Source organism: Culex quinquefasciatus, chromosome 3 (assembly GCF_015732765.1).
Source record: "Culex quinquefasciatus strain JHB chromosome 3, VPISU_Cqui_1.0_pri_paternal, whole genome shotgun sequence".
Taxonomy (NCBI): Eukaryota; Metazoa; Arthropoda; class Insecta; order Diptera; family Culicidae; genus Culex; species Culex quinquefasciatus.
In genome coordinates, this window is record NC_051863.1 from 35517267 (window position 1) to 35639162 (window position 121896).

General features: G+C 35.7%; 2 protein-coding genes across 3 annotated transcripts; one reads left to right on the forward strand and one right to left on the reverse strand.

Moving 5' to 3' along the window:
- Nucleotides 1-11166: 11166 nt before the first annotated feature.
- On the forward strand, nucleotides 11167-94887 carry LOC6053164 (A disintegrin and metalloproteinase with thrombospondin motifs 7). The gene is made up of 13 exons (XM_038259063.1): nucleotides 11167-12278; nucleotides 19156-19354; nucleotides 30810-30975; nucleotides 42713-42850; nucleotides 42913-43044; nucleotides 43150-43493; nucleotides 43568-43669; nucleotides 49901-50014; nucleotides 66905-67051; nucleotides 67108-67670; nucleotides 90333-90717; nucleotides 90774-90891; nucleotides 93822-94887. Exons 1-13 carry the CDS (start codon nucleotides 12140-12142, stop codon nucleotides 94371-94373), a joined length of 3099 nt encoding a protein of 1032 aa, XP_038114991.1. The 5' UTR covers nucleotides 11167-12139; the 3' UTR covers nucleotides 94374-94887.
- Nucleotides 94631-121646, reverse strand: LOC119768666 (myogenesis-regulating glycosidase). 2 transcript variants are annotated; one of them, XM_038259064.1, is made up of 7 exons: nucleotides 121211-121646; nucleotides 120991-121153; nucleotides 116190-116329; nucleotides 109926-110094; nucleotides 102768-102863; nucleotides 100822-102685; nucleotides 94631-95105 (listed from the first exon to the last, which is right to left on the reverse strand). In XM_038259064.1, the coding sequence occupies exons 1-7, from the start codon at nucleotides 121585-121587 to the stop codon at nucleotides 94969-94971; spliced, it is 2946 nt and encodes a 981-aa protein (XP_038114992.1). In that variant the 5' UTR covers nucleotides 121588-121646; the 3' UTR covers nucleotides 94631-94968. The 2 variants fall into 2 exon arrangements, with proteins under 2 accessions (XP_038114992.1, XP_038114993.1); XM_038259065.1 differs by lacking the exons at nucleotides 116190-116329; nucleotides 120991-121153; nucleotides 121211-121646 and adding an exon at nucleotides 113195-113531 and having other exon boundaries at nucleotides 94969-95105.
- Between the last annotated feature and the right edge of the window lie 250 nt (nucleotides 121647-121896).

The following is a 121896-nucleotide window of genomic DNA, read 5'->3' on the forward strand; positions in this document are numbered from 1 at the left end:
TGGGCTGCATATTTCAGGGTGTAATATTACACCGAATTTCATAAAATAATGCAAAATTTATTTTACACCCAGGCCTTTTACACGCAGCTGTATTACTACTTTTTTAGCTGTGAAGCGTTAAAGCGCCCAGGCCTACTGCGTAAAGCCGTATCGCAGGGATGATTCGTAATTGGGTTGAGTTTGAGCACTGAGTGTTCGAACAACAGCACAATTCTGAATCGACAGGGGAGGAAGAAGCGTGGGGACACACCACCATACGCTCCGAGATTTGGTTGTATTTGTTGGGAGCACCATGCTAAGAAGGTTTGGTACTCCGGGACCCTCTGGGATGGGACATTGTATTTCCACGAATGCCCTGGACACTATGTGCCGTTGTTGTAGCGCCACAACTCTCTGTAACTGTATTCCTAATTCCAGTCTTAGCTCACCAAGTCGTCATGGCCTAGTGGTTAGCATTTTTGCTTACCAATCCAAAGGACGGGAGATCGAACCCCGCCTCGAACGACTTTGATTTTTCGTTCATATTCATCATTTCAAATTTATGTGTTCTTAACTTTCCCGATGGGAGCAGATGGGCATCGAACCCAGAACCATTCGCTTACAAAGCGAACACCGTAACCAGTCAGCCACGGCCGCTCCTTGAATCACACTAAAATATCTTTAAGTGTAGAAACTTGTATTGCTGATCCATAATGATTGTAAAAGAAGCCATGACGAATTATTATACAAAGAGCAAAAGATTTTTGATAAATTGAGTTAATAAACAAATATTTACATTGATATAAATAAAATGAATAATATGGATGCACTATGTTGATTTTTAACTGTAAAAACTTCTATAGCTGTTTTTCAAACTAAATATTAAATAATAAACTGAAATATAATCAATGAGAAACAAACTCCAAAAAGATAAGGCGAAAATTTACTAGATCCTTAATCATAGAAATTGGCAACCGAATCCGCAAAGTACTGCGCCAGATGTGCCATTCAGTTTATTGAATTGCTGAGCAATTCTCTGAGATTTCGGTCATTCGATTTTTTCTGTATTTTTTAATCCGGCTGAAACTTTTTTGGTGCCTTCGGTATGCCCAAAGAAGCCATTTTGCATCATTAGTTTGTCCATACAATTTTCCATACAAATTTGGCAGCTGTCCATACAAAATGATATGTGAAAATTCAAAATCTGTATCTTTTGAAGGAATTTTTGATCGATTTGGTGTCTTCGGCAAAGTTGTAGGTATGGATATGGACTACACTGAAAAAATGATACACGGTAAAAAAATTTGGTGATTTTTAATTTAACTTTTGTCACTAAAACTTGATTTGCAAAAAAACACTATTTTTAATTTTTTATTTTTGATATGTTTTAGAGGACATAAAATGCCAACTTTTCAGAAATTTCAGAATGGGCAAAATCTTTGACCGAGTTATGATTTTTGAATCAATACAGATTTTTCAAAAAATCGAAATATTGGTTGCAAAAATTTTTCAACTTCATTTTTCGATGTAAAATCTAATTTGCAATCAAAAAGTACTTTAGTGAATTTTTGATAAAGTGCACCGTTTTCAAGTTATAACCAATTTTAGGTAACTTTTTTGAAAATAGTCGCAGTTTTCATTTTTAAAATTAGTGCCCATGTTTGCCCATCTCTGAAAAAAATATTTTTGAAAAGCTGAGAAAATTCTCTATATTTTGCTTTATTGAACTTTGTTGATACGACCCATAGTTGCTGAGATATTGCCATGCAAAGGTTAAAAAACAGGAAAATTGATGTTTTCTAAGTCTCACCCAAATAACCCACCAATTTCTAATGTCGATATCTCAGCAACCATAGGTCCAATTTACAATGTTAAAACATGAAACATTCGTGAAATTTTCCGATCTTTTCGAAAAAAATATTTTCAAAAATTTAAAATCAAGACTAACATTTCAAACGGGCCAAACATTCAATATTACGCCCATTTGAAATGTTAGTCTTGATTTTAAATTTTTGAAAATATTTTTTTCGAAAAGATCGGAAAATTTCACGAATGTTTCATGTTTTAACATTGTAAATTGGACCTATGGTTGCTGAGATATCGACATTAGAAAATGGTGGGTTATTTGGGTGAGACTTAGAAAACATCAATTTTCCTGTTTTTTAACCTTTGCATGGCAATATCTCAGCAACTATGGGTCGTATCAACAAAGTTCAATAAAGCAAAATATAGAGAATTTTCTCAGCTTTTCAAAAATATTTTTTTCAAAGATGGGCAAACATGGGCACTAATTTTAAAAATGAAAAACTGCGACTATTTTTAAAAAGTTACCTAAAATTGGTTGTAACTTGAAAACGGTGCACTTTATCAAAAATTCACTAAAGTACTTTTGATTGCAAATTCGATTTTACATCGAAAAATGAAGTTAAAAATTTTGCGACCAATATTTCGATTTTTGAAAAATCTGTATTGATTCAAAAATCATAACTCGGTCAAAGATTTTTGCCCATTCTGGAAATTTCTGAAAAGTTGGCATTTTATGTCCTCTAAAACATATCAAAAATAAAAAAATTAAAAATAGTGTTTTTTTGCAAATCAAGTTTTAGTGACAAAAAGTTAAATTAAAAATCACCAAAATTTTTTTACCGTGTATCATTTTTTTTCAGTGTAGTCCATATCCATACCTACAACTTTGCCGAAGACACCAAATCGATCAAAAAATTCCTTCAAAAGATACAGATTTTTGAATTTTCACATATCATTTTGTATGGACAGCTGCCAAATTTGTATGGAAAATTGTATGGACAAACTAATGATGCAAAATGGCTTCTTTGGGCATACCGAAGGCACCAAAAAAGTTTCAGCCGGATTAAAAAATACAAAAATTAAAATTAAAGAAAAAAGACCGATTCCGTAGAGAACTGCTCTGCTATGATCGATATAAAATATTTACTTTTAAAGCATGATGAAAAGATCGGTTAAGTTGATCTACTAAAATTAAGAAATCCAAGTTTTTTTTTTCAGTGCATTCTATTTTTATTTTTCCAATGAGTTGATGAATTATGTTTCTTGTATTTCGGTCGTTGCAAATATTTATCAAAGTTTAAGCTATCCCCATCTTCCAAATCGGCTCAAAAAAAAAAACAGCTAACAAAATATTAAAAAAAAAAAAACTTCAAAATTCTACTGAAAATAGAAGTCTGTTCGACTTTTTTGCAATTTAAATCATATTTAGCATGTTTGTGATCGATTAAAAATATTTAGATTTTTTTTTTTTTTCATTTAGAAGAGCAGTATCGCATTTTTTTCTCGGGCCAAAAAAAATCGTCAATACATAGATATTTCAAAAACTAATGATTGCAAAACAACAGGGCAGGTATTAAATGCATTTTAAACACTTTTTTCATTCAATTGTCGAGGGACACAAACTTAAACAAAAATTTGCAAGGCCATATTATTTTTTCAGTAAGATCAATCAGTTACAAACTGTTCATTCTGGTCAGGCTATTGATGTTTACATTGGGAACGAGCAGGATGCACTGATCATTTAGAGTTCAAAGTAATCTCAAAATTCCTATGTTCAATTATTCTGTCCATAACACACAGATAATTGTCATTATTCAATAAGTATTGTACGCAAATAGCTTCTAAAGGGAACTAAATTGCCTAAGCATGATGAGAGGGCTAATAGGTTAAAATGAGCTATTTCAAATAATTACAAAATATAAATATTTATTTCACTTGGTCATCTTACGCAGTATAAGTAATCAATCTATAACCATATTTTGCAAATTGCTTCAAAAAACAATTCAAATTATATAAGATATTTTAAAAAGGGGGCATGGGGTAAAATAAAAAGTTTCAAATAATTCCAAAACGGTGTCCTTCAGTTCTCATGGCCATTTTATACAAATAACAGTGATTAGTTTATTGAAATTATACTCAAAACACTTACAAATAAATTTAAGTAGGAAAAATTGGAAAAAATGGCCCATGGGGTAAAACGGGTAACTATGAATGATCCTAAGTAAGCATTATTTGATTCTTGTGCCGATTGTGCGCGCATAGTAGAAATAAGTTTAAGAAATTCCTGCGCTAAATGCTATAAAAAGAAGTAAAATTATCGAAATTCGCCAAAAAGGGCCCATAGGGCAAAATGGGTCACTCCAAATGGTTCGACAATGTCACAATTCGATTCTCCTGCTAATTTTACATCAAAATAAGTATATAGATATCCTATAAATGTTAATATGGTTAACTTGTAAATTAAAATAAAGAAAATTCAAATTTTTAGGACAAATGGGGCAAAATGGACCCTTTCCCGTCATTTCCGGTGGGTTTGCTATGCGCCAATCGATTCCTGAATTGTGTGCTGCGAGGAGGAATGAGTCGAATTTGGATGGGCAGCGCGCACGCGTTGCAGGAATATTCGTGTTTTGAGCATCATTTTTGGTCAGTAAATAGTGTTTATTGTGCTGCCTAATTGTTTTGTGATTTTAAAAGCCCTTTCTATATCACCGTTGATCAGAAGGTACGGTGTCGGGTAAATTGTGTAATTATTTTTCAAATAATGTGTTTAATTCCGGGTTACACACAGAAAAGCGAAATCCGGCTTAAAATAAAATCTAAATATCACTTAAGTACACAGAAAAAAATATGATGGTAATATTCATCAGGAAATGGTGACAGATTTTGTGTCAAAAAAATGATTAATTTTACCCCATAAAATGATGAATTTTCATCAGTTTTTGATGAATATTCATCACGTTCATATTTTTACATATTTTTTATGTAATATTACTCAATAAAAGAGCAAATATCAACCTACAAAATTTTAAAATTCCAAAATTGAACCTTTTTCTGTGTAGTAATTATTTGAGGCAAGAATAAATACTTCATAGTTTATATAGGACCACTCAGACAAAAACTTTGAAAAATATTAGCAAAAGTCTTATTTGTTTTGAAAAAAATGCTCGGTTATCCGAAGGCCTCGGGAAATTTTCACTACGAATAATCGAATCACGAAAAAAAAATAGTTTTGATTTTTTTAATGTTAAGCTTGAATATGAACCCAAACATGCTCTGAAGTGATTTAGAGTTCTAACATTCAAGATGGCGGCCAAAATGGTGGAGTTAAAATACTGAAAAAGTATATTTGGTATGCTAAAAGGCAATCAACAACTCAAATTTAACTAAAATTGTGTCACAGAATTCTAATTTAATATTTGAAACTTAAAAAAATAAAAAGATCGAGGATCGAGTTTGGACTGTATAAAAAATTTATGAGAACAACCTATAAAATGTAATTGAATGGTTTCTTTTTGATATTTTCAGAATGCAATTTTTTTACTGTTTTCAGGCCAAAATAAAAGATTATTGGTGTCTCAAAATTAACATGTTTCTTGTATAGAAAATACCATATTGAAATATTTTATCTCATTTTTGCCTTTAAGCATCTTAAAATGTAAACAACACAAATGAATTTCTTCCGATTTAAAAAAAAAAACGCCATTTCAAGAACATGACGCAGATTGGCATATCTTCAAGTAAATTCATATTCAAAATCCACTGTGGATGCGCTAAAAGCATTTCCTCTTAAGTGCTATAAAAATTCTACTCATCAATCGCCGACGATCACGATGATGATAATGATGATGATGATGATGATGATGGAATCGCGTCCCATGACTAACAACACCACTCATCAATCATCGCTGTCAAACGGGTGTCGGCAGTCGTCATTCCGATAAATATACACATAAATAATCCCGATCGTTAAAAAATCGCATCTGCAAACACTTCTGGCTTCGGCTCTTCTGGCTCCTCTTCAAAATTGAATCTGGAAAAGTGCGTTCGTTTCAAACGGATTTATATTTATTTATTTATTTTTCATTTGGAATGATGTGGAATTGGTGTGCTTTTAATTCTGAATCGCCTTGAAAAACGAAACCGTTCCGCTTTTCATCGAAGTCGTTTCCAATTCGAAATTCGATCAACAAACGATCTCGTTCGTTTTGACTTAATCCTCAGTTTAAGCGCCTTTCCGCTCTCTTTTCTCGATCGTTGACACACACACACACACACACACACTCACACACAATGCCTCTAATCATCTTCTCGTTCTGCCTCTCAAACTCTCCTCCATTCATGCTTGTTTTCTTCTCCTTCTTCATTCCAGCTTCACCATCGATCGATCGATCGCCGGCGGCAGTTCTCTTCCGCGGACTCTCCCATCAATCTGGCCACTTTACGACCTTATTAGGCGGTTTTCCTCCTCTATAGGATCTGAGCGCCGCAATACTGAGGCCCGATGTCCGAACCATCGTAGATAAAACAAAACATTCTCTCCCCCGACTAGCTTTGCCACCCGGTGGAAGCGATCGTGGACGCGACTTCCGAGCGCCAGAAACCACATCAAAACAAAAGCACGACGCGTGTGACGTTGCGTGGACTGCAGTGTCTTTTGATCACTGTTGGAATAGTGTGTCGCACGTTTCCCCGTGTTTCTCTCTCACTCTCACTCTCACTCTCACTCTCACTCTTTTTTTTCGGGGCTCGGAAACCAGTAGCGCGAAAATTGATTATGGAGAAATATTTTAAAAGGTCATTCAAATATTTTGCCAGTTGCCGGAAATGGATTTTATGTATAATTTTTAATTTGGTTCAAACTTTGTGGAGGCCTTCCCTATGATCAAAGAAGCCCATGCAAGTGTCTATACAATTTTGGCAGCTGTCAAAATTTTGCCGTTAAGCTATGAGTTTTTTGAAAAAAAAAATTTTTTAGGAGTAAAAAAACAGAAATTCAAGTCCATTTTTTGCCTTTCTTACAACAAAAACGTTACTTAATCCACCCTAAGGTGGTTGGTTCCTTCCTCACATTTAAAGGGTGCTATCCAAAATGCAAAAATTTCGTAAATAACACTTAAATGCTTATAACTTTTGATAGGGTTGTCAAATCTTCAATGTTTTGGATGCGTTGGAAAGGTCTTTTGAAAACCTATCCAAGGATAGGTCGCATGAGAGACCCGGACAACGTTTTCATCAACATATCTGAGATCCGGCCTCCAAAAAGCGTATAAATAACACTTAAGTGCTTATAACTTTTGATAGATTTGTCAGATATTCAATGTCTTGGACGCGTTGGAAAGGTCTTTTAAATACCTTTTTGAAAATGTATAGCCTGACGGGTTTTCTTACAAAAACCACCCTTTTTACAATCTTCTGAACTTTTGCTAAAATCGTTTTTTTAGCATAACTTTTGAAGTACTTAACTAAACTGCATAATTTTTAATAGCGACTTATGGGACCTCAAGACGGATCGAATGACGCCAGAACGGACAAAATCGGTTCAGCCAATGTCGAGATAATCGAGTGACAATTTTTTGATCAACATCCCACCACACACACAGACATTTGCTCAGAATTTGATTCTGAGTCGATAGGTATATATTAAGGTGGGTCTAGGAGGTCTAATTGAGAAGTTCATTATTCAAGTGATTTTATAGTCTTTCCTCAGTAACGTGAGGAAGGCAAAAAATTAAGGGTTGCTTTTGGAAAAACGCTTTTCTCAGATTTTTTTAAAAAATCGTGCACGGCGGGGAATCGTACCAGGAAAAAAATCCTATTACTAATTTGGAGGTTGAAGGTTCGCTCTTTCGATTGAACTTTGGTCCGAAATCCGGACCTCAAAGCCTGATTTTTGAGAGCTCTTTTTCTGAAATACTTGTGCGATGTCTGTATCCGCTCTTAAAAAATTGTGTCTTCCATCATTGGAAAACCGCTCGTAAAACCCACAATTTTTATATTTCAGATTTGTAGCCGTGGGGTTGGAGACGAACATTCTATTTTTCGTTTCACAATTTTGGACAAGTAAATGTGGTCAAAGCCATTTTTAGAGTTATTTTTTGGACTATTTACAGATAACACTTTCAAATTAGAAGAATTCAGTTTCAAACAAAGCTCCATTCGAAAACATGCGCTGTAAACTGCTTGGTCCCAAAATTTGAAGCTTTTCCAAAATTTATTTCCAGAGATATAACCGTATTAGTGTTTTACGTCATATTTTTTCCTATTTAATTTTTGGTTTTATACTGAATCATATACTGAACATCAAATTCGAAGTCCCAGCTCGTTCTCGTTCGAAAGATCGACAAGTCGTCAAGTCGAAGCATAAACGCCAGCACTTTTACGCTTGCGCGTTTTACGCTGCACGTGAAAGTGTTCTTCCTGGCTTCTCATTACAGATCGACAAAATTCTATATCGATACATATATTTTTAAGTTAATCATAGACTAACATTAAAGACTGAGAACCCTTTATTTTTTTCTAATAATGTCAAACGATTATGTTTTTCTTGATTAAATGTTATAAATTTAGACGACAAAAAGAAAAAAATATTTTCATAAAATCATTGGAATTTTGCATATTTTTGATAGTAGCAAAGCTGTAAAGAGCAACTGTCTACGAAATCGGCCGATTTCGACTATTTTTATTTTTTATATTTTTTTATTTGTCTTAAACCTTGTGGGGGCCTTCCCTATGACTAAATAAGCTATTTTGCGTCATTGGTTCACCCATACAAGTCTCTATACAATTTTGGCTGCTGTCAATACAAAAATGGTACGTAAGTATTAAATCAGCTGTTACTTTTGAGCGAATTTTCTGATCAATTTGGTGTCTTCGGCAAATTGTAGGTATTTTTGAGGACTTTTGAGAAAAAAATAGGTACACGGAAAAAAAAATTGCAGATTTTTTAATCAACTTTTTTTCACTAAAACTCAATTTCCCAAAATACGTATTTTTTGATTTTTAATCTGCCTCCGAGTTTTGAATTTTTAAAAAAATAGTGATTTATGGAAAAAATCAAAGTTTCATGCAAAAACAAGTTTAACATTATTTTTTAATGCAAAATTGAATTTGCAATCGAAAAGTACTCTACAGATTTATTGATAAAGGGCTCCGTTTTCAAGATATAGCCACCGAAAGTTTGAATTTAGCGAAATATTTGCAGTTTTTTGATTTTTAAAAATAGTGACCATAAGTGACCATTTCTAAAAACATTCAGAAAATTTGCTATAAAATTGTCTAAGAGACATTGAAGATAAGACCTCGGGTTGCTGAGATAGAGCCGCATTAAGACAAAGAAACACGAAAATTGAAGTTTTCTAAATCTCACCAAAACAACCCACCATTTTCTAATAACGATATCTCAGCAACTAATGGTCCGATTATCAATGTTAATACATGAAACTTTCGTGAAATTTTCCGATCTTTTCGAAAAAAATATTTTGAAATTTTTTAAATCAAGACTTATATAAGTATTTTTTGAGTTTCGAGATGTTTTAGGGGACAAAATTCGTGTTTCTTTTTCTTAACGCGGTTCTATCTCAGCAACCCGAGGTCCAATCTTCAATGTCTCTTAGACAATTTTATAGCAAATTTTCTGAACTTTTCAAAAACAATATTTTTAGAAATGGTCACTCATACTATTTTAAAAAATTGAAAAACTGCAAATATTTCGCTAAAATCAAACTTTCGGTGGCTATATCCTGAAAACGGAGCCTTTTATCAATAAATTGTAAAGTACTTTTCGATTGCAAATTCAATTTTGCATTAAAAAATAATGTCAAACTTGTTTTTGCATGAAACTTTGATTTTTTCCATAAATCACTATTTTTTCAAAAAATCATAACTCGGAGGCAGATTTTTTGACCATGTTTTTCTAGGGCTCAAAAGTTGCGGATTTTTGTCCCCTAAAACATATAAAAAAATCTCGAAAATAAAAAAATACATATTTTGGGAAATTGAGTTTTAGTGAAAAAAAAAGTTGATAAAAAAATCTGCAATTTTTTTTGCCGTGTACCTATTTTTTCTCAAAAGTCCTCAACAATACCTACAACTCTGCCGAAGACACCAATTTGATCAAAAAAATCACTCAAAAGTTGCAGCTGATTGAATGTTTACATACCATTTTTGTATGGACAGCAGCCAAAATTGTATGAAGACTTGTATGGATGAACCAATCACACAAAATAGTTTATTTGGTCATAGGGAAGGCCCCCACAAAGTTTGAGCCAAATAAAAAAATACAAATAAAATCCATTTCCGGTTTTGGTAGAGAATTGCTCTAATGATGTATAAGGCATTTTGTGGTATGTTTTCAATGTATTATGAAGGCTTTTTGTAAAAAATGTACCAATCAATTTGAAGATAACGAAATTTTGTGTTGGAAAAAATGTTGCTACTCTTTCTAATTGTACTCGACCACTTCACATTTCTAGAGTTTTTTTTGAAAAGGTCCTATAAGCTGTTGTGTTTCATACGTTTATTGGTCCCTAAAAAATCTAGATTTAATTTTTTTGCATAGTTTCGATATTTTTGGGTTAAGGTAAAGCATATCATTCAACATTATACCAAAACTGCTCTCGGTTTTAATAATGTTTAACGTGGGGCGGAGGGGCGAATACTACGCAGAAACAATACAAATTCAAATGCTTTGTTAAAGTATTCAAGCTATTTTTCAAGAAACCTAGATGAACATGACGTAGTTTTCTCATAAATTAAAAAAAAACTAGTTTAATGTCTGTTTCCAATTGGTAGACACAGATTTCAAACTGTCATAGTTTGATATAAAGTTCAAATTTAAAATATTCACAGTAATTCAAGCCATGGCAGATATTTTGCATGTGTTTTGTTACTCAAATATACAAATATACCGTAATCTGGGGTGAATCAGAACTACAGTCTGAATAGGGACAGCAGTTTTCAGAGCACTTAAAGCTTTAAAATTTGGAAATGGATGTACACATTCTGTTGGCCTGAGTCTGTTCTAACCGAAACCAATAAGAAAAATCAAAATATTGTGCTCCAACATGGTTAAAACTGCTGTCCCAATTCGCCCCATGTATCCCGATTGACCCCAGTTTACGGTACAAAAAAAACTTAAAATGCATTTTCCTGCAATAAAAATCATTTTTCGCGAGATTTAACCAATTTCCATAAACAATGCCGAAGAAATTTCTTAAATCGCAAAAAAAAGCAAAATTAATCCAATGTTTTTTCTCGTCCATTCGCGCGCTGCCAACACTGCCGCAAGATCAGGCCGTCGTGCGACGCCTTCCGACGTCGCGTCACGCCATCGCACCGGGCTTCGGGTCGCGATCAGCTCCCAGCCGCGATCGCGCGCTCAGTCTGTCGGTGCGAGCGGTTCGGGTCGAACGCGCGCAATTCTCTCTTCGTGCTTCGAGTGTGAGATTGTTAGGTTTGAAACGATTTCCGTTTTGTTTTCTCTTTGGCGCAGCATCCGTCGTCGTTAATCAAATCGATTGTTATCGGAGTGCCGGGATTGGTTGATTTCTACTCATGAAGCACAATGCTCGGGTCCATTGATAATGGCTAAGACCTCGGCTATTGTTGTTGCGACGTTCGGGAATTGTTTTCGGTGTGTCGTGCGTCGGCGTGGGTGGATTGAAGAAGGAAGCCAACCGGGATCGTCGGGTTTTGAACTCCCGAAGTGAGTTCTGCCAGTTATGATCGATGGCGCAAGTGGTTCTGAGCGTGTGTGAGCGAACGCGCGCGCGCGTTCTAATCCAGTTTTAAGCGTTTCGCTGGAAATTGGCGTTTAACAAACGCTGAAAGTGGAGCTTAGCGTGAATAATAATAAAAAAAAAAATCGTAATAACCTGCCAAATACACCCAGGAAGGAGAAGCAGAAGAAAAAACAACAACTCGACGAGAGCAAGCCCCAAAACGATACGGTTTAGTGATTCAGCAGTTTGAAAGTGCGTATTATATTTGCCAAGATCGGCCCGAAGTTCGGGTTCGTGGCTTAAGCGAGCAAATTTTTTTTCGGGTGTTGAGCGGAAACCATTTTCGCACCGGAGAGTGGATAAACGGTGTGTTTAGCAAAGTATTTAGGAAGATCGCGGGCGAAGCAGCAGAGAAGGAAGAGTGCTAATTGTGGAGGTCGAAGACGTTGGCCGAAGTCAGAGTGACAAATTTGCACCGGAAACAGCAGCCAAAATAGAAAAAAAAGAAGGTTGTTTTGTTTGCTTGTTGCGAAAGAGAGTTTGTGTGTGTTTTTGCGTTTAACTTAACGAAAATTTGAAGAAAAAAGATCCGTGTCCTTCTTGGAAGTCGGATCATTGGAATAGAAGAAGCCATGTCAACCAGTGCGGCGTTGGTTTTTAGGCAGAGCTTCTTGACCAGTAGCTGCTGGATTTTTGTATTACTAGCCGTCGGTGGATTGATTAGCATCGATACCGTGCGGGCGGAGCAACAATCGGAAACGGAGCATCAAGGTTAGTTGGAAGCGAAAGTGAGGTTAGACCGTGAGATAGCGATTTTTTGCAATGACAATTTTTATCAAATTTTATTTCGCCATTTTTCACAGTCTCATCCTTTCAGATAGCAAGCTTTGATATTTTTGTTCCATAATCGGATACCTCCCGCTCTCAATGTTTTTTTTTTTTTTTTGCGAAAAATTACTAACAGAAATAGGATGTACAATCAACAACAAAATAATTCAAAATATGTTTTCCAATTGTCTTTTTTTGTGTAATTTCAATATAAACATTGTTTTAAGGCGTTACATAAATATAAATCAGCAAAAATCACCCTCCGTGTACGCACGAGAGCAAGCAGCTGTGAAGTGCTCAGTGCTCTATCGTTTTTTCGGATTTTTTCGTCGCTATTGATTGTGATTACCCGCGAGTTTGCTTCTCCAGCATGCCAAAGGCCGGCCGTGGCCGTGGCAGTTCGAGTGCGGCCTCGAAAAACCCGCGAAGTTCGTCTACCGGCCGTGTGCAAAAAGGTAAACAAAACAACGCCGTGTCGACCGCCATCGCGCAGGGGAGCGTGAGCGCAGAAGGCATCGATAAAAAGTTACTACATCCCGGATATGTTCCGAGATCACCAGTGCGAACCCGTTCCGGTACCTCCGGTGCCACAACCAGTGGCACATCAACATCCGCCAACATCCCCATCAGGAACGAGTTCCAGATGCTGAGCGACGACGAAGAAAACAACAACAACAACACCGACGGTAGTAGCACTACCGACGACGACGACGATGATGATCGTGCACGGAAAAAAAGTGTCGACGTTAAAAAAGAACAATTCTCCTACGGAACGAAGACCACCTCCAATTTTTGTTTTGGACACGTTGGCGGACGATGTTGACGAGTTGCTGGAAGGCCTCGGATATTGTCTAAAAATCGGCAAGTCGTCAGTGCAAGTGATCACACTGACCAAAAAGAATTTCGACCTGGTGCTTGAAGAATTGAAGCGTAGCAACTTCAACTTCTACACATTCAACCCCGAGAAGCCCCCTGTCAAGGTCGTCTTGCAGGGTTACCAAGACCGTCCGGTTTCCGACCTGAATAAACACCTTTCGGACGCCGGAATAAAACCGCGGGAGATAAAAGTGCTCTCGCGCAAAACAACGGTAACAGGTACCCATACACTGTACCTGTTGTACTTCGACCGCGGCACCGTCAAGATCCAAGACCTGCGGCGGATTAAGACGTTGGACGGTTTTTGGGTAAACTGGCGGTTTTACGCCAAGAACCCGACGGACGTAGCGCAATGCCACCGTTGCCAGAAATTCGGCCACGGCTCGCGGAACTGCAACCTCCGGCCCCGCTGCGTGAAGTGCGGTGAGTCACACCTCTCGGAGGCGTGCGCACTGCCACGAAAGGCGGACTTGGGGGACAAGGCAGAACAAACCAAGCCGCGCGTAAAGTGCGCGAACTGTGACGGTAACCATACCGGCAATTACCGCGGATGCGTCGCGCGCAAGGCCTACCTCGAGGAGCAGGAAAAGAGGAAGAAGAAAGCTGCAGCGTCCCACTCTCCTCAGCGAAGTACGAGCGCAGCCGTTCCTGCAGCTGGACAGCGTACGGTTCCAGTGGAAAACTCAGCGTTCCCTCCTGGTTGGGGGCGTTCGTTCGCCAGCGTGGTCGCTGCCGGTAACGGCAATGCGGCCCAGCAAGAAGTCACCGGGGAAGATCTCTTCACCCTGCCGGAGTTCTTTGCTCTCGCGGGGGAGATGATGACGCGGTTTCGGAGCTGCCGGAATAAGGCGGAACAATTCCTGGCCCTTGGGGAGCTGATGATCAAGCACATCTATAATTGATATTTTTTCTGTGATCTAGTGTTAAGCTTTCTCTTTATCTATCCTTTTCCAATTGCACTTTCTGTAAGTTTTTTGAAAACTTTTTCTTACTCTTGCCTTCTATTTAATATTTATAAGTAATAACACATTCGATTGAATTACGATGTAACACACAGCTGAAAGGAACTCCAAAACTCTGTTATGTACCTAAATGAACTCATTGTAACTTGATTATTCACAAATAAACCGAATTGAATTGAAAAAAAATCAGCAAAAATGTCAGAGAATGGTTTGAGCACACTTTTAAACTTTTTTCAAAAATATTTTTTCAGGGCATTCAAATATTCCTTTTCATCTATTACCAAAACAAATTTGAAGACATTTGGTTGTAGCATCGCGGAAATATAGCTATTTGAAGTTAGCAGTTTCAAAAAACGGGTGCCACGATATCTCAACATTGCTTCTACCAAATCGGCTCAAATTTTTGGTGAAGACTAGTTAAACCGGTTCCGTGTGCATGACGGAGGCCGATTTTCAAAAAGTGTGTTTTAAAAAAAGATTAAAATATTTTTCTGTTGTTCATATAAAAAAAATCACCAGTTTTTGAATTTTGAATCTTTTGGAAATTCAAAATTTCAAAATCGGGCTTTGTCATGCACACGGGATATGTCTTGGGAGACTTCGCCCGAAATTCCAGCCAATTTGGTCCGCCCCATCTCGAGATATCGTGGCACCCGTAAATCAACTTGGTGTTCAGAGAAAAACGCTCAGTTTGCTTTGCGCATGGCAAATCTCTGAGGCTTCAATCGTCTCTAACTCAGTTAAATCATGAAATACCTTCATGAAACTTTCAGGAGTGATTGAAAATCATCTTTTAAGTGAAATTTTGTAATTTTCTACATGTATGTAACGCCTTAAGTTTTATCAACCCGCCCTGAAATTTCTTCAAAGATCAGTAAATAAAAATTAAAATTAGCGCTTGTAATCAAAATTTTTATAAGGATTACTTGTAAAACCGATTGTCATCCATTTTATAAACATTTGTAATCAAATAAGGCTTTTTATCTTCTTCCAATTTAATATATATCTACCTGTGATGATAGCATGACAGCAACTCTTTCAAGGATCAGCAATTTTTTGTAAAAAAAAAATGTTTTTGTATTTGGATGAAATTTTCTGAGTACCTTTACTATGACCAGAAGAAATTTAGCAGTACATACACAAAGAGTATTAAAATATTCCGAAATCTGTATGTTGAGAACGCATTTCCTAATTAATTTGGTGCGTTCGAAAAATTCATAAATATTGTATAGGACTTCTCAGAAAAAAAATCACAATATAAAAACATTTGCTTGTTTTTTTTTTAAATTTTACTACATTGTTGAAAACGAACTATTGGTCATAACTCATTCAGCAGTGTTGCCATATTTTCGAACAAAATACAATTTTTGTAAATCAGGGAAAAAGTCAAAAATCTTTATCGCTACAGTGAATTTTGTAATTTTTTCCCAAATTTTTATTTTGAAAATTGGGGAAAAAGTAAAAACAAATGGTGCAGTGTTGCCATTTTTTCGAAACAATCATAATTTTTGAAAGTCGGGGAAAAATCCAATTTTTTATAATTATTAATTTATTTGTTTTTTATTACTTTTTTAGGCCGCTGCAAATAAATTTTGAAGTTTCTGTCCCTTGACTCTGACCAAAGTTGTGGGAAAGGGGGAGTGCAAAAAATTTAAAAAAAGTATAAAAATTGAAATGCAGAGCCATGGTTTCCACAATTTAATGAAAAAAATGTTTTAAAATGCATTCTACACCTGTTCTGTTGTTTTGCCATCATAAGTTTCTAAAATATCTAAGTATTGACAAAAATGTTATATTTTACGAAAATAGTTTTTTTTGCTGTTGTGTATTTTAATTTCACAAAAATTCTAAATATTTTGAACAAACCCATGCATTCTTAATGATTATCAATACAGAAAATTCATTTAAGATTGTTCTAAGTTGATGAGACTTCTAATTCATGGAAATTTTGAAGTTTTTTGGAAAAATATTTTTTCCCCCTGATTTTTCTGACCAATTTTGAAGGGGAGGGGGCGACATAAAGATTGATAAAAATGTTTATAACGGCATTTACAGTTTTGCTATTTTTTTATCTAAAGAATAAAAAATATTATACCGAGATGCCATTTTTTTTTTTTTCAAAAGAAGCATATTTTTTGAAAACCGGTTAAAAATGTCAAAGATATTTTTTGATGCAGTTTTGCCTGTTTTTCGAAAGAATCATAGTTTTTTTTTTAAAAATCGGAGAAAAAATAATAAATTTTTATGCCGTGTTGCCATTTTTTCGTGAGAAACATAGATTATGAAAATCAAGGTGAAAGTCAACCATCTTTTTCGATACAGTGTTGCCATTTTTAAGAAAGAATCTTAATTTTTGAAAAGCGGGGAAAAATGTCAAAAATCTTTATTGCTAAAAAGTGTTTTTTTTGTTACTTTTTCAAAAAAAAATTCTTTTTGAAAATTGGAGAAAAAGTTCAAAAATGGTACAGTGTTGCCATTTTTTCGAAAGAATCTAAATTTTTGAAAATCGGGTTAAATTGTCTAAAATATTTTTTGGTACAGTTTGGATATGAAAATCGGGGATTTTTTTTATTTTAATTTTACTTTTTTTTGATACAGTTTTGCTTTTTTATCGAAAGAATCATGTTTTATGAAAAACGGGAAGGAAATCAAAAATCTTTTTTTAATACCGAGTTACCATTTTTTTCGAAAGAAGCATATTTTTTGAAAACCAGGTAAAAATGTCAAAAATACGTTTTGATTCAGTTTTGCCCGTTTTCCGAAAGATTTTTTTTTAATAGGAGAAAAAAACAATTATTTTATGCCGTGTTGCCATTTTTTCATAATCTCAGTATTGAAAAGCGGGGAAAAAAATCAAAATTCCTTTTAATACAGTTATGCCACTTGTTCGAAAGAATTGGGAAAAAAAATCGGGTAAAAAATCATTTTTTTAAACAGCTTATTTTTGAACATATCAAATGTTAGTTCTAATAAAACCATTTGAAGTTTTTGATTATCCGAAGGCCTCTATTTTTTTTTATGATCGAATCACGGTTTTTTCTCGTTGTCTTATTTTTAATTGTTGACCTTTAGTATGACACCTATGCTTAAACTACTTTGAAATGATTAAGGTGAATTAAAAAATAAATCCGTTATGGCGGCTAAAATGGCTGCGATAAAATATTGAGAAATTACATTTAGTAATCTAATAGGCAATCAATCATTCGAAATCGACTAAAATGGGATCGCAGTACTCAAATTTGAAACACAGAGAAATATTTTTGGTCATGCTTTGATTATCTGAATCGAATCGAAATTTCGAATAATCGAGGCTTCGGATAATCGAGTCCCGACTGAAGAAATGTTAGCATAAACATAATTATTCAGCAACTTCAACCTCATGTATCACTAGGTCCGTTTTCCAAATCTCCTCATAAAATAATATTAATGCATTGCTTAAATTTTAAGAGCAGATTATGGTACTAATTTCCCGCTTTTTTTAAAGTCCTATTTTTCGATAAATGTTTAAACGTTTTAAATAAGTTGCAAAAAGATGATTTTTTCAACACTAGTCGTACATTTATCTAACGAGGTTCACAGAGTTGGGTAAATACGACGAGTGATGAAAAAATCAAGTTTTGCAACGAGTTTCGTACACCGTTTTTTGCAATTCCGAAAACACCATTTGATCAGAATTTTAGGGCAAACGTCCATGCATTGAGTCAATTAATCGTTTAATTTAAAAAAAAATTGAAAATTAGAACTTTTCCGAACAAGTGCTGAAAAGTTCAACTTTTCAGCATCCATTTCAGTGCTGAAAAGTAGAACTTTTCAGCATTTGTTTTGGGATGGGTTACTATTCAATTCTGTTAATTTTGGTACAGAAAAGTAGGCTGTTTCGTAATGAAAGAATGCCACGAAGAGTAAGTAGTAGTAGTAGCTTCACGACGGAGTTGCAAAAACGTTATTATATATAATTCTTCAGATTTGTCTTTAAAAAAATATTTAGGTTCAATATCGCAACATAATTTTTATAACAAACTATCTACTTAGCATTTGAAATCTATTTGGTTTGTGTTTAAACAAAAACCTGGAATCTAAAACCACTAAACATGGTGCGGTTTATAATTTATTAGACTTAAATGATCTTTTTTATGAAATCTTGTCTACGTTTCATAAGCGAGCAAGATTTGCATCAAATACCCCAACCTAGAATCAGTTCTGAAAACCTTACAAGTATTCCCATTAACGTAATAAGAACGACGAACAATTAAAGCAAGTCCTCTCAAAAGGTGTCTTCAATCACTTAGCGGTGAGAAGCCGCCCGAGATCGGATGTTTTACGAGGTTGCGGTTTGTCAAGCGTCAGTTGTAATTCACTACGGCTCGTTAAAAGCTGTCAACTTTGCGGTGTTCCAGCGACGTTTCTAGAATGCATTTATTTTTCTTCTCTCTTTCTTTTGATTAATCTCAAACTCATCATGCTCGCCTTAGAGCTCACAGCCAAATCGGCAAAATCCAGCAAGTCAACATGCTCTGACTAAGCAAGCATAAATCTGGCCCCTAATCCCGGTATCACGCGTGTGCCTCAAGCGAGCGCGTGCTGACAGCTCAATAAAGTTTAAAGTCGGAGACGGGGCCTAACGGCAAAGCATCAGCCGGCGACATGACAAATAGTTAATCAGCCATTGGGAAAATGGCTTCCCCGATAGCCCCCCCGAACGGATTAGGAGAGAGAGGTCTTAATTGATGGAAAATTAACGAGCCACTTTGACTCTCTTGGAGTGTTCAGCAGGAAGAATCACCATCCGGTACAACTTAATCCTTATGGGGTGCCATTTGTCAGTTGGTTTTGCTTTTTTCAGCCACTTAAAGACACCAACAAATTGGAAACCATTAGGTTACAAATGTTTATTCGAGATTAAAATACGAGTCTTGGTGAATTCATTGATGAAAATTTGTAATCAACAAATTAACTGTTTTCCGTTTTTTTTTCCTTTTAAGGTCTTTTCACTCACCACCTGAACGATGCCCGGCTGGTTATTCCGCGAAAAGTGACCCACCGAGGCGACCTACTGTCCCATCGGTTAGTTCACTTCCACGAGAGTGAAACGCTCGGACATCGAAATCGTAGAGCAGTCGTCGATGAGCGGTTGCACTACCATGTCGACGTTGACGACCAAACGCTGCACCTGGAATTGGAGTAAGTATCAAATTCCGATGCTCAAATCTTTAGTCTCAACATGAAACTAAATCGTACCTCTTCTAAATTTAGCTCTGTGACCTTTAAACAAATATTTAAAGTTTTAATGAAGAACCTCTCGACCGCCACTTGAGCGACCATATCGTCTCATAAATCCGCACCAAACCCCCTCCGCGGCAATTCCAAAAATAACCCCACTCTCTTCCCGTATATCTTATCACACGAATCTGCTAATAATCAGAAAACATATTTATTCGACTGGCCCCAAGTGCCGGGCGGGACGTTGCCGGTCGCCACTTGGGGGCCAGCAGCCTGGTTGACTGGACCCTTTACAAATTACCCATCAGACACGCCAGGTCGACGCCACGGGGTGCCCTGCGTAGGGAAGTGGGGGATTATTTTCAACGTTCATGTTGTTGAAGATTTTAGGGTGAAAAAATTATTTTTTCGATAGAATTGCACCAGGCATCTTTTTATTGGAAAACATGTTTCTGAGACTTCATTCCTTACATTGATTGTCAAACATAAACAAATAAAAACTTCGGTAATTCAATATTACGCCCCTTTGAAATGTTAGTTAGTAGTGAATGTTTCATATTTTAAAATTGAAAATCGGACCATTAGTTGTTGAGATCAGTTTTTCTGTTTTTAAATCTTTGCATGGTCATACCTCAGCAACTGACGATCGTATCAACGAAGTTCAAAAAAGCAAAATAAAGAGATTTTTCTCAGCTTTTCAAAAATATTTTTTCTATCGTAGGCAAACAATTTAAAAAAAATAACTTTGACTATTTTTCAAAAAAAAAAGTGCCTAAAAATGGCTATAACTTGAAAACGGTGCAAATTATCAAAATTTAACTGAAGTACTTTTTGATTGAGCAATTCCAGGCAAGCTTATGGGAAATTGGACGAGCTTTCCAGTAAAAATATTTTCGAGACTGAAAAATCAAGTCTGTCATAAAGAAAATTCCAAAATCCGCCAATAAACCTATTTTTTAACATTTTTATTATTTAAACCGCTGTAAACTTCACAAGGATTGGACATAGGACAATGATCAATATGAAGACTTTAATGTAAAATTGTCTAGAGAATCGATTCCCACTATCGGTTTAGAAAATTTTGACATTTAGACCACTTTTCCCAAAAACTGTTTCAGTAAATGCATTTTTCGTGATTTTTTGTAAAATCTTATGCCCTATCTACAATCACTTAGCTTAGAACATCTAAGTAAAGTAGTTACTTAGGAAAGTCTGCAACTTACGTTCGTCATCCACAATCAACTTATAAAGCTTGCTGGGCTGATATACGTTGCTATGCAGTTGTTTGTTTACCTTTGATATGGAAACGTCAACTTACCGTAGATTTTGAAATTTTCCAAACCAAACGTCAGTTTCTAATTTGATTACTTTTCCATTGTAGAAACTCAGATTCATTTCCATTGATTCAAATTCCTAAGCTAAGTGAAATTTTCTAAGCTAAGTGATTGTAGATAGGCCATTAGGCTACTTCCTCAAAAATTTTGAACGAAAAAAAATCGTGACGTCACCTTAAAATTTAACTTTCAAACATAAATATTTGAAAATCTCATGGAAGTGGCGTGAATTTTTCTTTCAGTGTATTTTTTTCAGAAACCCCGTCCAATTTCCTACAAGATTGTCTATGAACACTTTTTGATACAATGCAACGGCTTCGAGGCACAGTAATTTTTAAATTATAAAATACAGAAATATTTAAAACACTTACGCCCTACTCAAATGTCATTTTTTAGTACAATTGGCTCCATATACCTACACAAAAATGGCTTATAAAGGCCTAGAATAACATGTCTAAAATAAACTAACTTAATCCACCTAATTGGTTGGTGCTTTCCTCACTCACATTCCAGTTTTTCTTAAAATCCGCCAAAAAAAGTACACAAATATCACACAAATATGACCACTTAGGTCATAACTCAAGACAGGGTTGCCAGATCTTTGATGTTTTGGATTCGTTGGAAAGTTCTTTTGATTACCTAACCAACGGTGGGTTAGATTATGGATCCAGACATAGTTTTAATACATTTAAGTAAGATCCGGCCTCAAAAAAGAACATATATATCACTTAAGGTGAAGCCGTTAATCATTTTCGAAGAAATTTGATCATCACTATAAAATATTCAGTATTAAGTTCAATTTAACGAATTTCAGCACCAAAAGGAATCAGCATGTGCCGGTTGTTTCCACCTTGAAGCCACAGAAGAAATTTTTGATCTAAATCAAATGTGCTTCAAAATTTATATAATTTTGTGGCACAGTCATTGACGTCCTAGTTGGCAATCATTGATTAATGATGATTTCCATAACTTTACAAGGAATAGGATAATCGTTAAAAAAAAAGTAATCAGCATGTGTAGGGCACTATTCTAAACAACTTGTTGAAGGAATTTTGTCAAAATATTCAAAGTGACGCAAAATTTATATCTTTGAACGAAAAATCATGACAATGATGGAAGTCTTCACGTTAAGTGGTCATAACTTCAGGTTTGCCAGATCTTCAATGTCTTGCGATTACCTAACCAACGATGTATAACATGACGATATTTAAATCGATTTTCGGTCACTTATCCAACATCCGTAAAAATACAAAAAAAAAACATTTTTATACATAACTTTTGTACTAAATATCGAAACTTTATGAAAATCAATGGGTACGTATGAGACCTTAAACCAAATCGGTTCAACCAGTGCTGAGAAAACTCAGTTAGAATTTTGGTCACATACACACACAGACATTTGCTCAGTTTTCGATTCGGAGTCGATAGGTATACATGGGTCTACGAGCTTTCTTTGAAAAGTTCATTTTTAGAGCAGGATTATAGCCTCTCCTTAGTGAGGAAGACAAAATCGTTGAAATCGGAGAGAATCGGGTACAAAAGTACCAGTAAAATTCCTGATTTGAGCTGGAATTGCTCGATTGCAAATTCAATTTTCAATCGAAAAATAAAGTTGAACAATTTTTGAGACCAATATTTTGATTTTTTGAAAAAAAATCATTATTGATTCAAAAACTCATAATTCGGTCAAAGATTTTTGCCTATTCTAGAATTTCTGAAAAGTTGGCATTTGATGTCCCCTGAAACATATCGAAAAAAAATAGCATTTTTTTGCAAATTTAGTGATTTAGTGACAAAAAATAAAATTAAAAATTACCATTTTTGTTTACCGTGCATCATTGTAGTCCTTATCCAAGCCTCCCAAGCAACACACTTTGTCAGATAAACGTATTTCCCAACTGGTTGTATAACCGAACGGCCTCGTTACCACAACTTGTTCTACAACTCCTGTGCATTGGAAAAAGCGCACTTTTTTCTGTTGTATAACTCACCAGAATAAGATGCAAGTTATCAGAGTAAGTTGTACAAATGTATCTGACAACACTGTGCTAGCTAACAAGAGATTCGACGAAAAAAGGGGGCGTGGTTAACGGCTGTGCTGTCAAATCAAAGCGCACACTGAATAGGAAAGATAGATTGAAAACAGTTGTCTAACCGTTACCCAACTTACATGTAAACAAACAGTTCTTATCAGAATTTCAATCAAAGAGCCAATATGAATAGTATCTCTGACTATTTTTTTACGCTTGTATCTGCCCGATTTATTTAGAAAATAATTAAAATTGTATGAAAAAAAAAAAATAAAATATTATTTTCGCGCTCTCTAACTGTGATTCTTGTAAAACCCTCTTCATGGCGAACTTTTAGATTTTCATTTTTTTGATGAACTTCGTCTTTCCCAAGATTCGATCCGATGACTTCGACGACTTGTTGTTATCTCCACGGCAGGTCCAGGCACGCTTCCACATCTCTCCACGAGGCTTCATAGTAAACAAGCTGGCCTAATCGTCAATAAGAAGGCTGCTGTCAGCTTTGTTATACTGCAGTGAGCTATACAACTTAACTCCAGAAAAGGCTGTCATTGGAAATAAAGTTATATAAGTTTGTTTCAAGTCTGTTGTTATAACTCCATTATGTAACTTTGTTATAACAAACCGTTTAAACTGTCATTTCGATTACCGTACCACGGAGTAACATTAAAAATTTGTGTGATTTTAATTTGTTGTTTTCTCTATCATTAATTCCGTAAGCTGATATTTTTTGTAGCTTTTACCGGCGATATTTTTTATAAATAATCGGTCAACAATTAAAATTATTGCAATCTTTGATAAATAAACATTATTGAAACTCTAAATACCTCACGTACAAATTTACACCACCTAACAACACGCAATGTCAAGTTGAATATGTTTGTTGAATATCAGTTATATAACCTATTCTCCGATAACATTTGTGTAACAAAGCGAGAAAACCTAAGGTTATTTATAGAATGGTTGGCCACGCCCATTTTTCAGAAGATGCCGTCACATGACAATGTTAGATAAGCAGTAAAACAAACAGTGCAATATTATTCTTATTCAACAAACTGTTTTCGAGGAAAACAATGCAGATGAGGAAACAGCATCATGGCATTTCAGGATTTTGACGTTTAATTACAGCTCATAAAAAGCGTTTTCGACTGAAATCAAGTGATAAATACCTCAAACGGAAGTGAGCAAGCAAGTTTTTATCGAAGGTGTTCCAAAATAAGTTGTTTAAACAGTGTAAATCAGCAAATTGGATGGAACCCTCCAAATAGGTGAGAATTTTTCTATGTTGTGTTTTGTTGGAAAAGAGTGAAGTTGACTGTGTTTTAACACTTTTGTGGCACAAAACACGATAGTTACATAAGTCAGTTATACAAGCAGTGAAACAAACTGTTATTTAAGTTATGTTCAGATTTTTTCTCGTATGTTTATCAAAAACAATTGTCTAACTATTATTCAACAGTTGACAAGTTATGAGTGCTACTTGGGCTACAACATTGTCAAAGACACCAAAACGATAAAAAAAATCCTTCAAAAGATACAGATTTTTTGAATTTTCATATATAATTTCCAGCTTCCAAATTTGTATGGAAAATTCTATGGACAAACTAATGATGCAAAATGGTTCTTTGAGCATACCGAATGTGTGTGTGGTGTGTGTGGTCCAATCCAATACCCGCTAACCGGTAGCGAAATTATGAGAAAGTATAATTTGTATCAGACTGTGTACTTGCCAAATGCTGATACAGCTTATCTCAGTCCCGGGTATTAGGTGGTGATAGCCCTCGCGCTGCTTCCAACGACCCATTTCAGAATGACAGAGCTCCTTGCGGTCCAATTCCGAGGTCGCTGGGCATTGTTCGGCCCCGCCTAAACATAGAAGCAAGCATCTGAAGGAAACTCGATCTATATTTAGACTTCCAATCCCCTCAGGCAAATCAGGGATCAGCGCGTATTTAATAATATAAGATGAAGAGATAACATGTTTCATCACTACGGATCAATTCACTGCTAGAGTGTAAACCATCTGATGGCCGACTGCTTAGCGTCCCAGACCACCACCAATCCAAAGGTGTGAGTTCGAATCCCACCTGATTCATTTTAGTTTTTATTCATATTCAAATTCCTGATTCCAAATTTCAAAGGTACCGACCGGGATTTGATCCCTGAACCTTCTGCTTGGGAGACAGAAGCCGTAACCATTAAGCCACGGAGCCGGTTGAATGGGACGTGGTTCTCTGTATGGCTTTTTGCGAGATGAGAGCAGAGGACAACAATCATCTCAACGTTTCCACTTTACCCGGGCTAACGACCGGCAGTTCCAGTTCACGATGATTTCCCTTCATATGTTAAAAACCACTTATGATTTTGGCACATATTCATTACTGGCGGGAAAAATCTACGTGGAATCAGCTGTGCAGACCTCATGTGAGACAGGAATGCAGGTTGAGCGACTCCCACGGGCGGTTCTTTGAGCATACCGAATTCACCAAAAAAGTTTCAACCAGATTAAAAAATACAAAAAAAATGACCGAATTTCAGAGAATTTTTAAAAGTTTCCCTAGAATTGAAGTAAAAATTGTAATAAAAATAATTCCGACGTTAATTTCATTGATTTAAATTTTTGTCCCTTTCAATATTTTTCCAAAACATTGGAGGTAAAAACATATATTTATCATAATAATTGAAATATTTGAAAAATCATTGTAAGCAATTTTTAATACAATAATAAACGTTTATGTTGGTATTTTTAACGAAAAACAGGCACTTTCAAGTTTTTTTTTTGTTGATCCCCTTCACCTTCGTAGAACAAACTTCTAATAAAATTTGAACCAGTCTTAACGTTTTTACATCTCCCGAAATAAATAAATGACTTTCAACTTCGAATCGAAAAACAACTTTTAAATTTTGCTCTTGGTGTCGGCTTATGTTCAATTTTATTAGCATTTAAAAAACATATAAAAGCAGCAAAAGGTTCAAGTATTTGGTAACCATGTTAAAAAGTCTTAATTACTTGAGTACGATTTAATGCCCTATGTATGTTTTTGGTAAAGCATTTCTATTAGGCATAAACATTTCAAACAACATAGTTTTAAAATATTGCTACTTATTAAAAAATAATGGCAAGCTTTTCAAGGTCAGAAAGTTAGTTCTAGAATTATATTTTTAAAAATATATGAGGGGGTTCCTAAATTGAGTGAAATGACATCTGTATGAATCGCACTACATTTTTGTATTTGGGAAGCACAGCTGAAACATATTTTATAAACACCTGAACTCCCAAACTTGCAAAAAGGACGACATTTGTATAGAGAGATGACATTGAAAGGTTCAACTTTTTTTTTACAAAATGCAGAAAAAAATACTTTCAGAGTGGCATTGATCGGTACTGAACCTTATAGAGAAGTGTTCCTATTTTGTTTGAAAAAAGTTTTACTCTCAAAGTGTCGTAAGTTTGAAAAAAACGGAATGAAAAAAAAACAAATCAGAAAGGAATATTAGACTATGAGCTGATAAAAAAAGTTCCCAACTATTTTTTAAAAGTAATATTGAAACGGGATTAAAATATATTTTCCAATTTCATGGCATTTTGAAAGAAAGAAAAACAGTGATCAACATCAACATCATCAAGTGTTTATTTTTCAATTTTATTAATAAATGATTTTTGTTTTGAAACTATAAATTTGGAGAACAAGAATTATTATTATTTTTTATAATTATTTTGACTTTGGTATTATTTTAAGAAAGTTTTTTATTTGTGATACAGTTTGAAAAAATAAATAACAAAAAAGCAGCAAAAAATATTACAATCAGGTTTTGAACTACCAAAACCCATCTCTCCCCTACCACCCGGCCGGCGCTAAGTCTTGAACTCGTCGGTCATCTCTCGCCGGCGCATCTCACGTATCGCGGCGCTCGTCATGTAAGCGCCACACCGACGGTCAACCGACGACGACGACGACGGCCACAATCACAGACGGACAGACAGTCAGTCCCGACAGACAGGCGGACAGACAAACGGACAAACCGCGCGCGCGCTCCCGCGATCTTGATTCTGAAAAGAAAACGAGTTATTTTCACGTTCGTTTTCGCTTCCTCCTGCTCCTGCCTTCTCTCGCTCTCTCCCTCCCTTTCTTGGTTCTCTCTTTCCTTTCGGCGAACTGTTTGCTGCACTGCCAGCCATATAAGAGATGAATTTAATTTTTCCATAAAAGACAATGAAATGAAAATTAAATCCAACTGTGCGGCGGCGGCGCCCTCTAGAGCTGAAGCTAAAAGTTGACCGCTAGGGTTCCAGCGGCGGTCGCGTCAAGCTGGCGTCCCATAATGGGAGAATTTTGGTTAAAAAAAAGTGAAGTTGGCAAGTTTTGGCTCTACATAGTTGACACTATGATTGCCATAAACCACGTGGACACATTTTTGTTTTGAATCTCAGGTACCGAAATATTTTGAAGTCAAGATTTGTTTCTCTCATGCTGAGGATACACACTTTTTCAATTTTCGAAAGACAGGCTTTGTTTATAATTAAACATATTTTTCGGAGTTTTTTGCAACTGAAATGAATAAGGGTTTTTTCTCACAAAAACGCAATAAATTTTGCGTTTTAAGTATTTTTTGTGAATCAAAATCCGCATTCAAGTAAGCTCCAAATAGCACCTTTTTATGGGCTACATACTTGAAGAAAATCTCAAAATTGCAAAATTTTATTAAATTCCCTGAAACCATGATTTCCAGTCACTCCTAAAACTTCCAGGAAGATATTTCATGAATAAAGTAAGTAACAAACAGATTTTTAATTTCAATTTTTGTCACTGAAACTTGATATGCAAAAAAAAACACTTCAGAATTTTCCAGAGAGTGCAAAAATCTTTGACCGAGTTATAAAATTTTGAATCAACATTGATTATTTTCAAAAAAAAAAAACAAAATATTGGTTGCAAAAATTTTACAACTATATTTTTCGATGTAAAATCGAATTTGAAATTAAAAAGAACTGGAGTGAAATTTTGATAAAGTGTAACTTTTTTAAAAATAGTCACAATTATTCATTTTTTTAACAAGTGCCCAACTCTGCCCCAAGCTGAGAAAATTCTCTATATTTTGCTTTTTTGAATTTTGTTGATACGAGCCTTAGTTGCTGAGATATTGCCATGCAAAGATTAAAAAACAGGAATATTAAAGTTTCACCTAAACAACCCACCTTTTCCTAATGTCGATATCTGAGCAATTAATGGTCCGATTTTCAATGTTAAAATATGAAACATTCGTGAAATTTCCTGATTCTTGCGACCAATACTTCGATGTTTTGAAAAAAAATCAATGTTTATTCAAAAATTCATAACTAGATCAAACATTTTTTGCACATTCTGGAAATTTCTGAAAAGTTGGCATTCGATGTCCCCTAAAACATATCGGAAAATAAAAAAAAAATGTTTTTTTTGCGAATCAAGTGAAATTAAAAATCACCAACATGTTTGTACCGTGTATTATTTTTTCAGTGTAGTCCTTATCCAAACCTACAACTTTGCCGAAGACACCAAAACGATCAAAAAATTCCTTCAAGAGTTATTTTTTTTTAATTTTCATAAATCATTTTTATTTGAACAGCGGCCAAATTTGTATGGAACATTATATGGACAAACTAATGATGCCATAACACCAAAAAAGTTTCAGCCGGATTAAAAAATTCAAAATCAAAAATAAAAAAAATAATAAAAAACACCGTACTGATATTTTTATCTTATTTTAATTTTTTTTTAATCGACTCTCGTCATGCACACGGGACCGGTTTAAGCAGTCTTCACCAAAATTATATTGTTACATGTATCTTATTACTTAAAACAATAATTTCCCGATTCTCATTAGTATTTGAGAGCCTGTCATTTGACAACATGTTAAACATATTTTGAAAAAAAATCATATTGCTATTTAGTGAATTTTCTTCCATTTCCAAAAAAAATAATCATGCTCTTTTTTCGACTCTTATGGCTTCTAGTTTTTTATATAATGTGCGAGAAAATCACTAATTTAACTAAAACACCTCAATTTTTATAGATATTCCTCAAAAATATCTCAGAACCGTTGAAAATTTATAAAACCGCGACAGAGCGAAAAAAATCACTTTCATTTCAATGAATCATTAAATAATGATTAGAGCATCCAATTTCTCGTCCCGGGAAAAAAATCCCGGGATTTCCCGGAAAAAAATATTTCCCGTTTCCCGAATTCCCGAAATACAAGCGGAAGCATACATTTTCCTACCTTTTTGGCACCAATGCTTTGAAATTATACAGAAATAATTGTTAGAGAACCTAATTTGATTTTATTCATTTCAATCTACTATTCATATTAAGCTTGAAGCTTGTCTGTAAATTTCATGTCAAGATTTAATTCAGATAATATTGAATTCTGAACCATTCACAACTAGGAATTTTGTTTGCTTATATGTTGGGCTGGAAAAATTACGCTAGTATGTAAAAGATATTTCCTATTTTGTTTTCGACCATATATTTTACCGATTTTTTTTTTGTTATTTCATTTGAAAATAAGAAATTCTCTATATTGTTTACTTTGACCAAATTGGTTGAAAATTGAATTGATAAAAAAAAAATTTCGAAGATGGTTGTTCGAGAGGAATATGTTTAAAAGTATTCGAGAAATAACTGTTTGAAATAAGAAATTTTATAAATGAATAAAAATTGTATAATTTCAACCACTTTTACACTATGACAATTATTATAATCTAATAAATTTATTAGGCCATATAACCATATAACTAAAATCGTACCATAAATGGAACCATGATAAATCATTAAAAAGCAACTTCGTATCATATGAAATTTACCCAAAGAACGCAACCATATTTCAAAAAATCGCTTAAAATATTGCAAAACTTTGAGTTGTGATTTCATAAATTAGTGGTTGATGTTAATTAGCGCTGGACATTAGATTTTTAAGGCAAATTCAATGATTATCTATTATTGACAAGTAGAAAATACTTGTTCTGAAATAAGTTATTTTGCCATGAAAAACATTATTTCTTTTTTTTCTATTCAACTTTATGATCACTGAGACAAATTTCAACAAATTTTATTTCTGAGGAGCATGGTTTTTCACTATCCTAACACTTTGATTAAAAAAAAATATTTCTCAGCAAAAAATACTATTTTTTTTTCGATTTGGTACGATTTGAAAGACAGCATAAAAAATAGAAAATTTATAATATTTTCGCAAAGTTGCATGATATTTTACAAGCATCCACCATTAATTGATCCTCAAACTCCTTTTGACCATTAAAGTTGCTGTTCTATAGAATTCTGTTGCAAAATATTAATCAGAAACAGGTTCAGAATAAATTTTGTTAAATTTCATATTTCCCGGGAATTCTCGGGAAATTCGTTGAAAATTTCCCGTTTCCCGAGAATTTTGTAACCCCGGGAAGTTGGACGCTCTAACTATGATTGAATATTATATTGATGCAATTTGGTTCTAAATCGTGAAACCAAAAATATGCATCACTTATAGTTAAAGCCCATTTGATTGCCAATTGCAACGAAAGAAAAGTTGCATAATTGGATATTTTTGGTTAGAGTTGAGATAATGTTAAACAATAATATGTTTTTTTTTTAATGATTATAATATACAATAAACAACAATTGTAATAAATATAACTAATTATAACACAACATTATTTGAAACAAGATTAAAATAATTTAATGTATTGAAAGCAAACAAAATTTACTGCCGAATTCAGCATGCCACATTTTTCAAAACAAGAAAAAAATGTTTTAAACAAATTGCATCTTTGAAAAAAACATGAAATTCTGGCAGAAAAGATTACTCATATAAAACATGAGGAAATTCATCATAGTGCATCCCTCAACGAACCGTTCTACAAGTGTATAATTTTCCTTGCCGCCACACCACCGATCAGATCTCGATCTGATTTCCTTTTTTTCCCCTTTCCCTCCCAAACCCCTTCTACTTTTCTGTTCCCACATCATTCAATATATCTTCAACCTTTTGATTCTGTTTTTTTTTTTTATTTTGTTTCAGACCGTCAACGGACTCGTTCGTCGCGCCTTTAATGGTCGTGGAGCGGCACCGGCGCGATCTACGCACCCGGTCACGTCCCAAGAAGCACGTCCACAACTGTCACTACCAAGGCCACGTCCGAGGTCACGAGCAGTCCCGGGTGGCGCTGTCCACCTGCCACGGCCTGGTGAGTGTTTTTGGCGTGAAATTTAAAGTTTCAAGAAACAGTTTAACAAAATTGTTTATGAAGAATACAATGTAGATGAAACTGGACACATTTGATTACATTAGTTCAAAGTAGGAATCGACGATTTTATCTTCATGAGGTTTTGATTAATTGCTAGCTAATTAGACAGCAAAATGCTGTCCATCACGATCATCTGCTCAGTTTTTTTCCTACACATCATGGTCACATTATCAATTTTTCAGCGAATTGAAACATCACGACTTTTGTCAGATTTAAGCTGAAACCACATGAAAACAGAAAATTTCTCAAGAAATTGTTGAATTCCATCAATTCAGATGTCAAAGCCTTCCATCAAAGAGACATTTGATAAAGATTAGTAATTATCGTCTAATTGCTAGAAAATCAAATCAAATCTGGGAACTACCGGTGCCCGGATGGCTCAAGTCTAATTCCTTCCAAATGTTTCCCACAAGCCGGCGCGGAATCGTGACATCTTGATTTAAGCAAAAAAAAAAGCTGAACCGACGACTATTCTAATCAACGGCCGCGTCGCGACAGCATCATCGCGCGCATGCAATCTCTGCCCGGTGGCCACTCAGTGGAGGGTGAGCTGACCCTCGTGAATCAATCACTGTGACGCTCTGACAATTTCTCACGATCTGCAGTGCGGTGAACATCGGGAATGTTAATGGTGTTGTGGGATTTATCGTGTGGTTTTAATTATTGTCACAACAAATGGACAAAATATTAGCATTGTTAAGCTTATTCAAGTTTTATTTTATTCAATTCAAATGATTTTTACGTTTTAAGAGCTTCCAACATATTCTGGAACCTTTAAAATTCACTAAATTGTGAAAACAAACCAAAAACTAGTCATCAATTTGAACCAACCCGCTCTCCCCTAAACTTCCAACGGTCAAAATTGATTAGAAGACTCCCTCGCATTGTGAACACACACACACTTGCCTTAGTGCCGGAGGCGGCGCCGTCGATCGTCATTTGCTAATGACCGCCGATAAATTGTTTAGTATTATCGGATTCCGATGATATTTTAATTGAAACTAATAAATACGGTTGCCTCCGCCCTGGCCAACTGTGATGCTCATGGTTTTGCCCATTTAAGTGGGCAAGCCAACTCCGGCTGCAAAACTTCTCATGGTGGCAAAATATATGAGCTTCATTAGCAAATTGAGGTTCGTAATTAGCCTTGCGCACTGTAGGAAAGTTTGCTATTGCGCATCGCAGAAAAAAGACTGCTTAAGGTGACCTTTTTTAGAAATCAATTTAACTTTTTCAAACCTTTTTTTCGGGAAAATTGCGATAAAATAAACTTTTGTACATGTTATCTCTACAACTTTCTAGCATACTGAAATACTCTCAGTAATAATAGTGCAAAGTAAGAAAAACACAAAATTGTAAAATGTTTTTTTTATTTAAAAATACAAAATAAGCCGTATATTTGTAGTGTAGGGGAGAGTGGAGAGACTTGATCCTAGAGCTGGGGCTCCGGATATACGGATAATTCACATTTTCAGATTTCATCTTTTTAATCAAACCAAATCAAAAGAGATGTACGAAAATCGTATCAGAGCTAAAAATTATTTGGATAAAATTTTTGATGAACCCAAAATAGATTTAAGAATAAAAATTTAACGAATCGGATAGTTTTTCGGATAATAGTATTCGATCAAAAATCATGTGCTAGAAAATTAAATGTCTTTTGAAAACCTGTAAAATGATTTTTTTTATCTTGTCTATGTCGATGTCTTTTATCTATGTCACCCCAAAGTCGTGAGACAAAGCTGGCTTGTATAAGTTAGTTCATTTTCTAATAAAATTATTAATGCTGCAGATTATCCGGATATCCGAAGTCACAGCTCTACCCGAGCAGGGGTAAATAACACGGGAATACCAAATTTTGGTATTACTTGGGCAAATAACAGCGACCAAAATGTGCTCTTGGTTGCCCAGTAATAGATGGTAAAATACCATGAAATCATACCAAAGTCTTGTATGTGGAAGGGCACAATAATACCAAACCATGTTATTTCGAAGATAAAATAATACCACAAAATAAAACCATTTCAATACCAAGTTGAGGTCTTCTGAATTTCTTAACATGGCTTGAATACCAAAACTTGGTATTACCATGGTTTTATTTTTAGGTATTCGTGCGCCCTTGGAAAATCAGATTTTGGTATTCCTGTGGTGTTTCACATACATGATTTTGGTATGATTTCATGGTATTTTACCATCTATTACTGGGCAACCAAGAGCACATTTTGGTCGCTGGTATTTGCACAAGAAATACCAAAATATGGTATTTTCATACCATTTTTAGTGCAGCAGTTGCAGTTAGTGAAAAAACGAAAATGATCCATATACAACAGCCAAATCTACTCACCTGATGATTCCCTGTTTTTCTTAGTGATATTCTTCACCACATCGAATGCATTTGTCATTGATGAACGGCCTGTGCTTGAAGTTCTTGAAGATTCTAAAAAATAACAAGATTGAAAAATAAGTGTTATTAAAAAATGGATTGAAATTCACCAAAATTCAATAATATGTCGATTGACTCGTTTTTCAAAGTATTTGGTTATCCCAACTTAGAGAAATTTCAAAGTTTTTAAAAAAAATCTTAGTGAGTATATACAAAAAAAATTAAAATCAGCTTTAACATTTTTGGGTTTCAAATCATTTTAGCGCGAAATAATTTATCTCGTCAAAATTTATAAAAAAAATCCCATAGTTTCAGAGGAATTTGATAAAACACTTTAATACCAAAATAATACCAAAATGTGCCATTCTGACTTAGAAAATTTTCCACAATTTCAAGTCATTTCTTTAGGGGGTATATCAAAAATGTTTAAAATCAAGTTTGAAATTTCCGGTTTTCAATGAAAGCATTCGCTTTGAGACATCATTTTAGCGCAAAATTAATTATTTTGTCTTAATTGGTCAAAATTTTATCATAGTTTCACAGGAATTTGATAAAATACTGTAATACCAAAAGAATACCAAAATGTGGTGTTCGACCATTGACAAATTCTGCAATTTTGCAATATCAAAACAATACCTTAAATTGGTATGATAGCACATTTTGCTCTTGCATAATCCTTAAGACAAATTTTAAAGGATCCAGGAATACCAAAATTTGGTATTGATACCAGAGAAAGGTATTATTTCGCATTTCCCTTGTTATTTACCCATGCTCGGGTACTTGATCCCCGGAGACACTTGATTTCTCGTCAGTGGTTGGGTAAAAAATAGCTTTGTTCTCGAAAGCTGTGCGAAATTGGGTCAAACTCACTGTAAAATACATATAAAGGGAAAAAATCGGATTGATTTTATGGGAGCAAAAACAATATAAAAAAAAACTTCATATTTTCGATGAAAATTTAAGTCTGATCAATTGAAAACCATTTGAAAGGCATTTTCCTGCGTTTGAAATCATTTTTTTTTTTCATTAAATTATTTTGATTAGGTCCTTTTTGGTACAGGGGTTTAAAATCATAATTAGCATGTCTGTGTTCGATCAAAACTATTTTGAAACTTTGTGAAATTCTAATGTACAGTAACGCGAAATCATTCAAATATGAATATATTGGCTTGTAATTTCAAATTTTTATATTTTTTTTTTTGCTAAGCATAACGTAATTATTCGAATTCCTGGACGCTTCGAAACCCGGACACCTCATCTTGTTTTATCAATTATTTGGATGAAAGTTTGCATTATGAATGCCAAAACTGTAATATTTGATGAATTCTAACATCAACTTTCATTTGAAGTTTGTTTGAACGCTGTAGTTAATGCCAAAACAATTATATAAAATAAAATTATAAGTTTACCAAAAATGTGAAACATTTCACTAAAATATTTCATAGGCATCCGATCCACCGGTAAGGCAAAGCAGAAATTTATGATTCGAATTTCTTTAAATTCTAGCAAATTTTTATATAAAATATCGATTGTTTTAATGTTAACAGCATAACGTCATGATTCGAATTCCCGGACGCTTCGAAACCCGGACAATTCATCTTGTTTTATCTATTATTTGGATATAAGTTCGCATTATGAATGTCAAAACTGTGTTATTTGATGAATTCCAACATAATCTTACGTTTAAAGTTTGTTTGAACGCTGTAGTTAATGCCAAAACAATTGAATAAAATAAAATTATAAGTTTACCAAAAATGCGAAACATTTCACTTGAAATATTTCATAGGCATCTGAAGCACCGGGAAGGCAAGTAGAAATTTATGGTTTCGATTTCGTTAAATTCTAGCTAATTTTTATATAAACTACTGATTGTTTTGATGTTATCAGCTTATTTGAAACCTAAAGAATGCCATTCACTAACATTTCAGTCCAAATTTGTGCGACTCATAAGTAAAATTGAGTGTCCGGAATTCGAAGCAAAAGTGTCCGGATTTCAAATCAGCTTTTATCAGTGCCCGGGATTCGCAGAACAACAAATCATTTTTTTTTTCAAATTCTGATGAAAAATTGTTAGAAAAGAAATATTTCGCATGCATTCTCTTGAAACTGACTGTTTATACTACTTCCTTATGATATTTCTTCATTTCCAACTTATTACATAATTTTTGCCAGCTATAACAAAAATGATATGCTTCTAAGTGTCCAGATTTCGAATCATGACGTTATTTGATTTAGATGAAATGAAAATGAATCATTTTGAAATGTTTGTCAATAAGCAGCTTTTGTAAACATTCTAAATTCTGGTCCTAATTTTAGTTTTTTAATAGTAATTATACTGAACATAATACATTTTGAACACACACGTACAGGATTTATGTGAGATTGCTGCGATTCACAAAAAAAAAATCATTGTTTGGATGAATAGTAAACAAATTATTTCAGATTTTTTTGTTAAAGGGAATCAGGTTACCAACAAACTTGATTACACCGTCAAACAAAATTTCTGCGCTGGCTCAACTCAAAGGGAAGCATTAACTTTGGAGTCCACAGAAATAAGTGTACTTTGAATTTAAAAAAAAATTATATGAAAATAATTGAAAATTTTCTGAACTTTTCGAAAAAAAATATATGTTCAGAAACAGACACTTAACTTGAAGCAGCATTATTTAAAAAAAAAATTTCTGTGTAAATTTCACGAATGTTTCAAATTTTAACATTCTAAATGACTCATGTGGGTTTTTTGGGTGTGACTCTAAAAACATCAATTTTTCTGTTCCAAAACCATTGCATGGCAATATCCCAGCAACTAAAGGTCGTATTGACAAGGATCATAAAAGCAAAATATAAAGAATTTTCTCAGCTTTTCAAAAATATTTTTTTCAAAGCTTTTTTTTTCAACATGGGCAAACATGGGCTCTTTTTTACAAAATGAATAACTGCTACTATTTTCAAAAAAGTTACCTAAAAATGGCTGTATCTTGAAAACAATGCGCTGTATCAAAATTATACTAAAGTACTTTTTGATTTAAATTTACATCGAAAAATATAGAAAAAAAATTTGCGACCAAAATTTCGATTTTTTTAAATCAGTATTGATTCAATAATTCATAACTCGGTCAAAGATTTTTTATCAGTTCTGGGAATTTCTGAAAAGTTGGCCTTTTATGTCCCCAAAAACATATCAGAAAATTAGAAAAAAATAAAAATAGTGTTCTTTGCAAATCAAGCAATAACATGACAAAGAAAAATCCGACAATGATGTAGCTCGTTTTCTGATTCTAGAGATGAAAATCACGACATTTTGTATAGGTCATTCTACGCCAACAGTTTTAGTTTCTCTCGAAATTGCGAGAACGCCATCAAATCGTGAAACCATGTTTTTCAAAGGGTTTTTACCTTTGCCAACATCCTAATTCTACTTCTTAACGTTATCGAAATAAGAAAATATAGAAAGTGTGTTTTGATGAACATTAAAAATAAAAATAAAAGTTTGTACCGCCCCACCGTCAAGTAAAAATCGAATAGAGTTTTAGTTGCGCGAAAATCGAAGGGAGTTGAGGTAACTATGAGAGAGTTGGCACAGAATTAATTTCATAAATATTAATAAGCAAACAAAACACATAAAAATGACCCAAAAGATAAGGTAGAAAACCAGCACAGCAAAAAATAAATTGCATTTCTTTATTGAAACATGTTCTTAAGAAATTGATAAAAACGTGTCATAAAATATAAATAGCACAGAATTCAAATTAAAATATTTATTTTTGGAAACATTTTATCTCAGTTCAGCAAACAGTATTAATATCCACTTTCCCGCTATAAACCTGCTTACTAACTAAGATGTCGCGCCACGGATTGTAACACGGTTTTACGCAGACACATTAAACACATTATTAAAATCCTATCGCATGCAGCAGGATCACTGCGGTACTCGCTTCGGTCATTAAATTATTTTTACCCCCAGCTTTCGATAGGCTTTGCGATTGCGCTTAACGATTATTGCACCACTTTAACAAGTCATTTAATGCCCTCCCTGTGAATCGCGATGGCGTCTTCATAAAGTCGCAGTGTTGTTGCCAAAGGTCCTTTTTTTGTTAAGACAACTGTTGGTGCATAAATCATGAAAAAGGAAAATAAAAGACCAACCAATAGCACGTGTGGCCCGGCTTGTTGGCATTTGGACTTTTCCTTTCCCTAATGCACCGTAGCTGTTCGCGTAGAACGTGGTGCCGTATAAAATGATAAATCTTTATTAGCACACGGACCTCCCTTTTACGTCGGCTCCAATTAGGCTCAAAAACATGCACACAACAACGTGAACCGTGAACCGTCGTCGCTATGGTTCACGGTGGGTCATAATTTGTATTTTTTTTTTTTTTGTGAAAAATGACTTGTTTCAGAATGATTTTTTTATATGGACGCACCCTTGAAAAGTTATTCATAAATGTTTGTTTCTGGGGTGTAAAGTAAATTATTGCCAAACATTACATTTTATACAAATTTCCTTCGTCAATTCGTAGAGCATGAGTTGGGCTACATTGTCGTTGAATAATGTTTTTTTTTTTTATCAAACTTTGGAAAATACCGTAAACATGGGTGACATTTATAGCATTTCTATTTATTTTTGGGAGATTTTCCAACAGGTACGGTTTTTACTTTTATTTTTTTTAAACATGTACTGGGGTAGGCAAATGTTTAAAAAAAATTGCGTTAAAAATTCATATTTTGAATTCCCGGGTGACTTTGACAGTCATAGCTCAAATGTCAAATGTACCATCAATAATGTTGCTTAAGGGGTTACATACATATAAATCGGCAAAAATTTCAGAGGTTGGTTTGAGCACACACTTAAAATTTTTTCAAATCTGTTTTAAGGGCATTTAAATATATATTTTCAACTAATAGACTAATAAATTTGAAGACATTTGGTTGTATAATTGCCGAGATATAGCTATTTGAAGTTAGCAGTTTCAAAAAACGGGTGCCACGATATCTCTACACTGCTTTGACCAAATCGGCTCAAATTTTTGGTGAAGCCTCGTTAAACCGGTCCTGTGTGCATGGCGAAGCCCGATTTTCAAAAAGTTTATTTGAAAAAAAGATAATAATATTTATGTGTTTTTTTTTTATAAAAAATCGTCAGTTTCTGATTTTTGTATTTTTTAAAAGGCAACATTTCAAAATCGGGTTTCGGAATTTGTCTTGTTAGTTTTCACCTCAAATTTCATCCAATTTGGTCCATCCCATCTCGAGATATCGTGGCACCCGTAAATCAACACGGCGTTTAGAGAAAAACGCTCACAAAGTTTGACAGTTCGCTTTGCGCATGGCAAAATTTTGAGCGTAAATCGTCTCTTACTCAGTTTAATCATGGAATATCTTCATGAAACTTTCAGGAGAAATTGAAAATCACATTGTGAGTGGATTGAATAAATTTTCTGAAACATGAAATTTTGTGATTTTCTACATGTATGTAACCCCTTAAGAAAAATAAACAATTTTTATATTTAGTTACCTATCAAGTTTAAAAGATTTTTTTTATTAAAATACATATAAATTTCAGGAAAAATCGTTAATGGTCAGAATTCAGCTTGAAATTGGAAGAAACTAGTTTGTTTATACAAATATCAATTTAAATTGCATTTCAAACTGAATCAAAAGTTTTCACATGAAATTTGTTCTACTGAACATGCCTATAAATTTGAAGAGTTTTTTTTTTAAATTATGTTTCAAAAACACATAATATTCATAATTTACAAACTTCAATTAAATTCTGCTGTGAAAATTCTCAAAAGAATCTTAAAGGGAGCGTTCTTCTATTACGTAACGCAAAATTTAGGATTTTCGAAGTGTTTTCAAAACATTGTGTTATTACTTTTAAAATGTATGAAAAAATCCCGACCATATGACACCCGTACAGTACAAAAAATAGGTTTTTTTTCCGAAAATACGTAGTTTTGGGAAAATTTCGACTTTTTTTTCTAAAGATGAATCATGTGAACAGTTTGATCATTTGATATCCATATTTTAAAACCCCTAAAATTTTTAGTATTTTTTTTCAAAAATACATAGTTTTGTGATTGTGTTTACTATTTTCAAAAGATGGTGTTATAGCTTTCAAAATGTGTGAAAATTTTTGTGAAAATTTTGAGCATTTGAAACAAAAAAAAAGTGCACAGAAAAAAAAATCATCGTAATATTACATCTGGAAGGGGTACATCTTTTATGTCAGAAAAAATGTTTAATTTTACCTCTGAAAATGTGTAATTTGACCACTACTCTGGTGTAATGTCGCTTTTCAGTCTAAATTGAGGTAAAATTACATCATAAAAGAGGTAATATTCAACCTTCTAAAATTACACCTTCCAAATTTACACATTTTTTTGCTGTGTGGCTTTCAAAATTTTAGCATTAGCATTAGCAATTCCGGATGCTGCACAACGCTTATCTTGCTATTTACTGTAATCAAACTCACTCTCATCCAGTTACAATATTCGTGTAACAATATCCAGTAATATATGGGGCTCCTGACAGTTGCTATCGAAATGTATGAAAAATTCCAATCATTTAGTATTCATATTGTAAGAAATTTTTTAGTAGTTTTAGAAAATACGTAGTTTTGTGAAAATTTTGAGTATTTTCAAAAAAATTAATCATTTCATTCTAAATGCATGAACAAATCGGAACATTTGATACCCATAAAGCAAAATCTATAATTTTGAGTATTTTTTCAAGAAACATTGCATTTATGGTTTCAAAAATTCTGCCAGTTTTCGTAACTCGACTGTATTTTTTGGTAATTTAGTGTACTTTTCAAAACTGCAATAGCTTCAAAGAATCATTTTTCATTTAGAACAACATTTTTCATTTGAAAATTTTGAGTATTTTCCAACTTTGCAGGGTTATTTTTTAGAGTGTAACGATGTTCTACAATATTGTAGAAAAAGTTTTGAAAAGGTTGGTTGTCGGTGATCATGGTCGTTCAAGGTCACCCGCGACAGACACGAACGACGATAAACAATTCGTGGCAGTTATAAGCAAATTCCTAAGGTTTACACATCATTTTTTGCAATTGTGTGCTCTACAACTTTGTAGAACATTGTTACACTCTAAAAGTAAGGTACATTAAATTTCTCATAAATGGCACGTCTAATTTTTTTTACAGTCGTGTAACGTATAATACCAAAATTTAAGGAACTATTTTAGATTTTTTTTTCGATGAAAAATGCTGTGTTTTGGAATTTGTTGTCTTTGGAATTCGGAATCCGGACGTCCAATTTTACATGAAAGTCCCTTTGACACAAAATTTCCAAACCATCACCATTTCGGACTGCTAACTTCGCTTCGTTAGGAGACGGTGATTTTAGCGGATTGCAGACTGGATTTCGCCATTTTTTTCTGTTTGAGTATTAAGACACGGAATCCTGATTACAAGGACTATTGTATCGTGTAACCCATTTTTACTGTTATTAAGCATTTCCAGATCTGTAACACAGTTCCTATTGAGAGGAAAAGTGCTGTTCCATCCAGATGCTGTAAACTCCATTCCTTGAGCCTTGTGCGCTATGTATCGCTAGAACCCCAGCAGCTATTATTTGCCGCGCTTGGTCTTGTAAAGACAATTGTCTTATTGCGGCGCTACTCTTGCGGTGTTCCCTTTGCTCTGATCTGGACAATGCGACTGGACTGCAGTGCAATACCGATCGGCTGGGCACTATTTACATGCGAAGACACGAGGAAAGTATTTTGGGAAGAGGCGCAAAGGAATATCCCAAGATCGATCACATGCTTGAAGAGCACGTGAAGCAACCGTTTTATACTCATGCGGTTGCTGCTACCTCTAAACTTAAACCTAAGGCTGCCACCCTGAGAAGAACCCATGACTTTCCGCTTATGAGGCGAAACCCGTAACCATTCGGCCACAGGAGATTTCGCCATGCTCGGCTGCTCCCATCTCCATCGCGCACCAGGGACAAAGAAAGGGATTTGGAAGACGGGAAGTGTTGATGCTCCACTTTTTTAAGGGGACAAGGGAAAATCTCCACGGTGTCCCCAAGTTCATCACCATTTCGCTTTTTTTTTAGAAAGTTTAATCATGATTCATGATCAGGGACAAAAATTCCGCTTTAGAACAAATTTTCACGAAAATTGGATAGGGGTCGAGGCAACTGCAGTGTGGGTTAGCGGATCCAAATCTTACTTAAAATTAAGATATTTTTTTCCATAACAAAAATCGCACCTCGCAACACCGCGCGGGCCCAGTCAGGACCCTGGGCCAGGCCACGGACGAACGAGCGCGCGCGGCTGGCTCAATTTCTTCGGCGCGATATTTATTAATCCTAGTCACGATGACGACGACGACGACGACTTGAACTTGCGCCGAGGAGCTCTCGCGTCGACTAATTGACTGGTTATCTCGCGCGCCTGCATAATATTTTAATTAATCTCCGGGGTGGCATTCAAGCTGTCTTCTGAACCGCGCCGCCACCAGGTATTGTGGGTTGTTGTGTGGAGGTGGGTGGTGGGTGGTGAAGCGCACCAGTGTTGCTGTTGTTTTTTTTTTTGTTGTTGGGGTCAATCGCAAGCATGGGGTTGATTGGATTTTTGTTTTCTCTTAGCTGGTCGTGATTTGTGACCAGAATGAGGCAAAAATTGCAGTTAAATCAAAGCCAACAGTGGCTTTGCGGTTTCGATAAGTTTTAATTAAGAAGTACCAGAAAAAGGTTAGTGGGGTTCTGAAATGACAGCTAGATTCGACAGATTGAAAATATCTTGCATGGACTAAATTTATCTAAGCATCTGAAGTCCAATGTAGGTCAAATCTGTATTTTTCTTCATCCTCATATATTTTCAAAAAAATAAATAAACATTTGAAAGCAATAATCATCCAAATATTTGCACAATTTCCGGCTTTCAACATTTCACCACTCATTTCATCAGCCACGAAGAACGCGTTTCGCGTTAGGCTATTTTTAACCTCAACCGAACTCAACACGTAAAAAATGCCTTATCTGCGTTGGAAAATCAGGGGCATTTTTTCTTCAACCAACTCTTTTTTTTTTTTTGCGCAGTATCTCACAGATTTCCCCCTTGCGCCGGTCGCTACTCCGATCTTTATTGCTACAACTTTTTAATTATGATACTCTCGTAAAACTTTGCTAAAGTGTGGCGTATAACGACTTTGGGACGGTCTTATCGCCCGGAGCTGGAGCAATAAGATCGTCACAGTCCGTTGCGTGTGTGGTCACTTTTTTCTCGCGCTAATCTAGATATATTTGTGGTTCTTCCCTGTAGACCGGTTTCCTGCGGACCAACAAAACGGAGTACTGGATTGAGCCGTCCAAAAATCACGTCCCATCCGATAGGGACGGCCATCCGCACGTCCTGTTCAAGCGGACCGACGTCAAGGAGGCCAAGGACATACGGTTGAAGGTTTGTCTTTGAACAATTGCTTAAATTCGATGTCGTTTCAACGCTGATTAATCCTTCTCTAGAAGCACAACCCTCAGAATGGCGCCGCCAAGAAGAAGCGCAAACGTCGAAAGAAGCGCCACGCAAACAACTGCGGAACTCGGGAGCCCCGCCGCGTCACCGAGACCCGGCTCGAGTGGCAGCACCAGGGAAAGGTAATATGGTCCATGGGCCGCGCGTCCACAACCACCCCCCTGAACAGGCAAGAAATTTCCAAAGGCCCCTCCTCCCCTTTTCTCTCTCTTGTGCGTCCCTAACAGGTGATCGTACAGGGCGGTCGCAAAACCCGTGACCATCCGGGCGGACCTGCCGGTGCCGCCAAATCGTCCCGCGGTCAGCGCATCAAGCGATCCATCAGCACCCCGCGCCACGTGGAGGCCCTGGTCGTGGCGGATCTGTCCATGTCGCAGTTCCACCAGGACGTCGACCTGCCCCAGTACCTGCTGACCATCATGAACATGGTGTCCTCGCTGTACAAGGATCCCACCATCGGGAACTCCATCCTGGTTACCGTGGTGCGGATCATCATCATGGAGGAGGAGCAGTCGCTGGCGGACTTCAACGTGACGCACGTGGCCGCCAACACGTTGGAGAACTTTTGCAAGTGCGTAAGGGGTGGGGTTTGTCGCTGGAACGGTCGTTGAGGTCTTTTGTGTGCGTTTCTCTCTACTTCCGCAGGTGGCAGCGAGATAAGAACCCCAAGCAGGAGGACGATCCGCACCACCACGATGTGGCCATTTTGGTGACGAGGAAGAATATCTGCTCCACGCATGGATGTTCGTAAGTTGCAAGTTCTTCAATTTATTTCTTAATTAGGGACAGGCTTCGCAATAACTTAAAAGATCTCGAAGAGCTTCTTTAAGCAAAAAAAAATTAATGATTTTCTTAGAAATAGTTTGCAGTACAATCCTAACAAAGCTGTACTTCACAAACTACATCTGTAAATCTTTTCAAATTTGGCCTGACCATCAAAAGCAGCCTTAAAATGCAAAAAAAAATATGCGTAATTAATACGATTGAATTGCAGACACATAAAAAAGGTACAAATCATATTTGAAATAATCAACTTCTCACCAAAAATGGCAAAGTGTCCTCCACCGTTGGAAATTCATCACCAGTTGAGACCTCATAGAAATGTACTTAATTTATTTTATTATTTATTTTTTTAAAGTTATTGTCCCTCAGTCCTGGTAAAATTTTTAGCCAAATTTCTAAAATATTTAAAAAATATCACAAAATGGTAACGTCACAAATTTTCAAAATATCAATGAATTTGTGAAAAATAATGCTCGATTTTTTTTACATTATTACTTTTAGATCTGTGGTCTCAAAATTTAAATCAAACATCAAATTAAACAATATACAATGTTTGCACTTAATTTAACAAGTTTTTTCAACAAGGATTTAATTTTTTAAGTATTTTTTTGCTATTCCAAGATATCCCAGAAATTTGGAAAATACATGAGAAATAAAAAAAAACAACAGGCAAATTCAAAAAATTTAATAAAATCAAAAAGTTTAAAAAAATCAAGAATTTAAAAATTCAAAACGATTAAGGAAATTGAAGGAACACATTCTAAAATAAAGGAGTTTCAGAAAACACAAAAAGGGATTATTCAGTATATCAAAAAATATCAACACTTTAAAAATATAACAAACATAAAAAAATAAAAAAATGCAATAAAAAAATCAAAAAAATCTAGAAATTCAAGAAAATCAAATAATACAAAAAATTTGAAAAATTCAAAAAATTAAAAAAAAATACAAAAATTATAAAAAAAAATAAAAAAAAAATCAAGAAAATCAAGAAAATCAAGAAATTCAAGAAATTCGAGAAATTCGAGAAATTCAAGAAATTCAAGAAATTCAAGAAATTCAAGAAATTCAAGAAATTTAAGAAATTCAAGAAATTCAAGAAAAGCATAAGCATAAGCATAAGCATAAGCATAAGCATAGGTGCCCACCCGCAGTTGCTACTCCGTTATTGACCAGGACCTCCAGAAGTTACATCCACGAGCCGTGGAAGATAAGTGGGTGCTATCTTTCCTCGCTTCGCAACTTCTCAAAGGCCCCTATCATGCTGATCAATACCGGCGCCGGCCACGACCAGTGGTAGAGTCACGGGGAAGTGGATGGGAATGTTAGTCCGATACTTGAGTGATAGAGACCGCCCAATCGACTGCTTCTCCGACAAAGTATCACATGAGTTTTGAGGGGGTTAGTAGATGGGTATGAGGTCAGGATTCACGAGTGGCAGTGATGTGACCATGAGCATTTTGTTTATCGGTTGAACATTTTAAATCTTAGGCAGCCGGCTGCGGAAAGATAAATAATTGATTATTTAAAAAGTTTTTTAATCGGACGTGTGCCAACCGAGCAGTAGTGCTATGGGCTGGACTTATTAGTATATTTTTACTGTTTGTACAAATTAGATAGCGCGAACAAATTTCAAAAATAGTAAATAAAAGACGCTTTACTCTTCATAAAATCGATAGTTTGTTGAGTTAATACTAAAACAGCCAGTTAGAGTAAATTATTACGATAAACGAATATAAATGAAAAGAAAAGAGGACACCGATTGTAATGAAATTAAAACAATAACTTAAACGAACTAAACCGGCGGCGTGCCTTCCAATCAGCGATGATGAAAGAAGGACTTATGGAAATTAAATATCAAATAAACGGCTCCGAAAAACACGTTGCTGAGTATCCGTGAACGCGATGCCAATTAAATTTGCATCGTGATGTTTTGTATACTTATTTAACCTTGAAGCTGAAAATTAAAGTTATTATCAGATTTTCTCACGCAACCGTTCACTTATGAGCCGAAACAACATAAAAAAGAAAACTTAAAAAAAGCTTCTTGAAATAACAACCTTGAACAAACATGTTATTAAAAATAAAAATAAAATAAGTAAATAATCACAAAAATAATAATAATAATATTACATTGAATGATAATTGGCAAAACATTCTAAACAACATCTACAACCACATTCAAACATGGTTGTGTGGATCAGTAATTGTTGTTTTGGCTCAATCTCATTCACTCATGCAGGGACAAAATTTAAAACAATCTAGCAAAGTATCAATTCTAAATCTGGAAAAATCTGAAAGATGAAAATCTAACAATTCTTAATGGTGTAGGGGAAGGAGGATATTAATTAATTCAAAAGTTTGTAGAATTCAGACGTTTCAACTGGATTAATGTGCTCAACGATATTGAATTTACATTTTATCAAAGAAAACTACATTCTATTTTTTTAATTTCAATTAAATTTGCCAATTTTAGTCATAAAGTTGCTCAAAATGGACAAAAAGTGAAAATCTGGCAACATATATGTGAATGTTTATTCTGGCTGACACTTGAAAAATCTGGCATTCCCAGATATATCTGGCAACCTGTCAACCCTGCACTAGGGTGGTTCATGGATATATGAAAAAGACAAAAGTGTTCTATTTCGTTTGCATCAACCGGAATTTCAAAGCGCTATGACCCCAGAAGCTAGCCTTAAAATTTGAGCTCATTTGGTTAAGGTTTAGTTGCTCCAGTTTTGATCTGAAGTTAGTATGGAACTTGATTCAATTTAATATGGAGAATTGTAACTTTTTACATGTTCTTGTAGAAAATTTCCCAAAACCCTAACAAATTTTCCTATTCATAGGTTTCTTATAGGTTTTGATCCGGGGAACAACTTTGTAGAACATCGCAAAATGCTAAGAATTGATCCTGGAAAGATACAGGATGTTTTTTAGAGTTTACTTTTTTCGGCAAAATTTCAAAATATGCTCATAAAATTAACCTGTATCTTTTCGGGATCATTTCCTAGCGCTTTGCGATGTTCTACAAAGTTGTTCCCCGAATCAAAACCTATAAGAAAACTCTTACATGATAAAGTTTTATCGGGTTGAGGAAAACTTTCTAGAAGAAGAGTTAAAAAGTGAAAAATAAATCAATCAAATTTATTAAAATTCCATTCTAACTTCGTATCAAAACTGGAGCAACTAAACCTTAACCAAATAAGATAAAATTTTCAGGCTAGCTTTTTGGGTCATAGTACTTCGAAATTCCGGTTGATGCAAACGAAATTGAACACTTTTGTCTTTTTCATATATCCGTGAACCACGCTACCCTGCACTCATGCACTCACGCTCACACATCTACATTCACATAACAAATTCCTATTGGAATTGGCTCACCCGATTTCGTGGCGTTCCACCAGCAACAGCGCGCCGCCGAGCCATGTCATCGGCGAGCCAAAAAGCGCACACACGAACCACAGTAAGAAGCAGAACCGCACAAAAGCATCTTCGGTCTTCTTCCGGCCTCCTCATCACAAAGGCTCCCATTTACCACCCTTTTCGGGCCACACACACTAATGCAACCCAAGTGCCGTCGATCACAAACAGAGAGGTTCTCTTCAAACACAGAGACTTTTTAATCAAGCATGATTTGGTGTGCGTGAGACACAATTTCTTTTTCACTAATACTATCACCATGCAAATGCAACGCGTGGAGAAAAGCAACTAAATCGCCGAATTATCACGATTTAAAAACGCGATTTTCGTAACTACGAAACGGTAGCCAACAAATCTTCGATCACCACGACGTTCCCGGAGTGACCCCGAATCGATCAATCCGTGTCACCAAGCAATTCGGCCGAAATTAATCACTGAAAAAAAAGTTACAAGGCAAGAGCGCGCGACGACGATTCGAACTCGACCAGCTCCTCAATCGAACTCCAAATTCAAGAAATTCAAGAAATTCAAGAAATTCAAGAAATTCAAGAAATTCAAGAAATTCAAGAAATTCAAGAAATTCAAGAAATTCAAGAAATTCAAGAAATTCAAGAAATTCAAGAAATTCAAGAAATTCAAGAAATTCAAGAAATTCAAGAAATTCAAGAAATTCAAGAAATTCAAGAAATTCAAGAAATTCAAGAAATTCAAGAAATTCAAGAAATTCCAGAAATTCCAGAAATTCCAGAAATTCAAGAAATTCAAGAAATTCAAGAAATTTAAGAAATTCAAGAAATTCTAGAAATTCAAGAAATGTAAGAAATTCAAAAAATTCTAAAAATTCTAAAAATTCAAGAAATTCAAGAAATTTAGGAAATTCGAGAAATTCAAAGAAATTCAAGAAATTCAAGAAATTCAAGAAATTCAAGAAATTCAAGAAATTTAAGACAATCAAGAAACTCAAGAAATTCAAGAAATTTTAGAAATTTTAGAAATTCAAGAAATTTAAAAAGTTCAAGAAGTTCAAGAAGTTCAAGAAATTCAAGAAATTCAAGAAATTTGAGAAATTCAAAAAGTTCAAGAAATTTAAGAAATTCAAGAAATTCAAGAAATAAAAAAAATCAGGAAATTCAAGAAATTCAAAAAGTTCAAGAAATTCAAGAATTTAAAAAAAAAATCAAGAAATTCAAGAAATTCAAGAAATTCAAGAAATTTAAGAAATTTAAGAAATTTAAGAAATTCAAGAAATTTAAAAGCGAGTCCACGAACAGGGCATACCCCTTCTTTGTATGGGACGTCGTTTGGATCTCACCAATCTGCCTGAAATTTTCAGGGGTTGTTTGTACATATAAAACTAGCATCTGGCCAAAATATGAACACTCTAGGTCAACGGAAAGTGGGGCAAATCGGGACACAAAGTTTGAAGGTTCAAAAACGTCGAAAATCTTAAAAAGGCTATAACTTTGGCAAAATTCAATACAATTTCAAAATTCAAAATGCATCTGAAAGGGCTTTAAAAATGCAACAAAATGCAGGGAGAAGCATCCCAATTGGTTAAATCTAAAGGAAGTTATTGGAATTTTAGTGAAAAAATAGCATAATTTTCAAACTCAAATAAAAAAGTGTTCCATCCAGATATCAAATTGGGTTCGACCTGCAGCTTGTAGGGAACATTTGGGACTACCAGCTGAGACTGAGAACGCTTTGGGTAAGGCAGTTTAACATATTAAATAGACACTTTTACTTTTAGTGAATTTTTTGGATGTAAATTTTTGCTCGGGGGACCCCTTAGATCCCATTTCTTGGTGATAATTTTATCATATTCGTGTTCCTGAGACAATTTCACAATAGAAACATTCATAAAAATGTTTATTTTCATCCATTTTAACCCGATGCGAGATGGGTATGCTTTGCTCGTGGACTCGCTCTTAAGAAATTTATGAAATTCAAGAAATTCAAGAAATTCAAGAAATTTATGAAATTCAAGAAATTCAAGAAATTTATGAAATTCAAGACATTCAAGAAATTCAAGAAAATCAAAACAATCAAAAAATTCAAAACAATCAAAAAATCAAAAAAATTAAGAAATTACAAAAGAAAACAAGATGGTAAAGAAATTCAACAAACATAAGAAATTCAACAAACTCAAATTTTTTAAGAAATCCAGAGTTTAAAAAAATAAAAAAATCAAGAAATTCAAGAAAATCTACAAATTTAAAAATTTAAGAAATTTATGAAATTAATGTAATCAAAAAAATCAAAAATATTGTTCAAATACAAGCAATTCAAATATTTAAAAAATTCAAAACAAAAAACAAGAAATTCCATTTTTTTTTTATTTTAAAACGCAAGGGAATGCAAGAAAATCATCAAATTTAAATAATCAAGAAATTTACAAGATTTAAACAACAAGAAATAAAAAATTTCAAAAGATTTTGAATTTAAAAATGTGTCAGATATTCAGAAAACTCAAGAATTAAAATTAAAACAAGAAAAAAATGATTTTTAGAAATTTAAGATGTTAAAAAATTCAATAAATTCAAGAACATAAAAAATAAAATTTATAAATTCGATGAATTTCAAGAAATTGCTCCATAAACTCAAAAAAACTACTACAAACTTATAAGCCTGTGCATCAACGCGCCGGCGCCACATCCCATCACTCACCATAAGCGTCTTCTTGCACGCAAAACCACAACAAATCGTTATCGTAAATTCTGAGCTGACCTGAGCATTTCTCCCATTTCTCTTCCTCCCACTCCTCCTCCGCAGCACGCTGGGGGTCGCCAACGTGGGTGGCATGTGCCGTCCGGACAAGTCGTGCAGCGTCAACGAGGACAACGGGATCACCCTGGCGCACACGATTTCCCACGAGCTGGGCCACAAGTAAGTTCATATTTCATCAAAAGTAAAATTTCTGCTGATTTTCCCCTGTGATCGTAATTTTTCTCAAAACTAAAAACAATCGTCTTGTCGTAATTTGAGCTGACCTACAAACTTCAAAGAGCAAAACCGTCAATAGCTGTTGCGATGATAGAGAGTTTCGATTGCAGCGCGGGTGTCCAGGGCACTATTTGCCGACTCATTGAGCGACTAATCCGCGTCGACAGTCGCTGCCGCTAGAGTACTACCTCCTACTAGCAACTAGTAGTAGCAAGCTACCCTTAAAAGCGAACTAATTTAATTAGTCATTAAAGTGGCGGGGGCAACAATTTCTGCGGCTTTTTTGTTGTGCGCACAAAACCGCGTGTTGCCAACTGCCGATGCCGGGAGAGCAAACGCGGGGATTATTGATTATTAAACAGCTCTAATTGTTGGTCAATATTTACCGTGACTAGGGTGTGTGTGTGTGGGAGCGGGGTATTCAACGAGTAGGGGTATTGCGGGTGGAGCAGGGGCTTTCAAATGATTGATCACTTGCCGCGGTGGCTAGACGCATACATTTGAAATTGGAGCAGGAAAATTTCCTTTGGAATTAATGGAATGTGAATTTTTAGGCTAGGGATTGTGTATTCGGGTGACAACAGAAAAAAAAATTAAAGGACACTCTCTGGCTCAATTCCTTAGGCAAAAGTAAGCATCAGTGTCAATTTCGAGACAAATCGGTTAAGGTGGGGATCGCTTTATAACATTAAGGGACCATCCATAAACCACGATTGTCCACGATCCATACAAAAAAGTTTATTTTTGTATGGACAATTGTCCACGAGGGGGGGGGGGGGGTAACAGAATCCCAAAAAGTGTCTACGTGGTTTATGGATGGATGGAATTCAACACAATAGACACCATTTCCCGGGAAAATAGAAAATTTCGCTATTCTCCATACATTTATTCAAAAATTCCAATACAAACTTCAACTCTTAATTGCGACCCCTAAACTATAACCGATATTGCTCAAACTTGGAGCAAATGCCAGGGGGTGGTCACAGTCGAAAAAAATGCCATTTTTTTTTTGTTTTATTCACCTTTACCTAAATTTTCTCGAAGGAAATTGGTTTTTTGAATTATTTTTAATGTCACCATTTTTCGCCATTTATGTAGTTATATCAGGAAATGTCTTTGATGCTAAATTGAAGGAAAATTTATGTACTCAATGAAAAAAATATTTTCAAGAATGGTGCAAACTGATGACTATTGTTAAAAAAAAGCTCAAGATTTACATTTTTTAGATAATTTCTATTAGAAAATGGCAAAAAAATCGAATCTTTTGAAAAAATGATTACATATCAAAAAATGAATTCAAATAATTGCACAGTTGGGCGAGGTGGCAATCTAGCGGGACAAAATTTATAGCACTCTGAGGTTACGTCCTGGAGCTTCGGTGTCTTCATAAAAGTTACTCAGAAAAATCAGAGCTACATTTTGGTACTAAAATGTAGTTCCAATTTTGGCCGCATAGGTGGCGCTGAAATCTAACTTTTCCCAGTGACCTCCTAGCGAGTTGGTGTCTTGGACAAAGTTGTAGATCTCGTCAAATTGCGTATAGTCACGGAACAAAATTCTCAAAAATAACTGTGATAAGTTACGGTTTGTTTAAAAAATAGTTATAATTAAGCTATGAATTTTCAGTCAATCAACATTGTGTCTGCCTGAATCAGATGATAGTCAATCAGATTCGTTATCCAACTGTCATGAGTTCGAATCCCGAGGCGGAAGGTTTCTCAATGCTAAGTAAGTTTGAGGTTCAGGTGAGGGGGGGGGGGGGGGAGAGGGGGTGATAATGACTTTCAAATTAATTCAGAATACTTATATTTTCATTATTATTAAAGTTTTCTACCTTAGTCAAATTTGAACGTTTCATAAACATTTCCAAAAATGTTTGATGAAAAATTTGACAATTGTATAGAAACGTGTGAAATTCTTTAAATTAGAAAGATTTATAATATATTTGTGTCGTAAAATGCATTGATCGACTATTATTTTGCTATTTGGTAAATAAACTATTTTTCACAAATTTATAACATGCGTAAAAACGTTTTCATCAATCTGTACCATAGCTTGTTTGTCATCTAAAACATATCCAAAAATTTAAATCTTCAAAATGTATTTTTGCAATTTTTTTTTTGTATTAAAACGTGAAATAAAAAAACGGATAATTTATTTTCATAGTTTTCCAAACCAATCGGAAAATCCCTGCTTACAGCATATAGTATTTTTAACATTTCCGTAGCATTTTTCAAAGTTGTTAATCGATACAATTGTCGACGTTAAATCGTCCGTTAACGTCGACAATTGTATCGCATTTTTAAAATCCTTCTTAAAAATCTACTTAATCCAGCTATATTTTGTTAAATTTTCAATGCTTTGACTAAGAATAAAAAATTTTGAAACTCTTCCACAAAATACCGCAGTTTTTCGAAAATACTCAAATTTTCATAAGTTCTATTGGTTATCAAATGAAGCAAAATAAATGCATTCTTACTTTTTTTTAGTTTTTTTTTTTTTGTATAATTTTAATTTTTTTACAAATACCGTGTTCTTTGAAACACATTTTTTTATAAAATGCTGTTTTTCAAAAAAAAACTTTAATTTTTATGATTCACAGTATGGGTATCAAACGAAACGGAATCAAATTATCACATAATGCTATATTTTGTGCCTTTTATTTTATTAGGACAGAAATGTTTTGTAAACAGTAGTGTATTCTTCCATTACAAATTCTAATAAAATGAAAATTCATTTTAAAATGTGATGCGTTTGATAGGCAAATTATGAAAATTCCGAATATTTTTGAAAAATACCGTATTCTGTAAAAATGTGGGTATTATACAAAACACTCGAAGAAAGTTAAAATGAAAACATAATTTTGTTTCGATTTTGAAAATTTGAGATTTTTGGAAAAATACGTTATTTTGTGTGAATTCAAGTATTTTACATAAAAAAAACTCTGATTAACTAAAAATGTATACAAAATTTTACTTTATTTTACTTTTTTTTGATACCCATGTTGCGAATTATGAAAATATCAGTGATTTCAAATTATACTATGATTTGTGAAAACTCAAATATTTCAAAAATATATTTAGTAAAATTCCGAATATTTTTGAAAAATACCGTATTCTGTAAAAATGTGGGTATTATACAAAACACTCGAAGAAAGATAAAATGAAAACATAATATTGTATCGGTCGATACCCGAATTGCAAATTTTGAAAATTTGAGATTTTTGGAATAATACGGTATTTTGTGTTAATTTTAGTATTTTACATAAAATAACTCCGATATATACTAAAAATGTATAGAAAATTTTACTTTGTTTGCTACCCATGTTGCGAATTATGAAAATTTGAGTATTTTTGAGTATTTTTCGAGTAAAAATACGCTATTTTTTTCGTTTTTTTTTTTTTTTTGCCCAGTGGGCATTGGGTTTTTTTTCGTTTGACCATTACGGTGACCTACAACGTGTCAGAATAGTCCGAAAAATGACAATTTTCGTCGATTTTTTCAAAAAGCACACAAAAAAATATAACTTCGCTGCATTTTAACTGATTTTAGCTGTCTTGGATGCAAATTAAGGACTTTTAAGGACAAATAGTTTTGAAACTTTTTTTATAATTGAAATACGCAACTTTTGGCCCTTAAAAAAGTATAGGCCATCGCTAAAATTTTAAAGTTATCCCAGCCTTAGCGAAAAAAAAATGTCTTCCCTTTTTTGTCATTTTTTAATTTTTGCGCGTGGGGCGTCAAAAACCCAAGATTTTATTTTCAAAAATACATATCTCAGAATCCTGTTGATGAACCTCAATTTTACCCATTTTTACGTATGTTACGTTAAATTTCCCGAGGAATCCGTCAAAAAAAATGTAAAGTGGCTCGAACAGCTCTAGCTGTCAGAATGCTTTTGCGCACTTTTCAAATATTGCTCCAGTTTTTATATTTCCAATCCTAGCCGTGACCACACAAGTCGGCTGGCGGGGACAGCCCCCCCTTATTGACAACCCGTTGAAGTAGAGAATACATTCCAGTGTGGTTCAATTTCGCCCGCGTTCGAGCATCCCGCCGAGTGATTGATCACTTCCACAATGAATTAACGCAAAACCGATACCGAGTTCAGTGTAGCCCTGCTCCTCTCTCGTCGATGCTGCTCTCGATTCCGCAGCCCAATGGAAGCCGAAGACACAAAGCCCAAGATCGCACATAAATCGCAGGTAAGCTTGCATGTAAACACGTGCAGCTTAGTGCTGCAGATCGGTGGTGCACTGGATTGCGAAATTTGGTTTTATTCAGCTTGTTTTGGAACATTTCAATATTTTTAATAATTATATTTTTTATCCGACTTGAATAGCATGTCCCGAGATGAGCTAGTATAACACGAAGTTCTTCGTCAAAAAGTTTAAATTTATAACAACTCGTGTACCAGTGTTGCTGCAGATGACGCCGAAGAAGGCGCGAAAAAGTGTGTGTGAAACCCTTGCGAAGATTTATTGCCACTAATTGTATCGACACTTTGAATAATTTATTGATGCACGGCCCAGCGACGACACCGCGACGGCAGCGCCGCCGCCAACCTCTTCGTCTTATTTTTCTTTCTAAAGGTAGTAATCAATGATGACGCTTCTGCTCCGATTGGGCTCGAGCTTGTAATCTGTGACTAAGTTGTAAGCGTTTATATTTGCAAAATTCGAATTTATTTTATTCGCCCCCATATCGATTTGTTTCGCTACCTAACAATGACAGCTTCGTCGTAGTCATGCTATCTTGTCGCACGTGCTTTTTTGGAGCTAAATTGAGTTAAGAACGCCATTTTGTGAGATATTTCACAAAAACCGGAAAAAACTCCGTTCAATTTTGTCGCTCTTCATAAGAGGGAACTTTCTATCTTGTCATGCTATCTTGACACACCATGCAAATTGCTGTAAGTGCGACAACTGACCAAAGGGTTTCCAGGTCAGAACACTTTTGACACTCGTATATGCCCAACTACCGTAAACATTTGTAATTATAGCTCGGGACTCCGGCAACCAAATGCAACCAAACTTCGGGTTAATGCACAGAACGGTCAATCAAACAAAAAGTGTTTGTTATTGTTTACATTTCGTGTTCTATTTTTTGTTTATTTAAGGTAAAACATTAAAACGCGTTTTCCTCGGGCCGTCAAAAAGCGACGTGCGACAAGATAACACGACAACGTCGTCTTGGAGAAGTAAGTTTAATAGAGCTGTCACGCATGTAATTGAGGAATCATACAAAGTGACGTAAGCGACTGTTGGAAAATTTCAACTAAAACTCTTAGGAAAAAACAAACTTAATCCATCTATGTGGTTGGTGCCTTCCTCACTCTTTACACACAGTGGGCTACATGATGGGACACATACATTTGAACACAAATTTCATCAATTTTTTTAGATCCGGAATTAAAAAGTTCACAAATATCACTGAAGTGGTCATAACATGAGCCAGGGTTGCCAGATTATCAAATTTGAAAGGTCTTTCAATTACATAACCAACAATGGGTCGGTTGATAGATCCGGACATAGTTTATATACATTTAAGTGAGATCCGGCTTCAAACAACTACATAAATATCACTTAAGTGGTCATAACTCGAGACAGGGATGCCAGATCATCAATGTTTTGAACTCGTTGGAAAGTTCTTTCGATTACCTAACCAACGATGGGTCGGATCATAAATTCGGACATAGTTTACATACATTTAAGTGAGATCCGGCTTCAAAAAAGTACATAAATATCACTTAAGTGGTCATATCTATAGACAGGGTTGCCAGATCTTCAATGTTGTAAGCTCGTTGGAAAGGTCTCTTGATAACCTAATCAATGATGGGTCGGATGATGGATCCGGACATCGTTTGCATACATTTAATTTAGATCCGGCTTCAAAAAAGTACATAAATTTTACTTAAGTGGTAATATCTCGAGACAAGATTGCCAGATCTTCAATGTTGTGGACTCATTGGTAAGGTCTTTCGATTACCTAACCAACGATGGGTCGGTTGATAGATCCGACCCATCGTTGGTTATACATAACATTTGAACTACTTATCGAAACTTCAAACAATTCAATAGCGACGTATGGAACCCTAAACCGAATCTTACCTCAAGTGAGGAAGGCAAAAATACACTGTGGGAATTGTCGTTTACGTTACATAGAATAAAACAAGGGTCTGGAAATCTACAATTCCATCATACAGTAGTGCTTAAATATGTATCTCGACCACAGTGACACTCCTTTTTTCCAGGGCAACTTTGTAGTTACTAAGCTGACAATTGTCAACTAGTAGGTAAGGTGTTTTGTTGATAAATTGTCTATTAGATTAGGGCAGGGGGTTCGTCGCTTGGTGAGTTGTAATTTATGCAACAATTAGAGCATTTATCAGAATAATCGAATGGAATAAATTGGCACTCCAACATTCCCTGGACTTTTTTATACTTTTATTTGAAATACAACTTGTGATGAAAGGTGAAAATATTCGTTATATTATTTTTTTTTTTATTTCTACAAACAATTTTTCAAACTACTAATCATAGGCGATGACACATTAGCGTCAACATTCTGGAAAGCTCTCAAACTCAAAATTAGTTTGACCTTGCGTGCCCGGAAAGGCATGTTTGCCATTTATACAAATTATTGACTAATTGATTTGATTGCCACTTATCTGCTCGCCAGTCCAGTTTTGCCCGGAGCCAATCACCAGAGTCCTCCTCCGCCGCCGCGACTCTAAATTGATTCGGCGCAATGCAGTCTGGCAGTCTTGCCGGGTAGTGTGTGTGTGTGTGTGTGATCTACGGGTTGATATCGCACTGCTCCCACTAACCCGGTCTATTTAGATTACGCCAAGTATGCACTTGCTAATTTAAATTTATGACCCACAACGCACGGCGGCTTTGGGCATTGATATTCTGGAAAGCGCGCGCAACTCGGTCGGGACGCGTAGAATGACATCACCCCCAGTCCCATTAATTATCGGTGTTATCGGCACAAATCAATGGAACCCGGGGGAGTGGTGCAGGAAGTCGGGGGATTTCCACTCTCGCGAAGGAATAATTGTGGAGGCGCGAAAAATTGCTCCCTTTTTGAATAATTGAATAATCGTTTAGCGGGGGCAAGATCGGGCAGATAAGCCAGCCTGAGTGGTAGTTTCCACCTGGAATGATATTCAGTACTGTTCGCAGAAACATTTTTTAAAGCATTTGAAAAAAAATATTATTAACTTCCAGAACAAAACATCCAACTCCAATTATTCGTTAAAGATCCCAGTTAGTTCAAATTAACAACCCTCTCTGGAAAATAAAGTTATCACTACCGGGACCGGGCCCCGGACACTGATAGATGGGCTCCCAGTCACGGGTTGACTTTTATTAACCATCCATGTACGAGCTTGTGGAACTTTATGAAGTTGCTCCCCGGACAAGTAGCCGGGACGCACGACGAAATAAAGTTGTAGCAATTATTTATGCCTACACCCCTGCCCCTGCCCCGCAGCAGCCTGGGTTGTTCCGTGAAACGCAATGCCCACGGGAAGAATGATTTGCATCCAAACTATTTGTTTGCCGTTTACATTGGGAAGGCTCTCCAAGGGTAATCAGTGATGAGAAATTTGAAGATTAGTTTTACTAAACATATCAAATATCTTTTAAATCCTTCGCAAAGTTTTGGAAAAATGTAAATCATAATTTAAAAATGTTTCAATTTTCACACCCCTGCCAGCGGACTGCATCCTCGGTGGAAGCTGATTGATAAATATTCCACTTTGTGGTGACATAAATTTAAATCTATCACAAATCGTGCGAGATATACTCCGGTATCGCAAATCACCGCTTGCCTTGCCATGTTTTTAATTCCGTATCCTCCTACCCAGGGATTGAGGATTAATTTACATCGCCGGGCTTTCGTTTGATTACCCGGTTGGTCCATTAGCTTTGTGCACGTATCGGTGCCGGAGATCGGGACTCGCCGATAACGAAACTTGATGATAATTGTAATTGAAACTGACACAACACAGTACAGCATGCAGCTGTTGTAGAGTACAATTAGGTTTCGTAAGGCTAAGTAAATAAATAAATAAATATTTTTACAGCAAAAAAACAAATCCCTGCCAAATCGTCTCATCTTTTTCACCAGCAAATATTTTGAAAGTATCATTTTTGGAAAAAAAAATAAGATGATTTTCAACAAGAATTAATAAAATGATGTTCAATAGACTTGCTAACATTACTGTCAACTGGGGCGAACCGGGGCTAGAGTCTAGAGCAGTTTTTAAACATTTTAAAGATTTGAAATTTCGGCATTTATCGACTACAACAACCGTTGCGAAACTTGAATTTTTCAGTGATTAAAGCTCCAAAAATACTATTTAGGCTATAAACTTACCTGCAACAGCACCGCCTCAAGTAAGCACGCAAATTTATGCCATTTACTGGCCAGAAAGATCAATTTTAATGCACTTTTGATCATAATTTCTATTTTGCGAGACCATTTCTCGTCATTTTGGTGGCACACACGGTGACACACGCTTTCGCTTACATTTTCACGGCGCATTCGATACAAAACTGCCCCCAACTTTCGGCAACATGTTCTTTTGCACATTAGTTGGTCACTCACTTGAAAAATAATCCCGAATCATGTAAATAAATAGCAAGCGCCATCAAAAAAACAAACGCGCCAAGTCTTTTGACGTTTTAATTTTGACTACCCATTCCAATCGAAGGCTGAAGAAAACCGAACGAGAAGCGAAGGCAAATAAAGAACAAAGGGTGGCTACCAACACTACCGCAGCGCCTGTTGGAGTGAGCCAGTGTTGCCAGGAAATTTTCTCTATAAATGCTGCTTTTCGTGAGTGTTCGCTTAAAATTTTTTTTTCATTTAGAACAAAAATTTTCATTTTAGAATTTCTAGTTTTTTCTAACTTTGCGTTTCTCTTAGTTTCGTCGTCCGTGTCTGTCGCGGGTGACCATGAACGGCCATGATCGATGACGACCAACTTTTTCAAAACTTTTTTTCGTAAAATCGCGATAACCCTTATGTCTCTGTATCAAAATTTTTGTAATTGTCTGCTCTACTACTTTGTAGAACATTGTTACACTCTAAAAAATAACCCTGCAAAGTTAGAAAAAACACGAAATTTTGAAATGAAAAATTTTGTTCTAAATGAAAGAATGACCCTTCTGGGTCAATGTAGATTCGAAAAGTACATTTAATTTCCCATAAAATGACATGTTCCAAAATTTTTTACAGTCAAGTAACGGAAAATGGGAGAATTTTTAAAACTTTTTTAGCGTTTTTTTCGATGAAAAATACGTTTTTTCGGAATTCTGAGTACGCCATCAAATCGGGCGTCTAATTTTACATAAAAGTTCCTTTGACACCAAATTTCTATCTCATCACCGTTTCAGGCTGCAAATTATTGAAAAATACCTCTTTTTTTGCATGTTCAAAATTTGAAGGGGTCGTACCGCCCCTCCGTCACGAGATATCAAAAAATGGACCTCGGATTCGTGATCAGGGACAAAAGTTACCCCTTAGGACAAAGTTTCACGCAAATCGAAGAGGGGTCGGGGCAAATGCTGTGTGAGTTGGCGGAGAATTACCTTGCTGAGAAATCGACATTAGAAAATGGAGGGTTGTTTGGGTGAGACTTAGAATACTTGCTTTAAGTCGCTGTATCCCATCAGCCATAAGTCCAATCTTCAACGTTTCTCAAACAATTTTATAGTAAATTTTCTGAAATTTTCAAAAAAAATTCTAAGATGGTCACTCATGGTCTTTTTCAAATTCGAAAAACTACAAATATTTCGCTAAAATCTAAATTTTAACATAAAAAAAAATAAGGTCATAAAAATTGTTTGTGTATAATTTTAATTATATCCAAAAACACTATTTTTTCAAAAAAATAAATCATAACCTAAACCAATAAAAAAAAATCCAGAGTAAAAAATACGGATTATGGGAAATTAAGTGTTCGTGAAAAAAAGTGTATTAAAAAATCGGCATTGTTTCCGTGTGCCTATTTTATTGTGAATAATCATACAAATAAAATCCATTTCTAGTTTTGGTAGAGAATTGCCCAAAGATCTTCTTTAAAAAATATAAAAAATAACGCCTTTCTGATATTTTCTCAATTGTAAGTCGCAATTTAGGTCAAAAAATTACGTTAAAAATCCTCGAATAACCCTCCACAAAATACAAACGACGTAATTTATCGATCAACGATTAAAATATTTAAACTATAAAAACTTGAAAAAAATAGATAGGCAAAATGTAATGATAGGAGGTGGGTGAATAGAACAAACACTACCAAAAACAAACATAAACCAAACAAGATAAATGCAAATTAAAATACTAAAAATGAAACAAGAAAAACATATAGCAATGAAGTAAAGTTTTTCGCAGAACAAAAGTTGCTCAAAATGACCTCCTAACACGGGAAAAATAAAAACTCTTCTTGGTCTGCTCGCCTTTTAATTATTATTTTTAATCAGTGCCATATTCAAAGTCGTTTCAATGGGCCAATATCACATTTGGCCTTGGAATACTATAATCCGCATGACCGCATCAAAATTGATCCCAATTGGTAAGGAACTGTAAGTCATGCCTTTTGTGAATTAATAACCTGTTCAAAATCCGTCAAACCTGTTTTGATGGAGCTGGATGCAAGGTGAAATAGGAGCAATAAACGCTCCCAATTCTTAATGGTGTTATTGACTCTCTATCTCTAGAATCTAGAACGCTCGTTCCCAAATGTGATCCCCATCTCGCGTGTGGTTTTCATGAATCAAGACATTATACCAACGATTGAAGGTGCGAAGAATAGGACGATCTCAACTCCAGCACAGACTTCTCCGCGGACGTCAGCTTATAAAGCCATGGGGGAAGAAAAGAAAAAGAACAGATCATGGGAGGGACAATTAAGCCACTTTTTATGCACCTCAGAAAGTCACCAACTTGTCCATAACAATTATAATAATATGCTAACGAGATGTAAAGTGCGCCGAACAAGCGTGACAAAAGCACATTCGTTCCTGCCTCACGGATCTTCCCCCAGCCAACCCTCACCCTGGTTTCCCCTCTGAATTCCGGGCCGCGAGGGGAAACACGTACGAGACGCAACGACAACAACGACATGTCCCTACACCCGGTTTCGTCGGTTGATCGGCCATTCAAGACAGGTGCAGGGTGCGATTAATTATTCCGCAATTATTTAGATTAGGGCTAATTTTTCATTTAGAGCTTTACATACATTCGCACGTGTGTGTGTGCGGATTGGGTCCGCGGGGGGAACGGGTAGTTTGAAGCGTCTTGGACCGAGTGTAAAATGTTCAATTGGTAGCGAATTGCCCTAACGATGTACAACTGCGCGTAATTTAGTTGGTGCAAATCACCTCCGCAGTGAGTGTGTAACGGAATGCTTCTAGAAGAATGACAATGACTTGAGGAAAGTTCTCTTGACCAATGAGAACCAATTGGGGCCTTTCCATCCAAACGTGTAAAGAAAACGTTCATAATCCCGTAACTGCAGAAGCCCATTTTTAATTTCACGTGTACTTACTAAAACCGGGCCTCGTGGCGCGGTGGTTAGCGGCTTTGGCTGCCGATCCCAAAGTTGCTATGGGGCGCGGGTTCGATTCCCGCCTTATCCTCCTGGCCTTTCATCGGATGGGGAAGTAAAACGTCGGTCCATTTGCGTAAAAGAGGTTTTGGGTGACTCACCACACATAATTTTCGGACGCCTGGAAATGAGCAGAAACTTGCAACAGAGACCACAAAAGACCCGGGGGTCGTTAAAGTGGATTGCTCTGTTTTTTTTTTTTTTAATAAAACTCAATTTTGACATTGTACCATTTTCTGTTTTATATTTTTATGTTTTTTTTTATTTGTTTTATCGGACCAAAAGTACTTACTTTCGAGCATGATTGAAGATTTTTTTCAGACAAGGCACAGTGATCTGAGAAGTGATTTTAGCAGGAAAAGATTATTTCTGCTTCCGGGAAGCAATTTAGAGCTTTGGTGTCAAAGGAACTATTATTCAGTATGAAGCTCTACGTCTTTAGGCCATGTTGATTCTAGAGTGGTCCTGAATTTTCTAATCTTTTCAAAAACCATCTCCGAAACCTGATGATCCTAAAATTTGAGTTATTTAAAAAAAACCCTCCTTAGATTTTTCCTTTTTGTAAAGAAGAAGTCTTGAGCTTTCAAATGCAACAAAAAGAATGTTTTTTTTTTGTTTTCACCAAAAAAAGATACAAACATTTGAAAAAGGCTCATCAAAACCGTTAAATCACTTTTACATAAAAAGCTATCAGTTTTGCTCTTTTGTCAAAAGACGCGTTTTTTTATTCTCTAAATGTGCTCCGAAGACACTAAAATTGCCAAAAATAAAACAAGAAAGGTATAAAATGAAAACACTTTTTTGAAGGGTAACCCTAGCACTTTTCATATAAAATGCAGATTAAGAGATAGAAATTTGGTGTCCTCACCAAAGTTGTTCAGAATGGTTAGCACTACAATACTGCCCAAGAATGGATACCCCTACCTCATAATGGTTCGGAGATAGTATTTGTAAAAATGAGAAAATTCAGGACCACCCTAGGATCAACATGGCCAAAAAACGTAGAATTTCATACTGAACAATAGTTCCTTTGAAAAAAAGTTCTAAATTGGTTCCCCGAAGTTAGAGCGTCCAATTTCCCGAGGCTACAAAATTCCCGAGAAACGGGAAATTTTCAACAAATTTTCCGGGAAATCCCGGGAAATTGTAAATATAACAAAAATAATTCTAATCCTGTTTCTGATTGATATTTTGTTACAGAATTGTATAGAACAGCAACTTTAATGGTCTTTAATGCTTTTAAAATTTAACGAAACTTTAAGAAAGTATTATAAATCTTCTAATTTTTTATGCTGTCTTTCCAATTGTATCAAATCAAAAAAATATATTATTATTATTTTTTGTTGAGAAATATTTTCTTAATCAAAGTGTTTGGACAGTGAAAATCTATGCTCCACATTTATAAAATTGCTTTTTAATTTGTCTCAGTGAACATAAAGTTGAAATGAATAAAAAATCAGAAATAATGTTTTTCATGGCTAACTACTTATTTCAGAACAAGTATTTTCAACTTGTCAATAAATAGATAATCATTGAATATGCCTTAAAAATCTAATGTCTAGCGCTATTTAACATGAAACACTATTAAATAGTTTTTCATGAAATCACAACTCAATGTTTTACAATACAGTCTGACTCGATTATCCGAAAGCCTCGGAAAAATTTCACATCGGATAATCGAAATTTCGGATGATCGAATCACGAAAAAAAATATTTTCGCTGTCTTATTTTTACTTTTTTTTAATCCAAGATGGCGGCCAATATGGCGGTGACGAAATATTGAAAAAAAAATGCATTTTATTATTCAATAAGCAATCAACTATTCAAATTTGACTAAAATGGCGTCCCAGAACACGAATTTGATGTTTAAAACAAGAAAAAGAAAAAAATAAAAGAAATGTACGTGATTTGATTATCCAAAGTCCCGTACAAACCTTCGAATAATCGAAATTGGACGCTCTACCCGAAGCAGTATTTTTGTGGTAAGAACCTCGGAATCACGAACAATGCAGGATGGAACAACTCTCCTAGACAAATACAGTCGACTCTCTTGCTGTCGATCTTCTCGATATCAATAATTCTCCATCTATCGATGAATTCTTCAGTCCCTTCAAACTGCATACTTCAATTATCTTCATTCCTCGATATTTTCCTTTGCTTGAAGGATCTCTGTCTCGACGGTCCCTTGGATTCTGTTTGCTTTAAAAATCTTTTCCGGTTGTCAATAATTTCACTTTCTCATGGCTTGCATAGACATTTTTCTTGGTGAAACGAAGCTTTGAAGGGTGTTTGACATTAGTTTGTTTTTGTTTGATGGACGTTGCCATGATTCTCTCCCATAGCTGGGTATCAAAAAAAAATTCAATCGAGTCTTCATTCTGCATCGCTCTGTAAACTGATGATTCTCTTCCTCGATGGTCCCTTGGATATTGACAACCAGAGAGTCGACTGTACATAAATCATTTACTAAAACTCTTTTATTTACAAGTGATATGAATGTTAAAATTTGAAAAAAAAGATTGGGTGACTAGAAAAATTGAAAATTTTGAAAAATCTAAAGGGATACCCCCTGACCCGATTCTTTAGGCAATAATAAGTAACTGTGCCAATTTTCAGCCAAATCGGTTAAGGTTAAGCGGTCGCTTTTTATCGTTGAAGTTTATATGGGATAAATCGCAAAATGTATGGGGAAAAACATCGCTTCAGGATTTTAGCAGCAGATGACGCGAGTCTCGACCAGAATTGTCCAAGTGTGAGATTCTTCTAGGAAATTTAATTTCCAACAACTTTGTCGAAGCGTTCAAGAAGATCCGAGTTGATCCTGAAGAGTTATTAGCAATGCGATGAAAATAAATCGGCTTTCATACTTGAAAGGAAATAAGGAGTATATGGGAAGTATTGAGAAAATACTTTTTACTAAAAAAAATCACCAACAATCAAGATCAATTCGGATCTCCTTGCACACTTCGACAAAGTTGAAATTATAAACAAAACAAAATTGAGCGAGACCTGGGCCACCTGCTGCCAAAATCCTGAAGCGATTTTTTTCCTCATACATTTTAGTGATTTTCTCCATATAAACTTCAACGATAAAAAGCGACCCCTCAACCTTAACAGATTTGCCTCAAAATTGGCACAGATACATATTTTTGCCTAAGGAATCGAATCAGAGGGTATCTCTGATGTCGATTTTTTATAGTCACCCTATTGTGGAGTCAGTGTTTATTTCCAAAAAATCATAACTCGGCATCCTGTTAATGAAACTTTACCATGTTTACACATATTATGTTAAATTGTCCGAAGAATCCGTAAACTTTCTCGAAGATAGCATTGTGCTATCATGCTCCTGTCAAAAGATACAGCGTTGTCAAAACTGGTCCGACGTGATTTCCGAGCAAATAACAAGTTTTTGACCAGTTTTGAGGTCGCCGTATCTTTTGACAGGAGCAAGTTAGCACAATACTTTCTTCTAGAAAGTTTTAGCGAATTTTCTCAATTGTAACGCTATTGTGTTGATTTGAAAAGCTTAGTGGAAAATAAGAATGATAAAAATCAAAAAGTTAAAAAAAATAGTTTTTTTCCATACTAATTCCCATCCAAAATTCAAACGCAATCCGCAAAGTGTAGACGCAACAAATCGCTCCCAAATTGTTGGGGTTGTTTTGCGGCCCAAATGATATCAAAACAACTTTGTTCTGGTTTGCTTCGATCATTTTTTTTTTATTTTCCATATAACGACGAGTCAGTCTAGTACATATGTAAACATTCGTTCTTATGTAAATTACATTCAAATCATGATCAAAGTTTCATAAAGGGTTTAAAAAAACAGTCAATTGACGATTTTCATGAGACACCTCAGGTCGGAGGTTGATCACCCTTGCTTTATTTCGTTTAATGAGTTAGTGTCTATTTTCTGAAAATTTCCAGTTATAATCTACAACTTAGCCGAAGACACGTAATCAATAAAATTATCCTTTTTCAAGGTGCAAGTTTGCTCAAAATGACTGCCTTCAGGGTAGGTAAACCATCACCATCGCACTATCATTGATGCATATTTCGGTGCGTTCCTCGTATCTTAAAATTTCTCTTCTCTTTCGCAGCCGAGTGATGGTCGGCTTGCTATCGCGAATATCGAAAGCCCATCACATCGACGAGAAATACCCTCTCGCTGGCTCCGATGGAACTATCGTTCCAACCGGAGAGGCACGCACACGAAATTGCTGTATACATACACTGGAGCTCACGCACACAAATGAACTCATTTCTACAGGGCTTACGGGCGAGATAATTTCACGATTGCTCTTTCTCTTGCTTTTTGAGCAAGGGGACTGGCTGTGTGAGAGATTTTTTTCCGTCTTACGCATCGGTATGTTCGTTGCTCGCTATTTCATCGGCGTCTTTTTCGCTTCGCTCTCTTGATGCAGTTTTGGGAGAACGCCGACAATTTGATGATTTGAGCGAGGGACGATATCTAAAAACCCTCGCCATCGGCGAGGAAACGAGAAAATACCATCCCTGACTGCCTTAATTCGGGAAAAACAAAAAATCCGAAAAGATTTAGATAGTAGATAATATCATGCTTCGACTTTGAGTTGTTGTTGTTGTAACAACCCACTGCCAATTACTCAAACGTGTTCGCACCATTTAGTAAATTGAGGGGTTAATTATACAACTAAACACACTGTGGGTGACTCCAAGGCAAACGGTCAACTCCAACATGCTTTAAAGAACGTTTAAAACTCTCCTTGCCCACCTCCACCAATCCCCGGCGTGTTCCAGATATCAAATGTCCGTCCGGGGTATCATTTCTTCGCACGACCACGACACCCCCGGCGAATTTGATTTATTCACTCCTGGTCATAATAAATCTTTGGGCTCCCGGCTTCGTGCCATGACGACGACGACGAATCGTCAATTGGAACCCGGTCGGCCATGCGGCTAAATTGGCGTATAATTCAACACCTTATGCACATTAGCCAGGTTCTATTACGCTTCGCAGTGACAAATCGATGACCATTAGAATTAGTTTCGTTCTCGGTCTACCTGTTGGCTTGTTTTTGATGAATGTCTTAAATCTGGTTTCAATGTATTCGCATGGTACTTTGTATCCGAAGCGTTTGCGTTGGAATTCTCCTGAAAGTATGCAACCTCAATATTCGACTAAGAAGCGCTTGGATTCTCACTCTCTTGTTTTCTCCCTCTCTCATCTTTAGTTTTGGGATGTACCACGATACTGCGAAAACGGGTTGCGACCACCGGATAGGACCCATCCTGCACATCATGACGCCAAGTTTCGAAGCGGACACGGTCCAGGTTTCCTGGTCAAATTGCAGTCGCAGGGACATTACACACTTTTTGGAGTGAGTTAATTAGTTATTACACCAATCTAAAACACTCATCAACTTTTACTCACCAGCTTGGGCCTCGGCAAGTGTCTCGAGGATCCCCCAAACCAGCAGGAGTACATCTACCCGGAACTCCCCCCCGGAGCAATGTACAACGCCGACCTCCAGTGCCGCCAGCAGTTCAACTCCACGGACGAAGAGGTAACCGTGTGCTCCAAACTGGACGAGATCTGCGTCCAGCTGTGGTGCCTGGTAGATGAAGTCTGCATGACCAACATGCGGCCAGCCGCCCCTGGTACGCACTGTGGCAAACACAAGTGGTGCCAAAATCAGCAGTGCGTCGACGTCGAAGATTTGCCAGCGCCGGTGGACGGAGGTTGGGGCGGGTGGAGCGCGTGGAGTGAGTGTTCGCGATCGTGTGGCGCCGGCGTGGCCCGGCAGACACGTGAGTGTGACCATCCGTCACCCGCTCACGGGGGACTGTTCTGTACGGGGGAGCGGGCACGCTACAAGACGTGCAACACCCAGCCCTGTCCGCCGGAGATGGCCTCGTTTAGGGCGCAGCAGTGCTCCGAGCATGACAACCAGACGATCAAGGGGCAAACGTACACCTGGCTGCCGTACTTTGACAAGAGTGAGTAAAACTTTGAATACTATTTTGCCTTCTCAATTCCTTAGTCAAACTATACCCAAAAAGTGCCAAATCGGATAAGGTTGAGGTTTGAGCATTTATGGGAGAATGGACAAAAGGGTGACAATTAAAAAATCCCAAATTCAGAGACACCTACTGACTCGATTTCGAGTCGATTTATGTTGTTGAAATTGGTGAAAAATATCCCTTTTTGATATGGTTATCCACGAATTCGAGAAAAGGATTTTATTTGTTATTTTTCATTTGTCTCCAACTTTAAGGGCCATTCTTCCGACAAAAAAGGCCATTTTGTGTCATTTGGTTCGTCTTTACAAGGTTCCATACAATGTTGGCAGCTGTCCATTGAACAATAGAACGGAAATATTCAAGTATCTTATTTATTTTATTTATTTTATTATTATTTTTTTTTTTTTGAGAAATTTCGGATAGTTTTGCTGTTTTCAGCAACATTGTAATTACAAAAAATAAAGGTTTTTAAATTAACTTTTATCAAAAAATCTGTTTTTCTTCCTATTTTTGAGTCTCAAAATTTTAATTATAAGTTTTAACGGGCGAAACCCTGAAACTTTTGGGTCATATTGCAGAATGGACCAAAAATAGCCGCCGAGTATCGTAATTAAAATACGTACGGAATGGTTTAAAATCATACCGACCCTAGCGAAGTGTTCAAAGTACCGCAAGAAGAAATTTTCATAAAATTTTGAAAAGTTTAAATAGTTAGTTAACTATATTTAAGAAAATGTTGATGAAGGTCATTATTTTAAACTTCTCAAAGTGTCATGATTTACTCAATGAACATGATTTTGAATCGGAAAACGGAATGCATTTTCGGATTCTTTGGACAATTTAGAGAAGGTTAAATAAATTTGTAAATAATAAATAATATGTCTTTTTGATACACAATTAAAAAATATCCAAATTTATAGGCAATTTCAGATTAACAAATTTCCGGTAAGATGTGAAAACTTGTGATTCGTGCTTCGAATTCAGTACATAATGCAATATAAATCAATAATTTTATAAACAAAACTAGTTTTAGCAAATTTCAAGCAAAATTCCGACTTTTTAACAATTTTACCTAAAATTTATATGTATTTTGTTAAAAAGCTTGTAACTAAGTTAACTTAAGAGACAGTATTTGTAAAAATTGTTCGGTTTGTTCTAGGTGCTCCGATTTGGATGAAACATTCAGGGTTTGTTTGTCTTTACATGAGATGAACTCGTGCCAAATATGAGCCCTCTACGACAAAGGGAAGTGGGGTAAAACGGGCATTGAAGTTTGAGGTCAAAAAAACATGAAAAATAATAAAATTGATCCCAGTTGCGTAAAACTATATCAATTCCAACTCTCTTAAATGCATTTGAAAGATCTTTTGATGCACTTAAAAATGTGCCATAGACATCCAGGTTTGGTTTGACTTTTTTCTCATAGCTTTTGAAAATTACTGTTAAAAATGGATTTTTTTAAAACTTTAATATCTTTTTGCAACAGCCTCCAACACCCATACTCCCATAGGTCAAAAGATAGGTAATTTCATTCCAAGGATTCCGAATATGACAAAATTGAGACCAAAAAATGCCGCTATGGCGGCCTACACTGCCCATAATTGAAAATTCGGCTATTATGCCAAATCAAGTATTCCGAGAAAAACGCGTTTTAGTGTTTGTCACAAAATCTCCGTCAAGGCAATTTCCCATAAGAGTGGCATATTAGCCGTTTGGTTTTTCGCATCGGCAGCCGAGTCTAAACTCTATTTCAGTGAAATTCAAGTTGCAGGAGATGTGTTGGAACATCCTCTACCGCCTGGTGCTGATATCTCATTTTTGCCAAAAGTGGATATTAGCCGTTTTTTCAATGGTGGGCAGTACAGGGCAAAAACTAACGTTGTAAAATGTTTGTAATAGAAAAATCGAAAAACTATGAGAAAAACTGCGATTGGCCAAAAAGTTAATACCGTAGGCTTATAGTCCATGAAATTACCTATCATTTGACCTATGGGAGTGCGTGGCCGAATGGTTACGCTGTCCGCTTTGTAAGCGGATGATTCTGGGTTCGATTCCCATCTGCTGCAACCTTCCATCGGATGAGGAAGTAAAATGTCGGTCCCGGCCTTGGTTGTTAGGCCGTTAAGTCATTCCAGGTGTAGGAGTTGTTTCCATGCCATAAGTACAAACAACACACCAAACCAAGCCTACTCCGGTGGAATCGCTGGCGGCGGTTGGACTCACAATCCAAAGGTCGTCAGTTCAAACACTGGGTTGGAAGGTTCCTTGGAGTAAAAGAGGTTTGGGTGCTCTCCCCATTCAAGCCTTCGGACTCCTAGGTTCGAGCAGAAACTTGCAATAGAGACCACAAAAGACCCGGGGGTCGTTAATGTGGATGGTTTGTTTTATTTTTTGTTTTGTTTTTGACCTATGGGAGTATGAGTGCTGGAGGCTAATGCAAAAAGATGTTCAGGTTTTAAAAAAAATTAACAGTAATTTGCAAAAGCTATGAGAAAAAGTCAAACCAATCATGGATGTCTATGGCACATTTTGAAGTGCTTCAAAAGATCTTTTGAATGCATCTAAAAGAGTTGGAATTGATCAAGTCTTACGCAAATGGGAGCAATTTTATTATTTTTCATGTTTTTTTTACCTCTAACTTCAATGCCCATTTTACCCCACTTCCCTTTGTCTCAGAGGGCTCATATTTGGCATGAGTTCATCTCATGTAAAGACAAACAAATGCTGAAAGTTTCATCCAAATCAGAGCACCTCAATACGACCTGTTACACATTGGTGAAAAAATCGCTCTTAAAATCTAAATTAAATTTGTTTGAGGCCGAAAATATAGCCATCAAAATTTTACAAGGCATCCAGTAAATTCATGTCCTCTTTCCATTTCCCCATTTAATATTGATAGATTTTCAGCTGCCAGATTTTTTCCGGATTTTTTATCGTATCTGGCCAGATTTTCTAAAGGACCAAATGAAATTTCCATAGAACCTTTTCAAATATTCAGCAAGTTTTTTTTTCGGATCTCAACATATTTATCATTAAAAGCCCAAGTATAATAACCTTTCTTTAAAAATGTGGCGCTCTAAAATTTGTTCAGACGGGGATATGATTTTATGAAAAATTGGGTTTTTGAGAAAATTTCCAAAAAACCTTATTTTTTGGACCACCCTATTTCAGAATAGGAGCACCCTTATTGTTAATCAAAATACGGGTCTTATTATTTTTGTCAAGGAACTCCCATGCCAAGTTTGCGGCAAATCGGAGCACTTTTGATGTGAATCATTACCGTTTGACATGGAATCGCTGGCAATTTTTCCGTGTCTGGAACAAAGAGTCTATGTCTTGAAATATTTCAATAGGATTCCTCGGAAAGTTACAATGTCGACCGTTCGTTTCCTAGATATGGTATTTTGGAAATAGAAACTGGGTTTTTCGCACGAAAACAACAAAAAATCAACATTTTCACTATAACTGCGAAACCAATGTCACCCCTGATGACGGTAACTCAAAAATTAACTCTATGACCTATACTTTTTTTGGGAACTAAAATGTTCCTAATTGAAAGGCGCAACTTATTTCGAATCGTGTTGTTTTGCAGGGAAATGCTGTTTATTTGTTCTTTCAAAATAAAAACATCTTGAAATGATTACTCATTTCCTCGTATGGCCATTATATTTAAAACATACGGGTAATTCTTCGCCAACTCACACAGCAGTTGCCCCGACCCCTCTTCGATTTGCGTGAAACTTTGTCCAAAGGGGTAACTTTAGTCCCTGATCACGAATCCGTTTTTCAATAATTTGCTGCCTGAAACGGTGATGAGATAGAAATTTGGTGTCAAAGGGACTTATATGTAAAATTAGACGCCCGATTTGATGGCGTACTCAGAATTCCGAAAAAATGCATTTTTCATCGAAAAAAAAAAATTTTTTTTAACTCTGCCATTTTCCGTTACTCGACTGTCAAATTTTTTGGAACATGTCATTTTATGGGAAATTTAATCTACATTGACCTAGGGGAACTATACCCTTTCTCAGCCTATTTCTATTATCGGCCTATCAGCACTTTGATCATGAATTACAGCTTAAATAAAGTGTTTTTGTCTGTTCCAAAGTAATAAATAACTCAAATAGAAGTGAGCAAGCAACTTTCGATTGTTGATACATCTGAAAATATTAATTTAATAGCGGAAACCGCATAAGTGATGAGAATTGGTCGAACGGCTTAGTGTGAATAAAATGAGTATATTTCCCCTAGAAGGGTAATTTTTTCATTTTGAGCAATTTTTTTCACTTTAAAATTTCGTGTTTTTTCTAACTTTGCAGGGTTATTTTTTAGAGTGTAATAATGTTCTACAAAGTTGATCGGACAATTACAAAAAAAATGAAAAAAGAGCCTAAACCGAAAAAAAGTTCTCCGATCGGGCTCAAAATTTTTCTAGCGGGTTCCTTAGCCAAATTAATTACCCCCTTTTTTGTTTGGCCATTGGGGTGACCTACATCGTGCTATGGTGGTTCGAAAAATGACAATTTTCGTCATTTTTCACAAAAACCACTTTTTTTTAAAGCATATCTCCGCGTCATTTCATCCGATTTTAGCTGTGTTAGAAGCAAAAGAAAGGTGATCAGTTTGGCTATTTGAGAAAAATAGTAAGAAGTTTCAAAAATCAAATGAAAAAGTCGTATGAAAACTTTAAATGGCGTTTTGAACGAGTCTGGACCAAAGAGCCTGTGTGTGTGTGTGTGTGTGCAACCAACCAAACGGGACCACGCGGTCGCTTCTTACAAATTGAGTTGTTTCCATGTATTTTTTAGATCTACATTCTATACATGCAAATAACTCGCATAGGCATTTGGAAGGTGTTAGCTCTGCCGAGCTTCGGTGACCCATTTCTACGCTGGCTAGCCGAGCGCGAGGTACTTCAGCTTTATCGACAAGCCCCGCCCTGAAGAACGTTTGGACCAATCGGATTCAAACGTTATTTAGAACTTCCGAACCCTTGTCAAATGGACAAGGACCCAGCGCGTATATAGTTGATAGTAACAGTATTCCTAATTCCAGTCATAGCTCACCAAGTCGCGATGGCCTAGTGGTTAGCATTTTTGCTTACCAATCCAAAGGACGGGGGATCGAACCCCGACTCGTGCGACTTTGATTTTTCGTTCATGTTCAGAGTTTCAAGATTTATATTTCCTATACTTTCTCGTTGGGAGCAGATGGGAATCGAACCCAGGACCATTCGCTTACAAAGCGAACACCGTAACCAGTCAGCCACGGCCGCTCCTCGAGTCTGGACCAAAGAGCCTATGTCTGAAAATATTTTTATCGGATTCCTAGAAAAATTTCACATCATATATCAAAAATTGGCGATGTCGAACCATACGTTTCCGAGACATGATTTTTTGAAAATAAAAACTGAGTTTTTGACGCGCCACGCGCAAAAACAAGAAAATGACCAAATCGGCAAAAAATCAACTTTTTTCACTAAAACTACGATAACTTAAAAATTTCAGCGTTGACCTTTTCATATTAGGGTACCAAAAGTTGCGTATTTAAATAACGAAAATTTTGGTACCCTAACATGTATAGGTCATCGCTGAAATTTTTAAATTAGCGCAGTTTTAGTGAAAAAAGTTGATTTCGTCATTTTTCCTGTTTTTGCGCGTGCCGCGTCTAAAAAATCAGTTTTTATTTTCAAAAAATCATATCTCGGAAACGTACGGTTCGACATCCACAATTTTGAAAGAAATATGTGAAATTTTCCGAGGAATCCGATAAAAATATTTTCAGACATAGGCTCTTTGTCAAAACGCCATTTTAAGTTTTCATACGACTTTTTCAAATGTTAAGCTAGATTTTTGAAACTTCTTACTATTTTTCTCAAATAGCCAAACTAATCACTAATCAATTCTTTTGTGTCTAAGACAGCTAAATTCGGATGAAATGACGCGGAGATATGATTTTTTTAAAGTGGTTTTTGCAAAAAATGACGAAAATTGCCATTATTCGAACCACGATGTAGGTTAAATAATGGCCAAACAAAAAATATACGGGTCTAATTATTTTGGCCAAGTAACCCCAAGAAAAAATTTGAGCTCGATCGGAGAACTATTTTTTCGGTTTAGGCTCTTTTCAAATGGAATTGCTGTATACATAAGAAGTTTGCTTATAAACATCACGAGTTATCGCGATTTTACGAAAAAAAAGTTTTGAAAAAGTTGGTCGTCGTCGATCATGGCCGTTCATCGTCATCCGCAACAGACACGGACAACAAAGCAAAGAGAAAACCAAAAAGTAACTTTTTCAATTTTTTTTTTTTTTTGTGAAATCGCGATAACTCGTGATGTTCTAAAGCAAATCCCTTATGTATATGTAGCATTTTTTTATAATTGTCTGCTCTACAACTTTGTAGAACATTATCACACTAAAAAGATAACCATGCAAAGTTAGAAAAAAAAACACGAAATTAAAAAAAAAATGTTCTAAATGAAAAAATTACCCATCTAGGTTATTGTAAATTCGAAAAGTACATAAAATTTCCCTTAAAATGACATGTTCCAAAAAAAAATTTCGGTCAAGTAACGGAAAATGGGAGAATTTTTAAAAGTTTTTAGTGTTTTTTTCGATGAAAAATACGTTTTTTCGGAATTCGGAGTACGCCATCAAATCGGGCGTCTAATTTTACATTAAAGTCCCTTTGACACCAAATTTCTATCTCATCACCGGCTGCAAATTATTGAAAACACCTCTTTTTTCGCATGTTCAAAATTGGAAGGGGTCGTACCGCCCCTCCGTCACGAGATATCAAAAAACGGACCTCGGATTCGTGATCCGAACTAAATTTCACGCAAATCGAAGAGTGGTCGGGGCAACTATTCCCGATTTCGTGAGAGTTGGTAGAGAATTACCCTTACACAAAACAGAGTCGAAAAGTAATAAATTAATCAACAAAGAATGAAAAACTAGTCAACATCATCACCGCTGTAGCTTAATACCGCCAGCTTCGGTGCGTCTTCTCGCGCTGCGTCACGTGCCGATAGATGGGCACCGGAACCGGGTACGGCTTCGGCACCGGCACCTCAATCTTCTTTAGTACCTCCACGGGGAAGGGTTTCTCCACCTCGACCGGGTAGGACTTCTCCACCGTGTACGGGACGGGCCGCTCGATGATCTTCGGCACGATCTTGTACACCGGCACCTTGATCTGCTGCTCGACGTTCACCTGCACCGGGTACGGCTGGGGCACGTTGATTTTCACGTACTGTGGGACGGCCACCGGAACGGGATGCGGCACGGGGACGCCGATCTTTTGGTAAATTGGAACCGAGTAACGGTTCGACTTTTGCGAGTGCGTTACGATCGCATTGTGGTGAACTTCGTCACTCTCGGAACCCAGCGTTATGGAATCGTCGTGCGCTCCCGTACTGCTGATGTCCTCGTACTCGTCGAACGGGGACTCGTGGAAGTTCGAGTAGCTGTAGCTACGGCTCTGTACCGGTGTAGGACCGAACTGTGCCGTCAATGCTACGACGACCAGCAGTTGAATGTGTGCCTGCGTGTTGAAAAAAAAAATATGAGAAAACAAACGTCAAATAACTTAAAACAATTGTTACAACATCTAGGGCAGCGGGTCTTCAGGGCCAAACCCTGCAAAACTCCGTAAATTAGTGTTACGAGTTGAACATGCGAAAGTACAATCCTTTCCCTTTCTGTTGAGTACTATCACTGCACACAACCTGCATCGCAAAGTGCATCCCTAAGTTGCATAACGAAGCGTGGTAACAAGGTAACGCTTCGACGGTTTTCATCGGTGCCGGCGACCGGAATCGATACTTGAGATGAGTTTTGCCAGTTTGTGTGAAGTTTGCCTTTCTTCACGGTCGATAAAATGTAACTACTTGTTTTAGAGCTGGCTTTGCACTTGCTTTCTGTACGGCGACTAGACCGGATGATGTTAGCACGTGATTTTGAATTACATTTGATGGAATCGTAATCGATTATGGGAAAAGTTCAATTTAAGTCTGCAATCGGCTTATTTTCAATTTTGATTCAACATTACTTTGTGATGAAATTTGGGATTACATTCAACCCCCGGTGGTTGGTCACTTTCCCGTTTGACACTTTTTTTTAGTTTGTTAGTTGGTCAAAGTCAACCTAAAAAGTGTCGAACTGGGTGTCAAACTAAAAAGTGACCCCATTCTTTCGACAATAATTGATGTCAAACCTTCGGGGTTGCAGTGTACTACTTTGAAGTGTAAGTTTTTTTTTTTTTCAAATAATTGTGATCTAACGTAGTTGTATAGTATTGTATTGTATAGTCGTTGGTGATATCAATGTACCAATAAATCACGTCAATTTGAATACAGTTACAAAATATAAAATGTTACTTGAGTCATACGGTTTTATAACTACAAACACCTATGCAACTAGACCAATTAGTGCAAATATTCTTGATCATGTAATCTGTAAATTAAATGACGCCAATCGCGTCCGTAATGATACCATTGACCTAACTAACTTGAGTGACCATATACCGGTTATCACATCCTTCAGAACTAAGATTAAAAAGGAGTCCATGGTACTAACAAAAAAAATTGTGAAATATTGTCAACTTAATCAGGAATTTAGTTCATTTGTACGAAGCATTGGTGAAGTCAACGATGTAGAAACAACTTTACAAGCGATAATTTCAACTTATAACACTTTACTTAATCGTTATTCAAAAATAGTTACCAAGAATGTAAAAATAAAAGGAAATTCCTGTCCATGGATGACTTTCGATCTCTGGACACTTATGAAAATTAAAGAAAATTAGAAACCACTAAACACAAAACCAAGAAACTTTATTATGAAAATTTGCTTACTAATACACCCCATTTAAAACTTTGGAAAAATATTAATTTGATATTTGGCCTTAAGAAAAATCGTGAAACTATAACTTTAATTAATAATAGAATTGAAACAAGCAACAAGTTAGAGGTCAGCGAAATATTCAATGACTTTTTTTCTAACATTGGGCAAAATTTGGCGAACAATATTCCTACATCAGTAACAAACCCGGAAAGAAATTTACGATGGATTCGAGAGTCAGTGTTCCTCCGACCCTCCTCAGAAAATGAAGTTATTCTGTTGATTAACAATTTAAATACTAAAAAAAGTAACGGCCCGGACAACATACCAGCGTCACTACTGAAAAATAATGGTTTAGAATTTGCAAAAATTTTGTCTCAAATTTTTAATTTAATCTTGCAAACGGGAGATTATCCGGACTGTCTCAAAATTGCTAAAGTTGTGCCGATTTTTAAAGCAGGAGAGTCTTGGGATTGTAACAATTACAGACCGATCTCTACCCTGTCAGTTTTTAATAAAATTTTGGAGAAAATGTTAGTAACTAGATTTACAAATTTTTTAAATATTCACGAAGTCTTATATAAATTTCAGTACGGGTTCCGACAGGGTTCCAGCACGCAAACGGCAATTATTGAATTAGTTGATGACGTTATCGATGCAATTGACTCAGGGAAATTTATGGGTGGCCTTTTTTTAGATTTGAAAAAAGCATTCGATACTTTAAATCATGAAATTTTGTTGAGGAAACTTGAATGTTATGGAATAAGAGGTGTTGCAAATACAGTAATTAAAAGTTATTTAACCAACAGAAAACAATTTGTCCAAATTGAAGATAAGCGTAGTAGTCTAGCTCCCATCAATGTTGGTGTCCCACAAGGCAGTAATATTGGACCTTTGCTATTTCTCTTATTCATCAATGATTTACCCAGACTCAACTTGAATGGTAAAGCTAGACTTTTCGCAGACGATACTGCTCTTTTCTACCCCAACAAAGACATTCACAGTATTATCACTTTAATGCAGAAAGATTCACAAACTTTAAATCAATATTTTAATGCAAATTTGTTGTCCTTAAATCCCTCGAAAACTAAATATATGATTTTTAGGTCCATCAGGAGACTTGAGCCAGAGCATGATGATCCTAGACTTGGACCCATTGTTATAGAAAAAGTAAATTGTTTTAAGTATCTGGGCATACAATTGGATCCCATTTTGTCCTGGATCAATCACATTAAAGTGGTAGAAAAACGTGTTTCGTCCTACTTAGGCATTCTGTGGAGGGTAAGATTGTTTGTTCCGAGGAAAATTCTCTTAAAATATTATTTCGCCTATATCCATTCACAATTAAATTATCTAATTTCGGTGTGGGGACGTACTGCAAGCTCTCACCTAGTAAAATTACAAACACTGCAAAACCGTTGTTTAAAAATAATTTTCAACAAACCTTTGTTATATTCAACTTTAACTTTGTATTCGGATGCATGTCACTCAGTTTTACCATTAACCAATCTCTGTGACATCCAAACTACGCTGTTTGTTCATGATGTTATTAATAACCCAAAATTCCATCATACAATTCAGTTAATAACTACAAATAGCTCCCGCAGCACTCGTCAGAGGAACAACCTTCAACGCATTAGAGCACATACAACACGAGGTCAAAATAGATTAAGTTTCATAGGACCTACACTTTATAATCTGCTGCCAGATAATCTAAAGTTATTAGAAAACCGCTCCATGTTTAATGCTAGAATCAAACAACATTATAAACAAAAATTAAACGAAACTTTCAACTAATCATCATTTAATTTTATTAACCCGTCAATAGCGTTAACAAATCATTACATTGTTGTGGTTCCCTTAAAAGGAAGTAGCTTCCACTGGGATACCATCCTAAAAGTTAATAGTAGTTAAACTACCGCACATCCTAGTAAAGTCAGCTCATTTTTTTTATTACATTGCTTTATTATCATTTTGAATTCGAGCTGAAATTAGTTTGCGTCCATAACCAGGGGGCTCTGGAATAATGAGCTTTTTGGTGTGGGGGATTGTGGTGGGCAAAAAAAAAAATTGTATTAAACATTATTAGAAAAATAACTGTAAACTTAGCTAAGGTTAATAATTTCCTAACGTTCAGTTGAATTCCGCCTTGGTAAAAAAAATATGTTTTTCATAATGAAAAACGGATTTTTAAACAAAAAATTTCGGGTTTTCTTTTTAATTATTACACATTCAATCTGCCACATTTTCAAAAAAAAAACATATTTTTGCAAAAAAATATCTGAGTCATCTTGTTTGGCAATAAGTTTCTTGGAAAAGTTTAATTAAAATGATTTTTTTGTTATTATAACCCGGAAAAAAGTCGTAATTCGGTTGAAAATTTATCGTTTTACAGTGTTGGTTGATACCCAACAGAATTTAATAAAGTTGTCATAAATATTGAATGAGACAAATTGCATAATGATTTGTTGATTGTTATTTTTTTCTTTATAGATTGATGTATTGAGCATAGAAATGATATTCTATGATTCTCGATTAATAAAAAATATAAATCTAAGTTTTTAGAGATTTTAGTAACAACCACCATTGTAATTTTACACTTCTGGAGTTTTTTTTTGAAAAGATCCAATAAACCAAATTTCCAGTTTTTGCCTTTTGGATGTTTTCGAAACCGCCTCGATTCAGGGGTATTAAAAAACACCCAAAAGGCAAAAACTGAAAATTTTGTTTAATGGACCTTTTAAAAAAACTCCATACTTTTACTTTTAAGTCATTTTCAAAACTAAACATCTACAACCCAACCCCGCCTCTAGACGGGCATCGATCTAAAAAATCGCTAAAATCCGTTTTTCAATCAATATTTGAACTTTAAAAAGCATTGGCAAGAAGAACTCTAAAATTTTAGGGATAGAAATTTCACTTGTTTTATGTGACTTTGCCAAAGCTTTTAAAAATAACATTTTTTTTTCAGGGGTCAACATTTACTGTGTTCTAAGTAACATTTTATATATTTTTAATAAATAAAAAAGTATGCAGTAATTTTTGTAGTATCCAAGACTAAGCTTCTACGCATTTTTTACAATTTAATGATAATGGTGCTTTTCTATACCAGAAATAAGAAAAACAAGCAAAAAATTTAAAAAAATTAAAAAGCTTCTGTAAAAACATGAATAAATTAGAAAGGCAAAATGTAATGAAAGGAGGAGGTAGAATATGCCAAATATTACCAAAAACAAACATATACTAAGCAATATAAATGCAAATTAAAATGCTAAAAATGAAACAAGAAATACATAAAATAAGAGAAGAAAAGTTTTTCGTAGAACAAAATGCAATCGAGAAAAAAAGCTCATAGTAATATGTCAGATTTTGCATAACAAATATATTACCCAACCCCTTATATTTTCAAATCATTTGTTTTAATTGCCTGCCCTACAACTTTGTAAACCACTGTTACATTCTTAAAAATTAACCCTGACAGCTTTCTAAAAACACGAATGAAAATTTAATTCGGAATAAAAAAAAACAGATTCGTAAGGTACATTAAATTTCCCATAAAATGACATTTCCCAAAAAAAACCAGTTTAGTAACTTAAAAGGGCAGAATACTTGCAACTATTTTTGTATTTTTTAAATAATAAATACGTTTCTTCGTGATTCTGAGCACGCTATCAAATCGAACGTTTATTTTTACATAAAAGTTCCTTTGACACCAAATTTCATAAATTCAAAACAATTTCAAACTGGTTCCATCATGCTTAATATCATTCAAAATGCAGGGAAATGTATTTCAAATAGTTTTCAGATATATATTCATTCAACCTTTTAAATTTGTTAAAAAAAAGTTTAAAATGGATTGTACGAGTTTTACAAAGCAAATTTATATTTTGAAGCTAAATAAGCTCGATTTAAATAAAAAAAAAATGAACTTAAATGTTTAATTAAACAATGTTGATTACATTGTTGAATGGGTTTGTTCCATTTTTGCAATGATTTTTTCGGTTTTCAGTCTTGAGGAAAGTAAAAAAGCAGTGTTTTGATTCAGAACATTTAAAAACTTATTAAGTATGTTTTTAGTCTCTACCAAACTAAAGCAATAATTCAGAGTGAAGTTTGTAATAATTTCTTTAACCAGGAATGTCAAAAACAGTTTGACCAGGTTAATTAAAAATTAAAAACGGACCAAACATTTAAATAAACTTTAATTTTCAGAAAATTTCCCATCTTTAGGCTTTGTTGTTGTTGTTGTTGAAACAAAATTTGTTTCGAGTACTTTTTTTATATTTTGAAATAGAAGTTTATGCAACAAGTTGTAAAAAGAAGATTTTTCAGCACGAGCCTTACATTAATCATGCTTTGGAGTTGGATGAATACGACGAGTGCTGAAAAAATCAAGTTTTACAACGATAGACTTACAACATTTTTTTGCAATTTCGAAAAATGCTTTTTTGATGTCATGTTATGTCAAACATGTTAAGTAAATTCACCACTAAAATTTAAAAAAATAAAATTTTGCTTTTCGATACTAGTGTTGAAAATTTAAACCTTTTTTTTAGGTATTAATTTTCCATTCTGTTAATTTTGGTAGGAAAAAGTAGGCCGTTTCGTTTCTCCAGAAGGATAGGAAAAGTTGACAGCGGAATTGCAAAAGTACAATTTTTTCTAAGTTTAACAAATCCTAATAATGTTTTTAGACTTTTATGATGATAAGGCCAATTTCAAATTGAAATTTAGAAGTCGAGAGACGAATGCAATGATAAGCTGCCTAAAACTAAATCTCATCGAAAAACGTTTCTTAATCCACCATTAGGTGGGTGGTGCCTTCCTCACATTTAAAAGTAATAATGAAAATAAGTTTATGAAAAAAATATATACCTGATACAGACTTTTCCAGTAAACATGCAGACTCTCATTTGAAGCAATATGGCAACCGGGCGTTTTGCATCTGGCGCGACTCTCGCACGTAAACAAAAAGACCCGGCCTTTTGAGGTTATGCAAAAAATCACCCTTTTTTGTATCTACAAAAATTTACTAAACAAAATAAAATTTAATAGGGTCTTAGGGGACCCCAAAACGAACAGAATAAGGCAGATCCGCCCAAAATCGGTTCAGTCAGTTCTGAGATAATCGTGTGGAAAAAAATCGTGTCTACACACATCCCCACAGACATTTGTTCAGAATTTGATTCTGAGTTGATATACGTGAAGGTATATCTAGGAGGTGTATTTAAGAAGTTCATTTTTCGAGTGATTTTATAGCCTTGCCTCAGTGAGGTGAGGAAGGCAAAAATAGTAATATTCAACAAGCAGCAAATTTGCACTTTAATATAATTCACAATTATGGTTTGAAAAGAAAATGTCATTGAGCAGGTTTTGGTATTTTTCATAAATAATTAAATGTTTGCAAAACATAACAAAACAAACCAATCACCTAATATAATTAATATATCACATATTTTATGTTTCAATGTTTTTATATTTGTTTGGATAAACACGCTTCTGCTTTCAAAATCATTAATTTATATCACTTCTTAGGATATTCTCACAGATAACACTTACAAAGCTTCCCATTGCACAACCGAAGTCCCAATCAACACAACAGAACAAATCACAAACCAGCAAACAAACCCCTTTTTGGACCGAAGCTTTCAACGGGCAAACCACAAGCAGCACAATGACGACACCTTTCACCGCACCTGGTGCTTTTATAAAAAGCACCCTTCGCTTTTCGATCCACCAAAGGCGCCTTCCGCTTTTCCATTTCCATCCCACTTTGGCCCATTTGTTTTAATTCGCGTAATGGGGGTGCAAAGTTTGCCATTTCGTCGCTTTCGTCGATGGGAGTGAAAATTACGACAGCAAATTTGCCATCCCTACTGGCAGCGTCGTCGTCGTCGGGTATCGGATTGTATAGGCCCACAGTTGAAAGAACCTCTTATTACCAGTTCATCAATTTGGCTTGCTGGCTGGATGCGAGCATAGCTCAGTGAATAACTTCACGAAACATTATGATCGTTGGGTACCTCGGCAGGTCAGGAGGAAAGACAGTATCAAATGCTACGCGTTGATGAAATTTAATAGAGCTGATTGTGGGTTTGCTTGGCCAGGTGAGGTTCTCCCCACAGTTATGATTCGTGGTAACGTAATTTTAAGATATTTGGCATAAAAGCAGTTTGAATGTTAAATGGGTAATTCTGTACCAACTCACACGGAATTGGGAAAAGTTGTCGATTTTCGTGTAACTTTATCCTAAGAGTTAACTTTTATTCCTGATCACGAATCCGAGGTCTAATTTTTAAATATCTCGTGACGGAGGGACGGTACGACCCCTTCCATTTTTGATCATGCGAAAAAGAGGTGTTTTCAATAATTTGCAGCCTAAAACGGTGATGAGATGGAAATTTGGTGTTAAAGGAACTTTAATGTAAAATTAGACGCCCGATTTGATGGCGTACTCAGAATTCCGGAAAAACGTATTTTTCATTGAAAAAACCACTTAAAAAGTTTTTTTTTTTTGCATGAAAAGTACTTACCATAAACTACAAAATTACTGAAGACACCAAATCGATCAGAAAATCTGAAGATACGGATTTTAGATTATGATAATGAAAAAAAAATGTGCTCTTTTCTAAAATATATTGTTTAATTTTTTCACGATTTTTTTCTCCAAAGCTTTGCATAAAATTTGTAATAGCCATTTTATCAAGTATCTATGACCACTTAATTAATGTTTTTCAATTGAAAATTATTTTTTTCTTTTTAGGTTACAAGTTTATCGAAAAAATATTTTTTTTAGAGGACTTTGAAAATTGGACGAAAAAAAATGCTTCATTTTTAAATGTAAAATTGGTACTTTACAGAAATTTTTATAAAATTTAAAGGGTACATCACCGCTCCACAGTTAATTTTTTGCGAAAAAAAAATGCTCTTCCGATTTTATTTTAAACTCTTACTCAATATATGGAACGGGCTTTATTTTCAATTTAGAGCCCTCTCAAATGTTAGTCTTGAATTTAAAATACTATCATTTTTTTCAGAAAATCAGGAAATTACACGTATATTTCATTTCTTGTAATTGAAAATCCGATCAACAGTTGCTGTGATATCAGGCCTTTAAAAGTTGAGGAGGATTACCAAAACAACTAATTTTTTTTTGTGGATGTAATTCAGCAACTAATGGTCCAATCTTCAAATTTTCCTTGACATATTTGTAGGAAATCCTCTTCCAAAAAAAGGTGAATCTTAAAAACAATTCTCAAATTCAAAACTTAACAAAAGTCTTTTTGATTTCAAATCCCAATCCATTTTTCCTTTTTTTCAAGAATTGGCAACACTTAAAAAATACACTTGTCCTTAATCTCAAATGTTGTCATTTTCAATTCTTTAAAACATATCAAGAAATACAAAAAAAACAATTGAATGCCGAAATTTTTCAGCATTTCAATTTATCGTGTCATGCTACCTTGTCCCACTCTGCTTTTTGACGTTCCGAGAAAAACGCGTTTTAATGTATGACCTTGAATAAACAAAAACGAGAGCACGCAATTCAAACAATAACAAACACGTTTTGGCTGACCATTTTGTGCATTGTCCTGAAGTTTGGTTAATTTTTGATACCGGAGTCCCGTCCCGAGTTAAAATTACAAATGTTTACGGCAGTCGGGCTTTTACGAGTGTCACAAGCGTTCTGTCCTGAAATCCCTTTGGCCAGTTGTCGCACTTACATCAATTTTTTTGGTGTGTCAAGATAGCACGGCAAGATTGAAACTACTTTCAGATGAAGTGTGACAACAATGCATGGAGTTTGTTAGGTTCGGAAAATCTCAGGATCGAATTTTGGGGATCTGTGCAGATCAAAAAGTGAGGTAATGAGAGCTGCAATATGGAAAAATTTCTTTATATCGATCATTTAATCCGTGACATATCCATTTCTCATCGAAAGACAAACAATTTGACTTACGTTGTAATTAAGAATCACTGGTTCAGATTTGGAGCGGCCATGCCTACCCAAAACAACTCTTCGCTGTCTCACCACAATCCCGACCTTGGTTCTCTTACGAACAAACAATTCTCCTAAGAAAATCCCAATCGCTACTATCCATTCGAGCCCCAGCAGCTTCAGGACGGGACGAAACTGAAAAAACGTAACAATTTCAAACTCTTCGGGTGAAATCAGCTTTCCGCTTGGCCCGGGACCGCCAGCTAACTTTTTCATCAGTCCATTTTCGAAGAAATTTTGGGAAAACTGCTCAAAGTGTTTCTTAAATGGGCTGTTCGTGCGAAACCGCACCCCTATGAAGCCGGTGTAAAAGACTTCTGGGACTACGGCCATGATGCGGCGGGAAATGCGTTTGTCAAAATTCGAATCCAGCTCGACCCTTTTGTGGGCGTCGAAGCAGGACAGCAGGTGGGCGTAGCTGGATTTGTAGAACCGGAACTCGGACCGGTTGTAGAAGCGGAGTTTGAAGCGATTTTGATGAGCTTGAAGAAGTTTGGAGTACCCTACTTTGTAGGATTCCGGCACCATGATGGTAAGACCGGCGTTACGCACTTCTTCAATCGTGCTGTAGTCCTGGTAGTAGCGCACAGTCGATTTCGTGGCACAAAGTTCGTTTTGAACGTGGGACAGTATGTAGCACGAGTAAACACTGATCAGAACAAGGGCAAACTTTTCTCGCATGGTCACATTTTGCAAGGTTCCTGATTGAGATATTGTGTAAGCCATTCTCGTCCACAGCGAAGATGTTCGTTTCCTTCGGCGTGGAAAGAATTGGCTTACGATTGAGTAAAACAGTAGGAAAAATACTGCTGTTCCGTTGCCGAGAAATAGAAACAAGCCCTCGTTGATCAAACTTCCTCGGGGAGCTATCAAACAGAGTTCGTTTCGTTTCGGGGTTAACGCAAAATCTTTGTTGTACGATCTGACGGCTGCCGGGTACATATTCAAGTCGTGATGATCGTCAACACTTGGATAACCATCCGGACCGACCAACCGACATTTTGCGTAATTGGAGCTGGTTTTGCACTGCTGGTAGGTGATCTTCAGGGTGATATTGGACCAAACAACAAACGAAGCAAGTAGAACTCCGTACGGTCCAAAAAGTGACGTTCCGTTGCAGGAAATGTACGGTTCAAGATCGGGAACGATCGCCCGGAGAACCGTTCCACGCATGATGACTAACAGACCCATAACTACATTCTCGGCAGGTTAACCCAACGGTGACCTTCAAGTTCCATTAGTGGACAGAGTAAACAATAATTTTGCCCTTAAGTTCCATCACCAATTTAGTTTCAATTTAGGTTGCTAGCAAACTTGAATGTTTGGCACAAGTTCAAAACAATTCAGTTTCAACCGATCACCACCATGAACGCCACCACAGAACTCCGGGTGATCGTTCCCGATCTTGTTCCGTACATTTACTTCAACGGAACTGCACTGTTTGGACCGTACGGCGTCCTGCTGGCTTCGTTTGCAGTTTGGGCCAACGTCACCCTGAAGATCACCTACCAGCAGTGTAGATCGAGCTCGAACTACGCCAAGTGTCGATTGATAGGCCCGGATGGTTATCCAAGCATAGGTGACCATCACGATTTGAACATGTACCCGGCAGTCGTGAAATTGTACAACCGGGATTTAGCGATAAGTCCGATACGGAACGAGCTCTGCTTGCTAGCACCCCGGGGAAGTTTGAACTATAAAGAGTTTTACTTTTTTATTGGAAGCGGTGCAATGCCGTTTCTACTCTTATTTTACTCGATCATTAGCAAGTTCTTTCCCCGCCAAGGACAGCGAAGGTCTTCGTTGCTTACAAGACTAGCCTATACAATATCGCAGTCAGGACGCTTGAAAAATGTGACCCTGCGAGAAAAACTTGTGCTTGTTTTGATCAGTATTTTTTCCAGCCACATTTTATCACAACTTCAAAACGAGCTTTGTGCTACGAGGTCAACTGTGCGATACAACAAGGACTACAAAACGATCGAACAAGTTAGGGTTGCAGGTCTGACCATAATGGTTCAGGAAACCTACAAAGTAGGATACTCCGAATTACTTAGAGAAAACCTGGAGCGGTTCAACTTTCGCTTCTACGATGAATCAGAGTTCCAGTTCTACCAGTCCAATTATGCCCACCTGCTGTCTTGCTACGTTACCAGCAACAAAGTTCAGCTAGATGCTAACATAGACCGTGCAACCAACCGACGAATCATGGCAGTTGTTCCAACGCCATTTCACACCGGTTACAGTGCATTGCGTTTTCGTCCTGGCAGCCAGTTTAAGAGGGAATTTGAGCACTTTTATCAAATTTTTTTCGAGGTAGGGTTGATGATCAAGTTAATTGGTGGATCTGAGCCTGTTACGAAGTTAATTTCCCCGGATGAGTTCAAAATAGTAACACTGTTTCACATTCATCCCATTTTGGAGCTACTGATGTTCGGATGGCTTTTAAGTATGGTGACTATATTTGGGGAATTAATCGTACGCAAGAAATTGGATACGATTGTTTTGGATAAAAAACGAGTTCTTTTGATGAAACATCATGAGCGATCGAAATCAGAGCCAGCGATATTGAGCTACAAAATCAGTCAAATTGTATGTCCCCTGAGAACAAATGGGTACTTCACTGACTAATAGCGAAGTTTTCTTTCAAGTTTGAAACAATGCTCTTGTTTGATTCGATGAAAATCAATGTAGGAAATCAAGCCTATCGTTACAAATTAACAAACAAATTACAAATTAAATTAGGCTGATAAAATCTTCAATGATTTTGATGTTTTCTTATTTTGATCCCGATTACACGACAAAAATATTTTGATAATTTGTAATTTTCAGTCACATTCAAACTTGAGAAATTGTTGGAATGAGATAATCTCATTGAAACAATTTTACAAGTATGAATATGATTGAAAAGGGCTCATTTCGTCAACGTTTTTATCTAAAATTTTTGAAAGGGGATTGCACTTACAATCTTCCAACTTTGGCAATCGAACTCATGACATGACAAAAAGTATAAAAATTGTATTGAAGTCGGAAGGGATGATCGAAGGAACATCGCTTCTCAATATAAAATTTTCATTATTTTTCATTTCAATCTACTATTTGTGGACCCTGAATTCTGAACCATCATTGACTGTTCCCCAAAAGTAAATGGCACCATTGCCGTTCAAGAGCCAAACGACATGCGACACCTAGTGTTGAGTAGCAGAACAGAACGAAGAATGTCGATTGAAATTTCCGCCCTTTGAGGTTATGTATGCGAATTCTGTTATGTTAAATTCCAGCGTTCAAAACAACTTTTGAGCAAAAATTCGAGCTGATACTTTGTTAACTTTTGATGCTCTATCATTTTAAACAATATTATTTTTTCAAAATTATTTTTTTTCAATTTTTTTTAATGCGTTAATTTATAGAGGGCAAAGAGTTAACAATCGTACTACTTGAATTTTTTCTCAAAAGTTGTTCTATGAGCTGTAAATTCAATTTTAAGTTTGCATTCCTATGTAACCGAACAGCGAAAATCTGAATCGTCATTCTTCGATGCTTTGCGCCATCTGTCGGAATTTTTGAGCTTTTGATCGCGAATTGCCGTTCAAGAGCCAAATGACATGCGACGCCTAGTGTTGAGTAGCAGAACCGAGCGAAAATGTCGATTGAAATTTCCGCCCTTTGAGGTTATTTATGCGAATTCTGTTTTGTTAAATTCCAGCATTCAAAACAACTTTTGAGCAAAAATTCGAGCTGATACTTAGTTAACTTTTGTTGCTCTATCATTTTAAACAATATTATTTTTTCAAAATTAATTTTTTTCGAATTTTTTTTTATTGCGTTAATTTATAGAGGATTTGCAGCAAAGCTAAAAGACACATGTCGCACCCTATGAACACATAGCGTAAACCTATGATTTTTTGAAAAAATGTGTTTTTTCCTCCATAACCAACATTTTTATAAAACTTATGCCGGATTCGGATGAGAAAAATTATTTCCAACAATTTGGTGTAGAACTTTCCAATATTTGTTTAATTTTTCTATGAGAAAACTGTATATTTAGAAAAAGATAGTAATTTCGACTCTTTGGCAAGAAAGTCTGTCAAGAATCAATAAAAATTGTTGAATATACGTTAACACATCTGTTATCAACTATATAACTGGTTAATTCATTGATATGTACGGGGAAAGTAATTTTTTCGTGTTGCAAAACATGTTTTTTAAAGAAAAAGTTCACAAATTTTTGCGCGCTCAAAAATTGATGTTCATTATTTTGAAGCAAAAAAATTTCTCGTCTTTTGCTACCAGTTTCATTAAGATTGATGCAGGGAATCATGAGAAATATGCGATTTTGTTCTTCAATCCAGCAGAAAGGAATACGATTTTTGGCAAGTAACCTCATTTTGGCGCCACCTACATTTGAAACACAGTCGCGCTGCAAAACCTCAATTCGCGATTAAAAGCTCAAAAATTCCGACAGATGGCGCAAAGCATCGAAGAATGACGATTCAAATTTTCGCTGTTCGGTTACAAAGGAATGCAAACTAAAAATTGAATTTACAGCTCTTAGAACAACTTTTGAGAAATAATTCAAGTAGTACGAGTGTAAACTTTTTGCCCTCTATAAATTAACGCAATAAAAAAAATCAAAAAAAAATAATTTTGAAAAAATAATATTGTTTAAAATGATAGAGCATCAAAAGTTAACAAAGTATCAGTTCGAATTTTTGCTTCCAGCGTTCAAAACAACTTTTGAGCAAAAATTCGAGCTGATACTTTGTTAACTTTTGTTGCTCTATCATTTTAAACAATATTATTTTTTCAAAATTATTTTTTTTTTTGATTTTTTTTCTTATTGCGTTAATTTATAGAGGGCAAAAAGTTTACACTCGTACTACTTGAATTATTTCTCAAAAGTTGTTCTAAGAGCTGTAAATTCAATTTTTAGTTTGCATTCCTTTGTAACCGAACAGCGAAAATTTGAATCGTCATTCTTCGATGCTTTGCGCCATCTGTCGGAATTTTTGAGCTTTTAATCGCGAATTGGCTTATTTTGTGCTTCGCCAAAGATCCAATTCGCGATCAAAAGCTCAATAATTCCGACAGGTGGCGCAAAGCATCGAAGAATGACGATTCAAATTTTCGCTGTTCGGTTACATAGGAATGCAAACTTAAAATTGAATTTACAGCTTTTGAGAAAAAAATCAAGTAGTACGATTGTTAACTCTTTGCCCTCTATAAATTAACGCAATAAAAATTTTTTTGAAAAAAAATAATTTTGAGAAAATAATGTTGTTTAAAATGATAGAGCATCAAAAGTTAACAAAGTATCAGCTCGAATTTTTGCTCAAAAGTTGTTCTCAACGCTGGAATTTAACAAAACAGAATTCGCATACATAACCTCAAAGGGCGGAAATTTCAATCGACATTCTTCGCTCTGTTCTGCTACTCAACACTAGGTGTCGCATGTCGTTTGGCTCTTGAACGCCAATTGAATGTGAGTGAAAAAATTTAATTACGTCAAAATTTACATCAAACTTTTTTGGAGATTAAAAAAAGAAAAAAAAAGCAACAATCTTTAAAATAATTTGCCCATTTTTTTATTAAATTTAATTATTCAAATAGAAACTATATTTTTGATAAATATTTTTGGATGCAAAAGGCGACTTTTGCGTTGATCGCAGACCGATAACGCAAACAACCCTAATGAAAAGAGTTATAAATCGGGAACAACTTGTAATTCGGTTTAGAGCATTTCTTGGTTCATATTTCAGCTAATCTCTAATTTCCGCTAATTTTCCCCCGTGCAGACGAACCGTGCGAGCTGTACTGCACCAACTCGGAGGACACCATCATCATGCCGTTCGGGGACAGCGCCGCGGACGGGACGCCCTGCAACGTGGGCTCCAACGACATGTGCATCGGTGGGCTGTGCCGGCGGGTGGGCTGCGACTGGGTCGTCGATTCCAACACCACCGTGGACAAGTGCGGCGTGTGTGGGGGTCGCGAGGACAGCTGCACCGTCATCCAAGGCAACGTGACGCGCCAGGTTAACGCCAGCGGCGACGGATACGAGGAGCTGCTGCAGGTGCCGGCCGGCGCGAGGAATATCCTCGTGGAGGAGATGATTCGCTCGAAGAACTACATTGGCATTGGGAAAGCGAACGGGCAGGAGTACTACCTGAACGGGAATCGGTAAGTATTTCATCTGCTAGGATCAAGATCTTGTGCTAAGTGTTAGCCTCTTTCAGCCACATTCAGCTGCCCGGCGAGTACGAGATGGCGGGCAGTTTGGCGCTGTACGAGCGAGACGACGAGCAGGAACGGGTCAAGATACCGGGACCGATCAGCGATGATATTGTCATAGCGGTAAATGTCCTAAGCGTGCTTTGCTTGGTTTTCGTTGTCGCACTCGTAGCCGTTTCGGTAAACGTTCAATTTCCTTCCATCAGTTTGTTACTACGTACATACTTCAAAATTAATGGTGTCTACTTTCTGGAAAAAAGTGAATTTTTCTTTTTGAATTGAAATGTCAGAACTTTTCCGTTCTAATTAGTAAATTAGTAAATTACTAAATTTCTAAATTTCAAAATTACTAAATTTCTGAATTTCTAAATTTCTAAATTTCTAAATTTCTAAATTTCTAAATTTCTAAATTTCTAAATTTCTAAATTTCTAAATTTCTAAATTTCTAAATTTCTAAATTTCTAAATTTCTAAATTTCTAAATTTCTAAATTTCTAAATTTCTAAATTTCTAAATTTCTAAATTTCTAAATTTCTAAATTTCTAAATTTCTAAATTTTCTAAATTTCTAAATTTCTAAATTTTTAAGATTCTAAATTTCTAAAATTCTAAATTTCTAAATTTCTAAATATCTAAATTTCTAAATTTCTAAATTTCTAAATTTCTAAATTTCTAAATTTCTAAATTTCTAAATTTCTAAATTTCTAAATTTCTTAATTTCTAAATTTCTAAATTTCTAAATTTCTAAATTTCTAAATTTCTAAATTTCTAAATTTCTTAATTTCTAAATTTCTAAATTTCTAAATTTCTAAATTTCTAAATTTCTAAATTTCTAAATTTCTAAATTTCTAAATTTCTAAATTTCTAAATTTCTTAATTTCTAAATTTCTAAATTTCTGAATTTCTAAATTTCTAAATTTCTAAATTTATAAATTTATAAATTTCTAAATTTCTAAATTTCTAAATTTCTAAATTTCTAAATTTCTAAATTTCTAAATTTCTAAATTTCTAAATTTCTAAATTTCTAAATTTCTAAATTTCTTAATTTCTAAATTTCTAAATTTCTAAATTTCTAAATTTCTAAATTACTAAATTACTAAATTACTAAATTACTAAATTACTAAATTACTAAATTACTAAATTACTAAATTACTAAATTACTAAATCACTAAATTACTAAATTACTAAATTACTAAATTACTAAATTACTAAATTACTAAATTACTAAATTACTAAATTACTAAATTACTAAATTACTAAATTACTAAAATACTAAATTACTAAATTACTAAATTACTAAATTACTAAATTACTAAATTACTAAATTACTAAATTACTAAATTACTAAATTACTAAACTACTAAATTACTAAATTACTAAATTACTAAATTACTAAATTACTAAATTACTAAATTACTAAATTACTAAATTACTAAATTACTAAATTACTAAATTACTAAATTACTAAATTACTAAATTACTAAATTACTAAATTACTAAATTACTAAATTACTAAATTACTAAATTACTAAATTACTAAATTACTAAATTACTAAATTACTAAATTACTAAATTACTAAATTACTAAATTACTAAATTACTAAATTACTAAATTACTAAATTACTAAATTACTAAATTACTAAATTACTAAATTACTAAATTACTAAATTACTAAATTACTAAATTACTAAATTACTAAATTACTAAATTACTAAATTACTAAATTACTAAATTACTAAATTACTAAATTACTAAATTACTAAATTACTAAATTACTAAATTACTAAATTACTAAATTACTAAATTACTAAATTACTAAATTACTAAATTACTAAATTACTAAATTACTAAATTACTAAATTACTAAATTACTAAATTACTAAATTACTAAATTCCTAATTACTAAATTACTAAATTACTAAATTACTAAATTACTAAATTACTAAATTACTAAATTACTAAATTACTAAATTACTAAATTACTAAATTAATAAATTACTAAATTACTAAATTACTAAATTACTAAATTACTAAATTACTAAATTACTAAATTACTAAATTACTAAATTAATAAATTACTAAATTACTAAATTACTAAATTACTAAATTACTAAATTACTAAATTACTAAATTACTAAATTACTAAATTACTAAATTACTTAATTACTAAATTACTAAATTACTAAATTACTAAATTACTAAATTACTAAATTACTAAATTACTAAATTACTAAATTACTAAATTACTTAATTACTAAATTACTAAATTACTAAATTACTAAATTACTTAATAACTAAATTACTAAATTACTAAATTACTAAATTACTAAATTACTAAATTACTAAATTACTAAATTACTAAATTACTAAATTACTAAATTACTAAATTACTAAATCACTAAATTACTTAATTACTAAATTACTAAATTACTAAATTACTAAATTACTAAATAACAAAATTACTAAATTACAAAAAAGACAAAAAAAAAGACAAAAAAGACAAAAAAGACAAAAAAGACAAAAAAGACAAAAAAGACAAAAAAGACAAAAAAGACAAAAAAGACAAAAAAGACAAAAAAGACAAAAAAGACAAAAAAGACAAAAAAGACAAAAAAGACAAAAAAGACAAAAAAGACAAAAAAGACAAAAAAGACAAAAAAGACAAAAAAGACAAAAAAGACAAAAAGGACAAAAAAGACAAAAAAAAACAAAAAAAAAGTAAAAAAGGCAAAAAAAAGTAAAAAAAATAACAATACACAATAACAAATCATAACATAAGAATCAAAATTAAAAAATAATTTATTATTTTGGAAATTTTGATCCAGAAAACAGATGTTTAAGATTAAAATGCAATAAATGATCAACAAATAAGTTTATTGTATGTTTTTACCAAACAGAAAAAGCAAACTTTTTGATCCTGGGTTCAAGTAGACACCTTGTTATTGTAGCATTTCTAGATAAAAATTTAAATAGTTAGGTGCACAAAAAAAAATTACCATCAAAATAAGGCCACAAAGACACAAATGATAATTTCTCTTTTCGCCCCTTTCCCAGGTCATCGTTAAAAAGAAGAACAATAACACCAGCATCCGGTACGAGTACACGCTACCGTCCAAGCCAACCCCATCGCCACACCCCTCGCCGTACTACTGGAAGCTGGCCGACTGGAGCCTCTGCTCGGCGACGTGTGGCGGCGGAAAGCAGCACCGCGAGTCCGTTTGTCACCACCGGGGCGAGGGCATCGTGGCAAACGCACTGTGCGAACAGAACGCCCACAACAAGCGGCACGACCGGTTGACCCGGGTCTGCAACGAAGATCCCTGTCCGGCCAACTGGTGGGTGGGACCGTGGCAACTCTGCTCGGTGACCTGCCGGAAGGTTGCGGGTGGAGGTCCGGATCCTGCAGGGCCCGTCCGAAAGCGGTCCATTTTGTGCGTTGACCAGGCCATGAACGCCCAGCCGGATGATCGCTGCGAGGGACAACCGAGGCCGCCCGACCACGAACCGTGTGCTGGGAGGTTGCCGCTTTGTAAAGGTTTGCTGGACGCGCACATTCTGGTCGAGGATATCCCGCCCGAGTACGACGACGAAAATAATGTCATTTGACGCGGACTGCGTTAGTTGGTTGGTTGGTTGGTTGGTGTGTACTCTATGTTATATTAACATTTGCCGTAGTTTGTAGGGACGAACGAAGCTGCAATGCTGCAGCAAAGGTTTTAAGGTTTTACACATTATGCTATCGAAACGTACTTACATTCTTGTGAAAAGTATTATTTTAAACTAAAAGCAACAAACAAACAATCATGCATCAGCGAGATAGTTGGTAGTACAAAGATTTCGAAGATTCAACGAAACGGTTTTACAACTTTTTACTTTTTATTTGTATACATTTATATATTTACAGAACTGTATTTAAAAATAAAAGTATTACTTTACTAGTATGAATAGTCGTCGCTACTGCAGCAGCAAACTCATACGCGTCTCTAGCTATTAATACTTGTTACTTAAAAACATTAATCACATCGCCGTACAGAGTGTAATACCGCGTATTAGTTGGAGCTGCGCGCGTTTAAAAAAAGGAGCATTTAATAAATTATGAACCCCGATAAAATCACCGAAATCTCCGAGTGGCTTATTTTTTGGGAAGGGTTTTGAGAATGCTTTGTTTACGTCACTAGTAGGTAAATACCCCTCCACACTCCTAGAAGCGGGTATTGTCCGGCATCTTGACAAAGTACGCGACCTTGTTCTGGGGCACGTGGTAGTTGTGGATCCAGCGGTTTCCCTTGCGCAGCGAACCGTCGATGCCGTCCTTCCAGACGCCTTGCGGGAGGTACACTGCAAAATATGAAACAAAACAGTAAGTTTTTGTTTGATTTAGAAACACTTTAAATTAGCATTGCCTATCTACTGTCCTCCTTTTTTATGGATGTTTTTTTTTATATTATATTTTTATGTTCAGGAGGTAATTTCAAGCAATTTTAGAATTTGTTCTACAGAAAACTTTACTACTTCTTCTTAATTCATTTTTAGTATTTTAAGAAGCACTTTTTTCGATTAGTTTTGTTTATATTGCCTTTCTCATTGCACAGTGGTCAAGATCGTAAAATTAAGTGGAAAATGGATTTTCCGAAAAATGGTAAAGTTTTGGAGCTTTGGTGTCTTCAGAAGAGTTATTGCAAATAGAAAGGGGCAACTTTCGGTTTGGTTGAAAAATATGGTGGTTCACGATTAGGGTGATTTTAAACATCTAACTTTTCAGAGAGAAAATGCATGTCTCCATACAATTTTAGCAGCTGTTCATAAAAAATGGTAGTTAATAATCGAAATATGCATGCAAAGTTCTATTCAGAAAAAATGGTATAGAGGATTTGCAGCAAAGCTAAAAGACACATGTCGCCACCTATGAATAAATAGCGTAAACCTATGATGTTTTGAAAAAATGTGTTTTTTCCTTCATAATCAACATTTTTATAAAACTTATGCCGGATTCGGATGAGAAAAAATATTTCCAACAATTTGGTGTACAACTTTTCAATATTTGTGTGATTTTTCTATAAGAAAACTGTAAATTTAGACAAAGATAGTAATTTGGACTATTTGGCAAGAAAGTCTGTCAAAAATCAATAAAAATTGTTGAAAATACATTAACACATCTGTTATCAACAATATAACTGTTTATTTCATTGATATACACAGGGAAACTATTTTTTTCATGTTCCAAAACATGTTTTTAAAGAAAAAGTTCTCAAATTTTTGCGCGCCCAAAATTTGATGTTCATTATTTTAGAGCAAAACAATTTTCTCGTCCTTTGCAACCAGTTTCATTATGATTGATGCAGAGAATCATGAGAAATAAGCGATTTTGTTCTTCAATCCGGCAGAAAGGAATACGATTTTTAGCAAGTAACCTCACTTTTGCACCACCTGCATTTGAAACACAGTCGCGCTGAAAAACTTCAATACGAAAATTCAATTTCAAAAAACCATTTTTTTTGATGTTTTTGTCAATGATTGACCATCCCTGATTTTTTTGTTTTCGAAAAGTTCAGGAATTTACAATAAAATTGGCTGAAGCGACATTGAAGATTGGACCTCTGGATTAAAAGAAAAGGAAACAGGAAAATAAATGTTTTTTTTTTTTAATTCATCCAAACACTTCCTCATCATCTAATGCCAATATCTCAAAATGTAAAATTTTGTGATATTTTCAAAAAAAATATATTGAAATTTTTGGAATGAAAGCTAACAATTCAAAAAAGCCAAACGTTTAATATTACGCCCAAACATTGAACAATTTTGATCCTCTTTTCAATGTTAATAATAATACTTTGTGAAACAATTAAAACATATTGATCCATTTTCAATCATAAAAAAATACTGTGTGAGATTTTCTCATCTCTTTAAAAACATATTTTCGGAGCTTAAAAATCACGATTAACATTTCAAAAAAGTCTAAAACTTGTCATATCGCTTTTTCGAAATGTTAATCGTGATTTTGAAACTCCATTTTTTTTTCAAAAAGATAAGAAAATTTCACAAAGGCTTAATTTTCTCATATTGAAAATCGGTTCAATAGTTCACCAGATATCGTTTATTGAAAAATTAAGGCTGGTTGGGTAGCACTTACAATTTTCTTTTTAAATAAGTTAGCAAGAAAAACCAAAACAGAAGATAGATGGGTCCGTTTTTTGATATCTCGTGACGGAGGGGACGTACGACCCCTTCCATTTTTGAACATGTGAAAAAGAGGTGTTTTTCAACAATTTGCAGCCAGGTGATGAGATAGAAATTTGGTGTCAAAGGGACTTTAATGTGAAATTAGACGCCCGATTTGATAGCGAATTCAGAATTCCCAAAAAACGAATTTTTCATCGAAAAAACACAAAAAAAAACCTTTAAAAACTCTGCCATTTTCCGTTACTCGACTGCTAAAATTTTTGGAACGTGTCAGGGAAAATTTAATGTACTTTTCAAACCTACAATGACCCTGAAGGTTCTTTTTTGCATTTAAAACAAAAATTTTCATTTAAAAAATTCGTGTTTTTCTTGCTTTGCAGGGTTATTTTTTAGAGTGTAACATTGTTCTACAAAGCTGTAGAGAAGACAATTAGAAAATTTTGATATATATAAATATAAGGGGTTTGCTTGTAACCATCGCGAGTTAACGTCATGATTCGAATTCCCGGACGCTTCAAAACCCGGACCTCATCTTGTTTTATCAATTATCTGGATATAAATTCGCATTATAAATGTAAAAAATGGGTTTCTTGATGAATTTTAACATCAACTTTCATTTAAAGTTTGTTTGAACGCTGTAGTTAATGTCAAAACAATTAAATAAAATAAAATTATAAGATTACCAAAAATGCAAAACATTTCACGTGAAATATTTCATAGGCGTTCGAAGCACCGGAAAGCAGAAATTTATGGTTTTGATTTCCTTAAATTCAAGCAAATTTTTACATAAAATATCGGTTGTTTTGATGTTAACAGCATATTTGAGACCTGAAGAATGCCAAAGGAGCGGCCGTGGCTGACTGGTTACGGTGTTCGCTTTCTAAGCGAATGGTCCTGGGTTCGATTCCCATCTGCTCCCAACGAGAAAGTATAGGAAATATTAATCTTGAAACTCTGAACATGAACGAAAAATCAAAGTCGCCCGAGTCGGGGTTCGATCCCCCGTCCTTTGGCTTGGTAAGCAAAAATGCTAACCACTTGGCCATCACGGCTTGGTGAGCGATGTCTGGAATTAGGAATACTGTTACTATCAAACTATATACGCGCTGGGTCCTTGTCCATTTGACAAGGGTTCGGAAGTTCTAAATAACGTTTGAACCCGATTGGTGCAAACGTTCTTCAGGGCGGGGCTTGTCGATAAAAGCTGAGGGACCTCGCGCTCGGCTACACTATGGGGTATTTCCATATAAGCGAGCGGCCAAAAATATTTTTTTGCTTTTTTGTGACTTTTTTGTGTTGTTTGTACTTAGTATAATGAAAACAAATGAATTTTGATATTTTTCCAAAAAAAAAAGTTTAATTTTCGATTTTTTCATATATTTGAGGCCACATGCATTAAAGTGGTGAATTTTGATATTCTTGCTCTGTCTATTTGATGCACGGAATGGCGGTTTATGCTATGTTAAAGTTTCTGATTTACGTTCAATCTCCCTCCTCTTTTTCTTGAGTTTAAATCCACCTCTCTTTGAAGACCCCCCCCCCATCCCCCTCCAATTAAAATTTGATTTTTGCGGTGTTTTAGAATTTTAGACGGTTTATTTTATGGAACATTGTATGGATTCTCGTCCACGTTTTTGGTTGATCCACTTGAAAAATTCACGTTTTCCACGATAAATTCTTCTAAATCAAAATCACTATGTAACCGATTGTCTTTAGATTACTTAAAATATGAACTTCTTCTATGGGCTTTTGTATACCTCGTTTTGAAGCTACAGAACAGCATGCGTAGTTTTTCCTCTGTGGGTTTTTCCTGAGTTGATCATGTGATGGTTCTGCAATGTTGTAAGTCTTACAAATATACTCGAAAGCAGTTCTCACGTTTTCAGAATAGTGCTTCGTTATATCGTACAGGGACACTACGGTATTATTATCCATACTTTCAAAAGAACACAACAACGAACTGATATGAATATTCGACGAATCGTTTCTGTAAAATACTTAGAATAGGAATTTCTAATTTTATTAAACGTACCTAAGTACCGTAAACTGGGGTGACTTTGATAGCCCGGGGTGACATTGATAGAAATTTGATTTGGCCACTATTTTTGATACATCCAATGTAACAGTCACATTTTTGCATATATGTTCGATAATAAGCTTTCCCTTAATGCTTACATACTCAAAATTCTCAAAATGTTTAAATATTAATTTGACGGGCATTTGAAAAACCTATCAAAGTCACCCCGGGCTATCAAAGTCACCCGAGTTTACGGTACCAACAAAGTCATGAATATCAAATCAATTTCAAAACATACATAGCAGGTACGTCATTTCTGCCTCCGCAGGTAAATAATGTGATTTTAACCAAGCGTATACGCGAAATCATTAATTTTCTTGCATGAATCAAAATGTTCAAAATGGCATAACTCAAAAAGTGCACATAAGTGCACTTTGAAATTTGGAGACAAGTTAGGACATGGTTCAAATTTTAAGCTGCAAAATTTTCAGATCGCACAAATGCACACAAAAAAAGTACTCCATTAACAAAGTTGAAAAAAACTAACTTTTGAATTAAAATCCATCTTTTTTGATTTTTATTATTTTTTTTAACCTATAAAAGTGTGTTTTGTAAAATGTTATTGAAAAGTTGAATCAATTACCTTTCTGAATATTTATAATGATGCAGGAAAAAATACATAAACAGCTACACAGTACAACTATGAAAAATAATCATTTTTTTGTCAAAAAAACATGTTTTTTCTTACCATTTTCGCCTTTGAAGGTCTGCAATTCAGTGAATATTGAACCTACAACTTTCAAACTCCGGATTTTTCTTAGTTAGAATGTTTATTTTCGAAAAAAAATACCAAAAAAATAATTAGAGTATGTCGGTTTTTCGATTTATGGCCGCCTGAAACCCCATAGTGGGCTAGCCAGCGTAGAAATGGGTCACCGAAGCTCGGCAGAGCTAACACCTTCCAAATGCCTATGCGAGTTATTTGCATGTATAGAATGTAGATCTAAAATTACATGGAAACAACTTAATTTGTAAGAAGCGACCGCGTGGTCCCGTTTGGTTGGTTGCACACACACACACACACACACACACACACACACACACACACACACACACACACACACACACACACACACACACACACACACACACACACACATTTGAGACCTGAAGAATGCCATTCACTGACATTTCAGTCCAAATTTGTGCGATTCATTAGCAAAAACGAGTGTCCGGAATTCGAAGCAAAAGTGTCCGGATTTCGAATCAGCTTTTATCAGCTTTTATCAGCTTTTATTCGAAGCACAACAAGTCATTTTAATTTTCAAATTCTGATGAAAAGTTGTTAGAAAAGACATATTTTGCATGTATTCTCCTAAAACTGACTATTATTACTACATCCTGATGACATTTCTTCATTTCCAACTTATTACATGATATTTTGTCAGCTATAACAAAAAATGATATGCTACTAAGTGTCCGGAAGTGTCTGAAAAGTCCTAACCATAACCTACAACTTTGCCGGAGAAACCAAATCGATCAAAAAATCTTTTCTACAGTTACGGATTTCGAACATTTTCTTAGCCGTTTGTATGGACAGCTCCCAAGTTTGTATGGAGACTTGTAGGAGATGCAAAATAACTTATTTGGACATAAGATATCAATAGAGGAATTTTTATCCAAATTAAAAAAATTTAAAGTGGCGCAAAAATTTGCGAAGATAATGAAACTTTTCAGGATGTCTTAATTTTTTAAACATTATTTTGAAGATTTTGAAAAATAAAGAAATTTTACTATTCAAAATGAGTGCGTTTTGAACAAGAGTTACCATTCCTAACCTAGTATATTTAATCTTACCTTCCCGACTGGTGTCCGACCGGTACAGAATCGGCGCCACGATCATGCCGTCCCCGATCGAGAACTCGTCGTCGATGAACAGGCAGTTCACGTCGGTGGCGTCCATCATCCAGAGCGGCCGGATGATGGGCAGTCCCTCGTCCATCGCCACGCTGGAATACTGCTCCAGCATGGGGACGATCGTTTTCTGCCGGATTGCGGCCAGCTCCTTGGCGATTTCCGTTACCGAATCGTTTCGGTACTCCGACGGGAGGTGGGTGAAGCGCAGAACTGGCAGGAATGTGGCGATTTGCAGCCATCGGATGTACAGTTCCTGCTCGGGGAGGGGTGGGAACTCGAGCGGATAGAATGAGTACATTTTGGGGAGTTTTTCCGTTGGGAGCAGGAAGTCTCCCCCGACTGGGCCGGGCATGATGAAGGGATAGCCGATCACGCCGTACGAGAGCACGGTTGGGATGATGGTTTGGAGGCCGCTCCAGGAACTGTTGACCGGTGGAAGGCTGAGGAAGGCTGGAGGACGCGGCACGGAGATGGCACTTGAGACTCCGAAAATGTTGAGATTGGCTTCGAAGCGATCCATGAAGAAGGTTTTGTACTGGTCGGGGTTTTTCAACGTGGTCGAGCACTGGTAGTAACGAGGGACGTTAAACGCGTTACCAAAATCCACGTAGAACGAATCAATTCCGATGGTTTCGCTGAGTTTGGCCAGTTGGTTGCGTAGCCACGGCACGGTTTCGTTGTTTGTGATGTCCAGCACGCCAGCGCTGGCCAAGCTCTTGTACCGGGTCAACGCCGGAATGCTGCGTTCCGATTCACGCTCGTGAATCAACAGTCTCTCACTGACTGCTTCCAGGAAGTTGCTGCTTTCAGTGCTGATGAACGGTTGAACAGAGAGTGAGATTCGGAAGCCTCGTCGGTGAAGGATTTTGACCGTGTCAGCCAGTGTGGGGAATCGTTCCGGGTCCAGCTGGAAATCACCAATGTTCTTCTGCCAGTACTCGTTGATGAGCACGTGGCCTAGTCGCAGGTACCCAGAAGCGATTACATTTTCCGTGTAATTGTAGATGGTCGTTTCAGTGAGTTCTGCCTGACTCGAGGCAGGAATCTGCCACACCGGTTCCCTCAGCAGAGACTTGATGATCGTGTTGTCATTCTCGGTCAATCCATCCCACAGACTCTTCTGCGTGAGATTGTTGTGTACGCTCTTCATATCAGGCCCCGTGCAAATCTGATACTTCAGTTCAGGATATTTCGACAACCGATTTACGAAAGCGAAGTTATCGTGACGACCTTGCAAACAGAACCGATTCTTGTTCCTATGGTTGAAGCTCACATACAGTGGCGTCCTTTCATCAACCTTAATAGCCACACCCTTCGAGTTCAAAAAGTACCTCTTCACAGCATTGCCCCACTGATGGATGTTGATGTCCCCAGTAACAAACGGAGCAAAGTCAAACGACGCCTTCCCCAGTGGGTAGTCAATCCCCTTGGTCAAACCTCCCCCGTACCAATAGCCACGATCCTCCCCAATGTCGAAGCAATCGGTCGGATAGTACCCATCCACCAGCGTTTCCCAGCTAAAGCTGTAGCACTTGATCTCCGGCGAGGTCGTCTTCTCCAGGTTCATGTACAACCGTGCCTTCGAGTTCCACTCGTAGCACACGCTGCCATCGTCCCGCAAATCCTTCACCAAACAGTTGTACGGCTTGTCGATGTTCATCCCAATGCCGAGCAGCCCCGTCAGCAGGTCATTCCCCTTCGGGTCCAAAATCCTCAGCCCGCGCGTCTTTTTGTGCAGCTTGACGCTCTCGAAGTACGACTTGGCCAGCAGCTTCTGGTTGTACATGACGTACGCGTAGCCGACCTTTCGAAACAGAACCAAGCGGGTAAGATTATTATCATTGCCGCCGAGCCGAGTGCAAATATTGATAGTTGATGGTACTCACGAGAAATACGATGATAAGAAACAGCATGCCGACAAAGCAGCGCAGCTTGTAGTCTTTGGTTTCGCGCTTCTTCTTGCGGATCATGGCCGGGACGTTCTGGAAATGGTACACCAGAAAACAGTGTGTTAGCAATTTGCGTCATGAAAAAAAAAATACCGGGAAAATTAGCAAAGTGCCAAATGATAACAGTGGAACTAATTAGATTGTATGGGTCAACATTTGTTTAAAATTGGGAAGCAAAACGACAAACTCGCCCTTTCCTGCAATGCTCACCTGAGGAACATGAGAAAAACATGATTATAGAAGATTATGCAACATATTGCAAGAAGAAGATTTTTTAGCTAGAGCATTTGGCATTTATCCAACGAGGTTCGCCGAGTTCTATGAATACGACTAGTTTTGCAAAAATCAAGTCTTGTAATGAGTTGAATATAATCCTTTTTGAAATCCGAAATACATACTACCTTTGATTGGAAATTTTAAGTCAAATGTTTGTCAAATGTTCGTGTGTTTAGTTTTTAGTTCAAATCAAAACAATATTGAAAAGTAATACTTTTCAGTACAAGTGCTGTGAGAGGTATTAGTTTTCAGCCCGCGTATAGAAAAGGATTACTATTCGATACTGTTGTTTTTGGTAGAGAAAAGAAGACCGTTTCGTCGATCGAAAATTACGGAAAAAGTAAGTAGTTTCACGACGAAATTGCAAAAAAAAATTGTAATTCCGTCGAGAAACTATTTACGTTTCCTTTCATTCTCGAACAACGAAATGGTCTACTTTTCTTTACCAAAACTAACAGATACGGAAATTAATACCTTTCAATACCAGCACAGAGTAAGACAGAGTTACCACTGCCTCTTGGTTTTTGGTTCAACTCTGTGATACATCGCACGCCTGCTACCAGCAAACCTTATGAAGCAAAAAAAATGAAATGACTTTTCTTCGGACTGGTCACTCTGGGTTAATCTGTGATACCAGTGTTGAAAAGTTCTAATTTTTAGCACTGAAATGGGTGCTGAATAGTTGAACTTTTCAGCACTAGTATCGAAAAGTATCATCTTTATTTTTTTTAACGGTGAATTTACTCAACACTTGGATGTTTGACAAAAAGTTCCACACAAAAAAACATTTCACGGAATTGCAAAAAATGTTGCAAGCAACTCGTAGCAAAACTTGATTGTTTTCAACACTCGTCGTATTAATTCAACTCGGTAAATCTTGTTGGATAAATGTAAGAATCGTGCTGAAAAAATAATCTTTTTGTAACTTGTTTCATAAACTTTTATCTTCAAAAAACGAGTAAATCTGTGTGATTGAAACTTATTTTTGCAATTCCACTGTGAAACTGTCAACTTTTTCTGTCCTTTTGGTGAAACGAAACGGCCTTCTTTTCCTTACCAAAAAAAAACAGAATGGAAAATTAATACCTTTTCAATACTAGTATCGAAAAGTATCATTTTTCAATATTTTTCTGTTTTGAACGGTGAATTTACTGAATGCATGAATGTTTGACAAACAATTCCATTCTAGAAGCGTTTTTCGAAATAACAAAAAAAAATGTAAACAGCTCGTTGCAAAACTTGATTTTTCCAGCACTCGTCGTATTTTTCCAACTTGGTCTTTTTGCAACTTGTTGCATAAACTATTTTTCTGAACATATTCTTTTCCATTTTGATTAAAATTCGTACTCATCTTTATTTATTTTTCATAAATATATGTTTGAATTTGAATATTATTAAAAAATGCCCATTTTGAAGAATCGTAGGACAATTTATCCCCCATTTATCCCATCTGCTGCAACCTTCCATCGGATGAGGAAGTAAAATGTCGGTCCCGGCCTTGGTGTTAGGCCGTTAAGTCATTCCAGGTGTAGGAGTCGTCTCCATGCCATAAGTACAAACAACACACCAAACCAAGCCTACTCCGGTGGAATCGCTGGCGGCGGTTGGACTCACAATCCAAAGGTCGTCAGTTCAAACACTGGGGTGGAAGGTTCCTTGGAGTAAAAGAGGTTTGGGTTCTCTCCCCATTCAAGCCTGCGGACTCCTAGGTTCGGGCAGAAACTTGCAATAGAGACCACAAAAGACCCGGGGGTCGTTAATGTGGATGGTTTGATTTGATTCTTCAATATTGAAAATTGGACCATTGTGGGTATGTTTGGATGAGACTTTAAAATTTTAAATTTTCTTGTTCCTTTCATTCGCTCTATTCCAGGAACCAGAGGTCAAATCTTCAATGACTCTTATGCAATTTTATTGGAAATTATCTAAACTTTTTGAACATATTATTTTCAGGAAAGATGAAAACCGGGTATTTTTAGCTTAAATTAAAATTTCAGTGGCTGTATCTTGAAAACGGTGCACTTTATCGAAAAATCTGTGAATTACTTTTCAATTACAAATTTGTTTTTACATTAAAACCTGAAGTTATAAAAATGTTTGACTAAGTTTCTATTTTTCCAAAAGAACACATTCGTTCGAAAAATAATACTTGGCGGCAAAATTATTGTCTATACTTCTCTATGGCTTAAAAAATGCGGTTTTACATATGGATTTAGGAAAATAACATTTATGTTAAAAAAGGTAATTTAAAAATCGACAAAAAAAATTATCTATTATGCTAAACACTTCCTATTAATACCTCCAACTTTGCGGAAGACACCAAATCGATCAGAAAATTCCTTAAAAAGTTACAGATTTTCGAATATTTATTTTATGGAGCCTTGTGACAAAATAGCTTATTTGGTCATATGGAAGGACCATTTCATGTTTTGGTGGAGAATTGCTCAAGGGTCAAACATCTGATAACGCCCTTTTGAAAAAAAAGAAACAAATGTTTAACCCTATCGAAACATTTTTCTTCCATTGTTCAGGAGGTAATTTTGAGCAACTTTTGTTCTACAAAAAAAAAACTTTATTTCTCTTGTTTTACGTTTTTCTTCATTCATTTTTTGTACATATTATTATTTGCATTTATCATGTTTAGTTAATGTTTGTTTCTGATAGTATTTGACTAATTCTATAACTTCCTATCATTAAAAATACTTCCTATCGTTACCTTTTGCCTATTTAGTTTAATTTTATTTTTACAGGCTCATTTTAAATGTTTTGCTTGTTTTTCACATTTTCTACTACATTCCAGACTCGATTATCCGACGAGTTAGGAAAAATTTCACTTCGGATAATCAAATCATTGGACAATCGAATCACGAAAAAAAAGTTTTTCCTTGTCTTCTTTTTGACTGACGAGCTTAAGTACGACCCTTAAACTACACTAAAGTGATTCAGAATTTTTAAATCTAATGAATTTTGGGATTCAATAGGCAATCAACTATTCAAATTTGATTAAAATGGGGTCGCAAAACTCGAGTTTGATGTTCAAAGTAGGAATATAAAAAAAACTTGAGAAAAAATTCTAAGACTCGATTATCCGAAACTTCGGATAATCGAGGCTTCGAATTATCGGGTCTAGACTGTATAAAATGACATTATTATAATTCAAATTGGTAAAGAAATTTTCCTTTGACCGCTATTTAATTTGACTCGTATTAATTTTTGCGTAAGCTTATTTTCTTTTAGGTTTCTACCACACTGAAAATTTTTTTTCTATTTTCAGTTATGAGCATTGTAATTAAACTTATATCTGTAAGCCCATACATCCAATTGAAAAGCTGACAAAGGCAAACTTATGGGAAATTGGACGAGCTTTCCGGTAAAAATATTTTCGAGACTGAAAAATCATGTCTGTCATAAAAAAATGCCCAAAAACCATCAAAAATCTTATTTTTTCGACATTTTTATTTTTAAAACCGCTGTAGGATTGGACAACGGACAATGGTCAATATGGAAACTTTGATATAAAATTGTTTGGGAAATCGATTCCTACTATCGGTTTTTAAAAATTTTGACGTTTAGACCACTTTAAAAAAAACAGTTTTAGTAAATGTTTTTTGTATTTTTTAAGGAGGGACATACCATCCTGCATTTTTCGTCAGTCTTTTTGTAACATCAGGCTATTTCTGAAAAAAATTGAACGAAAAAAAATCGTGACGTCACCTTTAATTTTAAATTTTAACCTCAAAATCTTATAGAAGTGGCGTGTATTTTCATTTCAGTGTATTTTTTTTTTTCAGGAAGCCCTAATTTCGAATTTCCTACAAGTTTGTTTTAGACCACTTTTTGATACGATGTAACGACTTCGAGATAAGGTAATTTTTAAATTGCAAAATACAAAAATATTTAAATAACTTACGTCCTTCTCAAATGTTATTTTCGAGTACAATTGGCTCCGTATACACAAAAATGGCTTATAAAGGCCTTAGATAACATGTCTACAAAGTTTCGTTGAAATCGGAGTGGTTCGGGTACAGAAGTACCAGACAAATTCCTGATTTGAGCTGGAATTGCTCCAGAATTACTTTTTAAATTAAAATGAATCCCGGTCACTGATAAAAGCTGATTCGAAATCCGGACACTTTTGCTTCGAGTTCCGGCCACTCAATTTTGCTTATGAGTTGCACAAATTTGGACTGAAATGTTAGTGAATGGCTTTCTTTAGGTCTCGAATAAGCTGTCAACATCAAAACATTCGATATTTCATACAAAAATTTGCTGAAATTTAAGGGAATCCAAACCATACATTTCTGCTTTGCCTTCCTTGTTTCACCTTTTTGGTAAACTTATATTTTTATTTTATTTTATTTTATTTTATGGCCTTGACTTAAGCGTCCAAACATGAATGAAAGTTGATGTTAAAATTGATTGCCAAAACAAGACGAGATGTCCGGGATTCGAAGCGTCCGGGAATTAGAAGCATGACGTTAGTTTGTGGCATTACAAAAAATACTACAAACTTATTTATGCATAAAATATATGAAATGTTAGCAAAAATTATAGCCAAAGTTGTTGTTTGATTTTAACCCTCTAACGCCCAGAGCTGTTTGCTTATCGTAAAAATAGTACTGGCTTAATTTTGGTACAATAATGCAGGAAATACTTTACTTTGACCCACAAACATCGAATTGGGGCAAAAAAGTAGAATTTGAAGTGGTGCTCCAGAGCACCATCAGGAAGATGAGCAACTTTTTTTTAAACCACAAAATCTCGTTTTCTTCAAATCTATTGGTTCATTTGTTTGAAAACGCTTCGAAATGTGTTAAAAACTACTTATTCTTTGCTGTAAGACTATATTTCTGAAGTATTAACTAAAAATTCTAAAATCTCTGCATTTTCAGGTTTCTTTGATTGGCTCATTCAAAACCCACAAACAACCATTTTCATGAAAAATGAGGAAAATAATAAAACTATCGGTCTAATAACCATGTTTTGTCTTGTTTATGAATAGTCAAAACGTTTATAAACTCTTGTTTTGATAAAAATAAGCTATTTCTGTAATTTAGAAAAAAGTGCTTCTGAATAATTAGTTGCTGATATGCCTAGGTGGTGCTCTGGTGCACCAAATGAAAAAGGTTGAAAAACACTTAAAACCGGTCCAAATTCACAATGTTATTCACAGGGGTTCTTGTCCAAGGCTCAAATGATAGGAAAACATTTTTTGTTTCATAAAATTTTGTGTTTGGTAATTTTTACGGGCATTCGAAAACAGGTCTTATTTATTTCCCTAAAATTGGCCCATTTTTGTTTACATTTCACACTGTAACTTTGCTTGTGCTTAACCAAATTTGATGAAATTTGGGAAGATGTTAGTATACATTCTACATGAACACCTGCAACTTAAACCACCATGAAAAGTTATGTCAGTTCCGAGATATTTGAGTTCAAAATTTTGGTGCTCTGGAGTAACCATGGGTGGGAGAGGGTTAAAGACGTTGGCAAGGTCAAATGAACATTTTTTTAAAGGTCCAATATAAAAAAAATCCAGTTTTTGCTTTTTGGGTGCTTTTGAAACCGCCTTGAGTCAGGGGTATTCAAAAACACCCAAAAAGCAAAAACTAAAAATTTGGTTTATTGGACCTTTGAATAAAAAAACTCCAGAATTCTTCATTTCAATGCTTTTTAAAAATCAAAAATTGGCTTTGGATTAATGGCAAATGTTTAGAGCGATGCCCGCCTAGAGGCGGGGTTAAGGTTTAGAAAGGTCAAACCGTCAACCGTTTTCGTTACACTTGTTGAGCAATCTTGCTTCTGATATCACCTCTCGCGGATCATCTCGAACAACACATCAGTGTGATTGATTGTTTGTGTGTGTCTTGTCCTCCGCGAATATTCATGTAATCCTTTTCCGCAAGTTTTGCTCACAAGAGCTGAGAGCTGCTCGCTCACCGGTTAAATCCCACCCCGATCGGTTCCGACTCGATTTCTGCTCGATCACAACGCATCACGCATCGGTCACGAGACTCTTTTTTTTTGTTGGCTGTTTGAGTCTTCGTCATCGTCGTCGTCTCTTCTTTCTGAATCACTCAACTCCGGTCCAAAACTTTTCGCGACCCGCTCGAATCTTACCTAGTCGCATTGCACTCCTCACTACGCAATTTGCAACGGGCTGCGATCGTGAGACAAGCCAAGCGCGCGCAACTGTGGACTGCCGGTATTCGTGTAGGTGTCATTATTCAATTAAGGTGAATTTCTTTCTAACCGACGATCAAGTGACGGTCGGACTCGGTGGACGTTTGATAAGCTTTTAGCGCTAGAGACTAACCCTTGGCTTCTTTCGTTCTTAAAGTTCAAACGTTAAAAAATCAGCCTTCAAAAAAATTAAATAAATTGAAACATTGAAAAACTACATCAAAAAAAGTTTCTTTTTTTACCAGACCAAGGGTTAGCACACCAGCTACTGCACAATTCATGATCTAATCGGGTTAGGGTGCTGTAAACCCCGTCGGTTTGTCGTGGAAGTTCCCCAGAAAGCGCCCAACCACTTTGTCTAGATACTCATCTGCAATGCGACTAGATTTCACACAAAGATATCAAAACCGGCTTCTTGATTTTCTCCCTCTAAGGTTCCGGGAAACTTATGGTGGCTCCGTGGAGGTCGCAAAGGTCGTTTGGTATTGTTTTACTAGTTATTCCAATAACACGAGTTTTCCATATAATTTCCCTTAAAAACTGTTTCTGAAGTAAATAGGCTTTTTAATCTACCATTACCCGTGTTCAAATACCAAAACAAAAACAAATCCCCCTTCCCCTTCTTCTTCTTCTTACCTGCATCTTCTCCTTGAGCAAACTCGCCAGCGAATTGATGCTGGTGATCGAGTTCTGATTGCTCAGCACGCTCTGCGTGTCGAAGTCGTTCGCCATCATCTCCTTGTCGTTGAGCCGGAGCGCCGGCAGCGGGGCAATCGAACCACGGCGTCTGCTCCGGAAGAGGTTCCTGTGTTGGGGAACGACAAACAAGAAAGCTTTAGATTAAGACGCGCTACTGTGTGGTTGAGCGCCACACAACTATTTTACACTCAGTTGTAAAAAAAGAACAATAAGTTAATCGAATTGTCAAATGTTTGTCCGAAATCTAATTTGAATAAATTCTGATTAAATAAAATTCTGCCTGATTGGACTTTCGATTATTATAATTAGAAATTAAATTTTGTTATTTTGAAAAAAAAAAATTTGGCAGGATACAAAAAAACATGAGGAACAAAAATAATCTTGCAGTTCTTTTTGTTCTCCATGCATTTTTTACATTTTTTTCAGTTAAATAAAAATTTTACTCCTAGAATTCAATTCAATTGCATGTTGTTTTGAACACAGCATAAAATATAAGTTTTTTTTCACTTTTTTTTGTACTGGAAACTAAAAATGCTGTCTTAATTAAAGACATTTAAAAAGTCAATGAAATTATCAAAAATAAAGCTTTATTTTAAAGTTAAGTTGCTTAAATGATTGAAATAGTCTAACTTGAGCTTAGGCATTTTTTGTGTAGGAAACATGTTTGAACGTTTGTTTTAATTTAAGAAGTCATTGCAAATATATTTAAAAAATGATTGATTCCCGTAAACTTTTCTATAGGACCGGTGATTAATCGATTTCCGTGTTAAATAAAAATAGAAAAGCATTACCAAAAAATGCACGACATGAGAAGTAAAGTATGTTTTTTATGCAACTGGATTTTTCATTGAACTATAATTAAAAATAGAAAAATACTTGCATCACGATAATTCAACACTTATTTTTTGGACTAAACTATGGAAATCCACAAATAAAAAAAGAAAATAATTAAAATATTTTTCACGCGAATTCCAAGATTATTGATTTTTTAAAGAATAAACCTCCACATGGCTAATCTAAGGTTTTTAATAAAAAAAAACTGAAATAAAATTTTAAATTTCACAATTTTTCACATTTTGCCATTCTTTTTTTACAAATAAGACAGAGGTTATGTTTGGCAATATGAAAAAAAAAACTTGTTTTCAATTTTTAAAAATTACCATTCTTGCTGTCACCCTTATTTACTTTGATCCTTTGCAGCAAGCTGGTAGAACAAAAACTTTCTGTCTAGTTTAGGGACATAACCAACCTCCGGCCCGTGGAAAAAATGTTAAATAACTGGTCGTTCCGTTGTAAACACCAAAATATATGTATCTTATTAGCAACAGACCTTTTTTGTCAAATATTATTTCCATCGCGACACTGCTTCTGAAACCCAGATCTGGTTCGCAAGGCAGTTGGGTCCTTGCTCCAGCTAAAAAAAAAATTCTAAACTATATAACACAGCAAAAAATCCGATGGTAAAATCGCATGCAAAAGCATGCACATCACCTTCGTCAAAATAAACACTTAATATTACACACTGCATGTACAATTTTTGCAAACACAAAAAAAAAAGTTGCAACCGACGGGATTCAAACCCAGCACCAACTGTAAGGACTGGCGTCTTAGCCCACTCGGCCATCAGACCGATGAAAAGCTGTTAGGATAAACGCATATATGAGCTTTACATTTCGGTCACGTAGATTTTCCATACTGGTGGGTTACATATTTCAGGGTGTAAAATCACATAAAATTGCATAAAATAATGCAATATTTATTTTACACCCAGGCCTTTTACACGCAGCTGGATTACTACTTTTTTAGCTGTGATAGTTGTGGCGGTTTGAAGTGTCATTGCGATCAGGAAATCTTAACCGTTGTAAGTAAATAATTCCAATTTCACTATTTTCTTAGTTCATCTTGTCTGGTACATATTAAATTTCTTTGGTTATGGTCACGTTTTATTCAGACATTGTGAGGCGCTGGTTATTTTTTTACATTTGTGAATCCTCCGGAACCTTTCTAAAAAATCGATAGTTTAAAAATACTTATTTGGGATTTTAACATTTAGTGATGAAAAAAAATTAAAAAAGAGTGATGCCTTTTTTCCTTGTGCCTATTTTTGTGAAAATTCCTTAACATAACCTACAACTCTAGAGTTTTTTTGAATAGTTCCTATAAAGATATGAAAGACAACAGTTTATAGGACCATTTAAAAAAAACTCTAGAACTTTGCCGAAGACACCAAATCAATCGGAAATCACATTTCACACATCAGAAGCACATTTTTGAATATTCACATGTTTATAACCACTGACAAGTCTGCCTTCCTTTGTCATGAAGAACCTTTGGACTACACGGAGAAAAAAGAGTTCTCAAAATCGTGAACAAGCGTTCATGAAAAGGGGAACCACGAACAAAGTGTTCAACGTTTTTCAAAGCAACCTCTGGATTGTGAGTCCAGTGCGCGGTCCGATTTATCCATAGGACGGGACTTAATAGGGGGATGGTGTCGCTATTTTAGACCACGTTTTCCACTTTTTCTCCATCGAGACCGACTATTTTATCGACCTCATTTTGCTGGGCGAGATAGAACGCCGTCTATTTTTAGACGATGACTCAGCACGTTTCCACTCTTGCACTTAAAGAAACCAGATGGCAGCACGATGTAAGAAAAGGAGGCAAAATTCCTAGAATTTAGGAATTTGCTACTTTTTTTTATTTCAGTGTATAACACTCTAACCTTTAAAACTATCAGGGAAGGCTTTAGTAAAATTGCCTATCATGTATAAAAGAATTTATTCCGGTACAGTTTCAACCAAAAGCAACTTTTTCTACTTGGTGAGTCCATAAGTGTACGAATGCATACACGATGTTTCTGGAGAAAATATTGTTTTTTTTTTTTTTAATTTAAGCATGGATTATACATTTTAAATTCAGCTTTTGCCAGGCAACTGAGTTTATTCCATTCCATAGTGTTCGAGTGTTGTTTACGGAGGCAATTATCGCACTATCACTAATTCCGAGGCCATGGCCAACGTTTGTTGGCCGTTAAGAACTGTGCGACGTCAGAATTAAGTTCCAATTAGAGTCCATTCTACACCGGGCCGATTGGAGGCATTTTTATGTTTATCTGCACGTTCTGAGAAATGCAGACCTTGTGAAAATACACTTTTTGATAACGTTGACAAACTTGAGACATTTTTCTAATTCCCAACACTCACTTTCAATTTGATCACTAAATCTTCAGCAGCTCGTCACACGCCCAGGGGATTCACACAACCATCACGTTCAACGACTCGTAATCTACTGAGCTTGAGAATCGCGAAGAAAGCTGCCCCACTCTAGAGAAGGTAGGAAGTGTCCAATTTAGTCACTTAATCTCGGCTTAAACTCCGTCTACTACTGCTCTCCGAAGCCACTACAAACTCCCGCGCACTACAACTAACGCCGCTGCTGAATCAGCTGCTGAGAACGCGCCAACAAGTGTAGATTCGCGGGGAAGAAGCCGGCCCGGACTGTTCCGTTAGACGTTATCGCTGCGACTGGCCCGCGAAGGCGAACGAGCTCAGCCAGCGCCGCTCTGGTGGTAGTGCAAAAGCGTTACTGCGGAAAGTACCATCAAAACGATGTTCGAAAGACGCGTGTCGTCAAAGTGTTTCTGGAAGTTTGCACTTGGATGACAAAGTTCACCTCGGCTCGCGGCCTAGCGAAGGAATACCCAAGTTCAGGGCTTGGAGACGGGGGAGGTACCGTGTTTTGGCGGCGTACACAATAGATAATTTTTTTTTATTTAATCATCGCTGTTACGAACATTTTTTTATTGTTTAAAAATGTATTCCACAGACTTACTTCTAATTGTGTAAGAACATTCTATTTTATGTGCTGATATAACAATCAAAAAAATTATCAAAAAATACAAATAGACATAAACACAAGCTTTGAATCTTTTTTTTTATTTTGATGAAAAACATCATTTTTTTGCATTGAAATTGTTAAAGCAATTATCAAGAATTCTAGCACCGAACCTTAACAATATGAGCTCAAAATTTCAGACGATCTTTTGGGATCGTATAAAATCCAGACTAGATCATCATCAAGGCCTTGGAAAATGTCACTGCGGAAAATAGAAAAAAAAATTTCAATAATATAAATTTATTGCAAACTACAGCCAAAGGAAATATATAGCTCAAAATCTGCAGCAGTTGAGATGCTACAGAAAATGTTACATTTTATAACAGTTTTTGCAGCAAGCTCATAGCTCAATTTTGCCCGCGTGTAAACATGTCAGCGATCTGCAGTTCGCACCAACACATAGAATAGGGGGATGGCGTCGCTATTTTTAGACCACATTTTCCACTTTTTCTCATCGAAACCGACTACTTTATCGACTTCATTTTGCTAGGCGAGATAGGACGCCGTCTGTTTTAAGACGATGACTCAGCACCTTTCCACACTTGCACTTAAAAAAAACCAGGTGGCAGCACGATGTAACGCCACGTCCCTATGCTGGCGCGTCCCAGCGCAACACTCCAAAGAGAACAATATGTTAGCACTCTGTCCCTCACAATAGGAACGTGGCGTTACATCGTGCTGCCATCTGGTTTTTTTAAGCGCAAGAGTGGAAAAGTGCTGAGTCATCGTCTAAAAATAGACGGCGTCCTATCTCGCCCAGCAAAATGATGTCGATAAAGTAGTCGGTTTCGATGAGAAAAAGTGGAAAACGTGGTCTAAAAATAGCGACGCCATCCCCCTATTCATCAAGCAACCATGGCGCGATGATAGTGTGTCGGATCAGCAACCTAGAAGTTAATGGTTCAATCCTCGTTCTGTTAAGATTTTTTTTCTGCAATACAATCAATCAGCCGTCGGTAATGTTGATAATTGTCGGTAACGGGCAAAAATGTCATACCCCTATATCGCAAAAAATGCATGAGGACAGATTTCATGCAGATTCTAATATACTTTCATGCCGCCATGCATCACAATCATGCGACCGCCGGTTGGGGTGTATGACATTAATTTTTATAGAAAAAAAATAACTCAAGACTAACTTTTAAAAAAATATATTTTAAAAATTTTCAAATATTTATCTAAAAGAGATCACAAAATTTCACGAAAGATTTAATTTTGGCATTGACCATCAGTTTCAGAAATATCAGCATTTAAAAATTGAGTGCAGTTTGCGAAATACTAAGAAAACTTCAATATTAATGTTTGGGACCCGAGGTGTAGGGGTAAGCGGCAGTTGAACTCACAATCCAAAGGTCGTCAGTTCGAATCCCGGGTCGGGTGGAAGCTTTAGACGTAATTTTTTTTTGTTGATATTTTTAGAAATGGTCAAAAAAAATCTTTTCAATTCGATAAAATTATGTTTTTTTCAGAATAATATTTCAAGTGGTTATAATTAGAAAACGGTGCATATTTTTTCAATTGTGTATAGAACTATTCTATTACAATTCATCATAGAATTATGTAAATTAGGAAAAAATATATACTTGAACTATGTAGCTAAGCTAATTTCTTGTTTGTCTGGCCTGAAACATGTTAAAAAAATTCGAAAATATTGTATTTAATCAAGTAAAAATCATCAGGCCTGACATTGGATGGTACGACCCAATCCCACCCCCACACCCAATGTCACTCCTGATGACGAAATGATGAAATCGTCATAAAATCGTTTGTACATGAATATATAAAAGATTTAATATGTGATCACTATCGTAGGATACACAGTTATGGATTTTTTATGAATTCGATATTTAAATTTACAGATTGGAACATGTAAGATATTTCCAGCATCAATAGAATTTTTTTATGTTGTGCCCGATGGAATTACACGTTGTTTCCCAAATGTCAACTTTATGTCTAAAATTGTGCAGAAAGCAAACCAAAGTAAACAAATTATCGACATAAGCTATCTAAATCCAAAGCAGGTGATTTATTTGCGTACGATTACACCGGAATCTAGGTTTCGGTCACCGACGGCCGGTCGCTTAGCGCGTGGTCGGATATTAGTCTTATCACTGAACTAAGTATAAAAAAAAATCCCGCCTAAAATTTGTTTAACTGATAAATATCCACCCACATCTGATAACGATGCTGCTCACAGGATAAATTTAAACCGTTTTTCTTTTTTGCAAACCCAGTTCAAACGGCTTACGGGCATTCAAGAGAAATTAGTCAGTTGCACTTTTAGCCACAAGAATTGTTACTCACTTAGTCGGCTTGGCTGGCTCTTCCTCCTCATCTTCATCGCTGGCATCGTCATAGTGAAGCATCGGTTTCAGGCTGATGGCGGAGGTTGGGGTCTGCGGGGTCACGGTGGAATCGGAGCAGACGCTTTGCTCCTCCACAATCTGGAACGATAACATTATTTTTTTATCAGTGTCCGCTTGCATTTGGAACAGCAGAAATTGGTACTCGGCGGTCGCGCGAACTAAATGCATTCGAATCGTACTGCATAACCAAAGGCGATTTAACATCAACACGCAGGTGGTAAACAGTACAGAATGCATTGAATGAGTGCATCCTTTCCTTCCTCGTCTAATAACAGTGATTTGAGCAGTAAGCGGTATTGATAATGGCTAAATGACACAAATTGGTTGGAATCACTATCATTTAAGTTTGGAGTTAAATGTAATAAATAACACAATGTTACAATGGCAGTTTTTGCAGTGCATTTATATTTAACAATTCCACGTCAAACCAAAAGAATCAAGATCAAACTTGCTTCGGTTTGGCTAAACTTTGACATGGGAATTAATTGGTAAATTAATTAGACCAGTAGACCCATCCGAAATAGGGTGGTCCAAAAAAATGCTTTTACGACGATTTTCACTAAAAATCAAATGTCTGGAATGACTAAATCAATTTGATTAGATGGGCTTTTCAGCATGAGCATGAGAGACAACCCATGGTTGTCCTTCTCCGTTGCTGAACAGAACCGTAATATCCTTTCAGCACTACTGATCATAGGCTTCGACTATCAAGTGGTATTTCCCTTATCAACAGCATGTATGAATGCGCTGAAAAGATAAAACACCATGATTTCCAAAACAAGATCAGTTGCGAATAGGTAACAGTCATTGGCCACCAACGGCGCCCACCATGTCAGTTTGTAGATCTCGATTTTTTAAGGGACGGGAATGTTAGTTATCGCAGGTTGCTACTAGGGCAGCTGATTTACTCTGTGCTTACACCCCACGTAAAAGTGATTAGATGGGCTTTTCATGAAAAATACTTAGACATTTCCGAAACATGGCTAAATACACTTACAAATCAAATGAAACCATTGTTTGCTGATTTGAAGGTCTCGGGACCAAAGAGCTTAAAGCTGACATTTTTTTGTATTTTTTTCAGAATATTTACATTACATATCCGGAAATGGTGAATATCCATAAACAGAACTCTAAGACATTTTTGATCTACTTATAGAAACTTAAATTTTGTTGAAACTCGATCTATGATCTAAACTGAGTCAAATGCAACCGGTTTGGTCTAAATCGGTTCAGCCAGTGCTGAGAAAACTGAGTGACAAATTTGTGTAACACACAGGCACAGACAGACACACAGACCGACCGACCGACTGTTCAGTTTTCGATTCTAAGTCGATAGGTTTTATTGAAGATGGGTCTACGAGGTTTATGTGAAAAGTTCATTTTTAGATCAGGATGAGAAAAGCAAAAAAGATCGGAATTGGGTATATCAATCGAACTTAAAGGACCATGCTTCTACATCCAAATGAGTTTCCCATACATTTTGCTGGGGACGCACGGTGCTTTATGATCAATTAAGGTACAGTAGTTGTTCGGTTACTGGGCGTTGTTTAACCGGGCGCTCGATAACTGGGCCGTATCCCAGTTAAAAAGCAGAGTTACGTCAAAAAACCAAATCAAACCCAAAAGACCGAGGGGTTAAGGGATGCAAAAATCATGTTCAAGAAATAAAAAAATCTTTTTTTAAAAATTTTATTTAATTTCAAGTCGCAATCAAAGAAATATGAAAAGTAAGCATTGCAAATAAATTTGATTAACTTTTATTGTCACATTTCATCAGGAAAATATTATGCATTGGTGGTCCCCTCGTTATTTTTCGAGCAGCATTCGGTGACTGGGCTACGTTCTCAGCCCAGTTACCGAACAAGTACTGTATAACGGGACGACTGTTCTTGGACAACTTCTGTTCAACTTAAATCAATGTCTGAACTCGTCTGCAATAGACAGAATTTGTTCAAGTTACGGCATTTTCCATCAAGGTGCTTCCAAAAACTTGAGTTGTGGTGCCAATATGGCGGCGCCTTCCCGTTCCACCTTAATGTATGTCACCGGCAGTTTACAAAACAAGTTTCGTAGTTTTCTTATATAGGGGAAATATACCCATTTTAAGCCAAATAAGCGGTCGTGTTTGAATGATGCTGGATAATCTAGATTGTTCCTTGAAATTCACTAAAACCAAGTACACCAACGAGTAGAGCAACTTTTTATGAACATTTCTGTTTATTTTCACTTTTATTAAAAGTTATGCCATTCCTTTTACAAGCATTTAAAAAAAATATTTCAAAAATGCATTCTAATCAGTCGAGTTCATTGGGCCACGCCCATTTTTCTATTTTCAGCTTAGTTCTTTTTTTCTTCCAGCGCTCTTTTGGGTCTGCTTAGTGCTGCCAAAATTGATGAAATTTTAAGCGAACACTCACGAAAAGTATCATTTATAGCGAAAGTTTCCTGGCAGCACTTTCTCACTCCAACAGGCGCTGCACCAGCATGTTGGTGGTGTTAGTGGCCACCCTTTGTTCTTTATTTGCCTTCGCTCCTCGCTCGGTTTTCTTCAGCCTTCGATTGGAATGGATATTCAAAATTCAAACGTCCGAAGACTTAGCGCGTTTGTTTTTTTGATGGTGCTTGTTAATTATTAACATTTTTCGGGATTATTTTTCAAGTGAGTGACTAAGTAATGGTCAAAAGAACATGTTGCCGGTAGTTGGAAGCAATTTCACATCTTAAGCGCTTTGAAAACGTTAGCGCAAGTGAAAAGATATTGATGGAGACTTTCGTTAAGCAGTTAAGCTCTCATCTTGAGTGTGTATGTGTGTGCCACCAAAATGATGAGAAATGATCTCGCAAAATAGAAATTATGATCAAAAGTGCATTAAATTTGATCTTTTTGGCCAGTAAGTGGCATAGATTTGCGTGCTTACTTGAGGCGGTGCTGTTGCTGGTAAGTTTATAGCCTAAATAGTATTTTTGGAGTTTTAATCGAGCATCAAACTCTCCATATTGACGAAGATAGGTGTTTGATTAGAAAGGGTATATTTCCCCTAGTAGACTCTCTCTGTGTCGACATTGTAGCGTCGACAGCGGAAGGTTTCAAATTATAGAACGAAAAATCATAGCATGCTTTTTGAAGGGACTGACAAATGTATTGCCAGATGGAGTAATATTAAAATCGAGAAGATCGACAGCCAGAGATTCGACTGTAAGTAAAACAAAAATATTAAAATTACAGCCAATGTTTGGAAATATGATTTGACTGATTTGTGAGCACCTATGTCAAAAACCAAGATTGTTTAATTTTACTTTTTGGTTAGAAAGTCTTGGTATGACAGTTTTGGTCTGACAACTCTATGCTGGGTTTGTTCTGGTCAAGGCGAGGGATAGGAAACTAGGGTGGAATTGAGTTACAGGGGACTCTATCTATGTCGATATTGAAAGGACCGTCGAGAGCGGGAGGAATCAACTTATAGAGTGAAAAAATCAAAGCATGCTTTTGAAAGGACTGAAAAAAAATTGACACTTGGAGCAATATTGATATTGAGAAGATCGACAGCCAGAGAGTCGACTGTATATGGGAAAACTGAAAAAAAAAAACAATCCAATCAGCAACACATTTTTTGGGTCCCTTTTAGGGTTCCAATCAACCTCCCAAAATTTGGGAGCAATTGGTTAAGCCTACGATTGGCGCAGAGCAAATAAAATGTGTATGGAAATTACTATGGGGAAACTTGCATTGTCACATTTTTTAATAAGCAAAATTCATGTTTTATTATTTTATGAAACTACGGTGTTAGAAATAGTGCCCTGGATGTCCTGAAAAACTCTCCAATAGACAGTATGGTGCTAAAGCGCGTCAAAAAAAAGATACAGAGTTTTTAAAAGTAGCGTATTCAAATAATCACTGAAATTCACATTTTCTGCCAACATTGCCATAGGATCCATGAAATACAAAACAAACATGACTGTTGTTCTATTTTGATGAATCTTACATGAAATCATAATGAAGAAATGTTCAGAAGTCATTATTTAGTTGAGTTGCACCCCAATTCCACAAATAAATGAAAGTTGCGAAAGTTTTTGCTTGACTGAAGTTTAATTTTTACCGAATATTTCGAACTGTCTCTCATGAACGCTCTGTAGCTTTTGTTAGAAGCAATTTAGCCATATTTTGAGCAAAATGGTGTCGCTGAACTCGAATTTCAAGTTAAAAACAAGAATATTTGAAATTGGAAGCCCCAGGCCCCACACAAACCTTTGGGTAATCGAACTTCGGATTATAGAGCTTGGGGATTTAAAAATTCATAAAATAATTCCGAATTTATTGTTCTCCCAGGCCTTTCACAAAACGACGTTGCCGTGCTATCTTGTCGCTCGTCGCCTTTTGACGACCCGAGAAAAACGAAAAAAAGCTTAATTACATTTTTTTTAACTCTGCACTTGATTATCACAAATAAATCGATCGTTTTGTTTCATTGAAATGCCAAACATTGCTACCGATACGTTTCGCAAAACAAATTCGTCCAGCCCCGTCACCAATCGGAGGCTAATTGGATTTTCTTCCTGTTGACAAACTTGGCTGAGCACTTGTTCTCCCTTCACCCCTTCAGGTTATCACTCAAGTCGTCTTTGTTGGTCCCCTCCCCACTTGGTCAAACACACGCGCACGAGATTGCGCATCTTATCACTTTTACATCATCCCTGCTTCTCCTGCACAATTCAAAACACCGCACCGACACCACACTTACCATTATGCTACTCTCCTCCACATCGATCCTGGACTGGTGCAGCGCGTCCAGATCTTCCGCCGTCAGCGTCGGCATCGAGATCGAGTTCCGCCGCAGGCCGACCGCCCGTTCATGCCTCGCCTTGAGGTCCGTCGGCTGATCCTTGGCTTCCTCGGTGAACTCACTACAAAGAAGAATGCTTGAGCACGTGACTTTAGCTGTAGATTTAGGTGGGACCTACTTCTTCCGTGCATCCGCGGTCGGCTTCCGCTCGTGCTCGATCGTAACGGTCAGCTTGTCCTGGTTGCGACGTTCCGCCAGCGACCGATTGACGTATGCCAGCGCCAGGTTCTCCTGGCTCTCGGTCATCACGTCGTCGCTGTCCCCGTCTTCGGTGTCCGATGAATTACCACTACTGTCACCGTTGCCGATCGTTCCGCGACTGCCGCGAGATCCACCAAAGGAGCCCTCCTCCTCGTCCGCTGAATCAACGAAGGGGATCTTGTCCCCTCCGATCAGCAGGTTCTCCCCCGGTGCCTCGTCCTCATGGCGAATCGATGATCGCCCACTTCGGCTGCCACGAGGCGTCCGTTGATAAGCCTGGTGGTGATTGCTCATGGGTGTGGTGGAGTGGTGAGGTGAGGTAGTACCTAATGCAATATCAGTGGAATACAAAACTGAAAACAGATTACTTAAACGGAAGGGGTTAATTCGTTTGCAAACAAATAAACAACTCTGCCAGTAGTGACATGAGCCGTTTGAGCTAGAAATTATCGTTGAAGTCAATAGTATCGGTGATCCACGAATAAACCTTGCTAATTTTAGACAAAAACAATATTTAGATAAATCAACCTCAATATATATTGGTGTCATCCTCTAATCGAACGCTGCAAATAATGCGAAAGCTACGGATATAAATCTATGCGA

Bases quoted from the DNA above. Each gene is read 5' to 3' on its own strand.
- LOC6053164 (XM_038259063.1), top strand. From the start codon at position 12,140: ATGTCAACCAGTGCGGCGTTGGTTTTTAGGCAGAGCTTCTTGACCAGT. The intron at 43,670-49,900 runs GTAAGTTGCAAG...CCTCCTCCGCAG, and splicing joins TGCTCCACGCATGGATGTTC to CACGCTGGGGGTCGCCAACG. The intron at 50,015-66,904 runs GTAAGTTCATAT...TCTCATCTTTAG, and splicing joins TCCCACGAGCTGGGCCACAA to TTTTGGGATGTACCACGATA.
- LOC119768666 (XM_038259064.1), bottom strand. From the start codon at position 121,587: ATGAGCAATCACCACCAGGCTTATCAACGGACGCCTCGTGGCAGCCGA. The intron at 102,864-109,925 runs GTAAGAAGAAGA...TACCATTTCCAG, and splicing joins TGCTCAAGGAGAAGATGCAG to AACGTCCCGGCCATGATCCG. The intron at 95,106-100,821 runs GTAAGATTAAAT...CATATTTTGCAG, and splicing joins GTCGGACACCAGTCGGGAAG to TGTACCTCCCGCAAGGCGTC.